The 132,276-nt window shown below is 40.9% G+C and overlaps 7 protein-coding genes and 1 long non-coding RNA gene across 11 annotated transcripts; 7 read left to right on the top strand and 1 right to left on the bottom strand.

Annotated features, from left to right (window-relative positions):
* The first annotated feature begins 287 nt into the window (after positions 1–287).
* LOC119474861 (SLIT and NTRK-like protein 3) lies at positions 288–22,920 on the top strand. Of its 2 annotated transcripts, none has more exons than XM_037747149.1 (7): positions 288–538; positions 4,068–4,342; positions 4,524–4,775; positions 4,985–5,100; positions 5,384–6,307; positions 7,605–7,824; positions 18,792–22,920. In XM_037747149.1, exons 2-7 carry the CDS (start codon positions 4,127–4,129, stop codon positions 19,983–19,985), a joined length of 2,922 nt encoding a protein of 973 aa, XP_037603077.1. In that variant the 5' UTR covers positions 288–538; positions 4,068–4,126; the 3' UTR covers positions 19,986–22,920. The 2 variants fall into 2 exon arrangements, with proteins under 2 accessions (XP_037603077.1, XP_037603078.1); XM_037747150.1 differs by having other exon boundaries at positions 288–676.
* A 54,192-nt stretch (positions 22,921–77,112) lies between these two features.
* Positions 77,113–88,677, bottom strand: LOC119474560. The gene is made up of 3 exons (XR_005203585.1): positions 88,667–88,677; positions 86,622–86,626; positions 77,113–77,254 (listed from the first exon to the last, which is right to left on the bottom strand). It is a non-coding gene; the product is annotated as an uncharacterized LOC119474560 (long non-coding RNA).
* Positions 88,678–94,408: 5,731 nt separating this feature from the next.
* LOC119474558 (glycosyltransferase family 92 protein F13G3.3-like) lies at positions 94,409–96,838 on the top strand (the record flags this gene model as incomplete). The annotated part of the gene is made up of 4 exons (XM_037746631.1): positions 94,409–94,704; positions 94,826–95,156; positions 95,273–95,448; positions 95,699–96,838. Coding segments are annotated over 4 exons (1,035 nt in total), but the record flags the coding sequence as incomplete, so codon positions are not given.
* Positions 96,839–98,484: 1,646 nt separating this feature from the next.
* LOC119474557 lies at positions 98,485–105,441 on the top strand. Its single transcript, XM_037746630.1, has 4 exons — positions 98,485–99,297; positions 103,512–103,842; positions 103,959–104,134; positions 104,970–105,441. Exons 1-4 carry the CDS (start codon positions 98,690–98,692, stop codon positions 105,199–105,201), a joined length of 1,347 nt encoding a protein of 448 aa, XP_037602558.1. The 5' UTR covers positions 98,485–98,689; the 3' UTR covers positions 105,202–105,441.
* Positions 105,442–105,879: 438 nt separating this feature from the next.
* LOC119474559 lies at positions 105,880–109,283 on the top strand. Its single transcript, XM_037746632.1, has 5 exons — positions 105,880–106,164; positions 107,007–107,642; positions 108,073–108,409; positions 108,521–108,696; positions 108,947–109,283. Coding segments are annotated over exons 1-5 (1,383 nt in total). The 5' UTR covers positions 105,880–106,162; the 3' UTR covers positions 109,179–109,283.
* A 5,811-nt stretch (positions 109,284–115,094) lies between these two features.
* Positions 115,095–122,633, top strand: LOC119474556 (glycosyltransferase family 92 protein F13G3.3-like). 2 transcript variants are annotated; one of them, XM_037746628.1, is made up of 5 exons: positions 115,095–115,225; positions 119,603–120,238; positions 121,336–121,666; positions 121,783–121,958; positions 122,209–122,633. In XM_037746628.1, the coding sequence occupies exons 2-5, from the start codon at positions 119,631–119,633 to the stop codon at positions 122,438–122,440; spliced, it is 1,347 nt and encodes a 448-aa protein (XP_037602556.1). In that variant the 5' UTR covers positions 115,095–115,225; positions 119,603–119,630; the 3' UTR covers positions 122,441–122,633. The 2 variants fall into 2 exon arrangements, with proteins under 2 accessions (XP_037602556.1, XP_037602557.1); XM_037746629.1 differs by lacking the exons at positions 115,095–115,225; positions 119,603–120,238 and adding an exon at positions 121,074–121,208.
* LOC119474553 lies at positions 115,158–127,298 on the top strand. 2 transcript variants are annotated; one of them, XM_037746624.1, is made up of 5 exons: positions 115,158–115,253; positions 124,584–125,219; positions 125,650–125,980; positions 126,093–126,268; positions 126,519–127,298. In XM_037746624.1, the coding sequence occupies exons 2-5, from the start codon at positions 124,612–124,614 to the stop codon at positions 126,748–126,750; spliced, it is 1,347 nt and encodes a 448-aa protein (XP_037602552.1). In that variant the 5' UTR covers positions 115,158–115,253; positions 124,584–124,611; the 3' UTR covers positions 126,751–127,298. The 2 variants fall into 2 exon arrangements, with proteins under 2 accessions (XP_037602552.1, XP_037602551.1); XM_037746623.1 differs by lacking the exon at positions 115,158–115,253 and adding an exon at positions 122,785–123,741.
* A 371-nt stretch (positions 127,299–127,669) lies between these two features.
* LOC119474555 lies at positions 127,670–131,957 on the top strand. Its single transcript, XM_037746626.1, has 5 exons — positions 127,670–128,464; positions 129,307–129,942; positions 130,373–130,703; positions 130,816–130,991; positions 131,242–131,957. Coding segments are annotated over exons 1-5 (1,377 nt in total). The 5' UTR covers positions 127,670–128,462; the 3' UTR covers positions 131,474–131,957.
* The last annotated feature ends 319 nt before the right edge of the window (positions 131,958–132,276 follow it).

The following is a 132,276-nucleotide window of genomic DNA, read 5'->3' as shown; positions in this document are numbered from 1 at the left end:
GAGGTGAAGGAGGAACCCAAACCCTGCGCGCTTTTTTCTTTTTTACGCATCATATCCAAACAGTTGCGCGTCGCCTCTTATTGCATGATTAATTCCGGCCCCCCTCTCCACCCTCCTCCTCTTCCTCCATCCTCCTCTTCCTCCACCTCTATGAATTACCCAGTTGTGTGTTTGAGATGAAGAGAGGATTCTCCATCACTACGCAGAGTACAACTGCGCGCATGTCCAGCGGTCCAGTGCCGCAGCTCCCACGGGCTGCACTGTGGAGAAGCGGACCTGCATCCTAAAGGCAATCGGTTTTCTCTCTCTCTCTCTCTCTCTCTCTCTCTCCCGGTTTTTATCCTCCACCTCATTGCAGTCTTATCACGTCCCCTCCACCACCACCACCTCCCTCCCTCTCCATCCCCATCCGCCTGAGCCTCTACAGGAGGAGAGAGAGAGAGAGAGAGGAGAGTGCGTCTGAATGTGAACGACATGTCGACAGTCAGCCTCTAAAGTGTTTTCTCGGTCGTTCCCTAATTCTTTGGCGGCGGACTGAGTGAGTATTACCCGCATCCCTGCTCTGCTAAGCGTCGCTGTTTGAGGCTGGTTGGTGGAGAGAGAGACAGACAGACAATGGGGAATGCAATTGGATTGCGTTACTCTGCCAAGGATTTTCATTTTCATACATAGCCTGGTAAATGTCTTTAATAGGTTTGGTGTTAAGGCTGTTTTAATTGGTCATGCTTTTTAATTCTGCTAACTATTATAGAATGTGGTTATTTTCTTTATAGGGGCTATACTCAGGCTGGTATAGCCCCTTCCATATACATTTGATGTGTGATGCCTGTTATAGTGCAGGGGCCCATCCATGTACCCCAAAAAAAAAAAAAAAAAAAAGCAAGTGCTGAGGTTCTGATGGACAGAGAGGACAGAGAGGTAGACACTGGAATTATGTGACATGAATAATATGGTGAGGGATAAGCAGTGACCGTCATCTCTGGTTTCTCTTGCGTCAGTGTGTGCAGGTCTAGAGAGGAGAGAGAGAGAAAGAGAGAGAGAGAGAGAGAGAGAGAGGAGGGGAAGTCAAGAAAAAGACAGACAAGCCACACCTGTGTCAGGCCTGTTTTCAGATGACTTTTAAAAATCCTGCTGTGCTGTCACCACTCCACACACACACAGGTCCTTTTTTTCCTCGTTGCTGTAATGATGCAGAGCTATGCTGACTGAGGCTGATTGAAGAAAGAGGTCTTCTCATTAAAAGCAGAGATCCACCAGAGCAGAATCTAACAGGAGGGATCCCAGTGGTCTATCTGGACTCACTATTGATCTCCTCCATATAGGGGGGTTTGCTATAAACAATGCATTTTCTTTGACGAATCCCAAAGACCTACTGGGACTGTGAATGGCTTGTGTTCTGTATCCAATTTGTCAAACACTATTGAGCTATAGGCCTGGATTGTCCTGCAACACTTTTGTCCTCATGTTACAACATACTTCTCCTCATGTTCTTCTTGTTGCAGAACTGTTTTTTGTTATGAAAGCACACACTCATCCACACGTGTCTACCTGTTTCTTGCTACTTGGCAGGCTGTGAAAGCACACTTTTTTTTTTTTTTTTTTTTTTTTTTTTGGGATATGGTTTGACCTTTCTCACATTGTTTTCCACACACTCACTCACATGTAACTTGGCTCTGTTTCTCGGAGGAAAGGCAGGCGTACATTGTGTGCAGGCCGAGAGGAGGGCTTTGATGTAATCAATATCAGATTTCAGCTGTTTCACTGTGAGCTCTCATCCTGAGTGGCAGCCTTGACTGACTTCTTTCTGCTTATGCAATCCCACTCCTCTCTCTCTCTCTCTCTCTCTCTCTCTCACCTCACCCTCTTCCCTTTGCATCTCCATTACTCTCCCTTTATCTCTCCTTTACTCCATTCTCTCACCTTGTTCCCATTTTTTGCCTCCTCCTCATCATCCTCCTCTTCTCATTTCCACCTCTTTCCCCCGTCATAATCATCTCTGTGATTGCTCTTCCTCTCCCAGGCGGTGATGTTTTCACTGCTGCCTCCTTGTCTAACTCGCTGATGCCAGATTATTGCTGTATGATTACAGCTACCATACCATGATGATCATTATTGCATTTTCGCATGGCAGTGTTCAACACCGTATGAGCAGACCGAGATGCTCCATCCAATTTAGATCTCATTAAGACTTGAGAGGAAGTGTCCCCATGCAAGACTCCCATTTTTGTTTTTTTGTTTTTTGTTTGTTTCAAGGACTGCTGCAACTCTCATTCGGTTGTTGTGCCATCCTCCTCCTCATCACTATCACCATCACCATCAGTTCACGTCCCCGCCTGTCACCGCTCCGCCTTCACATCAGCCCTTTTGTAAATTTTGAAGAGTTTGGATTGGCAGCGACGCTTTCACTCCACCGTCATTACCACAATAATGATCATGACGGGACTCGATGGCTGTTGATAACCCAACGTATTCCTGTTGATTGATAATAAGGGGTTTTTCGTGCCTCCTCCTTCTGTTCTCTGATTGCCGTTCGTCTTATTAAATGGAGCAGTTCATTAGACAGAAGCATTATGAATCTGATTTGCATTCGCCCATATTCATATTGCATACATTAAGACAACACATGCGTGACATTTCAGCTTCGCCGGGCATTTGAGAGTACAGATGAATATATTCATCACAAGCTTTTTTTTATTCTACCCCCCACCACCACCACCACCACCACCACCACCACTTGTCCAAAAAGCCACTCTGAAAATGATAAAATGTGATTCACAGGTGAACGAGCCCACGTGCTTGCCTTTGTTTTGCATTTTCAATGTCAGTATTTTAATTTTTAATTCAAAAGCAGTGTCGTAGCAGCTGAGAGACTGTTCAGCGGGGTTATTTTTAAATCAATACCCCCCCTGCTTTTGTTAACCTTGTAAATCTAAAACCCTGGTTTCCCTGAATGCATCTCACATATGTTTACCATGGTTGTGCTCATATCATTGCATACTGTGTCCTCCAGTTGGCCTATACATCATTATTTCCATGTAATGTAATTCTTTCCCCGTGGCGCTCCAGTCTGTGTGATTTAACTTTTATTTTCTGACCGCTTTAGTATGCTTGTGATGTATCATCAATCTGATTCATCCTGAATTGACTTTTGCTGCTGCCTCCCTGCACTGTTAAGAATTTCCCAGTAAAATAACAGTAAAGAACCGGCAGCAGGGTTGCCTTTATGTTACTGTAAAATTAACATTATTATACTGTCGCTGAAATTTACAGCTTTTTACTCTTAATGAAAAATACAGTATTAATTATTAATTATTAATTTCACAGTATGTTACAGTTAATTTACTGTTTAAAGATACATTATATAGCTGTTTTTCACCTTTGTTTTACATTATCTTACTGATTTGTTTTAATGCACTATTTAGGTTGTATTTGTTACAAACATTTTAATAAACATTACTTTTTGCCTAGATGAATAGACTTAGCAGGTTACAGACATAGGAATAGTCACACTAAATACAATTAAAGGGACTTGTTAGGAAAAAGGCTATAATAGACTTGTTGACACTTTTCCCAAAATGTCTGTCTCTAGCTGGCTACAAGCACAGAATGCAAACCATAACAACATGTGAGTGAAGAACAGAGCTAATTCACTGACAATGTGCAAGCCTCACAGCAGATCAGGTCCCAGAATTAAAAAAATACTGCATGAAACTGTTACTGATGATACTTTAGACAGTTGATCAGCAGTAAAGTGCTGTTTTTTAAGAATGCATTATAGTTCAGTTAAAAAACGGCCTATAATTTAACAGGTTTTCTTTTGTATTAACAGTAAAGCACTGTTTTTAGCAATAACAGGTTAATACTGTTGAAATCCTGCTGTAACTTAACAGCAATTGTTTACAGTGTATGCTTGTGATGTATCATCAATCTGATTCATCCTGAACTGACTCTTGCTGCTGCCTCCCTGGCTGTTTGCCCTCTTTTAATCCTTTATGTGTGTGTGTGTGTGTGTGTGTGTGTGTGTGTGTGTGTGTTTGAATGTATGCATGTACTGTGCCGCTCATCAGTGCGGTGAGGGTTCGATGCCGGGCTGTAGCCCCAGGCTGCTGAGCTGAGAAGCAGGAGGATGCAGTGGGTCACTTTGACGGTGGCCCTGGGGTGTGTGTGTCTTTCCCGGGCGTCGCACACCCCCACCCCCACCCCCACCTCCACACACACCCCTCTGGTGGACAACTCCGAGGAGGAAGTGGACGAGCCCTGCTTCGAGCCGTGCACGTGCGAGGTCAAAGAAGGCGTGCTGCACGTGCACTGCGATAGGCGGAGCTTCACCAATGTCAGCCAGGTATCACCCCCCCCCCCCACCCCTTGCTCATTAATCTGCCCGTGCACGTGGAACATTTTATCTCATTAACATATCTCCAAGTCTAATATCCTGCCTCTAATGTGGCTTATGGGGTGTTTCTAGCTGTTTAAATTCATGTAATTAATAAGATAACTAATCAGACCTCTAATTAATCATTCAGGTGTCACAGTCGTGGGTCCGCCCTTTCAAACTCAACCTCCAGAGGAACTCTCTGAGGCGTCTCTATAGCAACGGGTTTCAGCACCTTGGCAACGCAGTGTCGATAAACCTTGGCAACAATGCGCTCCAGGACATCAGAGTGGGAGCTTTCAACGGGTTGGCCAAACTGAGGCGCCTGTACCTCCACGAGAACAAGCTGGAGGTCTTCAGGAATGACACCTTCGCTGGTTTAGAGGCTCTGGAATACCTCCAGGTACGCTTGAGAAGATGTTGAGTACCCATGATTGACGGAATTATTGACTAATTCGTCCAAGATTGCAATAGATAGATGTGATTGTGACAGAAATAGTCAGTGGCTAGCAGGTGGCTTGGGTGCAATTTTCAGATGCTCTCCTGCTGCATTCAGTCTATTTTTTCAATTGCAGCAATTATGTTCATCACATTTTCTCTTTTCACCTGCAGGCCGACTACAACGTGATCAAACGAATCGACAGCGGCGTCCTGAGGTTCCTCTACAAGCTCCGGGTTCTCATCCTCAACGACAACCTGATCCCCGTCTTGCCTGCTCATCTGTTCAGGTTAGATATTCTGATTATTTCCCTTGCAAAGCTTTTAAATTACACCAAGGCGGCTCTGTAGAAATATCAGTGTCAGACACAATTAGCCAGTCTGTACTGGCGTGGAATTAGTGTTTCTGTGTGCATACTATTTCAAATCATAAAAGACGGATTAATCATCAGATAAAAAAGCCGATTTAATCAGCGGTGGAATGTGTGAACCTTTATTTTCACTTACTATCACATTGTCCTTTCATCTAACCTAGCTAACTATCCCCCCCTCCTCCTCTTCCTGCTGCTCCAGATCTGTGTCTCTGACTCATCTGGACCTGCGGGGAAACCGTCTGAAGAGCCTGGCATATGCTGGGACCCTGGAGTACGTTGGTCGCTCCCTAATGGAGCTACAGCTGGAGGAGAATCCCTGGAACTGTGGCTGCGAGGCAGTGCAGCTACAGCAGTGGTTTGGTCAGATCCCCTACACGGCTGTAGTCGGGGACGTTACCTGCGAGTATCCCTTCCACCTTCACGGCAAGGACCTGAGGGAGATTTCACGCAAGGAGCTGTGTGCCGACCTCCCGGATAAAGAGCTGCAAGCAGAAAGTGGCGGTCCGTTGGCGGGATCGTCGCCCCAACATTTGCCCCCGAACTCTAGACCCAACTCCCACCCCGGGCGAGTAAGGCCGACTAAACCCTCTTCCATGGTTCACGGCTCCCGCCAGAACACTCACCCCTCTTCCACGTCGTCGTCCTCTTCCTCAGCGGAGCGTAAAGACAAGCCCCCGAGGCCTACGAAAAGGCCTCGACCATCCAGAACATCCCCCACACCTCGCAGTCTGATTCCCAACCAGAATCCCCCAGTTGCTGGCTTCCAAACGCGACCCCCCATCCCCATCATTTGCCCCCTGGCCTGCACTTGCAACCTGCACATCATAGACCTGGGCCTGACCGTCAACTGCAAGGAGAACGGCTTCCTCAACGTGTCCCAGCTAACGCCGCGGCCTCTCAACGGACGCAAGCTGTATCTGAGCGGGAACTTAATCCAGAGGATCTACCGCGCAGACTTCTGGAACTTCTCCAGCCTCGACCTTCTTCACCTTGGGAACAACCGCATCTCGTACCTCCAGGAGGGGGCCTTCTCCAGCCTCTCGAGCCTGAGGAGCCTCTACCTGAACGGGAACAACCTGGAGAGGCTCAGCCCCCACATGTTCCTGGGGCTGCAGAATCTCTGGTAGGACTTTTTTTTTCTTTTTGGATCACTCGCAGCGTTTTTCAAGCACACTGCACTTCAAACAAATTTATAAAACCACACGTCAGCTTAGGTATTTAGGCATTTGTTTAAAAGTATGCGGAAATTAATTTCACTGTAATACCGGCATAGCGCTGAGCAGAACATTTTGATTACCATTATGCCGGAATTTGATTGAAATGAAAAGGTGCCCATTCTCTTCCAGGAGTGTCATTTGTTAGTCACGCTGCCTGATGGCATGCTTCAGTTGAAGTGTGAGTCTGGTATGAGTGACAATGTGAAAATTAATGGAGTTTTTTTCAAAATATTTGCATACAGAGGTGTTAATAAGGAGCCTGGATGGTGTCATTTGCTTTTTGCGGAAAAGGCTTATTATAAAAACACTCATCAGAATGATGCATACAGTATGTATCATTGTCAGATTAAGCTAACAAAAATAATTCCTCTGCAAATAATGAATGCAGCAAATATCTACAGTCAGTAAATGTATTTATTCAGGGAGCTGCAGTGTTTGATTAAGGTCAACTTTCATTCTCTGCTATAGAAAGAAGGTTTGTGATACGTATTCAAAACATCATTAAGCCTTTCAGCACCACTGTCTCTATATTTCAAGATAAGATTCAGAACATCTACAGACCCATTAATTTGACTATTAATCAATAATAAAGATCCTCTCAGGACATTCAAAACGTCTTCCTCTTAACCTCTCGTTAGCCTTTGTTAGTGACTCTGGGGCAAGTGAGCGATAAGTAATTTAAACCAGATCTATTACTTATTACATCAATGGAAGTATATTGGATCACTAGCATGCAAGGAAAAGTCTGCAGTCATACTTCCCTAAATTCACACTGATTTCTATTATTGAAAAAAAAAACAACTTAAAAATTCAAAGTGTCTTAAATTTGACATCATGATCGGGCATGTCTAGGCAAGTGGAACAAGTCATCAGCGCAAAATGGCACAATATCATTTGACACTGATCAGCTAATCAGCTGTGAAAAGTGCAGATTAAATTAAAATTCTGTTATGACTTCTTTACATAAATATTCAGTTATGTTATTATCCTGCTGGGGCGCAGGAGAGGCAAATTATACTTCAAAATAAATCGATTTGAACATGCGAAAATTAGTACTTATTTATACAAAGTTATTTTTCATTACAGTCAGATATCACTAAGTACTGTTTCCTTTAACATAACCACACCCTGTTTATCCTCCTATTTCCACAGTTTCTTTCCATGTATACAGAGACGCTGTAACACGTCCCCTTCTCTCTTTAGGTACCTTTATTTTGAGTACAACGAGATCCATGAGGTCGATCCCGGGACCTTCGACTCCATGCCGTCCCTCCAGCTGTTGTTCCTCAACGCCAACCTGCTGCGGAGCCTCCCCCTCGGGGTGTTTTCTGGAGTTAATCTGGCTCGACTCAATCTACGAAATAACCACCTTCTGCAGCTTCCTATGGTGGGCGTACTGGAGCACCTCACCGGACTGGTGCAGGTTGGTGCAAATCTACCACTGTCTGTATAGAGAGGCGAAGTCCTTCCCATTTCGGCGTCCTCCATGGGACCTTATTTCAGAAAAAATATGTACGGTAGTCAACGGCGAGAGACAAATAAATAATTTTTTGATCCCATTTGAATTGCACCATGAATCACACATATGATGTTTGTCAATGTAAAAGATAATTTTGCAAGTCAAGAAAGTCACAGTTTGTCGTAGTATCATTTAATTTTAAACATCTGTCTTACATCTCTCGTCTCGCACAATGTACGTCACCAACACTAGCTAGCTAGCTAACTTAACTATGACCACGCACAAATGAAACGTTATCTTACCTGATGTGTTTTATCCAGCGACTCCTGGTCTTTTTATCAGCCAAGAAGTGAAAGAATCAGTGGGCAACTTCCGGTCTGAAAAGTGAAGCCAATGCAGAAGTGCCTTAAACCTGCATTATTTCTAATAGCCAGCAGGGGGCGACTCCTCTGGTTGCAAAAAAAGAAGTCTGATTTTATAGAAGTCTATGAGAAAATGACCCTACTTCTACTTGATTTATTACCTCAGTAAACATTATAAACATGAGTTTATTGTCTCAATCGATAGTTTCAGGTCTCCTTCAATACAGCATGATGATCATTTAGTACATTATGGTCCCATTTAGAGTCAAATAGACCATAAAGCAGTGTATGCTTTAGGGCGTGGCTACCTTGTGATTGACAGGTCATTACCACGGCGTTGTCCGGTCTGGGAGTTGTCCGTGTTTTCATCTTACAACTTTAACCCTTTCACAGTGTGTTTTCAGTTCATGAAAGTTAATTATAACCTTTTTGGTTGCATAGAAATGTCTGATTCAGCGTTCGGTTGTACTTAGCTCCACCCTCTCGTGTCACTTCTGGTTGCAAAAAACCAAGATGACGACTGCCAAAATGACGAACCCGAGGCTTCAAAATGGCAGTCCACAAACCAATGGGCGACGTCACGGTGACTATACGTCCACTTCTTACAGCCTATGGAAAGAACGAGCAAGACCCGTTGCTGGTGTGAGTACATCCCGGTACGAATCACACAGGCATCAGAGACACCGATTACAAGACTTTTGGGTGTGTAGACTTTATAAGTAGGCATTTTCAGTCTGATACTTTCTTGTCTTGCAAAATTATCTTTGAAATTGACAAACATCGCATGTGTGATTCATGGTGCAATTCAGATTTTCCAAATAAGGTCCCATGATGGTTCACCGGAAGGGGAGGGATGTTGCCTCTGTATTTGCTGAATGAGTGAGGGGGTTTTGGTGCAGGTGGATGCTTGAGAAAATGATTCTGATCTGCTGACCCGCTGGTGTGTAAATGAGTCAGATAGCTGGCACGAAGCTTTTAGCAGATTTAGGCCAAATAACATGCATTTTGTTGAGTGACAGTGGCAGGGTGAAAAATGGAGATTGGTGAATTGGATCACCCCCGTGGATTTACTAAACGAAAATGTGCATAATTATACAGAGTGTGTTTATTTCAAATGTCAGACGATGAGATTAAAATAACTAATAGATTGCCAAGACACATTACATTATCACAGCTTGATGAACTAAACAAAAGCAAAGCTGAGATCTTGGATCGAGCCGTCACCGCCTCTAAAACTTCTGGCAGCCCCTGCTCTCCTGGCCTCTGGCACAGCTGCAGTTTCCTCCGTCATCTGCGTCGTCTGTTGTTTTGAGAGCTCCGCTGCGGCATGTGGGACTATGGTTGCGCCTCAGGTATTCTAATTGGAAAATTGCAATTGACTCGATTTGCATAAGTGGTCTTAATAAATCAGGAGCTAAACTGGAGAAAGCTGAACCCCTCAAGTTTTTGAGCATAGTTGTAATTAACGCCCCTATTTGTAAACAGACTACAGTGTGTGCTAAATTCACTGTTTGTGCTAGACCTTACCTCGCACATTTAACTGCAGCGGTTACAGTATGTGACTGGTTGTACACAATGCGCCGATAAGGACCGAACCCGAGGTATTACATTTTTTCATCCTGCCTCCTCTCACTTCAGCAAATTTAGTGTACCAGGCTTTTCTTAGACAGCCGGAGTAGAACGAGGTATGGTGGGTGTGGATTAGCCTGAATGTCATTGTGAATTTCCATTTTACTTTGCTCCGTGAAGAATTCCCGATCCTACTGTAGGTAGTGTGGGTGAGGCTGGCAGTTCAGAGGCTGTTTCTAAATGTTTGCTCAGGGGAAGGACGATGGTGATTTATGGAGCTGGAGGAACCTTGCAGAAGTGTATTATGTTTTTGTGCTCTTATACGCCTCTGATGTCCAACAGCATTAAAGCACTCACCAAAATGGAAGTACACTGTGTGCCATATTCATAAAGCCCAGCGGCATCACCATTGTGGGGCTCAAAATCTGTAGCGCGGTAATTGAATTCATTCATTTACCGGGGTTGTTATTACTCTGACAAAGCCACATTAGCGCTGCCCATGGACTGCAGGAAATAATGTGACAATGATATCACCTGTTGACTTACTGTCTGTTTGAAGCTGGGATTTCTGGGCGCTGACGTGTGCTTTTGGAGCCAGAGTTTGCACGGTAAAATCAAAGGGTAACACAGATGGAGGCAGGGTGAAGCTTGCAGCTGCCGTTAAAAAAAAAAAAAAAAAAAGCAGTCCATTTTGATAATCAGCAGCATGTATAGCTTAGAGTCATTGTCACCATCAAGAACAGGATTAAACAGTTACACCCACTTACATGCTCTGATATTTTTTGAAAATACCTCTTTTGATGTCACTGTTATTCTAAGACATTACAGAGGAAATGAAAATGGCCATGGTGTCTGTAATTTCTTTAAATTAGTTAATGAATAGCAACACAAGAGCAAATGAGTATGGAGGACGGAACCTGCCAAAATAAAAAAAAGCAATCAATCAATAACTAAACGACTTGATGAATAAATAAATATGTCATTAAATGTAGCAAATATAATATTAAAAATAAATGTAGCCATTAATGAATTGATAAAATGTGACATAAATTTATGTTTTTTGTTTTAATTTGCTTCTTTATTTATTTATCTTTGTATTCATTTCCTTATCTATTTACCCTTCCATTTAATTTTCCCTTTTATTTATTTATGTACTCATTTTATTAATTATTTTCAAATAAATGTTTAAATTATTATTTTTTTGTTGCTTTTACTTTCTAATTATTTATTTCTTTATTTATTTTTTTATTTATTTTTAAATATATCTATGTATTTATTTATGTATTTATTTATTATGTGTTTATTTATCAGGTCATTTATTTATTTATTTTGTATTTTGGCAGATTTCGTCCTCCATAAATGAGTCTTCCCTTTGAAAAGCAATGGCAAGAATATTATAAAATCAGGGTGAGTCAGAATCTGAGTCTATGCCAGAAATATGAACAGTTCAGGACAACACATATGTCTTTCTCAGTAAATGCAAAGAACATGTTGTACAGTAGGGCGACTCACTGTCATTGTTTCCAGCTGCAGTGGAGAAACTTGCCCACAGCCACATCTCACCTTTCCTGATGTCATATAGAAAAACAATGCACACTCCAGAAAGATTGATGAAAACAACACAGTATTCACTAGGGGCAGGTTTGACAGGAAACCATTCAATGCCCAACTAATAGTCGCCAGTTTTATTTGAGCCTGTGTTAATACTTGTACAAATTAATCTTTAAGGGGAACAGTTTGACATTTTGGGAAATACACACTTATTTGCTTTCTTGCCAAGATGAGAAGAATGATACCACTCTCGTATCTGTCTGTTTAATATGAGGCTACAGCCAGCAGCCGGGTGGCTTATTACTGTAGCATAAAGACTGGAAACAGCTAACCTGGCTCTGTCCAAATGTAACAGAATCTGTCTTTGCATTATATCTCATTTGTTTAAAGTATAAAAACAACACATTGCGCTGTTATAGAGGGTTATGTGCCGGCACTGCACTGCTCCCGAATTTTCGAGCTAAACCAGCCAATTAGACTGTTATCAGCTCATTAAATGTGCATTATCAGTGGTTATAAGCCTCATAGATGTGGGTCTGTAGGGCCCTACTACACCCACCAGTAGGTATTATCGTGGATTCATATGGTCGATCACGGAAATAAGAAATAAAAGAAGACAACAGCGACCTCCAACAGTTGTAGTAATAATGACCGGAGCAAAAGTGGAAGTCAGGCGCTGTAGAATAGATAGCGTGAAACTCCATCTGGGGTGAAAGTCGGAAGCAATGGATGGAACAAAATACACAGGGCTTAGACCGAAGTTCACATCCCGTGTGAACCCAATAACGTGTAGTTTCTATTTTCAAACGTAGTTATTTTAACCCAAAACACGTTTTTTCCTAAACTTAACTAAGTGGCTTTGTTGCGTAATCATAAAGAAGTTGTAGTTTTGTTGTCTAAACATAAACAAAGTTTTGTTTGTGTTCGAAACGTAACGTTTCATGCAGTTTTACAACCTGTTAAAACGTGTTGCTTTTGTGTTGCAACGTAGTAGGCGTAGCAGGCCCCTACTGATATCACATCTATGAGGCTTATAACGACTGATAACACACATTTAATGAATTGATAACAGTCGAATCAGGGGCACGTCCACTGCTAAAGGCTAATGACTGAGTCACATTGATAATTCAGTATAGCCATAAAGGCCAAGCCATTAGCCTTTAGCAGTGGAACTGCTAAGTATGTTATTTCCTAGTTTAGAGCTTATTGAAAAATGGTGAAAGGTACAGAAACAATCATCATGTTATAAGTCAGTTGCAAATAGGTGTCTGCTGAGCTATTAACCTTATAAACAGTCCTTGAATTGACTAGTATTGTACTGAACTGAATTTATTTTTTTTCAGACCAGTAATCAACTTAACTTACTACCAACAGTGGTCGATCGCTTATCTAATAGAACAAACCACATGTCTGTGACATGAATCTTTGACTAAACGGATTCATAATTTCCACCTCTAATACTTATAACTAACTGAATGTTAAAACTCAACTTTCTGTTATCAGACTAGCAGAGGAGGTTTGCTATTATATCTAATATTTAAAGGTGCAGTGTGTAGGATTTGGCGGCATCTAGTGGTGTGGTTGCAGATTGCAACCAACTGAGTACCCCTCCGCTCACTCCTCCCTTTCTAAGACTGCGGTAATGTGAGCCACTGAGTGCAAAACCGTGGTAACACTACTTTAGGAGCAGATGGTACCACGGTTTTGCACTCAGCGGCTCACAAACTGGCCTTCAGGTAACATAAAGACTCTCTCTAGAGCCAGTGTTTGGTTTGTCCGTTCTGGGCTACTGTAGAAACATGGCGGAGCAACATGGCGGACTCGGTGAAGAGGACCTGCTCTCTATGTAGATATGAAGGGCTCATTGTAAGCTAATGAAAACACAACGATTCTTAGTTTCAGGTGATTATACACTAATGAAAACATGAATATTATATTCCATTTCTGCTAATAGATCCCCCGAAATGTTACACACTGTTCCTTTAAATTTAGCAATGCTGCTAAGTGGTGAGCCAGTAACTAGGACAGTGAAATGAGGAGAGCATGGGCTTAATACAATTGACATTGATTAAAGTCTTAAGCTCAACTGGTAGTCAGGTAATAGAGGTAATTATAACCACGAATGTCCTCGTCAGATCATATCTACTAATTCTATAGACTGTTTCAACGGAGTCGCATCGCTAGGCAACAGCTTGGGTCTCTGTTTACTTCCTGTCAGATGAGGACACATTAGGAATGTTTATGTTTACAACTGCGAAATGGTCTATAAAAAGATTATTTGTCAGTATGACTCTTGCTTCTCTTAGTTTGGCCATTATTTTCAGTTGGTTGGTTTACGTCTTCCTCAACACAAAACAAACCAGTGGATGTTTATGCACTAAAAAATAAGCCACATCAGCCGATATTCCACTTAAAACTGCACAGCACAGCAAAATACAGACACCACAGGTGTTTAAGAGATAAATACATTAGCTCAATAAAAGTCCAGTCATCTGGCAAGCATATGTGTTTTCTATTTCAGGATGAGTCTCAGTAAAGCAAGTTTAAAACGTTTCACTGCACTGTAAGATGATTTTTCTTGCAACATAAGCAGGCAGGGTTTTCTCTGTAATTGAATCAATTGTCTGTAGGGGTGGATGATATAGGCATGATTAATATTGCACTTATTTCTGTATCCATATGCTATGATATTTAATCACACAGTTGAACGTTAAGCACATTTTCATTCCACTGAGTTAAATGTTTCTAATAGTGTTATTCTGTTTCTACAGCGGCAATATCTTGTTTACAAAAATATGTATTCCAATGCTGTGACAGATTATTGTCATTATATGGTTATATATGGGGAGGTAATGAACTATAATATTGGATTATAGGTCAGTCCTATTTATATCTATAGCAGTTGTGACAAATAGATTCTTTTTAAAGAGGACCTATTATGCTTTTGTACTTTTTCCCTTTAATTTAGTGAGTTATATAGTTTTTTTGTGCATGTAAAAGGTCTGCAAAGTTATAAAGCCCAAAGACCACGTCAAATGGAGTTACTCTCCCCCACAGAAACACTGCTCCTGAACTGCCTGAAATGCCTTGATTGAAGTCCCACCTTTTCTTCCGTAACGTGGTGATGTCACCAAGTAACACATTTGCCTCTATCTGCCTATTGGTTAGTTTTGGCTAGTTTTTTCCCGCAAACAAAACTAGTTTGGAACGGAGCTGGAGCAGAGTCCAAAGAGTTTGGTTCGGTTGACCAATCATAATAGAATGGGCCAGCTGACCAATCAAGAGCAGACTGGGCATTTTAAAGGGGCAGCAGCTCAAACAGAGCGTTTCAGACAGAAGATGAAAAGAGGTGCTGCAGTACAGCCGGTATGAGAAAAGTAAAATGTTTTTTGAACATTAAAGCACGTAAACATGTTCTAGTAGAAACCCCAGAATACAAGTATGAAAATAGGTCCTTTCCCATGTGTGTGATTTACAAAATAGATCTACAAAAACCTGCATTCCCGGGCCGATTTATTTGTTTAGTATTGTATTTCTCTGCAGGTAACAGGACAAACATGCTTATCATGCCATGTCTACATGCTTCCTTTGGCACACTTCAAACACAAAAATAATCCAGATATCTGATACAGCGGTATTAAAAGTCTGTGTTTGTTTTCCCTCAGAATAAAAGATCAAGGGCCCCTCTCTCTCTCTCTCTCTCTCGACTCACCATGTTGCTCTGATGGTCAGCAATCACACAGACGCAGAGATGCCGATTTCTCTACTGACAATAGCCTCAATGGACCAGAAACTCTTGCTCTTTGCTATTACTACCACTCTCTCCACCTACATGAAACACAAACTGCTGGATAGAACAAGTTCATGGCCCTTCCCAAGGGGTTGTTGAAGTCGCTCTGGGAAATATGGGAAATCACTATCAGAGGTAGAAGTCAACGAGGCAGCCAAAGGAAGTACACTATGAAAGTAAATTACAACACTTCAAAAAAGAAAAAAAAAGCCCTCTTTGAACGCACTCCACATCACAGACTGATGAAATCTAACAGCATAAGAGTGTCCATGAGTGAACCGCTTTGACGCATTTCTCCGGCTTTGTATGTATAACGTCTCATGCAACACTGTAGCCATGAAGACGGGTTTCCATTGTACACATTTTTCAGAAAAACTCAAATTTGCGTATGCTGCAGATTCTTCTTCCAATGCACTCTTTTCATTTCCACCCTGTGTATTATTCACAAGACAATGAAACACATTCATCAGTATGGAGAAGGCTTGGCAAGCTGAAGCAGCTCAGGGTCGTCTCGTCACCGGGGACTACAGCAGGATCCTTGCACCACAACTTCCAAAACCTGCTTATATTGACTATATTTCTGTGAACTAACTGGAGCAGTTCCTGATGACTGACAGGATATTGCTGTTTGGGCAAAGTGATCAATTTTGAATTTCTCCCCTGATGTGATTTTTTAACGGCTCCCAAGTAAATTTTGGGCAATTATTGCTTGATCTTTGATCTGCGTCATAATGATAAAAACCCACAAGAGCAAAATTTGCTCCTCTGCGGCTAAAGCGTGGCAGCTTCCATTCAAAACTTGATGGCATTATTTAAGCGGGGCTGAATATATTTTCAGACAAAAGAGGTTTTTTTTTGTGTTTTTCATGAATTTCTTTATTTCAAGAAGCATCAAAAACAGCAAATGTTGCACTCAAAGCAAGACTCTGGTGGCTGTATACTGAGTTTTCTTGAACGGCAGCTGGATTCTTCTGATGTCATGGGAGCACGCTAGACTCATGGTATCACATATCACACAAAAATCCACCTTGTCAGGCTTCAAGTAATGCATTTGTGTCCAGCAAGCCAAAGCACGGACCAATCATTATCCTGTGACGCAGCCCGTTCGCACAAAAAGGCGTATGAATGTCACGATAATGTGCTAGGCATTTAGTGTGCAATAAGACAGCCAATTAATGGAATGGAATTAATGGAATGTCCGTTTAATGTCGTGCACTTTATACGCCTAATTCCCGTGAGACCTGGTTGTGTGAGTAGCTACTGGAAGCAACAGGCGTGGCTTATGTGTGTGTGATATGACGACACCCACGACACGGAGAGACGATTGTTGTTTGTTCAAAACAACAATGCCGGAGATTAGCGTAGATGCTGCAATAGCATCAGTTGTATCAGAACTGGAGAGTATTTCTTCATTGAAACAAGAGCAAAGAACGGCACTGAAAGCTTTTCTCAATGGAAAAATATGTTTCCGCTCTTCTCCAGACTGGCTTCGGCAAGAGTTTGATTGACAGATGGTTCATCCAATCACCTGCCAAGGATTTTTTGAACGTGCCTGCCATTTTTCCAAACAGTTTCCAATGACGGCTTCTCAGATAGTTCTGTGTAACAAACCATCTGGCGCATACTGAGTACACTGTATGATAATTATATAGTACCATTAAAGGTACTATTAGACCTTTAACACTAATAACATTCAGCCACTCAACGTTGCATCATCCCTCCCCCGTTCCATTGCATTTACTTCACAACATGTCGTTGCCAGTCACTTACTGTTAATCTCAGCCATTTATCCATTTTTTCCACACTAGCTGACGTCCCAGAGATATCACGTAATACCAACATTTGTATTTTTATTTGGCACCTTTCTAAAGACTCTGTGGATGTAAATCTTTTTTTTTTAAATATTTGTCTACATAAAAATGTTATCAGTAAGACCTGTAGCATACAGTACTGTTTGTGACTTTGTAAGTGGAATGACTTTGCTAAATGGCTTCTTGTTCCCAAAAAAGGGGTTTCATGCACTCGTTTTTTCTCAACCACTTGTATCAACACCTGTCGGGCCAACTGGGGTCTATAATTTCCTTTCAAATCAGAGCTGTGATTGACAAGTTGACAGCAAATCACACACTAGGTGACCAGGCGTATAAATTGTAAACGGTGTTGCACATGTTGGACAGATGCTTGCAAAAGAGAAGGGGATAGAGCCCTTGGGATCTGTGTGAAAGCGAACAATACCTGGAATAAAATGCTTCAGGAATTCCAAGCAGATGGAGTGTTGTAGTTATGAAAGTTATAAAACTGCAAAAACAAGCTGACATTTTGGTGTTAATGGTGCTTATTTAAAATGTTGTTGTTTTAATGTGCATTCGTGCTGAATAAGAGAGTCACAATGATGCTGAAACGCAGAAAACTGCACTATTCAGTGCACCTTTAATATAGTGGAAGTGTTCAAATGGAGTTAAAACTGAGACAGAGTGTTGTTTCCACCCTCCAGTTGCAATTATGTCATTATCGAAGCCGCACAAAAGCCCACAGTGGGCCAACTCCAATAAAGTGAAGCCGGAGCATCCTGTTGTTCAGCGTGAGGCATGGGGAAGCAGTCGCACCATGGCTCCCACAACAGCAATGCTGAATCATCTCAAAAAGCATCCATCTATTTCTGCGAGCCAGGGAGTTGGCCTAACCAAATTAGCATGACAACATTTGTGCAAGCTCCTTGGAAGTGTGACAGAGAGAATATCAGCTTTCAGTGCCAATGTCATTGCTAAAGATACGGAGCAGATCAGTTCTGCAGACAATACAACGGGATGCGAGTGATTCCATTTGTGTATAATCTGCTTTACCCTTTTCAAAATGTGGCAAAGTGAATATTTGAGTTTGTTTTTAGGACACGCAATCAATAGCTGGCAATGAGAAAATGGATTTACGCGCACACACACACACACACACCTATTGGATTATAGCACAGGGGGAGAGTTGCATCACATCCCAGCATTGTTAAAAACAAAGTGCTGTGATACTCGTCAAACAAAACCTGCCGGTGAGTTTTGTCAATAACCACTTATGTAAACTCTGAGTGGTCTTTATTGTAAACTGAAATGTCCCTATAACCTGCTGTAGTACATGTGTGAACAACTTTTAAAGAGAGCACTTGTGGGTAGTACAAGTTGAATTGGTCGCTGCCCAGTCGTTCTCCATTATTGAGAGTATATATCGTGGCGGTGCACAGCCATTCAGGAAATGGAAGCACTTCAGTGTTTTGACGACCCCATAATGACATTATTTACATTAATCAGTACTTTGCATCACCTGCATATTTCATAAAATCATTTAAAAAACGTTGGCCTTCGTGGAGTGCTGTATTCAATTATGCAAATGCATAAAAACTCATTTTCCATATATTCTAAGTGGTGAAAGGCAAAGGTAGAGGAGAAAACAGCATTTTTCTTGTTGTCACCTTATTAAGGTGGCTGGCTTTTAATATAACACAAGAGACAGTGACAAAGTTACTAATGTGTATCACAAGGTTGTCAGCAAAATTATCTATTTGTTTGTTTATATTCCACAATGTGATTCATGAATTTGCATTGCACGGCAGACCGGTAATTAGTGTACTATTACGGGATGACAAAACGCTGTGGTGTTGTGTGTTTCTCCAGGTGGACCTGCAGCAGAACCCGTGGGAGTGCAACTGTGAAGCAGCGCCGCTGAAGCGTTGGCTGGAGGGGCTCAGCGCCGTGGTGGTGGTGGGAGAGGTCGTCTGCCATTCCCCGGAAAAGACCAAAGGTGTAGACCTCCGCTCGCTCTCCATGGAGCTGCTCTGCCCCGAGCTGGAGTCCCATGAGGACCAGGAGCAGGAGGAACAGACCGCCACCTCCACCGCCGCAGACAGCGGCGTGTCGGTTGGCTACCCCGGCCCAGGGCTGGGCCCCCTGATCCCCCCCGGGAAGGATTCAATCCCTCTGTCGGTGTTAGTGCTCAGCCTCCTGGTGTTGTTTGTGTCGGCGTTCTTCGCGGCAGCGGCACTAATCGCCTACGCCCTGAGGAGGAGGGACAAGCTGCCGTTCCGTCGCCAGGGAGAGGTAGACTTGGCGGGCATCCAGATGGAATGCGGAATCTTCACCGAGCAGGCGCACCACCACCACCACCACCACCATCACCACGGCCTCCCGGAGACGCCGCCCCTGCCCTCGGCCGAACACAACCACGTGTACGACACCATCTCGCCCCCGCAGGCTGCGTCGAAAGGTCCCAACGCCGCTGCGACACCGCACATGTGTAGCAACCCCATCTACAAAGAGGAGCCGGATGCGGCGGTGAAACAGCGGCCGCAGCAGCAGCAGCAGCAGCAGCAGCAGCAGCAGCAGCAGCAGCAGCAGCAGCAGCAGCAGCAGACGTTCGCAGCTTCCAAAGAGAGCGAGGGAGGATACTGCTCTGCGGCAGAGAAGGAGAGGGACTGGACGCGGGACGTGTCCTCATCGCCCATCAACACCGTCGCGGGAGCGATGGGGCCACTCCCGGGCCTCCACGGGAACGGCATCCTCTGCCCCACGGTGATCGACAGCCAGGGCCCCACCCCTAAGGTCGAACTGGTGGACTGCCTCTTCAGACTCCCCACACCCGAGTTCAGAGACCTGCCAGACAGGTATGCGAGGCCGCCGCCCCGCTACCCTCACCCCCAAGACTCCAAACAGGACGCCAGGCCCGAACAAACGCTCGTGGTCACCACCGGCAGCTCCACGGCAGGCAGCGGTAACAGCAGCCAGAGCGAGCAGGGAGCAGGGGAGCAGAGAGCCAGACTGAGGACCACACCAGACTACATGGAGGTGCTGGACCGGTCTTACCAGTTTTAACAACCCCCCTCCTCTTCCTCTTCCTGCTACTTGTCTCCTCATCATCTCCCTCTCTGGTGATGAATCATCCAGTAACAATGACTCCTGTACAGAGGCTGGTGTGGCTTTGAGAGGAGCCTGTGGGGGAGCGGGACTACACTACATACATGTTTATTCCTGGATAACGAGCTGAGGTCACTTTTTGTATTTTCCCCACTACTGGTGAATATGGTTGGAAAGGATTAGCTGATCCCAGATCTCTGCCGCCTGGAGGCGAAAACTTCAGCTGCAGCTACTACAGAATTTTTTTCCTCCTCTATTACGCCTCACAAAATATCGAGGCTCGGTTTTTCTAGTCAGCGCCACAATGAGCAGGAGTCGGCGTGGTGGCGGTGGGCGTCAGTGTTCATATTATCAGCTCTCTGCAACATCAAACCCAGAGTCATAGACTGCGACAGCCAAGAAGGCGTGGAGCAAACTGGGTGGACGTGTAAGATGGAGGAACGACAGAGACAAAGCGAGAGAGGGGAGATAAATGACTGAAAACAGCCAAGTGCCTTAGCAATGAACAGCCAGCAGCGTGGTCAATGCTTATTTTTCTATGAATACAGATCTATTTATCTAAACAAAGAGGTTTGACTACCAACGGATGGGACGCTGATGGACGACTGAGACTGAAACCAATCAAAGCCGCCGAATAATTGCATTCCCTGGATGAGCCAAAAATAATAATATACCCAGTCAATAGTGGAGTTGTTTGTATGCAGTTCATTTCCATCTCATCCAGTTAACTTAATTTGCTTATCCAGTTGAATTTTTTACAGGGCTAGACGAGGGACATATCCAGGAATAGTTGGTTGATGTATGAAATTATGAAAAGGTTTTATGGATGAAAGGATACAGAAATTATTTTTTTTTTTGTAACGCAAGACAAAACAAAAGGAAGGCCGACGTACGAAGGACACTGTGGCAATGGATGCGTTTTGGATTTCTTAATCAGCCAGACTTAATGAGGCCACAAGGACCTCTGCTCCCCGTTTTCTTTCACCGGACAAAGGCACAGAGGTCGTTGTATTGATTTTTAAGTATTTCTCAGAGGAAAATAGAACGGCAAAAAAAAACAAAAAAACAATGGACTAAAAAAACCACAGGACGTGAAGGCATTTTTTTTGTCGAGGAAAAAAAAAGACACTTCTATCAACTATCGATTATTATCTTTTACGGAGGTACCTTTTTATGCTTTCATCTCCTACCAATAGTAGAGGCAGTTGTGAATATATTTATTCTTAGTTTTTGCGTGTTGAAGCTCTCCTGTAAGGGATCATGTTATATTAATGTATAGGATGATTCTGCATCTGGTTCAGCCTTCTTACCGCCGACCCACGAAATACAATAAAGGGTGCTACGTAAAAAAAAAAACCTGGCGATGGCAGCTACTGTGACAAATCGACGCAAACACACACACACACATGCCCTGACCCCCTATAAATGTTCTCTCTCCCGACTCCATTGCCTTAATAGTGCATGAAAGAAACAGCTCGAGGTGTGCTAAGCCTGTGAGCTTGTGTCCACGCATCGCGTTGATGGGAGCCGGGCCTGCAGGCTTCCTCACACACTAACGGATGGAGATAGAAGTTAATAGTGTGAAATCTACCACTTTAATGGGATAAAATCAATACAATCTATTTGTGAAATAAGGACATGTGAGGCTGGTGGCCCCCCGGGGGGCCAAGGTCCTGAATTGCTCCAGCTCTATTTAATGATTTCCTCCATCTTCTTTCTCTACTTTCATCTCTACGTTTGATTTCTTTTTATTCCTCTCACCTTCCTCTACTTCCCTCTCTTTCTTTCTTTCTTTCTTTCTCATTGCTCCGGCTGTCAGCTCAGCCTCACAGGACAGACACAGAGAGATGCTGTTCTATATGCTGCTCAACACACAGGTAGCTCGGCGCTGAAGTGTGTCTGTGTATGTGTGTGTTTTTGTTTCTCTCCGCTGTGCTCTTTCCATCCTTCGGTGATGAGTGCACTTCTTCAGACGCCTCCTCACTCTCAGTGTTCAGAACTCTGTTGCACAGATAATCCCCCTGTGGGTGCGTTTGTGTGCACACGCGGGACTGTGTGTGTGTGTGTGTGTGTGTGTATTCGGAGGGGTGTGCCTTTGTTTGTAGGTGTGTGTGTGTTTAAGGAAGTGTGTGAAGCTAGTTGAGTGTTTGTGTGCGTGACGGAGAGAGAGAGAGAGAGAGAGAGAGAGAGAGTGCGGCGCCGCAGCCTCAGTCCAGCCTTAATCCTCTAAGCTGTGTAGTTCACTCATGCCACATCAGCCCCATTGTGTCTACAGACAAAGAAGCCCAGTTAAAAACTAAATGCCAGTTAAAGCAACAAACGACTAATTATAGCATCATTCTCTCCTTCTCGCTTTTTAACGCTTCCTTCTCACTTCCCTCGCTCCGTGAACGCCTGATTTTTCGCAACACTTTCTGTTCTGGACTCGTTCCAGCTGTGTGTGTGTTTGCCCTTGTGTTTCCCTGTATATGCGCGTGCCTGCGTGTGTGTGTGTGTGTGTGTTTGACTATCTGACAGCTTTGCCATGGTTCATGTGTTTGGGTCCTGTCAGAGCTGTCCTGTCACTGTGTGAAAAAAATCATTCATTTCCCAGAGTCGAGGATGAAAGAGTCTTTAGACTTCAAACGCCTGTGGGCCTCTGTGGCTTAGATTGCCTCTCGCTCTTCCTCCACCGCCGTGTCATTTATTCCTTTAAAAAAAAAAATAAAAAAAAAAAAATAGAAAAACAGTGCGGCTGTGGCATCGGTTAAGTAGAGATGGCAGCGACATGGCGAGGAGATGGACAATTAGCCTGATTAAAACACTGTCATTTCGCATAATAGATTTAGCCCGAGCTGCGATGGGCAGATCCTTTTTCTGAGTGTGTGTGTGTTTGTGTGTGTGAAGGCATGAAACCATATTCTTCTCTGCAAAGACGTGGGGTATTAAAAATGCACAGTTGGGCATAGTTTGATGTCAGTGAAAAGAGATCTATTTAAAAGTCATGGTGCATAGCTGCAGAAGCTTTGGTGTTTGGGCATGACAAATAGTTGTGGTGGGGCTGGTCATCGCTCACAAACACACACACACACACACACACATAAACACATCATTGTATCAGTGCTGCAAATGTGCACAAGTAAACAGTTTGAATATGCACACAAACTGCACATACAAGCACACACATGCAAACACGCGGCGGCATCGTCTGCTGCTGCAGCACCGTGATGTTGTTTGGTTGCTCTGCATTGCAGTAATCGGCTCCACTCTTCTCCTCTGCTCTCACCCACAGACAATCACTGGCTCTCAATGGACAACATCAGCAAGGGAAATACCTACAAAGAGAGAGAGAGACGTAGTGATAGAGAGAGAGGGAGAGGGAGAGGGGAGGGTGAGAAGGATGCTGGAAGGGAGAGGATGATGAGAAGGTAGGGAGGGAAAGAGGGACTAAAGAGGACAGAGGGAGATTTGAGGGAGGATGGGAGGAGATGAAAAGAAGGGGAGAAAGATCAGCGAGCTGGTGTTTCCAGGCTTAAGGCTGCTGGAGGACTTGTTAATTTGTGTGCGAGCAGAGAGTTACAGTAGGTGGTGAGACGCAGAGAAGAACTACTTACAGTATGTGTGTGAAGCAGATACTGTATTTGCCGTCGTGATCAGCAGCAGTAGACGGAGATCTTCCAGCAGAGACTTTTATTTAAAGCTAACAAACGTCGAGTTAGTGTGCAGAGCAACTGAATACATACAGAAGGTCAGATCCTTTCATACAGTTTTATTCTGAGTAGTCTCTCTTACATTGTGTTGTAATCCCTCTGGTTAAAGGCCTACACCCACTGGTTGTTGTCCTATTCTCTGATTGGTCCAAACTACGGCTGTCAATCGCTTAAAATATTTAATCACGATGAATCGCTTGATTGTTTATAGTTAATCGTGATTAATCGCAAATTAATCGCACATTTTTGTATCTTTTCAAAATGTATTTTAAAGGGAGATTTGTCAAGTATTTAATACTCTTATCAACATGGGAGTGGGCAAATATGCCTGCTTTATGCAAATGTATGTATATATTTATTATTGGAAATCAATTAACAGTACAAAACAATGACAATAATTGTCCAGAAACCCTCACAGGTACTGCATTTAGCATTAAAAATATGCTCAAATCATGCCCAAAACTGCATGTGATTATCATAAAGTGGGCATGTCTGCAAAGGGGAGACTCGTGGGTACCCATAGAACCCATTTTCATTCATATATCTCGAGGTCAGAGGTCAAGGGACCCCTTTGAAAATGGCCATGCCAGTTTTTCCTCGTCAAAATTTAGCATAAGTTTGAAGCGTTATTTATCCTCCTTTGCGATAAGGTCGTATGACATGGTTGGTACCAATGGATTCATTAGGTTTTCTAGTTTCATACGATGCCAGTATCTTTGCTCTAGATTTAAAATTGAGCCTTCGCAATATCGAATGCGTTAATGCGTTAAGAAATTAGTGGCGTTAAAACAAATTTGCGTTAACTTTGACAGGCCTCGTCCAAACATAAGGGTGGAATGATGTTTCATGGTCACTCAAAGTCTCCTATCACATTTAGTGTTTGTGTATTGTGCGGGAGAATGCAGCTGTAGGTAGTTATTCTTGTAGCTGTGACATTTTAGGTTCACAGTGTTCTGGACTTAAGGTCAAGGTCTTCTTGACAGAAACAAGTCTTTCTTGGCAATAACAAGTCTTAAACAATACCCTTGTTGCACAATCAGTATTCAAAGTTCAGTGGTTACACAAAAGATTGTATAAAGTTATGCTGGTGGAACATTGGTTCTTATAGAGTATCATAAGACTAAACCACCAATCCACACATTCCTGGCCTCCTTTGCTTTGTGTCTGCTCTCCAGCACGCGGCGACACCCACATGATCTCTGCAAAGACTCAGGAGCTCAATTACGCGTCTGCCAAACATTTACGGTCAGAAGAGGAAGCTTTCCGTGCCTCCTAGTGTAACATGACAATACTTATTTACAGTGCTGTGAAGCAAAATGGCGGATTACTCGGCACGTTGGCTATAGGTGTTATTATAGTAAGCTGATATGTGTCTGTTACCGTGTCATTCTGCTGTTGCGGTAAGCCGGCGTGGAGACACTAAGATGGCAGGGACCGGGCCTGGTTGACGTTGAAAGCGTCACATGAGCTTTACAGGCGTTGTGCTGCAGTTTTCAAAGTGTGTGTGTGTGCGTGTGTGTGTGGTTTTGTATCGTCGTGCACATTTATGTGAGTTTTAAGGTTTGTGTGTGAAAGAATAAGGAGAATATGGAAGAAGCAGGGAGGTTTTTTTTTTTTATTTGTGCAGAAAAATACTCTTTGAAAAATGTAGATTGCTTTGAACAGATTTTCACATGGAGTTTAAGTCCCCACTATGCAAAACAAAGTGTTGTTTCCTGCTGTAAGAAGTTCACCTCTTACATTCAGAAGAAGAGAAAATGGGCTGAAAATGTAGATGTCCTGCTGATCATGCGTCCCTGCGGTTAAACTACAGATGTATTTTTGCTACAGATGTATTTTCAAAAATCAGATTTTCACTCAGATGTTGCTATTATTGATTTTTTTTTTTTATCCAATTTTCCGCTTTTTCAATATTCACTATATAAGAATTACACGCTGGATTGAGAGCTGCAACGAAGCCCACAAAAAGCCTCGGGATCGGTGTCTCTCTGAAACAACTATAAGACGGTGTTGATCGCACCATAAATTCTGATTTGTGGATGTGTCTCTGTGCTGTTTCGACTTGTTTCCTCCGCTGTCAGGAGCGAGCCAGGAGCAGAGGATTAGAGCCTACCTCAGCACTGGAATGCCTGGTGGCTGTTATAGCGCAGCTCCCATCACCTCCTAAACACTCCAGCTGGTGGTTTTAGTATTGAGAGGCAGTGGGCCACACAACTGTCGACTTTGCACTTCATTTATGATAAACTTAAGTCGGCCTTAATCTCCGCCCGTCGCCGTGTGTTGAACCAGTGTTTGGAACAACATGTTTATCTGGCGGGGGAGGCGAGTGGAGTGGGAGCCAGGGGAAGGCACCCGTTCACGGAGATAACCCAGAATATCTTCTCTCCCTCCAAGTGCCGCTCGGAAACTGGGAGCACAGTTGTGTTTATGTGTCTGGGTGTAGGGGCGTGCCAGTGATTTATGTGTCCTGTTGCACAGAGGGGAATTCTGGGACCTCTTTTTTACTTTTTCATCACCAGAGCGATGGCATCAAGCATCTAAATCCACCCAGCAGCGATGCAAAGTTCACACATGTTGATTTACTGATCAGTTCTAGAAAGATCTTAGGTTTTGGGTGCTCCATGCACAGGGTATGAAACCAATGACATGAATATCAGTATGTTACTAAATAACCCTGCATTATTACCCAGCTTTGTTGAATACTTGATTCTGATTGGTCAATCACAGTATTCTACGGTCTGTTATTGCTTTATAACAGACCATTGCTATATATAACAGACCGTTGCTATGTATAACAGACTGTTGCTATGGATATGGTTCTGATGTCGGACCATTTTTGTGTCAAATTATAGATTTTTTTAAGTAATTAGCTGTGTAATAAGTGAGATAATGTACAGCCAGCCGGTCATTGTTGTGAAATAATCCCCTTCAGGGGTACATTACTGTACATTATCCCTTACATGAATAGTAATATAAACTTTATAAATGTACATAATTGTGAAGCTTATAATGTTAAACTTTTTATTTAATCATAGCGGTGCCTCAAATTTAGGCCAAAGCCCAAAATTAACAAATTTTCCTGAACCCAAAGTCAGTTTTTTCATGGTTTCTTTGCGCTGCATTTTGCCTTTGTTTTTATAGCACACAGTAGAGAGGCAGCCAGGAAACATACTGTAGGGAGAGAGACAGGAAGATAAAATGCAGCAAGGGTCTCAATGCAGCCAGATTCAAACCAACATCTACGCCTCTTTGATGCACCAAAGTCAATATTTCTTACTGTCTTTCTTATATACAGAGAGACACACAGACATTGGATAGACTGGTGACAGACTTAAAATGGATTCAGTGCAATACAAACGTTGTTTCGCTGCTATTTCATCAACCTATCCATCATAATGTAGTAACAAGGGAATCGACTGAAAATATTGACATCAACTGGAGTCATGTACAGTAGCTCTCACCAGACATTAGTTAGCAATCCAATCACACACACAAACAAAATCTTTAAAGCTGCACCAGTCAATATGTTTATATTAACAACGGGTCAAATGACTTTGTGTAATGTGAAAGGAGTTGCAGGTAGCGATGAACCCACAGAATTATCACCCGACATTATTCCCCTCAGCCCTACAAGCCTTTCAGCTCATTGTTTTGGTTATATGACCTACGATTTTACTGTTTTGATTCACTCTCATGGCTGTCATCAGCGTGCAGCAGCAGCAAGCAGCTGTTTTCAGTTTAAAAGCTCCGATAAACTCACTGTGCTGCACACTACCTGCCCACCAAACTGCAGACAGGCAAAGTTAGCGACCAGCTGATGAACGTTGTGAAGCATTTATCAGCTGAAGAACCAGATATTTCCCTCAGGAGTTTATAAAGACTAGAATAGAGCTAAAAGTAGACTGAAGACATTCATCAGGTGGCCAAACCCTGTCTCCCAAAAAATTACGTTCCGGTCGTGGTTTTAAACATATGGTTAACGTAGTAAATTGAAGATAAACAAAAAAAAAAGCTGCAAAACTACTTAGTTAGGTTTAGGCAACAAAACATTTGGGTTTAGATTTAGTAAAAAAGCATCATGGTTTGGTTCGAAATGATTACATTTCACATCGAACATGAACAGCGGTGTCCTGGGGGAAAGCCAGGCGTTTGTTTGAACCCTCCGCCCGCCCGTAGTGGACTTTCTCACTTCTTATACTCATTATTATTCCACCCAACTTTCATTAGCGGTCACTCGATATAATACGTCACCTGCTCTGCGTGTCGCTCGTTGTATTACGTCACTAGCTGCAGCCCCCGCAGACTTACAAACGTATTTGTGATACGTCAAAGACAAAGGTAATCCACAACAAAATAAGTTTCCTTCCAAACGTAACAGAGAGCACAGTTTAGTTGTAAGGGAACGTTATTCTTTATGATAACATTGCTCAGTGTCTGCTGTATGTGTAAATATTAAGCAACTGTTCACCATATCAACTTTATTAGGTGATAATATGTCAACGTTGTGTTCGCAGCTTGTTCCGCTGCCCACAAGTGGCCAAAAAAATTACTTAATACTGCTTTAAACCTCACAGATAAACCAGTCCTTAAAACGCAAGTAAAAAAAACAATTCTTTAATAAATCAAAACCAACTCATGAGTTATCCTTGACTTGATAATGATATCATGAATAAGTGCAAGGTTACTGGCATTATCCAAGCAAGTTCTACACATTGCAACTTTAATACAGTTTGAAGTAATAATTAATGGTATCATTTAATGTTTAATAGTTATATTTATATGTTGCGCCCATACCTGACCTTTAACCTGCAGTTAATTATTTTCTATGTTAATTTTTGAAGCCATTGTTTGTGATGTTGTTGCACTGGATTGCATTAAATTCTACAGGTATTCATATAATCGTGTTCACCCCTTATACTTTTAACACTTTTCGTCTTGAGAATCCGTCTAAGGGAGACGATTTTAAGGCTGTTTACAAAAAAAAATCTTGCCTGAGTTTATTCCTGTTGGCTCACTTTGTAATTTGAAGGTTTACCTGGCAATCAGCGCGACTAAAGATAAAATAGCTGCCGCCGTGACGGCTTTCCGGAGTTTTAAAATCCTGTCTGTGAGTTTTACAAACCGCTGTGCATTGTTTTGGCATATTGTGCGTTTTATTTGTTTGTTGTTTTGATGATTTCCACCAATCCATGTTTCAAAAAACCAGAGCGGTGTGAAATGGAAGTGTAAAATCTTCATAAATATACACTTGGGGGGGATGACAAAAGGCATTTTAGTTCAGACGGTTTAGGAGCCGTGGCTCATCCCGGAGAGCTGCTGTTTATATGAATGTGGGCATAAGAAAAGGCGTGCATGTGTGTGTGCATGTGTGGTTTTTACTGAATGAGAGCCGGTTAGGACGTGCACGTGTCAGTCCTCCGGCCGTGGAATGACTCAGATCTGCTCTCAAGACTGCGTACCTCTCTCCAACGAGGGACTCGTAAAAGAAAGCCCTACATGAAATCCATTATGCTTAATTCCCCAAATCCATAATACCCTCAGAGGTCTTAATCTCCATCCCATTCTTATATAAATTAGCTTCCTCGTCTCTGGCAGACAGAGCTTTCTGAGTCGACACCAAATGCCCAGACCTCTCTGCTCTGAGTTGGGTGGAATCAATGCGACTACAAGGAATAGCCATGATCTTTTCTTTCGGCCGCAGCACTTTGAAGGAATAGTTTGACATTTTGGGAAATTGGCTTATTCGCTTCCTAGTGGAGAGTAAGATGATTAGATTGATACCACTCATTGAATATAAGGGTTGCTTAGCTTAGCACAAAGACTGGAAACGGGGGAACAGCCAGTCTGGGTTTGTCCAACGTTAACACCAAAAAGCTCACATTTTGGCACAATTAAAAGTATGCCAGATTATCTATTAGCAGTTCTTTGTTTACAATCATAGACTGTATAAATAGATGGACGACACGTCTTCATTTCCTCCCACTGTACAAAAAGTGAAGCCAAAATATCCTGGATACGGTATTAAAGTCCCGCCCACTCACCACCCGAGCCAATCAGGTGCCAAGCATGGCCGCAGCTTGTTAGCGTGAGCCACCTAGCTGCTATGTTAGCACCGAGGTAACTAAGAACTAACCATTATATCTCTATAACTACATTTATGATCAAACTGACACATGTTCTATCACACCGAATCGTGACGGTTATGGAAAGTTAAAGTTACATCTCCTCTCGTGCAATTCCAGAGCCTCCGGCTGCACGACTTCACTCAGAGCAGCTGTCAATCACAGCTGTCAATCATGACGCCCATTTTTACAGCATCAAATAACTAATTAAAACCAAACTTAACAGAAAAAGGAACACTTACAACATACATCAGCGTGATAAGAACTACCTAAAATGACAGAAATCATTTCTGGGAAAAAGCCACCAGGGGGCGATCAAGATGTTTTGGCTTCACTTTTGTGAAGCTGTCATGTCGTCCAATCTTTATATACAGTCTATGAATACAATGAACAGACAGCTACTACTGGATTACTAAAAAACATGATGATGATGATCTTGAAGCGGATTTATGGACGTTTATTTGGACGTCAGAGACGATGATATCCTCGGGATGTGAGAGTCACACTGAATCTAAAAATATGAGCATCATGTCTGTGAGTTCAGATTTGACTGAGTTATGATTGGTGCTATTTTTGACACAAATTGCAGCAATCAAGCGCTAAGGGGGGTTTAAAGTATCTTAATTGCCTCCATGAGCTGCAGCATCACAGCTGATGCTGCAGCTCCAACTTTTGACCGTGTTGAGAAGCGGGCCAAACTATGAAAACTAACTTCCAGTTGTTTTTAGAATACTGGCATGGCCCCTTTCACCTCATGAAGTATCTCTGCCTCATGTTCACAATTTCCACCTAAATAAGGTTTTTTACACGCGTTGGCTTGGCTTGACTCAGTTTGACTCGGCGAGTCAGCCCAGCGCAGCAGGGATTTGCACCTCCATTACAACAGGGCTACCGGTTTGAAGGTGTGTGTGTGTAGTGGTCAAAGGAGTGGCTGTAAAACGGTGGATAAACATTTCATTTTCTATATTCATCACAATAAAAGTCCCCGTTATTTTTGCTGCTTGTTCGCTTCCTCTCTGCAGTATTAGACTTATTTTTAATAAGAATAGCTGCTGACAAACATTGCAAATTCAGATATAAACATGTAATTTTTCAAAAGTATGCCTACTGAGAGCTGAACACACAAAGACACTTTTAATAATGTCTCTCTGGTCTCCTACACCAGCCAATTAAACTGTTGTCAGGCTATTAAATAGGCGTTATCAGTCGCTATAAGCTCCATAGATGTGGGGTGAATAGGGGCCTGCTTCACCTACTAGTAGGTTTTATCATCTATTCACATGGTAGATCACAGAAAGAAGGAATAAAAGAACATGAATCGTGCCGATTTCAAAACGGATTTGTCACGCCATGTAGCATTATCAGGGAAAAAATAAGGTGCATCCCAATAGTGAGTTTACTGTGTCTCTAACACATTTTCTATTGTTTCCGGGACAACAGGACGACGTTTGTCTCGAACCCAGATGGTAGCGATGGTACTGTGGAAAATACCATCACGTTTTCAGAATTTGGGCATTAACTTGGTACCCAAGTATCGGTTCTTACGGCATCCCTAAGGTGGATTTTGTTACTGTAGGACAGAGCCAGGCTAGCTGTCCCCCCTTGTTTCCAGTCTTTGTGCTAAGCTAACTTCATATCTATCGCACAGATATGAGAGTGGTATCATTTTTCTCATCTAACTCTCTCTGCCAGAAAGCGAATAAACAAATTTCCCATAATGTCTAACTTTTTGTTTTAACAGCCGAGGGACGCCGACGCCTCACGGGCCCGCCGTCCACCAGGCAACACAATGAACTTGTTATTTTGAGGGCGCGCACAGTGTTTTTTTTTGTCAGGCTCAGATGTTTTTTTTTGGCCTCCAGTTTCGTTTTCGTTTGGGGCATCTGTCAGAGGCTGTTTTCTCGAAAGTGGTTCTGGGACGAGGATGAGTGAAGCGTCCCGGTGTGTGTGTGTGTGTGTGTGATGGCGGATAACCGGGGGCGATGCACCACGGCTTCGAACCAGGAAATAAAAACAACATTCCAAAGAGAATAATGCAGCAGGAGGAGGAACCTACTTCTACCGAGGTCCCCTGGCATTGCTCGCTCGCTAGTGTGTGTTTGTGTGTCTGTACCAGCTTTTGTGCATCTCTACAGTATGTGTGCTGGTTATGTACACATGCTTGTCCTCCAGCGCAAGAATGAATCTCACACACACACACACACACACACACGCACACACACGCACACACACACACACACACACACACACACACAGTCACATAATTAGTGCTGGGTTCCCACAGCGGCATATTCCAAAGATTCTTCTCCACATTTCCAAAGGACACAATGTTTTGCTTCTCTCTTGCGCGACATTAATCAGGGGGAAAGACTTTTACTGTTTTTCAGCACATTTTTTTAACCCCCCTTACTCTATCACCCCTCCCTCGCCTCTTAATCGCTCCTACTTTCAAACACCTCCCTCTGTAATTACTTCCTTCCTCTCCCCCCCCCATCTCCCTCCCCCTCTTTTTATTATTTCTGCCTCCCTCGCCGTCCTTCCCTCTTCGTTACTTCTTATTTAATCTCACTTCGTCTTTATGCCCCCCCCCCCTCCCCTCCTCACTCCTCCCTCCATCCCTTCTCCCTTTCCTTTCTCTCTTCTCTGTCTGTCTCTGTTAAATGGGAGCAGTGACCCCATTACGGAGCGTTGGTGCTGCGGAGCGAAGGAGGAGGAAGAGGAGGAGAGGGAAGGAGGAGCAGGAGGAGGAGAGGATGGGAGGATGGATTGCGTTCTGTGTGTTTGAATGAGATGATTAATGAGCGTCGCCTCCAGAGGGTGTTATCCCTGCTCCGGACCAGCAGGGACACCACTGGGTCACCTCTGGTCACACACACACATACACACACACATTGCTCTGATACACACTATGCTCTGACACACAGTGCACAAAAAGCTTTTTACGCTCTGCAAACACACTGTAAAGCACACACACACACACCTCACACACCCGTCACTGCTGACATTATCATTAACAATGGTGGGACAATGGGAGCCGGGGCTACAATAGCAAACACAACCCAGAGGCTGGAAGTGTTCGCAGTTCATGAGCCGAGTGTTACGCGACCCGCTGCTGCTGCTGCTGCAGCAGAGTTCCTCCTCAGGCTACTCTTTCCTGCCAATTCACTCGCAAATATGTGATTGATTAATTAATCATAATGACTTGATTGAATCCTGGATCTAAATATTGAATGCTCTCTTTGTCAGTTTCTTAATGATCAAGCGCAGTGCTGCAACAAAACTATTATTTTCAGTATTGATTAATCTGTTAATTATTCTTCGATTAGTAGAGTCATTATGTAGTCCAGTGGTAATGTCATGCCCCTCTCTCCCAATCCCACGGTACTAATTTAAGACATTTACCCGTTCATATTGTGGAAAGGAAAACCTGAAAGTTAAACATGATTTTGTTGAAATATCACAAACATGAACTGCATATTTCAGTTTTACATCTGTTGTGCAAATGACAAATGTTGAAGGTGCTAAATTTGAAATCCAGAGCGTTAATATTGCAGCAAACAACTATTTACTATGTAAAGATATAGAGGAGTAATGTCTACCTGAGCAGAGAATGAAGTCGCTCTCCCTCAGTGTGTGTTGTATTCTGAGTTCAACCTTGTCTCCTACAAAGTCACGTTCCCATACAACTAAAGCGCATTCTCAGTTACGTTTCAATGGAAACAAAACAAAAAAAGGAACAAAACTACTTGGTACGGTTTGGTAAAAATTATAATTAAATTAAGTGAACCGCTGACTTTTAGTTTCACACGGTCTCCTGGAACCTGGCTGCTCCGGTATTTGTTGACTCATCCACCACCTGGACCTCCTCCCTACGCGGGACAAATTACAAACAAATTTGTGATTTGTAAAAAACAAACGTAATCGGCGAAAAAAATTAGTTTCCCTCAAAACGTATTTCACAATGCAGTTTTGTTTTATGGGTAATTTTTAAGAGACCAGACTGCAGAGTTTCTCTGCGGTCCGTCCGCGCGTGCATGTCAGTGCATGTGAGTCCCAGTGTGCGTGCCCCACTGGCTAATCGGCGCTGCTCTGCACTGCGTTCATACGCTGATAACGCCGATAACGCCGTCGCGGAAGTGTAACTCCTCTGGTTCCCCCGAGGTTAACACTGTCAGCTCTGTCACACTGCTGCCGTTGTTGCACTGTTCGAGCTGTTAGCACCGTTGCCATGTTGACAGCCATGTGGAGGCAATCCCTCAATCATAGCTTTGCTCTGAATTTGGAATTTAGCACCTTGATGCAGCTTTTATGAAGCTGCTCACAGTATTTTCACTTCATTGGCATAACTGGGGTTGTAATGTCTCTAGAGCTGAAAGGATTACTTGACTAATCGATTAGTCATTTGACAGAAAATGAAGCCGCAACAACTTTGATCATTGATATTGATATTTGATTATTCGTTTGTCATTTGATGGATCAACTTTTCTCTTCTTAAAAAAATTGTGATGGACATTTTTTGCTATTTTTGGACAGCCCTGCGTTAAAGGGGGGGCTGCGTTGGTGAGGGCTTGCTGTTGTTTAAGATACCAGTGAGACAATGAATTACGATCCACAAACTGGCACCATCAAATTAAGAAGAGGGCCTAAATGTCTTTATATGTTGTCTTCACAGTCGAGTTTCTTTAGTCTCATATACTGTGTTACGTTGACTGTGACCCCTATGAACAACACCTGCTTCTTTGGGATATTTCCTTGACTTTAGTTTTGACTGATTACCATCGTCCGACATCTTGATGAGCGTCACCTGCTTTTCCTTTTTCTTCCCGGTTAAAAATCGGCCCATCTTGCACTTTACATGTTGTTTTGCTGTGTCTGAATGACACTCGCTAACCTGAATACTGATTGCTTTGCTGGCGAGGAAGCACTCTGTTTGTTTACTGACGTGACAGAACAGATTCATCCATTCAGTTCCACTTTAGGTCTTGAGTAGGTTTGAGAACTGCTGCTTCAGTCTATAAAATGTCAGAAAATAATATCACAATTCTTGCAGAGCTTATTGTGACATCTTCAAATGGCTTGTTTTGTCCAACAATCAAAAGATATTTCATTTACAATCATATACCACAAAGAAAATACGCACATTTGAGAGGGTTGAACAAACCAACATTTGGCCTTTATGCATTATAATTGACTAAAACGATTATCTAAATTGTTAGCTATTAATATTCTGTTGATTAACTAATTATTTAATCAACCTGTATCAGCACTGCCAAGCACTTAGAAATGTAATTATATACGTAAAATGATACATCTTGATTACAGGGTTGTTTTGATGAGAAAAGAGGAATTAGAGTGACGCCGTAGGTGTTTCTGGAAGGTGTAAAACCTCTGTTTGAGAATGCTATTTGGAGTCTGCTGCGTTTGCCCTCATTTTTATTTTCCTCTTTCATTCCGTCACTCCACGGGACGCTCTTCTTCTTCCTCTCCCCCACTGCTCCTGCCTCTATAGAAACAGCTCTCGTATACTTCAGCCACATGTGGACAGTTGATGGCAAAATGAATTTCACTCATTCCCACGATGATGAGAGACGATGGGAGACCGGGGCACTGCTGATGTTGACTGCAGCAGCTGAAGATGCTGCTGTAAATCATTTCAAGATGTATTAAGGAGCCACCCAGATCTGCGCCGGTCTCTATTTTGCATTTTTCAAGCTCGACAAAACTTTTTATGACAGTGAATTTGCAATTATAAGTAAGATTACCCGGCGACTTCGGAAGAGGTTAGACGTCTGCAGACAACCAATTGTTGAATCTAATAAATACGCAGTGAACTACCCCGAAAACGGCACGGCTGAGCAAACTCAGCAGAGCAGAAATGTGCTGCCCTGTTCAACTCATTCCAGCCCAGAAGGGCTTTTTAAATGTTGTAATGTAAATGCAGCATTGGCTCGTTCACAGCTGCCGAGTCTGTGACTTATTCAAAATAATGGACTGGTTAGACAACACAGTTTCACCAGTTGTCATGTGAGAGTTTTAAGAAGCTTCTTGTGTTCTGCTTCCAAGATCTCCCAGTTTTACCCGTTCAACCTCTATCTCTCTTCACTCGATTATTGCTGCATTACACCTGACTGCCTTCTAGCTCTCTTTCTCCTTCTCCTGCCTCATAGAAACACTGAACCGTGCCCTCTCTCTGTCTGCCTCACTCTCTTTTAGAGGCGAGCACTTGAAGTCAGTCTCTTTCGCTCAAGATCAAACAGTGAGTGTATCAAAAAAAAAAAAAAAAAAAAAAAAAAAAAAGTTGAATTGGACACCGAGCACCTGTTTACACTTGATCTTGTGAGGTGAGCTCGGTCCAGCCGCGCCGTACTGGACTTTCATTTTCTTTATCTGACCGTGATAATCCACTTAGGAGCGCAACTTCTGGTTTCCTTCACCGTCCTTGGCTCGGTTTCCAGAAAGCACCTTAGCATTAAATTTCATCTCTCGCTCCACTGTGTGTACGTTTTTAAGCACAGAAGTGCAGCCAATATGCCGTCTGGAAGCCCTGAATGAAGGAGAAGAAATGATGTGACATTTCAGTTTGAGCGACAATTTCAACGTTCTCTGTTTTGTCAAGACTCCATTCTACCTGTTGCTAATATGTCACCCTTCAGGCTTGACTCATTAGAGAGCTGTACCAAAAATATGCATATCGACTTTTGGTATTGATTAGCAGCAGCTGTTGAATGTGTCAGTTCCTGTGTAAAGCTTCATACATCTTGGTGATATATTAACTAAGCCTGCAGAACCATCAGTTTCAGTATAATAATGCAAGCTAACCCGTCTGTGTAACGGCTCAGTGGAGAAACAGGTTTAAGACAAGCATCAGGAATACACCGGCAGACCAGCAGGAAATGAAGCCAAAAGCACGACACACAGACGGATATGCAAGCAAGAGTCTTTACTTGGTAAAAACAGAGTAGAATGCAGGTTACTATCCAAGAAAGAGAGGCGACTGTATCAAAAACACGAGGCAGAGACTTAATAATCGCTGGAACGCTCACTAAAACTGTAAAGACAAACTGGCACAGACAAAGGGGAGCACACAGACTAAATACACAAGGGTGATTGGAGACAGGTGAAGCTCATCAGGGCGGGGCAGGTCATCACACAGAGGGGAAACACATGAGGGCAGGAAGTGAAGTATCTGAAATGAGAGACAAAGGTGAGTATACCAAAATAAAACAGAAAAAAACAACTGGAAAGAAGAAAAACATAACCTAGACTGAGGACCGGGATGTAACAACAAGCAGGTTAGGTAAAAGTTAATGTTTACATGTGGTCAAAAAACAGATCGCTGCACAATGCATGCCAGTTAGATTTGTGTCCGACTTGCTCTGACGTCATGCACAGGTGGGCACACGATAACCTCACAAGATCGAGGCGGCTGCGGCTTTTAGAGCCAGGTGCCGCAGTTGCTCTCCGCCGACTGCAAGACCCAGGGCATTATGGGAAACGCCTGGCTGTCGCCTGATCAAAGAGCTGATTGGCTCTTAGTTTTGACAACAAACGCCACGTGTTGTAGAAAGTCACCACTTTCTGTGTAATTCTAATATTTAAAGCTAGATTGTAGGCTATTAGTCTCATGTTGTGTAATGATGGTTTCATCTGTTAACAAATACATGTTGTGTGGTTGATAATAATAATAACGGTTATTTATCAGCACTTATCAAAACAGGCTTTTCAAGGCATGAAAAGAATAAAGGATAGAACACAATGCTGCCAGATAGAGGCACATTTCCACATATATATGTTTGCAAACTACAAGTAGCCTACAGATCGGATCTAACAGGATGTAGTTATTCCTATGACTTCCTGTAAATTCTTTGAAGGCGGCTGGAAACTGTCCGACTTGACCGCAGCTTTTTGTCACTTCCTGATCTCGTCTACTTTCCAGGCGAGGCGAAGTTCATCTTGAACGAGCCTACTAACTATAACGGGACCATAATTAATTTTATTAATTAACACACGTGTTTACTTTGCAATTGCATGTCAAAAATGGCTGCTGTGAAAAGGAGACGAAACTCCTGTGTTTTTTTGACAACAGCCCCTGCTGCCATTTTGGACTGAAAACGCTTATTATATTTATACTATTTTATTGTTCAACACAGGCCATTTCTGTAAAATATGACAATAGAATAGAGATCATTTAATTTTTTCTTTTGCACGCCACTTTGTACGTGGACGTTTTACTGGCATCCTGTTGTCGCTTTCAGTCCAAATTGGCAGAAGCGTAGCTTTGCTGCTGGGCTCTGATGTTGCAATGGAACGAACAATTAACTTTCACTTCTTGGCAATATACGTTCTTTGCCTGAAATGTATACGGCAGAGTGGGTGAGGGGAGAGTGGGAACAGGTGTGCAAGTAGGCGGGGGGAGGTCAGGTTAGGAGGAACGGAAGGAAAGAGGTCACTGCAGGTCAGGAGGGAGTGTCTGGATCTGAAATGAGAGGAGAGTATGTGGCACAGAAGAGAAAGTGTGACTAAGAGTTGGCTGGAGTTGTGACAACCTAACAATCACTACCTGTTAAAGATACAACATTTGAACAAAGTTAACAAGCAGCTTAACACGTCTGACATTTACAAGACTGAATGAATGAATGAAAACTTTGTTGCCCCGAGGGGATATTGTTTTGCACAAAGAGCATAAAAAAATATCAAAACAACAAGCACACATGACAGAATGAATGAATGAATGAATGAATGAATGAATGAATGAATGAAAGACTTTATTTCGAACATATAATAAATAAAAACAGATACAAAATAATAACAAACAAAACAAGAGTTACAGTGTCCGAAAAGGAGTAGGTAGAAGAAAAACTTATATTACCCTACCCCTTTCTCACTTCTCCTCTATTAACTCATATATCATAGAATGATAATATAAAATAATATAATATAATATAAAAACTATCCCAGATTTATTTACATCCTAAGTTGAATATATGAACAGCATCCCAAGTTTATTTACAACCCACAAATACATCCGGAGTTAAAAAGTATATAACCAACCTTTAACACAACTCTTCTTCAACCATATACCTCCCAAAAATATCTTTCTTGTATAGCTTTTTAAATTGATTTATTGACAGCACATAATATAACATGAGACATGAGCATCACAAAAACATCAAATAGAGCCGCTGTGGCGTTAGCTCAAGGCTAAGTTAGCCCTAACAGCTGAAAGCACCGACCTGTCTTAATGTGTTTTATCAGAAGCCTTTCAAAGTCTAATGTAATCGGAGTCTATTTTTTCCACATTCTGTACATACCGGCGGTAACTCTTTCTTTCTGTAATGCTTTAGGTCTTTGAAGTCCTTGAATGCTGAGGTTATAACTTATATGAATCCAGCGGAAGCCGCTCTGAAGCAGACAAAGCTCACTGGGTTTGGATTCACCGTCAGACATCTGAACAGAGATGCATTACAGGGTTGAAGAAGGTGAACTTTTCTCTGATGGAAGCCGAAGCAATCCTTGAAAGACTTTTATTAATAACGAATCAAATTTGTAGTAAAGACGTAATGTATTTGCTATGCTATTCGTGTCTCATACAAGATATTTGAGGAATTAAATTACTATTGAGATAACCACCTCACACTAAATTATAAAGTGAAGCACGTCATGGGTTACTATGAATTCATGAATCATCTGAAGGCCTTTGCCAGTTTTTTTAATAGATTGATCGAATTGTACCCTCCACCAAGGCCGGATACCTTTAAAAAAATTATAAAAATGATTTTCATAAAGTCATGGTCAAGACAGGCTTGGTAAAGAAACAACCGTTTGGTGGTAATCCAAATCCAGTATTTCCACAATGAAATGATTATCTTTTTATAAAAACTAAGGCCATCGGAGATGAGACTTGAATGCTAACATGAAGATTGTAAAATGAGTAGAAGCCCCGCCCTAAAGCATCCCCTGCTTTATGGTCTATTTGACTCTAAATGGGACCATAATTTACTAAATGAACATCATGCTGTATTGAAGAAGACTTGAAACTAGTGACTGAGACCATAAACTCATGTTTACAATGTTTACTGAGGTAATAAATCAAGTGAGAAGTAGGCTCATTTTCTCATAGACTTCTATACAATCAGACTTCTTTTTGCAACCAGAGGAGTCGCCCCCTGCTGGCTGTTAGAGAGAATGCAAGTTTAAGACACTTCAACATTGGCTTCACTTCTCAGACCCAGAGGTAGCCCACTGCTTGTGATTGACAGGTCGCTGCCATGGTGTTGTCCGGTCTGGGAGTTGTCCATGTTTTCGTTTTACAACTTTAACCCTTTCACAGTGTGTTTTCAGTTCACGAAAGTTAATTATAACCTTTTTGGTTGCATAGAAATGTCTGATTCAGCGTTCGGTTGTACTTAGCTCCACCCTCTCGTGTCACTTCTGCAAAATACCAAGAAACCAAACTCAAGGCTTCAAAACGGCAGTCCACAAACCAATGGGTGACGCCACGATGACTACGTCCACTTCTTATATACAGTCTATGCCAGACTGGACTAAATTTGACAAAAATGTGGCCCAAAAAAAAGAAGGAAAAAGGCTAAAAGCAGTCATTTTAGAGGATGTTAAAATGTTCCACTAAGTTCTTCTGCAGCAGTGATACTTTTGTTCGAGGCAGGTGATAAATATTAAGGTCTGTTTTTCTTTTTTAGTTTCGCTGCACGAAGTCCCTGCTCTCTGGCATTGCAGGGCAGTTTGAACCCTCGTTGGCGTTGAGGTGGATGCAGCAGGCGGGGGCCAGTTGGAGCTTTTGGCTGGGAGGTGGAAAGAGACGATGAGCGGCACCAGAACCTCATTAACCCTCTGTTTTTTTATTTTTTATATTCCCTCGGTCAGTGTCGGCAGTTAGAGGAGTTTGGTAAGAGCAAACACTGTGAGCTGTGGGAACAACACCTACTGAAAACAAAGCGTGTGTTTATACTACAGCCAAAGAGTCTGTTTGTATTATATCTAACACGTCGGCGTGGCTCCCAACAGGCGAAGAGAAGTCTGTCCCTCGACTGCACTCTGCATCGCTAAAGAGAACAAGCACTATTGTAATAACTGTAAATATTATATTATCATACCTTTCAGAATATCATGAGTTCATGTTTTATTGAAGGCGTGAGTTGCTTGCAGCGTACGTTCAGCCGATCCTCATGACAGCGTGTAGTAAAAATTCACAAATATCATAAATATTTGGAGCCGAATAAATGAAATTTAGAGAATCTAACTTTATTTTTATGTAACTTACCTCATTCTAAAACTTTTTTATGGCATTGTAGCATGATTTATACAATAAAAATCTATTTCAAAAGGCTGGTATTCCTCTTCCCTTCTAAGAGGATGTTTTTTAACCCTTTCACATCCAGTTTTCCCCTTTTGTTTTCCTTTCTGTAGCTTCAACGTTGTTAAAATCATATTTCTTCCAATAAATATATCACAGTATTCTGTATTGGGTTGTTCCATCTCCTCAATATATTCAAATCCAAGAGTTATTTTTATGACTCCTTCATGTAATCAGTCAATCATTTTATACGCATTTCCCCAGACTGCAGCTCGTCATGTTTGTTTTTTTTCCTAAGTTTGGGATCCCACGCCAGATTTCAAAATAAATTTCCATGGAGGGTTTGAGCAATATTTGGCAACAGCTCATTGTCAGTATGACTGGCTCACCATGCAGCAGGGTGGGTGAATGGTTATTAATACCAGGCGGTAATGCAGTTATCTGGATACTGGATATCGTATCAAGATGCAGATCATCAGGTGTAAATAGGCAACATATTCTCATATAACGGTTCGTAAGATGTGTTACGAAAAATTCTTCTTCTTTTTGTGTGTTTCCTACGAATGTCCAGCGTTAACATCTGCTCCAGTCTTTTCATAAATAAAGTTCTGTCTTAACAGGAAACAACTTGGTTAGGTTTAGGCAACAACACTACTTAGTTAGGTTTAGGAAAAGATCGATCCAAATCACATACTTTTTCTTTATACTTTCAGTACATACTGCAGCTGCTCTTACAAAGTACGTACTGTTACATGCAGTATGCAAACAATTGGGACACTTCATCATAACATTGTGCCTTGAACTTTGACCCTCTTGCTCATATATCAGCTGCACAAAGGACTGTGGGTTAGAATAGCCAGAAAAGCATGCTGGCTTGCATCCTGCAAAATGCGATCGGATGTAGAACGACATCCTAGTATTTTTGGCATACTGCATTTGACATACTATGTATTGGGACATATGGTGCCTTCAAATGAAACTCGTGAGATCGTGTTTACAGTATGGGAAGTCGTGTACACAATATGTTCGGCGTTCAAGTGGTTAAGTTGTGAGAACGCCGCTGCTAAGCAACGGCAATAATAACGTTACTTTCGGCGTCTAGAAGCCACAGAGGTTAACAATTTAGCAAGCCAGCATGTGGGTAACATAATGCAGTAAAGGCAAAGGCATAATGACAGAGGAGAAAGATGAGGCCGTTGGGAATATCAACATTTTCCTCAGACATAATAAAATTACGAAGAAAAACAATATACAACTAAAATTACAATATATTAATTTATTATGCATCAAAAAATGAACTTCCATGGTCTCCATCATTTCTGACAATGTCAAAAAACACGTTACAACTTGTGAACTGTCAGATACTTTCTACTTACGATGTCGTGAATACAACAAGAGGGGGGCGTTCATATGGACTCTTCTCGTGTACACGGTAAACACGACCCCATTTGAAGGCACCAATACTAAATCTTTTTCCGGCATACTAAATAGTATGGTAGTCTGGGTATTGGAACGCACAGAAAAACGACTTAGTTAGGTTTAGGAAAAGATTGTGGTTTGGGTTAAAATAACACCTGAAGTGACGTTACTTAAGTACGGAAGTTAGGTGATAAATAAATCAACATTGACTTCTGGTTTTGGGGTACGAACACCTGGGCAGAAGTCTGGTGTTTTTGGACCCACCCATCCACACCGACCTCCTCCCTGTGCAGTGTTCGCCGCTTTTTACACTTCCTGGTTCACAATTACATGGATTACATACAAATAGATTCCGTGGGATATATACGAAATTACAGTGTGTATACTTCTGTGGGTAAAGCTACGAAGTGTGTATGAGAACAGCCTGAAATAGGGCCTGTGATCACCCAATTATCTCAAAAGACAAAAGAAATGGCACAGTCATGTCCCCGCATAAGAGGTTAAAAATGTAAAAATATCTTGTCCTCTAGCCTTTATGGCTTTAAGTACCATCTAAATAAAATTTACAGTTATTATTACTGTTGCAAAGTGCATCACTGACTGCAGGACGGCTCAGGATGAGCTTGTCTACAACTTAACAGCCTCGCAGGAGTTCCCACCCCTGCATTACCAGCTCTAATTTAATAGCACTAGGATCTCCTCCATCCAGCTCCTTCATAAAATATTAGGTATTCTAATGACGGTCAGAGACATGAATGTATGCGCACGTGTGTACACACACACACACACACACACACACACACACACACACACACACACACACATACACACACTGTATGTACACTTTTAATGACAGCCAAGCGCTAGCATTCCTTTTAATATTCATGCCTTTTACGTAACCTTTACGTAACTGTGGGACATGTGTACACGTTTCTACGTGCATGTGTGTGCATGCATGTGTGTGTGTGTGTGTGTGTGTGTGTGTAGTTTAGGTCTTTTCTCTGTAGTTTCCCTCATTATGAGAAAGCTCTTTAATGTTTGTCTCCCAGTGGAGAGGGGAAGGGAGTGTGAAACTGTTATTGCAGAGAGAGAGAGAGAGAGAGAGAGAGAGAGAGAGAGAGAGAGTGAGAGAGAGAAAAATCTAAGGGAGGCAGCCAGACAGACACTCCTGCTCATGCGGTATGATCTCTCAGATGATGACACCCATATTTGCCTCGCCAGCATCGGCGCGGGCACCTACGCTCATGCATGCGCTCACGGGGCTCGTCTTGTCTGTATGTGTGACCTCAGCAGTATAGTCGCCGATGACGGGCGGGCTGAAGAATGATTGGGGTGTTTTACTTAAGAGGATAATATGGATCAGAGGGGGAAGGAGAGGTAGAGGAGGGAAGTGAGAGGGGGTGGGGGGAGATAAAAGGTAGATGTGTGGATGAGGGGAGAAAGGAGGGGGCAAAGAGGTACAAGACGGTGAATAAAAGAGGCTGAGGAGGGATGATGGCAGGCACGGAAAAGGCAAAGTCTGCTCCCATCAGACTCTGACTGTACATAACAGTGACTAGAGAGGCCTCGGGATTGTGCGTGTGTGTGTGTAGGGGATTGTATATGTGTGTCTGTGTATGTGTGTGTCTGTGCATGCTCTGTTGGCCACTGATAACCCCACAGCAGAACTGTCACAGTCACGCTTTCACTCATAGCAGTGTGGGTCTCTGAGTGTGTTTGTGTCCATCTGCCTCTCCCTGTCCGCCCGCCTCAGCATCAGTGTGTTACTATATTCCCTGATACCTCTCCAGTATCAGAGGCCATGATTTAAAATGGCTCAGTGGCCTCGCGGGGAGTCCACAGATCGGGGAAGGAACCCGGAGTACATCGCGCCCGTCGCTAACAGGAGCCTCGTGGTTATTACTCCTGCACAATAGCGGAGCAGCCAGCTGGAGTGCCAGGAGGCGTCTTGGTGGGCCGTCGCTGGCCCAAAACAGAGAAGAGAGAAGAGTTGGTAGTTGCTTTACTACTCGCTCAGGGGGCTGTTAAAAGTGTGGCTCGAACCAGAGCGGTGATTTCACCTGCTAGAAGATAACAGGGGCTAGATAACAGAGACATGCTGCCACTTATTATTTGACAGGAAGCATTCTTCAACTGTGTTTCCAATGAGTTTGATAAGTTAAAGCAAATGAAAACTGAGTAAATGACATCATTTAAAAAAAAAAACTAAAAAAAGAAACTCTACCAGCTGTCAGAGGTCCTTGTTCAAACCATTTTTCTCTTCCAAGTCTGAAGGCAGATTCGACACGGTTTGCAATTTTTACATTTACAAATAGTGTCTAGTTTTGTGTTTGCCATTTCAACTGATGTTTAATGATTATTGTGATGATATGATGACATCAAGTCATCGTTCTATCCATTATCTGTCAATGCTTATCCTATTCAGGGTCGTGGGGGGGCTGCAGTCGATCCCAGCTGACATTGGGCGAAGGGGGCTTACACCCTGGACAGGTCGCCAGACTATCACAGGGCTGACACATAGAGACAGACAACCATTCACGCTCACATTCACACCTTATGGGCAATTTAGAGTCAACAATTAACCTGCGTGTCTTTGGACTGTGGGAGGAAGCTGGAGAACCTGGAGAAAACTCACGCTGACACTGGGAGAACATGCAAACTCCAACTCCTTCGAACCTTGAACCCTCTTGCTGTGAGGCGACAGTGCTAACCACTCCACCACCGCGCCGCCCCAAGTTATCATTCTACAAAAAACAAAATGAGTTATTGACTTTTGATCTAATGTAATCCATAATCCACCTCAAGCACCACATGTTCATCAAGGCCTACATGACCTCAGCTAGCTCTTCCTACACATCACACGTTTTAATTACCGGGCTACACTTTTTCCTCTGTTTTATTTATTAGTATGGTTTTGAGTGCCCTCTTTGTAAAGCGTCCTTGGGTTTCTTGAATGACGCTATAAAAGTCCAATTTACTATTATTATTATTATATTAGTGAAACCAGGTGATTAAATCACACACAATTACAAAAATGTCAAGGATGACACAAGAAAGTCAAAGACGTATTTCCATCGTGGACTTACAATATATACAGTGTATTTATTAATTTTCTATTTAACCTTTGCTTCTCCAGGAAGTCTCTTGAAACACATAATCTCAGTGTAGAATAGTTTACACTGAGCTCACGCAGAAGGCTTAACAGTTAGAGATGGAGAGGAAATGATGTTTGCCCTGAGCTGCTGCCGTCGCTACCGTAGCCATGAGGGTAGCTCACAGCGCTCGGTGCAGCCGTGAGCAAAATGCTAAACTATTAGCAACTTTTCTCTCCATCTCTGAAATGCTTCGCCGATATTGTAAGACTCTTTCTGATAAGTCCGTCTTCCTTTTTTGGGTTTGTTTTGCAGGGTAGGGAGTTGTTGCTGATGCTGAAATAGCAACTTTTCCTGCAGGATGTTCAGGATGATGAAGGGACGTGCACGTGCATCTGTGTTTGTAGAACAGACAACAGGAACGCCCTCTCTCCTTGAAATTACCTGTGATTGAGTCTCCTGTCAGGGGCAAGATTAAGCCTGAAAACGGAGCCATGAGGAGGTGCAGAAGTCTAGTTTTCTTTCAGACCAGTTGAACTATTAAGCTGAAAGGTTATTGCCTACCCAAGCTTTAAATGTTTTAAATCAAATTAAAGCAAACAGAGAGGCCTAAAGCCTGCTGATGTTTCACTTGACAAGCGCTGAGATTTCATGTGGAGTGAACAACAATAAATGTTCCCAGAATCAGCGTTCAGTTTCTTCTTGCTGAGCCGAATAAACCGACCGTGTGACTTTCAGTCAGTTCTGGACGTATTGTATCAGCTTGTAGTATCGATCCTCTTTATTAAGACGGCGTATTGATTAACTGTGTTGCTGCACTCATTTTGTATTTTGCAAAACAGGGGTGGCATGTGGGTATACTTTCCACAATAGGAACACGCAGAGTAAAGTTTGTATGCCCATCCATGGTGGATGTGACTCTATAGGGATGGGACTGAATGTCAGTTAGTCTGTGCACCATTTTGGACTGAAATATCTCAACGATCAATAGATGGATCACCTTGATGTACAGACATTACTGATTCCTAAAGAATGAATCCTTTGGTGATCCCCCGACTTTTCCTCCACCGCCACCATGAGTTGACATTTTTTGTTTTTTAGTGAAATGTCTCAACATCTGTTGGATGGATTGCCATGAGATTTGGTACAGAAATTCCCACACTCCTCAGGATCAGTGGGAAACTTGCTGTGATCACGGCGGGCACAAGATTTGCAGTGGAGATGGCTTTGCTAGATTTACTGAAAAGGAGAAGTCTACTGGGTCTTTTGATCTCTACCGACTCCTGAGGGAAATATCTGGCTCTTTAGCTGCCAAATGCTCCACTATATGTTCACTGGCTAAAGTCGCCAACTGTGTCTGTTTGGGGCTGAGCAGGTATAGTGTACAATTTTTTTTTTTAGCTTTTGTCACTGAAAACTACAACGGTGGAACTACAACGGGGGGGATATTCAGAGAAAAAAAATCAGAATTTTCAAAATTAAAGTCGTAAATTTCCAAGAATAAAAACTTGGATATTTTCGTAATGAATATCGTAAATTTGCCACTTTAATCTCAGAGAATATCTAACGTTTTTTTCTTGTAGATTAACAACTTTAATCTTGGAAATCTTGAATTTTTTTTTTTACATACAATGGCCCTAATATGCAGACGTAGAAAAGCGCTGCCTGCTGCGAAAACAATGCTATGAGAGGAGCTTGCATTCCTTCTAATATCCAGCAGGGGGCGACTCCTCTGGTTGCAAAAAGAAGTCTGATTGTATAGAAGTCTATGAGAAAATGAGCCTACTTCTCACTTGATTTATTACCTCAGTAAACATTGTAAACATGAGTTGATGGTCTTAATCACTAGTTTCAAGTCTTCTTCAATACAGCATGATGTTCATTTAGTAAATTATGGTCATATTTAGAGTCAAATAGATCATAAAGCAGGGGATGCTTTAGGGTGTGGCTACCTTGTGATTGACAGGTCGCTACCACGGCATTGTCTGATCTGGGAGTTGTTTGTGTTTTTTGTCTTACAACTTTAACCCTTTCACAATGTGTTTTCACCTCACAAGAATTAATTTCTTTGGTCGCCTAAAAATGTCTTATTCAGCATTCGGTTGTGCTTAGCTCCACCCTCTCGTGTCACTTGGTTGCAAAAAAACAAAAAGCAAAAAAACATAATGGCTAAAACCAAAACAGCTGTCCGCAAACAAATGGGTGACATGTCCACTTTTTATATACAATCTATGCTCAGGATGAACTTTGGGGATCTCTTAACTTTCCACCTTCCATCACCAGATAAGAATACTTTGATTTATGACCAAAATCTAATGACATTCCCATCAGCCTCAACTGTACTGTGTTTAGTGCTAATTAGCAAATGCCAACACACTAAATCAAGACAGTGAACATGGTAAACATTACACCTGCTAAATATCGGCATGTTATCATGCTGATGGTAGCTCAAAGCTGTCCCTATAATACAGCCTGAAAGAGCTGAAAGCATGGCTGTAGACTTGTTTTTATCATGTTATATACTGTGGGGACATTTAAGTATAATGTAGTGGGATTGCCATTGGTCTGTGGCCCCCATCACATTGAATTACCTCATGTCTTGCTCTGTCTGCACTGCAGCAAAACATGTCTGTCCTCCAGTGTTTCTATCTTTTCTGTGTCACTTTAGCTGAAGATGCCTCCTGCCGCGCCTGTTTAAGATTCATGTTTTTCTTTCTATCACAGTAACATGGACATCATTAGAAATCGACTGGATGGAAGTTGACTTTAAGCGTCTTTCTCTGCAAACAGCTAGTAAATGGAGGAGAAACTAATGATGGGGATCATTTTGGATAACTTAAAATAACAAAACATGTGGTTGCCTGAAGACATCACATTTTAGTGCTAGAATAGCTGTTCATTTGCCTGACTAGTCAGAGGATATTATAATTTAATTTCTATCTTTGAAATCTTCTCTTCCAGACAAGATGCTCCTGTCTTACCTATGAATGTCATCTTTCAAATGGAGACAAAAGCTGGTAGAGGATGCATCACTCGAATTTCAGTTTCCGTACTACAGAAATAATTGTTGTTTTTTTGTGTGTCGTGAAATAGTCTTTTCTTATTTTTAAGTACTCACTCATCAACCAAATTTGTCAATATAAAGACAGCATAATGAAGCAATTTGTCAGCTTGATAATAAAATCTTTTTTAATGTGCTGTCAGGTTTACAATAAAAATATAATTACGGTTTTGACAACACACAAAAGGGAATGAAGCCGGAGAATCAGACTGCTTGGTAAGATTCACACTTTGTTTAATCAGTTTTCTTTTACCTTTCTGATCAGTTGGTGATAAAATGTTTTTTTGTTTTTTGTTTTTTGTTTTTTTAAATTACTTCCAGGGTGCTGAAGAAATTTTACTACACAGTCCAGAGCTACAGGAACTCAGACTAGATTTGAGATATGTTCATGAAAGCTATTTAAAGGCGATATATCACGCTCATTTTCAGGATCGTATTTTGGGTTTCTACTAGAACATGTTTACATGCCTTAATGTTCAAAAAACATCTTTAAGCCCAACACAATATCACAATATAAAACGTGTTTTCCATTTAAAAAGTAGGCAACAGAGTAGGAAGATAGCAAGTATCACCTATCTATTAAGTGGTTACGTCTCCAGTCTGATCTTGAGCGCACAGCTGGTATGTGGTTTGTTTACATAACGTAATAGAAGTTAATTTTAACGGATTCAGCGTGGACAGAGAGCTCCGATGTTATTGTAAGCGCATAGTGTCCTTTCAAAATGAACTTCCGTTTTCACAGGAAGATAGGTTTCGGCAACACAACCACTTAGTTAGGTTTAGGAAAGGGTCGTGGTTGACGATAACTCACTGACCTTGCGTCACCACCGAGTGATGAACAACTCACGTGACTCGTGACTCACATGACTTTTATTAAAAACTGATGAAACAAAACAAGTCAACTTTTAACTTTTAGTTTCACACGGGCCACAAACAGCGGTCTCCTGGTTGAAAGTCCAGTGTTTGTTTGACCCATCCACCTCCCCTCACACGCTCTTTATACTACGTCAGTTGCTCTTACCGTCTAATGAAAGCCTGGCACTTCGCATACAGTCACTAAAAGGTGCCTCCGTGTGTCGAGGGGTGCTGCTCAATCGGCGGTATTTGATGCGTCGGGAATGAGAACGGGTTGTTAAGCACTCCTCCTAAAAAAGCCCAGTCTGCTCTGATTGGCTTGTGAGAATAATATGGTGCACCTTTGCAAAGGTAGTTCTCAAGCTGTGGGCGATGTATTCTAATGAGCCTGTATATCTGACATAAGAATGGGAGCCAAATCTGAATGGCTTGTTGAATCACATGTTTTCTAATCTAGGCAGCCCACAAAGAACAGACTGGGTTGTCTTATTTCACAGTTTGTGAGCACTCCAGATACCCAAATGTGAACAAGCACTGAAAATGTTCCAGTTCATTTTCCTTGAGATAAAGGACCAGCAGCAGAAACAAAGAATATTAGATCTTCTAATAAGTCTTTTTTTTGGAGGCTGAATGATGTTTTTGTGTTTTAATGAATCTGTAGTTCAGGGAAAATGTTTGTCAGATTTATTCGTCTTTTCAGTACCAATAGTCTCATGTTGTACTTTCAGTGTTCTGCTGACAGTCCTCGTTGTGTTTCCTGCTTTCGCGGGATTAGTGACACTGCTCCTCTCATGTATTATAAATCATCTTCATTTCCCGTGTTCGCGGGCCGGTCGACAAAGCGTCCTAATGTTTGCAACAGCTCACTGATTACCAAACAGCCTGACAGCCCCGATGGCGGCGGCACAGCCGGACGAGCTCATCGTGCTGCTCTGCTTCTGGTCAGAGCTCAGCGGGGCTGATTGTCGGGGAACGGCGAGACATTTTTCAGCCTCGATGGCTGCCAACTTACAAATAGCTCCCTGTAGTCCGAAACTGATGGAAGGTCAATTTGTTGGATCAAAAGGGCTCAGCAGGAGCACGCCTTGTGCCCCTTTAATTTTGTGGGTTTGAATCTATTTCCTGACCTTTGCTGCAGTTTATCCTCTCTCTACCTCCACCTTCACTGCTCACATCTATTCTGTCTGCTGCTCACCGCACGTAATGATACACAAAGACCATGAAACATCATAACTTGCACTGATTAGAATTAGAAAAATAGGATTATAAAGCACAACTTGTCAAGGTTGCTTCTTCTTCTTCTTTTTGGTCTTTACTATTTTCAATATCTGAGGCCAAAAATATACCTTAGTCCATTTGTCAATTTTAGGTGACGTGATTGGGAGGATGGTGTATTTTGGAGAGCGTAGGAAGCAGGGTGTAGTAGGAGTCAAGACTAACATAGAGTAAAATGCTTTTAGAAGACCCATTTTTATCTCAGCTGCACAGTTTGTAATTCTTCTTCCTCTTCATCGCTTCATATGAGAGCTGGAAGATATACGGTATCAATATAGTATCGACAGCAGGACCTGAGGCCAGATATAGTGTGTGATATTGGTTATGTAAGGGATGTAGCTTGTCTTTGGCTTTAAAGCAACAGTAAGTAAATTATCCAATTGTATATTCTTACTAGTCTGTTTTAGCTCAACCTGCTAGGCATTGAAACCACAATGTAAACTAAAGGTCTGCACACATTTTTCGTAAGCGCTTTTTTAATCCATCATCCGATAAAAATCCGAGTCCGATGACGTGGCGATGACCGGAGATGTGAATCAGTTCATTAAATGCTATTTTAGATGATGATGTTTGCACAGATGGTGGCTCGGAGTGGTCAAACAACAACCCTCTTTCTGGCTTTTGACAGATGCGAAAAAATGCACAAAACTGTAATGAAGGACAAAAGGTTCGCAGTCGGTGTGTAAACGTGATTGACAAAAAGTGAGGTCATATTTATTTTTAAACGTGCAACAATTCCCAACAAACCCAGCCCTATTGGGGCGGACAACACCTTAACACTGACCCAAACCAAACACAGAAGACACCTTTAAAACTCTCAAATCCATAGGATTTATTAACAATAAAAATATGAAGAAGACAATATATCAAGTCCTAAGCTGAGAGGCGGCAAAACCAGCAGTCCCCACACCAGAAGCCTCTCCCTTCTGCCGCTGGCACAGGAGCTTATAAGCACTTCCTTCCCAACCTCGCTGAGCAAATACAGCACACCTGGGCACCTTGTTGAGGAGTGCAGCACCACTGGGGAGAGCTACTGGAGAGGGAAAAGCAACAGCAGCACAGAAAACACATACAGCCGTAACAGGCCTTAACAAAGGACTTTCAACCAGGAGGCCGGTGTTTGAGACTATTCAGTTTCCGTACTTATTTTTAGCCCAACCATGATGTTTTTCCTAAACCTAACTATGTGGTTTTGTTGCCTAACTGCAGCCGTTACCGTAGTTTTGTCGCGTGGTGAAAAATGTCACACAAAAAAAGGAGTGCAAATGACAAGCGAAAAGGCTAAAAGGCGATCTCAGTCCTGGTTCCAAAATGTGATGGAAAGCCTTCCCAGAGGAGCGGAGGTTGTTATGGAAGCATATTAATGTTCATTGTTTTGTAACTAAATGTTCAAAATCACATTAAGGAGTAATATCCATGTGTCCACACACTTTTGCCCTTGTAATGTATACGTCACACAGCTTATTATATGTATTTTCCTAGTTTTAAAGGCTGTAATCAAGCTGGATTTACACTTGATAACACAGGGTTAACAGCAGTCCTACTATTGACACCACAGCCACACCAGACTGATTTATCACACATAGTACGGGATGTGATCAGGCCGTGTCCTGCTTTAATTATATTACCCACAGTATCGTATAGAGTGACAGTGAGCTACGCAAGCACTTACAGCACTGGAATTACATCCAGGTAAGTTCTATTTCGCCTTGTCTCATTACTGAATAGGAGCCACGGTCACGTTCTTTCACTCGCTTTGATACAGAGCCGTGATCACGGTGGGCACAAGATTTGCAGTGGAGATGGCTTTGCTAGATTTACTGAAAAGGAGAAGTCTACTGGGTCTTTTGATCTCTACCGACTCCTGAGGGAAATATCTGGCTCTTTAGCTGCTAAATGCTCCACTATATGTTCACCAGCTAGTCGCTAACTGTGTGTGTTTGGGGCTGAGCAGGTAGTGTACAATTGTTTTTTAGAGCTTTTGTCACTGAAAATATGACGGTGTAATAGGGCCATAGTGTTAAAACAAATTATGAAGCAGGGGAAGGGGGGTGATATTCCGAGAAAAAAACATTGAATTTTCAAAATTAAAATCGTAAATTTACACAAAAAAAAAAAACACTTGGATTTTCTCTTAATGAATCTCATAAATTTAATCTCAGAGAATATCCAAGTTTTTGTCTTGTAAATTGATGACTTTAATCTTGGAAATTCAGAGTTTTTTTCTCGGAATAAAACCAACAATGGCCCCAATATATTGTAGAAAAACGCTGCCAGTGGGCCAGACAGCTTAGCAATGAAATGAAACCAGTGGCCAACCTCCGGGTCTGAGAAGTGAAGCCAATGCTGAAGTGCCTTAAACTTGCATTCTTTCTAACAGCCAGCAGGGGGCGACTCCTCTGGTTACAAAAAGAAGTCTGATTGTATAGAAGTCTATGAGAAAATGAGCCTACTTCTACTGGATTTATTACCTTAGTAAACATTGTAAACATGAGTTTATGGTCTCAATCACTAGTTTCAAGTCTTCTTCAATACAGCATGATGTTAATCTAGGAAATTATGGTCCCATTTAGAGTCAAATAGACCATAAAACAGGGTATGCTTTAGGGCGGGGCTACCTTGTGATTGACAGGTCACTACCACGGTGTTGTCTGGGAGTTGTCCGTGTTTTCGTTTTACAACTTTAACCCTTTCATAGTGTGTTTTCAGTTCATGAAAGTTAATTGTAACCTTTTTGGTCGCCTAAAAATGTCTTAGCTCCACCCTGTCGTATCACTTCTGGTTGCAAATAACCAACATGGCGACTGCCAAATTGCCAAACTCGAGTCTTCAAAACAGCAGTCCACAAACCAATGGGTGACGTCACTGTGACTACGTCCACTTCTTATAAACAATATGTAAGGGATAATCTACAGCGAGCCTGTCATTGTTGTGAAATAAACCCCAACAGGGTGAAGCGGGGGGGTCTTGTATCACCTTGAAGGAGTAACAACGACCCTCTAGCTGAACATTATCCTGCTTATTACACGGCTACTTACTTAAGAAATCAATAATTTGACACAAAAACGCTCCGCCAGAGTCTGACAGCAGAACTGCGTCCATAGCAACGGTCTGCTATAAAGAAATAACAGAATGTTAAATGCTGTGATTAGCCAATCAGAATCGAGTATTCAACAAAGCCGTGTAATAAAAAGCTATAAAGCTCCCTGCAGCTGCAGATTCAGGTGATAATTCTCTGTAGATTCATCACTAGGAGCAATCCCCCCCCCCCTCTTCACTTTGATAACACTGTTTTCACATTGTCATTATAAAAATATCAATTAAAGCTTTTAATTAAGAGCAATGTGTTAAATAACATTTAGGACTAAGTCAACAACAGCAGCACCGTCATTATTACTTATTTATGCATATGAGTCAGTAGAGGACCCTCGAGGCCCTTTTTGATTGACACACGAACCTGTTCTCAAGACAACCTTTCTTTGTGGTGTACTAACTTCCAGTAAGTTGTTGTTAATTTCCTGCTGTCTCTACTTCTTAGAGGGTCTGATCTTCCTGCGTTTTGTTTCGGTCTAATTTTAGTGCGCTCCCTACAGTGTGATACCTTTGCCTGCGTTTGAGCTGTGCTGCACAAACTGCTGCGTCTAAATAAAACACACTTGAAACTGCCAACGTGTCAAGCAGACTGCAAGGTGGTGTTTAGCTGGACAAGGACTTCCACCCACCTTATGTTATTTCCCGTTGAAACAGTATTACTGCAGTGTCATGACAGGTCAGGCCCGTGATGTCCACTCCACACGCCAACAACTGAAGCGCCGGGCTCCGAGCCAGCAGATGAATGTCAACTAACTGTGAGGCGAGCATGCGAGGATAAGGATATCTCTCTCTACGGTCACCTCTAGTGGTCAGATTCGTACGAGGAAAAAGTCCCCCTTACCCTCTGCAAGACTGCGGAGGCAATGCTGTTATCTGCGGCTGCAGATTTGGCCCGAGGGGTTGAGAGCCGGCGTCTGGGATGTTGTCTCCTCCTGTGGTTCAGCTCATGGTTTTGTGTGGGTTGGTTATCTGATGACACCTCATAATCCTTCACACAAGTGCCCCTATATGGCGTCTTATACAATGCTTAACTTTGAAGCTTTACAGTGGATTACACTTAGAAATAGGGTCGGTAACCTTTCAGCTCTTAATCTCTACAGTATGAGCTTTAAAGGGACATTTTTTTGCTTTTGGAGGACGTTTTTTCCAAAACACTACACATCCATTTAAAGCTCTTTGTGCCCTGTAATGTATTAGTTAATAACATTTTTTATTTATTTTATTTAAGCAAAGGTCTTGTGTGTGACTTTTAATTTTGATGGTAATAGAAATTGGCAGCAAGTAGGTTTCCATTTGCACATTTTAGCACGTACATCTCTACAGGAGGTCGTAAATGGCCAACTGATGGCGTTAGCACCACTCAATCGCTTCTACTTTGAAGTAATGTTATTTATACCTGTAATATATATAAATAATGTAATTTAGACTCAAGAAATAGCATTTTACTCTTCGGTATATGGTCAGCTCTAACAAAGAGCCTTGTGTTTTGCTGCAACAATCTATATTGAGTGCAGGGAAGAGAAGAAAGAGGTTGAGCGCTGGTGGTTACAGCCGATTCCCAAGGCTGCCGGTGTTGTAGGTTGACTGCTCCTGAGTTCCTCCGGAGGTGTGTGTGTGTTTAAAAAAGCACCGAAAAACATTCTGCCGCTGTGAAAAATCGCTTCAAAGGGGCATTTCAGTGTTGACTACGGCGAGATACGTCTTAAAGAAAACACTTTCTTTCTGTGATGGATCTTGGTGGAGGTGCATCCAAAGAAGACAGAAGAGGCAATATGTATGAAAATGAGCAGAGCAATGTTTCCAGGAGCTTCAATACCAACAGAGAGGGGATGTAGTAAAATACTACCCCCCGAATATTATTGCTCCGGGACGCATCACTCGTCATAGCTCCCAGCAAGCCTCCCAGAATTAAAGATCAACAACAATATAGAAACACACAGATGCAGATGGATACATGTATAATGCACAGTAACATGAATGACCACATAAACAGGAAGAAAAGACGCACTCACATACAGTCAGTCATAAACTGCCATGCACCAATTGACAGACCAGCGATTAGCCAGATTTGCATACAAATAAATGCGTTTCCATCCACTTCCGTTGTGCAAATATTAGGAGTTTGTTCATCGAGATAAACAGCTGCTGCTGCTGTTAATTCTCCAGTTTAATGATAAAAACCGTTGCAGAAGAAGAGGGCATAAAAAGACAGTCAAAGGAAAAACGATGTAGGAAACGTGATGAAAACATTTATATTTGTTTTATGTTTTAATTGGAGGAATGTCACACAGTCTCCTCATCTCTCCTCACGGATCTGATGTTTTCATGTCTTCAGTGACAAGTGACCTTTAAGTCACACGCTTTATGTTTGTTATGATTTATTCAATAATGGCTCTGATCACACAGAGTGCATTTAAGCAGCCTGGGGTGGCTTTTTGTAATTGTTTTCAATGAGAGTGAAGCGTTTTTTGCGTGCTGCTTTTTGCATTAAGGAGCACCCTGAATGCCTCGAGTTGAAAAAAATTCAACTCAGGGCGGAAAAGCGTCCAACGTCATTAGCGTTTTTTTTCTCATTGTGGTGACTTTTTGCCAGATATTTGATTTATTTTATTATTTAGGCCTTTGTATTCCTTGCTGAGCATAGGCCATTGATTAATAGTTTCCACCCTTGTCTGTCTTGGGCCATCTTCTCCAGCTGTTTCCACGTCAGTCCCTTCTTTTTGAACTCCCCCCGTTTGCCTTGTGGGTTCCATGTCGGTGCCTGCTGGGTTATTGCCGTTTTGCTTCTCAGAGTGTGTCCAATCCAGCTCCACTTTCTCCTTTTTAGCTGTACTTCTACTGTCTCTCGTTTGGTGCGTTCCCACATGTTGATGTTGCTGATGGTGTTTTTTACAGTAGATCCCAAGGATGCTTCTTCTGAAGTTGAAGACTTTGAGCTTGGTCTTTAGTGAAATGTTTGTGGATTTCCAGATTTTCTTCAGTATGTTGAATGCTGTTCTTGCTTTTCCAATTCTTGATTTGATGTCCTCCTCTGTCCCACCATCCACATCTATAACACTTCCTAGATATGGGAATTAGTCGACCTCTTCCAGTGGCTGGTCCCCGACTGTTATATAGGATTCATGCTTTTGTTGTTGATCCGCATGATTTTGGTTTTTGGTCCATGTATTTTGAGTCCAAGCTTAACTGCAGTTGTTTCTAGCAGCTGGCACTTGTTTTGCATTTGTTGGTGGGTATGTGAGAGTAGTGCGATGTCATCAGCAAAGTCGAGGTCCTCAAGGTCCTTTTGCCAGATACCTGGAGCTTTAAATTCATACTTGCCAACCCTCCCGATTTTCCCGGGTGACTCCCGTTTTTGTCTCGGTTTCCTCCCGGGGTCACAATTCTCCCGTACTTCACATTTTTTTTTCCTTTTCGTTATCTAAACCTGTTTCTGGAACTGAACAGTGTGTATAATCCCTACTGTTTCCACCCGGACAAGAATAGCGCTACACCAACTGTCGTTTCCTGGTGGAAGAGAGCAGTCTATGCTCGCAACAGATGACAGTGCAAACGATTGTGCCGCTGTGTTACCTAGAAACAATTAAAAAACCTTTCCACCTGCAAAATCTGGTGCAGATCTGTCTGATCAGTCTTTTTCCACTTGCTTTTCGCTTCTATCAATACACCAATTTTTCCACCTAAGCATAAAAACTTTTTTGCAAAAATTTCAACCTTTTTCCGAGATTTCGGCATTCCCTCTCTATTTTTTTTTTTATGCACAAATTGAAAATGCGGATAAAAACAAATGGATAGGAACACACTTATTGTCCAATTATATCTTAGCGACAGCGAGGTGCAGCGGGTTTAGCGAACAGTCCTTTCATGCATCATGTCTTGCTGTCCTTTCCTGTCTCCTCTCCCTGAGCTCTTCCCTCTGTCCCATTTCCCATCTCCGTCTGTCTCCCTTCGCTTTCTGCCAACCAGGATGCTGACAATAGCTTCAATAAAGATGAATTGAAATCGGCTGTGGCTGGATTCGGCTTCCCAAGACACACAATGGAAGGACCTGGTGCTGTAATTATTACTCTGGATTCCAGCACACTGCTCGGCAAACTCATTCTCCTTGTGTTCTTCCTCTTCCTCTATCTTCCTCTCACTCTCTCTGTCTGTGTGTCATTTTCCACCTGAGTTTCTCTTCCTCTCAGGTTGGTATTTCTCTCTGCCTCCTCCTCCTTTCTCTCTTTTGCGCCGTCTTTCTCACCCTGTTCAACTCAGTACAGTCCATTATTGTTGTTTGCCAAAGTAGAACTATAATTTCACAGCTGAGAAGCCAGATCAGGTCTGGAGTAGTGATTAATAATCTGACGGTGAATAATGATTTCATCCTCCATATTCAGCTGTAGGTAATTATTCGCTGTGTAATCGTGGAATAGGTTTGCTCATGAAAAACAGACTTATTCAAATGTGAGATAGAAACCGGAGCGCCTTGGGTGTGTCGAGGCACCCGTGAAGCTAAATTTACATGGGTGGGATCCAAATATAGGCCCGCGAATAAGATTAGAACATTAGCGTGGGCGTCACTTCAAGCCTCTCCGGTCTCGGAGTCTTTCCCGGTCTTGTTTGAGCCGCTGAAGTGCGGCGCACTGCCTGCCTATCCTGCTCATCACAACTGTGATGAATGTGTCAAAAGAAGCGATGCGAGGCATTTCATTCTCTTTGTCCTTGTATCTCTTCTTGTCTATAATGATAATGGATTGCATTTATTTTCTCCGATGGATGTCGAGCGGGGGGATCAAGAGGTGGCGGGTGGCGGGCGAAGCGGCAGACGGAGCGAGGGGAGATTGCGAGGAGGGGCTGCAGAAATGAGCCTTCATATTTTGTTTTGTTTTTGTGTTGTTTTTTAAATGGGTCTCAAAGCAGCTAAGCAGCGTACCGGGGGGTGTAAGACACTGAAAGCACTGTAACTCACACAAAAAGGAAACACTTGCTCCTGTGCACGGCCACACACGTTCAAGTCCATGGGGCAAAAACATAATTCACACTTTGCATACTTAACCGAGGTGTCTTTATTTACATTTCTGTGCTATGTGTGTGTGTGTGTGTGTGTGTGTGTGTGTGTGTGTGTGTGTGAGTGTGTGTGTGTCTTTGTATTTGCACAGCTTTGGTTATTTTGGATCTTGCTGAGGATGCTAACACGCACATTATACAGATGATCAAAACAAAGGTCACAATGCAGTTAATCCTGGTTTTCATAGCAGCGCTAAGTGGGTGTGCTCTGTACAGTGTGTGTATGCGTGTGTGTGTGTGTGTGTGTTAACGTGGTGGTGGGTGTGTTTGCTCAGGTTTGGTTATTTTGGGTGTTGTCAACGAGAAAGTGAAATCCTTTTACTGTAGCTACAAGTTTCTCTATCTGGTTGCCAGGCAACCAAAAGCCTTGAGTTGGTCCACAAAAGGCATGTGCGTGCACGTATATCCAGATGCACACACACGCATACACGCACGCACACACGCACACACACGCACACACACACACGCACACACACGCACACACACTCACACACACATACTCACATGCATATGAACACACACACACCTGCGTGTTACTATGGTAAACATGCAGCTCTAGCAGCAGATAAACAAGAGCTATCACCCCCGTCACAGTGTCCACTCTGGGGTTTGTTCTCACAGATCACATGCCAGATCACAAACAGTGTGCGAGTGTGCGTGTGTGTACGTGCCAGTGCGTGTGTGTGTGTGTGTGCATCAGGGGGATTTTTAAAGGGGCATTGTTTAGACTGTTTAGATAGTTCTGCTTGCCAGGGACTCTACAATCCCCTTCTGTGCGCACACACACAGCAGCACACACCAATACGGGCACACACACACACACACACACACACACACACACACTCCTCCACATATATACTCCACATATGCATGCATGAACACACACACACACGTGCAAACGCACATCAATGACAGGATGCTCATCCTCATTCAGGCGTGGGAGACGGGCGTCAGGTAGAATTTCTCCCCTCCATATTTTCTCATGATGACAGGTGGGGTAATGGGCCATTAGATTAACACCAAACAGAGGAGGTGGTTTCGAATGTAATGTAATGCTTTGTTGATAGAAACCAGACGCTGCTCTCCTCCTGACTTAGGCTTTTTCTGCAGTGTATGCCCGTACACGCTTCGCTCAAAATAAGGCCAATGATGATAGAATGAGGCAATCTCTGCTCTTTAGGGTGTGTGTGTGTGTGTCAGAGGAGAAAGAAAGGCACAAACACGGGGGAAAGGAATGTGTGTATGCATGTGGGGGTGTGTGAAAGTGTGTGTGTGTGTGTGCTCATTAAAACAGAAAAAACGGGAGAGAGAATCCTCCGTGCCCATCAGCAAGGATTTACTGATGAGGGAGTAAAGGGTCTCTCATCTCTCCTTAGACGTTCCCTCCTCAGCCCGCTCCGCTTCCTTACTGCCTTTTGTTAATTGCCATTGTTCAATACTGTAAATTCCCTTTGTCAGCACAAACCCTGTGAAGACGGAGAGAGTTAAAATTCTGACCGATTTCAAAGAGAAAAATTTTGTTCTGTATTCCGACTGTAGATGGAAACGGCGAAAAACTAGAGCGCCTTCAGCTGCAGCTTCGTTTCAAGTTGAAACAGATGGTTAGACTGCGGTGGTGCCCCTGCAACAGGCCACACTGTACCACTACAAAGATGAGATAAGTGGTAACGACACGTAACAGCGCGGAGCAAAAGATAAACAACACCTTGACAGGAAATAAGTGAAATTATTTTTAAAATACACAGAGGATTTGTCCCACCGCTGTCAAGAAAAGACAAAGACGTCAGGAATATATTTTAAGAATGCCATGCAGGCTCCTCAAAAATGACACCGTCTACTGTAAAACAAAAAGGTAGCATTTGAGAGTAAATTATAAGGTAAGGCTTTGGGAACAAATTGGCAATGCTGTTGCGATGAAACTCCAAAGTGTTCAATATTTAAGTTCTCTTCCGCCCTTGCTTGACTCTGATGTTTGCCCTTCACTGTGCAGAATGATGTATGAGCAGAGTTTAGCACTAGAGGGCTTTTTTCACATTCATCTGCTGAAAGGGGGGAAAGTTCTTCTGTACTCACCTTAAATCTGAGTCCAAGACGTGCTCACAAGAGTGGGATTTTGTGACATCACAACTGATTAGGAAGCCAATCGTGGTCCAGTATGTAACTTAGATAAATATGATGTATAGGAGACGTCTTGGTTTTTTTGTCCGTCGCCGTCTTGGTTATTTGCAACCAGAAGTGACACCAGAGGGTGGAGCTAAGTACAACTGAACGCTAAGGCATTTTTAGGCGACCAAAATGTTATATTTAACTTTCATGAACTGAAAACACACTATGAAAGGGTTAAAGTTCGAGGACGAAAACATGGACAACTCCCAGACCGGACAACTCCGTGGTAGCGACCTGTCAATCACAACGTAGCCACGTCCTAAAGCATCCCCTGCTTTATGGTCTATTTGACGCTAAATGGGACCATAATTTACTAAATGAACATCATGCTGTATTGAAGAAGACTTGAAACTAGAGATTGAGACCATAAACTCATGTTTACAATGTTTACTGAGGTAATAAATCAAGTGAGAAGTAGGGTCATTTTCTCATAGACTTCTATACAATCAGACTTCTTTTTGCAACCAGAGGAGTCGCCCCCTGCTGGCTGTTAGAAAGAATGCAAGTTTAAGGCACTTCTGCATTGGCTTCACATTTCAGACCCCGGAGTTGCCAACTTAAAAGGTGATGATATGTCACTATTGTGTTCACAACTTTTGTCCGTTGCCCCCAAGTGACCACAAAAACAGTTGTTGCTGGTTTAACAAGGCAATACAGTATATGCTACCTACCAAGCTAAGTAGCTGTGTTGTGACCACAAACTATTAGTCAGCATCAAACTGAAGAGCCAGTGTTAACAGCAGCAGCAGCTAGCTTAATGCAGAGCTGCCTCAGCAGTGTTGTGATTCTAAAGATTTTCCTCAGAGAGATACACTAAAGTCTGTGAAGAGTAAAAAAGACTCTCTCTCGTCTCTCGTTGATTCCTCTCTATAGCCAACAGGAGCTAGTTAGCAATCTGGCAGCACAGTTGTGGATTGCTGAGTCAGCGAGGAGAGGCTGATTGGTTGAATATTGAGAGGGTCGGGCTTCAGAAAATGCTGGTGTCAAGACCGCTGTCACGGAGAGTGACATTATGAAATAAAATGTGACATGAAATAAAAGTTTCATTAGGAAAAATGTCACTATGAAAGATGAGTTTCGAAGAAGGACATTTTTGAAATAAAAATGCTGAAATAACATTCCATAATAATAATGGGATTTAAAAATGTATGTCTCATGTATTTATTTAACAATGAACACTTTGGAGCTCCATATTCTACAGTCTGGATGTACGAATGAGAGACATGATGGCACTGTTCTGGGCACCCGGCTCTAAACTGTGGGCCCCGTGACAACGACTCAACAGCAGCTCTGACACAATGTCTATAATCCTTGACATGTTCTAGGGACGCTGTCCAGCTCTGGGTGAAAACCCTTTATCTCCACAGTGTCGACTTTTCACAGACTAAGAAAAACTATTTCACTTTTGGCCGGGTGACAATGCAGTTTTGACATCACCCAGTGGGTTTCTGAGAAGGACTCATTGGCCAAAGAGACAGGAAAATATATATATAACCTACAGCGTGAGTCACCAAAAGCACCCGATTTGACTGTTTTCAGGCCATTAAATAGGCGTTATCAGTCGCTATAAGCACCCTAGATGTGGGTCATTAGGTACCTACTACGTTATAAAAGTGAAAGTGGAACTTAGAAGCAACACGTTCCAACACGCTGCAAAACTGAACTGAAACAATTTGAACACAAAAAGGCTTTTTTAGTTTTAGGAAACAAATCTACAACTTTTTTAGGATTAGGCAACAAATCTACAACTTTTTTAGGATTAGGCAACAAAACTACAACTTCTTTAGGTTTAGCCAACAAAACTACAACTTCTTTAGGTTTAGGAAACAAAACTACAACTTCTTTAGGTTTAGGCTACAAAACTACAACGTCATAAGGTTTAGGCAACAAAACTATAACGTCATAAGGTTTAGGCAACAAAACTAACGTCATTAGGTTTAGGCAACAAAACTATAACGTCATAAGGTTTAGGCAACAAAACTAACATCATTAGGTTTAGGCAACAAAACTACAACGTCATAAGGTTTAGGCAACAAAACTATAACGTCATAAGGTTTAGGCAACAAAACTAACGTCATTAGGTTTAGGCAACAAAACTATAACGTCATAAGGTTTAGGCAACAAAACTAACGTCATTAGGTTTAGGCAACAAAACTATAACGTCATAAGGTTTAGGCAACAAAACTATAACTTCTTTAGGTTTAGGCAATAAAACACTTATTTAGGTGTAGGCAACAAAACTACAACTTCTTTTGGTTTATACCTTCTTTCGGCGATATACCATGAGAATAGTTGATAAAACCTACTAGTGGGTGTAGTAGGCACCTATTGACTCACATCTATGGCGCTTATAGCGACTAATAGCGCCTATATAATAGCCTGACAACAGTCTAATCGGTCGCCAAAATTTTTCACATAAGAAATATATGAAGGCGTTGTCTTTCACATACTGTAACTGAAGTGGACATTGAAATAGCACACACATCCAGCGATGGCTGTGATTACAACTCAACACAGTAATTGCTTGAAGGTGAAACAATGAGCGAGTTATAAAGCCCGATAGAGGGAGAAACGAGCTGATCGGGTCGGCTGTTTGTGTTTGCTGCTCGGCGTCGGCAGCAGATCAAGGTGACTGAGTGTAAGCGAGCTAGTCAAGGCCGAGCCAAAGAATCCATATCAGGAGAGAAGCAGAGTAGTGAAAGGCAGATCAATGTGCAAACAACTCAGCCTTGCAACAGTGAAGAAAACAACCTTTTTTTTTATTCTGCGCTCTTATCTTAAGTAAGGAAAATGTCTTCTCTCTTTTGAAATGTTTAGTTTCTATAAGTCTGGCCCTTGGAAACGTTAAAGTGGTAATCTGTGAGAACCTGCTTTTGCTGTATTATATCACTGTGACGCCTCGTCATTCTGGTGTTTAGGCACTTTACTCTGTGTAGAGCACTCGTCATTCAAATAAGGAGACAAGTCTTGATGTTGTTAAAGTTTATGTTGCTCAAGGTTTGAGCTCTGTTGTTTGTCTTTTTAGCTTTGGTTGCTCATGCAAACTACCCAGTTTATCTCTTGACTCTCATCAAACTGCTGCTGCAACGCTTGAATCACTACTGTGCTGTTTTAAAAAAAAAAGAAATCAGTTATTTTTATAAAACGGTCTCTATATCCTGACAGTAGTTTATGAGATAGGTAATCCGAAAAAAATCATGTGCTTCTGTGTCCTCCGGTGCTCCTGATGGTGTATGCAGGATTTCATAGACCGGAGGAAAACAACCAATCAGAGCCGAGCTGGAGTCTGCCGTCTCTGAGCAGCTGCCAATCACTCGCAAACTCCGATCAAACGGTCAAACTAGGCAGCGCTGATCAAATATGAATTAATATTCTGTTACTGTAATGCCTATTTCTCACCTCAAATGTTTTCAGAAACATCTTGTTCCGTACTGTTTAGCTGTAAAATGAGCATGAACCCAGCAGCCATGTTGAGATCAGTTGAGGAAATACCAAGCACCGCCCACCAGCCGGGGCAAACTTTCTCATATTACAGCTAAACAGTACACTACAAGATGTTTGGGCAGAAATGGGCATTACAGTAACAGAATATTAATTCCTATTTGATCAGCGCTGCCTAGTTTGACCGTTTGATCGGAGTTTGTGAGTGATTGACAGCTGCCTCCGTTGAATGAACAGCCAATAGGAACGCTCTCTCTCTCTCCGAAATGACCTTCAATTGGCCAAAGTTTCCTGTCACATGCTAGATTTTTTAAAAGCCTGAAAACAGATCCATGAGGAGGTGCAGAAGTCTAGTTTTCTCCCAGAACACTTGAATTACAATGTGCTGAAAGGTTATTATGGATTTTTTGCTCAATGATGCCAAAAATATTTCTGCCTACTGCAGGTTTAATTGCAAAAAGGGAGTAGGAAAAACTGTCATTTATTTGCACTGAAAGGTTATCATTACTGGATGGATAGCTGGATGAGGATTATGTCATTACTTTTTGAATGGGGGCCACCATGCTCTTTAAATTAAGCAGATGAATCCAGGTAAAAGCAATAATCCCTCACCAATTTCACATTTTGACAAGCCGATGGAAAATAAGGTGGAGGAGGCAATCCCGAGGACAACTGTTAAGTGCAAAAGGGTGTGTAACTCGATATTTGTGAAATTGCGCCTTTGCTTTCTCTGTTTCTTCATTTCTTTTGTCAGCCTCAGAGGCTGTTTTCACCCCCCATCTCTCCTCTCGGCCACAATAGAGAATGATGCCGCTATACAGCGTGCAGGCAGACAGACAGAAAGAGAGATACACCGACAGATTACCAGACAGATAGATCAGGAGGTGGATGAATTATCTATGCAGCGAATCACAGTAGTTACAACTTGTGATCACACAAGGAACGAGAGGCAGGGAGACAGAATGAGAGTGACAGGCGGAGAGAGAGAGAGAAACAGGTGAGGAGGGGTGGGAGAGGAGGTGTAGTTGAAAGTAAGAAGAGAATAGAGCAGTGGAGGGGAATCAATGTTCCCCATGCGATCTATACAACTCTCAATTATCCTCCTGCAGCCTGTCGACGGCAGCTCTTGAGATGAAGAGGGGAGTGAGGAAGAGGCGGTGGAGGAAACGTCAGTGCGAGGGGGGGAACAGGTCCCCCCTGTTTGCAGCGGTATCTACTTGCAGTGCAGAATGTGAAGGCGAACTCTGTGATGCAATGCAAATTTACTGTCCTGTTTGTCTAGCAGCGCCGGCTGCAGAGGACGAAAAACACAAGACACGGGAGAGGGAGAGACGGAGAGACAGCGACAGAATGGAAATGAGACACAGAAAGATAGAGTGAGCAGAACAAAGGGAGGGAGGGAAAGAGAGATAACAGAAGGGTAAAAAAGGGAAGGATTGCTTTTGGATGGAGGAGAGAGGAGGAAAAATAACAAGAGATGTGAAGGAAAAGAAAGGGGGGTAAATAAATCCAATAGAAACCTTCCACTTACAGCAGCTGACTTCCTCTCACAAAAATCAATGCCGACTGTAGCCAGAATCCCCATAGGCCAGAGAGAAGATCCACTCTGCATGAGCATTTTCACACGTACCACACATGTTGGCTCTGCTACTGTACACCTATGAGGACACTATTGACTCACCCCTCATTTGCTGGAGGCTAACCAAACCATTAAACCTAAATGCCTCATGTTTTACCCTAACATAATGTAACTTTAACTGCTAGTCCTACAGGATGTTGTGAAGCTTCTATGCTGTGATTTGATCTGTTTTGTAGATTGTGAAATTAGCATAGACTGTATATAAGAAGTGGACGTAGTCACCCCGACGTCACCCATTGGTTTGTGGACTGCCGTTTTGAAGCCTCGAGTTTGGCATTTTGCCAGTCACCATCTTGTTTTTTTGCAACCAGAAGTGACACGAGAGGGTGGAGTTAAGTACAACCGAATGCTGATAAGACATTTTTAGGCGACCAAAATGTTACAATTAACTTTCATGAGCTGAAAACACACTGTGAAAGGGTTAAATTTGTAAGACGAAAACACGGACAACTCCCAGACCGGCGTACGCCTTGGTAGCGACCTGTCAATCACAAAGCAGCCACATCCTAAAGCATACTCTGCTTTATGGTCTATTTGACTCTAAATGGGACCATAATTTCCTAGATTAACATCATGCTCTATTGAAGAAGACTTGAAACTAGCGATTGAGACCATAAACTCATGTTTACAATGTTTACTGAGGTAATAAATCAAGTGAGAAGTAGGGTCATTTTCTCATAGACTTCTATACAATCAGACTTCTTTTTGCAACCAGAGGAGTCGCCCCCTGCTGGCTATCAGAAAGAATGCAAGTTTAAGGCACTTCCACATTGGCTTCACTTTTCAGACCTTAGCACAAAAAAATATTTTTTGCCCATTCACTCTTGAATTGTGGAAGAAGGTACAAAACACACACTTTTAGAACATAAACCAAAACCAAACAAAATGACATGGAGGGAAAAAAGAAGTTGAGAATCAACCAAAACACATTTTAGTCAATTCTGGCCATCATTCATCACAGGTCTCGGGCAGGAGTCCAACAACCACGTAATGCCGGATTTAGGCCAGGACTTTGAGATGTGTAGATCACTGAATCAACTGATAAATCCCCAAAACAATGGGAAAAAAGAGAGTTTTCCTAACCTTAACCATGCCCCTAACATTACAACAAGTACTCTTAGTTGCCTAAACTTTAATCTTAAAGATGGAAGATCAGGAAATGCTCACTTCTACAGTGCTACTTTGCCACTTAGGAATGCGGATTGCTCTTTCATAATTAAGTCAAATTACATGTTTTGGGAACAGCGTTGCTAGATGGAGGATAATTATCGTAGTTGTACGATAATTTTGCCCATTTTGTGACGCTTACAATTTGGTTTTAGTCTGTGCCGTCTCATTTGAACTAACTTCCGGATGAATCATACATCTGTGTTTACGCATCTCTTATCACATGACCTCTTTCATTGACCTCTTAGACTACGATGTTGATGAACGTGACTCATGAACACGGCTGTTCAACACTCATTTAAAGAGTTTGCATGAGAGAATGCGACAATTATAAGATTATGACCTTAACTGTTTTCATGCAGAATGTGAACAGGCTTCCAGTCGTGCTTCCTTGTAATTTAATAATAATAATAGTAGGCTATTGCAAAAATTGTCAGACTGATCGACACATACCCCCTTCCACCCATCATAGCTACATCAGCTTCCTTTAAAAAAAAAGAAAGAAAAAAGATTTGGGTAGATTTGTAGTCGTTCAAATGTATGTTTTGTAAAATCACACATTTATTTATTCTTGTGGTTATGACTCACGTACAATAATCTCCCTCAAAATACAATCATTTGAAGCCTCTGGTACGATAGTTTAACATCAGGCAACACTGTGTGGGCAACTGCTCCTCTGTATTTGACCCATTTTAACAATTCAGGAGCAGCACTGTGTCTGAGGTCCACCTCCACTTTCAATAGTCTACCATTGTCTTGGTGAGGGGCAGTAGCCGGAATAGTCGTAATATCTTACATGCATGTCTTTTGATGTGAAAGGAAGGAAGCACCCGGAGCATCTGGAGGAAAGTCATACGAACAACATGCAAACTCCACACAAAAAAGTCCAGAGGCGGGTTCAAGACCAGGACCTTCTTCCTGTGAGGCAGGGAAAGTGCCGTGGTGACGTTGTTTAAAGAGCAAACGAGACACACAGGGTGGGTGAGAGGGGAGGTGGATCAGTCCAACAAATACAAGACTTTCATCCAGGAGACCGATGTTCGTGTCCCGTGTGTTACATTTCACGTCACAATCAGCTGATCGTTTGTGTCCCGTGTTCACAACGTCAAGTCACATTTTCCCTTTACAGATATTTTAAGCCCAACCATGTTGTTTTTTTCTGAGACCTAATATTGGTTTTGTTGCCTAAAACTAAGAAAGTGTTTTGTTTAATTCACATTAAGCACATGTTTACTGTGCGAAAAGTGCCGCAGAGGTGTTGCTAAGCACATGTTTAATGCGACAGAAAGCGACGCCGAGGGGTCTGACAAAGCATCAGTAGGATGTGATGAGATGGGATGAGAACGTGTTGAATAGTGACTGACTAACTGGAAGTGAGAACAGGTGAGCAGGAGGTGAGGTGAGTGCAGAACTAATAAGGGACAGGTGAAACTGATCAGAGTGATGTCAACAGAGCTTCTGTTGACAACATGGGAAGTCGTGTACACAATATACTCAGCGTTCAACTTGTTAAGGCGTGAGAACTCCGCTGCTAAGCAACGGCAATATTAAGGTTACTGTCGGCATCTAGAAGCCACAGAGGCTAACAATTTAGCAAGCGGGTAACATAATGCAGTAAATGCAAAGGCATAATGACAGAGGAAAAAGATGAGGCTGTTGGAAATTTCAATATCTGGTAACACTTCATTTTACAGGTCCACAAATTTCATGGTAATTAGGTGATAATTAGCAAGTAACCTATTTGAAATTTCTTTGGAATTACTGCCAAATTACCCCAATATTTACCTCAAAATGTATAGAAAATTATTTAATTATAAACGTTATTTAATAATTATATTTTCTCAAAGAAGAATTCAAAGTTAATTTATATGCTTTATTTCTTAATAAACTCCCTGAATCATGACATTACCTAACAGGTTACATTTGTGTCGACAATAAGTCACACAATGGTGAGATTTGTGCCTGATCAGAAGTGTCTTCTATTAGTTTTGATTTTCCACCTTCGATGAAGAGCAGCGCACAGCAATATATTAACTTATTATGCACTGAAAAATGAATTTCCATGGCCTCCGCCATTTCTGACAACGTCAACAAACAAGTCGCAACTCACGAACTCATAACTTTCAGAAACTTTCCACTTCCGAGGTCGTGAATACCACAAGAGGGGGGCGTTCATATGGACTCTTCTCCTGAACTCGGTAAACACGACCTCATTTGAGGGCACCAATACAACCAAACATGACACAAGAAAAGATTTTTCAAAATAAAGCAGTTAAAACAAACTATGACCAAGACCCAGGACCATGACTTCAACATTGTATTTCGATTGTTTAATATAACGTCTTGGGAGAAATGAAGTGCTGTAACAGTTTTTCTGCCTGACAACAAGACTCTAAGCTAACACTAAGAAATAGAAACATTAAAACTCTGCCTGAAACCAAAAAATCGTCATCTTTTCATTTCTGTTCGGGTTAAACAAAGGAGATCGCCTCTTGGCTCTCGCTCTGTACTTAACGCACATGAGAGTGGCATCGATTTTCTCATTGAACTCTGGGGGGCAAAAAACAAATAAGCTTATTTCCCAAAAATGTTAAAACTAATCCTAAAATCTGTGTTTTTACAGCAGCGAGGACCGGCCGAAAAAATTTCCACACAAGCACGGTGGGTTGTTATTGAAATTCAGCCCTCACAAGTGTATAAACTAAACACACACACACTGGCGACACAGACACATTAACACGCTACACAGAAAAATAAATGCAATCTTAAAATGCACTGATGACTCATTTTAATCGATGGGAGACCGCTCTATAGTCGCTCCAATCTCCGGGGACGGCTGGCTCTCCCAACTCAGTGGGGGTTCGCTGGGAGAGATCCACCGGATCGATAGATCACTTGCCCTCCGAAGGGAGAGAGAGCAGCGAAACCAATCCATGAATCTGTTGAGTTATGTGTGTGTGAGAGGAAAGCGATCTGTATGTAGAGTGTGTGGATGTGAAGAGAGGAACTAAGAGCTCTTCTGGGTCCACCAGACCCATTTCTCTTTTAAAGTAACTTCATCATCCTCCCTTAGTGCCACTGTGCGTGTGTGTGCATGTGTGTGTGCATGTGTGCGTGAGCATGCGCTTATGTGTGTGTTTAGTGTGATAATTGGGCGTAAACAACAGTGAGACAGTAATTAGGGATATGCCATTTCCCTTCTCTTCTCAGCTGCATTGTCTTTAAAGGTGCCGATGATTATGATTGATGTGCCTTTTATGCAGTGTGTGTGTGTGCATGTGTGTGTGTGTGTGCTTGGGAGATTGTGATAAAGGGTTATTGTATTCGGACTCAAGCTGTGCTGCATTGAAAGGGGGCCGTACCGAGTCATTATGGTCAGTAAGACATCCATTGATCAAACTGTCAAGTATCTATGTTTGTGTGTGTGTGCGTGTGGTTTCGAGTGTGTGTGTGTGCTCTCGCCTGATAAGCTAATTGCCCCTCGGCCAATGGAAATACACAGTCTAATGGCTCAGAAACATTAAGTCAATTAGCAAATATAACAACAGGCGACGATATTGTCATTCTCTTACACATTTCCCCTCATCAAACACATTATTCAACTCGCTGTTTGTTGTTCTTTTCTCCCTCCTCTTTCTCTGCGTGTGTGCAGCTGGTATTTACACGCAACTACATGTGAGATGCTAACATACATGCACACACCCACTTAGTATGCTCTTCACTAACATGCAAACGTCCATGCACGTCATGCTGAAAATGAGGCTACGCAACGTGATGGGAACTGAGAGGTGTCGATACCTTGGGGAGCCGATTAACAGTGGGGTTTTTTTCCACACACACATGTACAAGACATACAGATGCAGATGCTTGCCAACACAATAATTTATTCAATCTAAAAAAAGAAGATAGCTGCTGTATCCCTTCCATCAACACAACGCCTTCAAACATGCATGAACACACCCAAACAGCATCCACATGTACAATAACACACACACGGATCGCACACGGAGGTATCTGGAATAAAATGGGATTAACTGTAGCTGCAGATAATCCTGTTTGTTTTCTTTAAAGTCAGATTTTTTTTTTTACAGCACTACATTCTCAACAAGCTTTGGAGTTGAAACCCAAATCTGTCAATTTCCCCCGTTTCTCAGGGAAGGTGGGCGACCACGTTACTGTACCTCACACACGGACGTGCTAAAACTCCAGGGAGGAATCGTATTAGTGTCTTTATCTTATATCCGTATCCATCCAGAAGGAAATTGTCATCCGACGTGATTTGACTTCGCTCAGAACGTCACTAATTCCATCAATATTTTCACTGCTGCTCCGGCAAGGCGGCTTAAAGGTAAAAAAGCTCGAGACTGAAAATTGTGATTCAGCTCCGCGGGTCAGCTCATGGAAAGTGTGCTCTGGGAAAATGAATGAGAAAGGCAGTTAGCACTCACATGCTCCAGTGGAGCCGCTCAGCAGCCGACAGTAGCAGACAGGGGTTCCGCTCCCAGGTGTGAATGTTTGTAAAAGCAGCAATATAGCAGAAACAAAATTGAACTTGTGCAAATCCCAACTGCTGTCCATCACGGCGCTGAGAGCAATACTCACTGCAACTGAAGATCTGTTCGTTTAAGACACTTTAGTTCAAGGGTCAGTTAATCCAAAACACAAAAACATTTATTTCCTCTCTGCCCCTTGTTGTATCGAGCCACGCAGGGAGTTTTATTTGGAAATATCTGCTTCTGAAACAAGAACATTCACCCATGGTCAACACATTTTCACTCCCAACTCGTCAAATACCGCCAACCTGGTACCCCTCTTACATTACTTTCTGTCAAACCAGGGACGGCGTGTCAACATACGCTCGTTACATGCATAGTGTCACCTGTATTAACATGCGTCCTCAGTGATCGGATCACAAGTGGACAGCTTTAAGTACAGGTATGAACACACTCAAGGACGCATTGAGGACGCATTGAGATCGGATCATTCAGACCACATTCGGAGGTAGTCTGGGATACATATGACCACATTCTTGCCCCTCAGGTGAATAAACAGGCAGACACGGGTGCTTGTCAGCATGGAAACGGCCTCTGTGCTCTACTGTATCCTGTCAGTACAACTGTATTTTATTAAAATATATCTTGTTATAGGCTACATATCTACAGACTATCAGACTACGCACGCAAAGTGCATTATTACCGGGACCGCCGGTACAATAAACTTTTATTTTGATGTTAATACAATGTACCAGAATTCACAAATATGTAGGATATTACTACTGACATTCATGTAATCTTACGTCACAACATCTGCTGTATTATCCGTGTGTTTACTATGTGTTTATTTGCATATAGGAAGTGAGATCGGATCACAAGTGGCCACTGAAGATGCATGTGGAGACACATTCTAATGCCAGGTGTGAACAGACGTACTTAAAGCTGTCCACATTTGTTATCCGATCACTGAGGACACATGTTAATACCAGGTCTGAACAGGGCCTTAGTTTCACACGGGACACAGACAGTGAACTCCCGGTTGAAAGTCTTGTGTTTTGTTTGACCCCTACCATCCCCCTGAGCCTACTCTGTGACAGGTCTAATGACAGGTCCATTATCTCCTAACAATTTTTTAATAATTTCTTGAACGTTTTCTGGAAAGAACTAAAAAATTGGTACAAATTATGGGGAAATAAAGACAGGTCTGGAGACAGATATTTGAGTTAATTTAGTTGTGTTGAGTTCATAAGCAGTTGTTCATTTCCAGAGGAATTTCCTTGAAAGAAGTGCGTTTCAACCCAAGTAAATATTCCTGAATTATTAATTAGCTTTTTGTAAGCTTGCCTGCAGACAAGCTTCACATTTTTGCATGTTCAGTTGACCATGATTCAACTGAACGCTGTCTCTAATCTGCCTATGATTAGTGCATGATTCTTTCCAGGAAACGTCCTCAGAAGTTATTAGGAAATTGTCAGGAATTTACGGATTAATTAAAGAGAACCTTTTATGCTTTTGTGCATTTTCCCTTCCCTGTAGTGTGTTATATAGTTTTTTTGTGCATGTAAAAGGTCTGCAAAGTTACAAAGTCCTGACATAAGGGAGTTACTCTCCCCCGCAGAAACACTGCTCCTGAACTGCCTGAAACGCCTTGCTTGAAGACCCGCCTTTTCTTCCATAACGTGGTGATGTCACCAAGTAACAAATTTGCCTATATCTGCCTAGTGGCTAGTTTTGGCACAAACAAAGCTAGTAAGAGCAGAGCTGGAGCGGACTTCGAAGAGTTTGGGCCAGCTGACCAATCGGAGCAGATTGCTTCTTGTTTCTTTCTTTTTTCTGGATGTCACTGCAAAACATGTTCAGTGAAACTCACCATTAATATGTAAATAACGGTTAAAATGAACACATTTGCATCTGGTCAACGGCGAGTGCCACTCCTTCCGAGAAGAGTGGGTCTTCTATTTTGAATTGGAACTCTGCACAAATGCTTCCTGCGGCTTCTGTCCCCTGTTCAGTTTGACCTGATTTATCTGTCTAACTTCTGGCTGGCTAAGCCTCGCAGCTTTCTCTATGATCTTGTCTAAATTTACATCTCTCAACATGCCCCTCTAATCGTGGCTGAGGAGAAGTTCTCATCGCTGCTGATGAAAGAGTAAGAGGTCGATCAAATGCAAAGCAGCTTCTCTAAAGCCTCCTTTGCATCGCACATCGCTCTGTCTTTGCGGTCTGCAGCTCGAAAACACCACCAAGATGGTCTGAAGGCAGCGTTCCCATGAAAATCAATGATCAGACTTTAGTATTCCTCCATGAAGAGAGTGTGAGAACATCTCAGAAAAATATGGGCGATGATTAGTGTGAAAAAGTGTTTGTGTTCAGCCGTAATAAAGATAGCGGGACAAATCTGTGTGTGTGTGTGTGTCTGCCTGGGATAGGGGTGTGTGAGGGAAAAACAAATTGACTGGATGGTATCTGATGGACGAGAATGACCAGAGAGAGAGACGTTTGTCCTCCAACGTCCCAGATACATTAAAGATATGGTGCGAAATATGCTTGTCAGCATGAATCAATGTCAAGTTCAGTGTACACTGCAATACAAACACGACACAGTCAAGTCTCAACTGGAGAAAGACCTTACAGAGCGGCAGATCCAACGCGATAAAAATGCCGGCATGGATGTAAACCATGAACACTTGAATAGCCCTTATTTAAATCATTAGGTCCTAAAAGTTGTAAAATGCACTGATAGCTGAATCCAGAGTTATTTCCCTTCCTCCTCCGCGGCTGGAGCGAGGGCTGGGAGGTGGAGTTATAGGAAACGCTACTGCGCCTGCTCTATGGGCCCAATGGATGCGGAAGATCACTGGAAGATCCCAGTACTTTATCACTCGGCAGTCGAGCCATTTTGGCTTCATGCGCCACTGAGCAACTCTCATAGGAATGAACGGGAGCCCGCCTCCAACGCTGCATCCAGTTCCCTTCATACATCCATGGTTTCTGTCGGTTGTGAGTACAACAAATACAATACAGCCACGCACCTCTTTACGTAAATGTGATGGCAATTTCACCTGCTGGGTGTAGTGGCGCCACTACCCAGGGTAGATGATGTGGTTTGACACCGGAAAACTTTAAAAAGGGATGTTAAAGAACCAGGTCGATAAGCAGGAGTTTCAACAAAACATTTATTGAAAGAAAGGACAAAATTGAAACCCAAGAAGCTAAATTAAACTAAAGAAAAAAAGAACACCAAACAAAAGAAAGCTGCAGCCTCTCAGCAAGCTGACAATTCCTTTTTACCCCCTCCTTACTCCACCTGCCCAGGTACGTATAAGTATAGAGTGAGCTAAACCGAACAAACATCCAAAATCACACAGAATAGTGAACATACCATTAATAGAAGATCTCTAAGTTACTGCTGACATGTTAATATACTGTATATCTAAGGGGCCCATCCATACCTATCTACTATCTTACCTATCTCATCTCTTAACCCCTCCCTGCTAAGAGGACATAATGAGACAAACCTGTTTGCACTTTACTTGATTGAGCTGCTGAGCAGCAACACTGCAGGCAGAACAACAAAAATCCTATGAACCTATAAAACAAACAAACTAATGCGCATGTAATGTTTTTTTACAGTTTTACACAGGTTTCTGTGAAGGTTATGATTTGGGCTGTTTTTTTTTTTAATTGAATTGGGCGGGTTTTAAGTCGCAAACTGTCAATCTGAACTGGAAACACTACAAGGAGGTTCAGTGTGTGGCAACTACAACATTATGTACTATTGACCTCTATATTAACTAAAACTTTAGATCTTGAGAACAAACAAATAAAAGACTTCTATATTATATAAAGAAAGGACTTTAAAGAAAAAGACTGCATCAGAACAAACAGCTCATTTGAATACAGTCTCTCAGGTTCCTACTACCACCCTTAGCAAAAGAAACTATATACTGTATACATCAATATATGATATATACCATCCTGGCCTCCAGGAGCAATAAACATGCTGAAGACAGTGGAAATCCAGTGAGTAGAGTAGATGTTAGTGTGTTTCCATTGAGTTTGTTTGGTTGCCAAGCAGAGAGAGCTAATTGCAGAAAACGAGTATATTAAAACCATTACTTAACCTATAATATTCATACAGGAACTATAATTACTGAAATGAGCTTCTAATTGCCTTAATGGTTGGGTACTTTGTATGACATGCTGCTATGGGGAGCTCTTGGATTGTACTTGATTAATAAAGCTTCAGTTGCTATGATAGACTATTTGTGTATAGCATTAAAGTTTGTTATGGGGAGTCTTTCCGGCTCTTTAGCGCACGAAGAAGACCACTGAAATGACCGCTTACCTTCTGGAAAAGAACTGCTGTGCATCTGCACACAAAATATGTTGACATTTTTTAACCGCACGCTCGAGGGGCTTATTAGAGGATTTATTAATACATAGCGAAATAGAGAGGATAAACACCATCATCTTGGCAACCCAAACGTTGCTATTATAAATAGCTTGAACTGCTCTATGAAGCGTTAATAAACTGTTTTGTTCTATTTTGCTTCACCCCTCCAGCACATCACCACCAGTGTCACGGCCTCATCTACAGCTCCCTTGGGACGATCTATTTATAGGGCTGCATCCTTGTAAATTGATGTAATTGACAAGGTCAACACCAAAGTCTTTAATCACTTGTGGCATCTTTCCTGATTGAACTCTGCGTATGGTGAACCTCAAGGGACTGTGAGTGGGATTCTGTTTTGTTGTTTGTTTCTGTGGAGTTTTCACTTAAAACAGAAGCCTTCAATGACTTTTACACTACAGTATATGGATGTTTCTGCGATGAAATGTTGGATTTATGTCAAAATTTGCCGTGCAATGCTTGATAAATATATACACAGTGTTATTACCCATCTTGACATAAAACAAATTACTAAATAATATGATTTAATACAATTTATGAAGCATTTTATGGGTCTAAACACCACGTTTCTTCATGTCCCACAACTGTGGATTCAATGTTGAGATACGTCAAATGAGTTAATTCAATTACAATATGACATCATTTCAAATGGAATTGTTTCATATACATAAATATACATATTACTTTACAACATGTTAAAACTCTTTTTTGTTTACAAATCATTTACATTAACTTTTTCATCTAATTGCGCCTGTCCCACACTTCTGAGTCCTTACCGCTACACTGAACAAATGCCATAGTAAAAGTTTTATTCAAAGCCAAACAAATCTAGTTTCCATGGAAACAAAAGTTAGCAAGTGAGCACATGGATGACAGGTTGGGCCGCCCACATAGGTGACCCTCAAGATCAAGAAAAACAAGGTTAAGATCACCTTTTTCTTTTTATTGTGTGTCCTTACCGTACAGCTTAGTCATTGTGTATTTTAACTACATTTAAAAAATAATGGCGCACTGTAAAGCTGCGGCCGCGAGCCACCTTCGCCCCGAGCCTTTTCCAAGCCGACCTAGAGCCGGTCACGGCGCACCGCCTCGTATGCGGGACTCCCCAGCCTGCCGTGTGTCGCTCGCACCCTCCAGCTGGCTGTTAACGAGGGTCTTTTGGCACAGAGAAGTACTTGTATCGGTACCCGGTATCGGCGAGTACCCAAATGTAAGTACTTGTACTTAAACTCGGTCTGAAAAAAAGTGGTATCAGTGCATCCCTAGCCCTGAGTAAGTCTTGTTTGCTTGTCAGTGATAAATGAAAATATTCTTTTTTTGGCAGGATACACCAGCAGATATAGAGGGAACATGTAAAAGCTGGATAAATATCACCTTACCAGAAGTACATTGCACCTTAACCTGCTGCTATGAACACCCTCAGTGCCACCATGAGGGAAAAACATGGAATTCACAAGCTTTTCTGAAATATGTCATCATTCTATACTATATGTGCCAAGTTTTGATGTCTGAGCTGATTTCTTACAGCAGGTGGAGACATTGGTCAACTTTTTTTTTGCAAAGTGGTATTTAGGTGTCACAAAAGCCTGGAGGATCTTCTACAAGTAACACATTTGCAAAGCTGCTTTTATACTGCACTTTACTTTTAATTTAATTGCAAAGACACTAATAAGACATCTGAATGGCTTTTGTGTTCCTTTAAAATCCTAATGCATCTTTTCTGCATGTGTCCCCTGGTGAATCCGTATTGAAATGATTCAAACAAAAACTGAATATGACAACTAGATGACAACTTTTTCTATTAAGACTCTCCAGGAACTTTGTGTATTTAAACGTTATATTGACACCCTGCCTCTTGCTCAATGTGTGCTGAGTTAGGGCAATGCACAGGCTGGAACGCTCTGCTTCCTCACCTAACAGTTATTTCACCTGTGGTTAAGTGATAACGACAGACACAAGCTCACTCATGCTCTTGTCAATTATGTGCATATAGATTGTGGAGAAAGAAGACAAAAGTTCAACGAGAGGAGAAAATCAGATAACTGACCCAAAGCCCTGAATGCAGTCTAGGATGTGTTGAAAAGCTAAAAGTAAAATGTTAAACATGATAGAAAAATTGCATTTTGCCTTTGATCACTTCACCTCAACTCCCAAATTAAAAGTGTTTGGTACTAGATTAACGTCCTCATTGAAAAAACCAAATGGCTCTTGAACTGGAATCTAGACCCCCAACCCTAAAATCAACTCTTTCCGATTTGCATATATGGGTCAGACGCTTCCACAGTTGGGAAGATGGGAGACTTAGTGGTCTCTGCAGGCGAGACCAGGCTTTTGAAGATCTGCAGTATGAGGTTTGTTTGGTGGATGAGCAGGGGCCTGTGTGTGTCGAAGCTGTTTGGATTTGTGCTTACAAAAGTGCTGAATCGTTTAGAAGAGTAACCAGATACCAGTGAAATGAGCTCGCTGCTGAGATCTGCTTCTGCTCCTAATAGGGATGCTAGAGATGCGGTACCATTAATGTCCAAAAAAGCCCATTAGTTATTTGTTTGTAGCTATTGTTTATGTAAAATAAATAATGATATTATGCTTGGGTGTATTGAAAATGGGAAAAAAAAGGCTGGATTACCAACTCGGCCAAATACACTTAGGGGCCCAAAAAGTCGGTCATTTGGTCCACCACTGTAGTCCCAGCACGTTCGAAAAGACGTATGAATGCCATGATAATGCGCAAGGCATTAAGCATGCAATAAACGCCTTTTTTGCGAGTCATTTGTACACAATGTGGTCTGTACTGACTGCAATGTAAACGCAACTGCGTAAATATGCCGCGCTCAGAGCTAGTGACATAGAATAAAAAGTGAGAAAGGCCGCGTATGGTTACATGACTTTTAACCAGGAGACTGTGGTTTTATTTGGAGACCGAGTGTTTTGTTTTGTAAGTTACGTTAGTGATGTTTGTCACGTGATGTGTTTTCCGTACTTATGTGACGTTGTTTACGTATGTATTTTACTTTTTACTTTTTTTAAGCCCAATCATGATGTTTTTCCTAAACCTAAGTGATTTTGTTGCCTAAACCTAACTGAGGATGTTGCCTAGTTTGGTTGCATGGCGTACAAATGACACACGAAAAGCCAAAACTGCGTCACGCGGAATGTGCCTGCAATGTCGTGCTAAATGTGGTACATGTTTGCAAAAAGATGTACTTTCATGGTCCCCAGAGGATGAATCCTAATGACTTTGGTGATCCCCTTCCTCTAACACCACCATGAGGTTAATTTAAATGTCTCAACAACTATTAGATGGATGGCCATGAAATTTGGTACACACACAAGGTCCCCAGAGGAATAGTAATAACTTTGGGGATCCGCTGACTTTTCATCCAGCGCCACCATCAGGTCAACATTTTCATTCATCCAATTCTTTGGTTTATGACCAAATAACAGTGGACAACCTGAGACTGAAAAGTGAAGCCAATGGTGAAGTGCCTTAAACTTGCATTCTTTCTAATAGCCAGCAGGGGGCGACTCCTCTGGTTGCAAAAAAGAAGTCTGATTGTATAAAAGTCGATGAGAAAATGACCCAGACTGGACTACTTTAACTCTTTCACAATATGTTTTCAGTTCATGAAAGTTAATTGTAACATTTCGGTCCTGTTTTATTCATCGTTCGGTTTTACTTAGCCCCACCCTCACATATCATTTCTAGTTTTTGATAAAAACCAAGATGGCAATGACCAAAATGACGAACTCATGGCTTCAAAACGGCAGTCCACAAACCAATGGGTGACGTCATGGTGAGTACGTCCACTTCTTATATGCAGTCTATGGCAAATACTTACAAAAAGAGACTCCCATCAACTAAGATGGTGAACATGGTAAACATTACACCTGCTATTCATCAGCTCTCTAGCAATGTCATTGTGAGCATGCTGAATTTAGCAACACTGTGTCTCACAGAGCTGCTAGCATGGCTGTAGACTCTTCTTGATTATTTGATTAAATGCAAATCACAGTAGGCTATATCAACTACAGGCTTGTAGAGGAGCCCTGTTTTCAAAATCTAATGTTAAGACCTTATTGTTTATAACTCATATTGCGCTCACAGTGGACCATTCATAAATAAAGTTGTGTTTAATCAAATTACCACAACCCAACATACACAGAAAACCTGAGGCCAGGTAGTATTGCAGCATAGGAGTATGCCTACTAGTTCAACTGGTCTGTCTCTGGGCAAATAATGAAGCTGCCATTTATAGCCTACTGTGTTCTCTGAACTTGGATGGCACATACTCAAAAGGGGCACAGCAGAAAACTAAAGCTTTCACTGGTTTCCTCTATGTATATATTTACAGTTTACAGTATGTTCAGTAGCAGTCCACGATAATATATAAGTATATATTACAATCTGATTAGACTTTTATGGGATAGTATATATTGGTATCTTTCCTATCAAAGATGGCTGTTTTTAAGTGCCATCTGTCATGATGAGCACAACAAATACATAGCAGCCAGAGCCAGACTGACGCAGCAGAGGATCATGGTTAATGTTTGCTGTTTGGTGACATCTGCTGGTGGAAAACAACATTTACTCTTAAAAAAGTTAGACTCACGGTAAGATTACTACTGCTGCTACTGCTGCTCTATAATTAGAATATTACTATATTCACAACTACCAATACTGATTGTGATGTTAAATATATTTCACAACAAAATAACTCTGGATGTGCTCATAAGCTGTGTTTAAATATACATTTCCTTTTGTGTTTGCTGTTGATGTCATACAGTTGTTTTAGAAGGCCAAAAAAAAGATTTTATTTATTTATTATTATTATTATTATTGATGTTGTTGTTATTGTTGTTATTGTTATTGTTATTATTGGTGTTGTTGTTATTATCAATAATAATAATAATAACCAGTGGTGGAGTACATTCACTGAGGTACTGCACTTTTTGAAAAACTTGCACATTACCATTTCATTTTAGGTTACTTTATACTTCTATTTTACTACATTTAAGAGGAATATATTGTACTTTTTACTGCACAAGTGGTCAACTATATCCAGTAGGCTAGTATTGATATATTTGACAAATAAAATAAAAATAAAAGTTAAAGAAAATTCCAAAAACTGAAATGAGATTTCAGATTTGTGTAGCAGAACTTTATTTGTTCTGCTTTTTTCTCCCATTAATCATCTAATGACCCCCCATATTTATATAATAAAGCCACACCTCAGCCAGCTACAAAAATAAAGTTCTACTTTGACATTGAAGCATCGGTGTTAACAATCTAATAATATCATAAATATCAGTCAAGGGGATCAATATTTGTTTACTTTTGACGCTAAGTATATTTAGCAGATAATACTTTTGGATTTCTACTTAAGTGAGATTTTGAATGCAGGACATTTACTTGTAATGGAGTATTGATAAAATAATAGATAAGTTGCAAACCAGGGGAATCTTAAAGTTAGCCCCAGAAGGATAACCACAAAAATTGAAGGGAAGAGGGGAAATACCAAATAAAAATGAGCCTTAAAAAAAGAAAGGCTCCCTACCCTCAGTAAAATATTTAGATTAGTGGACTGACTGACTAGAGGATACACCCTCTGGGAAACAGAAGTCGACTAATGAGAAAGACACTGGCAGCAATGCCAGGTTAAAACTGAGAAGCCACACCACGCAGACCTGCTCCACCTGCTCCAAGAGAAAACAGAAAACGGTAAGCAATCATGCGGATAGGTTCACATTGTAACTTCTGCCAATGGAAACACCTCAACACGGAAAAACAAGCAACAGAATGAAACTCAGACAAAGTGATACAATGGAGTCAACGTCTGAACACTGGAAACCAGATATCAGCTTCACACACCTGTGCCGCATCAGGGACAATCAGGCTCCCACAGCTTCCCCTCCTCACAGATAATTAACCCAACCAGCCCGGTGACCTGTCCTCACACGTACTTTCACTTCCCTTTTTTTTGCATCTAAACTGTCCCATTTAAATCCAACTACCCAGAGATAGTCTTTGTATCCTGCCATGGTGGTTAATGCATTTATTTTACCTGTGAATTACTGTTAAAGCAACACAGATCTGCGCATATCAGTAAACCTTAAATTTCTTAATGGTTTATATTACAGATGGACAACAGAAAAACAACTCAATATGTCACCTTGACCTTCAGACAAGATGTGAATTCTCTCTTTTAAATTTAGTCTTACATCATTAGCTGCAATCAAACAATGAGCGATATTAAAACTATTCCTATCATGGATAAAGTATTTGTGTGCAGACCCACCTGCTGAGATTAACAGATGAATGTCAATGAAGATAAATGTGAAGGCCTCTTAAAATATACATTCATTTGCTATGAAATAGAAATAATGTGCCACTGACACTACGCTTTTAACATTCCCCAAACATTGCAGCTTCCAACTAATTAATTTGTATTATTTAACACTGCAGCGGGTCAGCTCATTGATATTGAGATCAACATTCTGTAAACAGCAAAGGTTGTTTCAAAACATGTCTTGTAACTTGAAAAAAATTAAAAGATAAATGCACCAGCGCCATTGTAAAAAAATCAACCTATTTTATTTTTCTAATGTTATGGTATTATTATAATGTTGAATCATCATTATAAAATATGGATTTTCTCCCAATTTATTTACTGTTTCGATGCTTTGGACAGCTTAGTGGTATTTTACACATAACAAGCTCCTTAGTAGTAATTCATTAATTGATCACACTAAAAATTACACACTGGAAGATAATGCAGTGTAACTGAACTGTCCAACAAGTCTATGAGAAAATGAGCCTACTTCTCACTTGATTTATTACCTCAGTAAACATTGTAAACATGAGTTTATGATCGAAATCGATGGTTTCAAGTCTTCTTCAATACAACATGATGTTCATTTAGTAAGTTATGGTCCCCTTTAGAGTCAAATAGACCATAAAGCAGGGGATGCTTTAGGGCGGGTCTACCCTGTGATTGACAGGTCGCTACCACGGCGTTGTCCGGTCTGGGAGTTTTCCGTGTTTTCGTCTTACAACTTTAACTCTTTCACAGTGTGTTTTCAGTTCATGACAGTAAATTATAACCTTTTTAGTTGCCTTATTCAGCGTTCGATTGTACATAGCTCCACCCTCTCGTGTCACTTCTGGTCCACAAACCAATGGTTGATGTCACAGTAACTACGTCCACTATTTATATACAGTCTATGATTGGGGTTCAGATTTGTGACCTTTTTCATCCCACGGAATAATCATCTGACACAGCAAAATAAGCAACTAGTGACACCCAGATTTGTAACTGTTGTTTTTAGAAGGATGTTAATGTCATTAAATATTTGACAAATCAAATGGATATTTTTTTCAGCCCATAAATCAAATTTCTGCATTTTTCTTTTCAGAAGGAAGAAATTCTCAGACAGCCAAAATCTAACAGTTGTTAAACAATGTCCAGGTTTACAGACGGGGGCAAGATACAAGGGCATATACAAGGAAATTTACATTACATTCACAGTTGATGAATCTAAGTGGGACTCTATACATGCCCGGGGCAACTTCGCGGTGACAAGGCTCCAGGAAGTCACCGCTCGGGGGCCAAAAAAATGGTTCGTCACATAACCCTTTTGAAGGGACATGCACTGTTTTGGCCAGTTAGCTACACTTAATGAGCATAATATTATTCACGCTCCACTGACCCCGTCTGTTCAGCCGCTGGAGGGGATCCAAGGGGACACCCGACTGTGGGACTTCAATGACAAGCTGATCCCAGATGTGAACAACGTGCTGAGGAGAGCAGAGCTGATGAATGGGATGGACGGACATACAGACGGATGGAGATATTCAGAACTGCATGTATGTATTCATCAAATCTATTCTATTGATTTCAATGATCCAGACTGAAATATCAAAAAAATGATCAGATGGATTACTATAAAGTTTGGTATAGACATGCATAGCCTCTGAAGCAACCTCTGAAGACTTTTCTTCTAGCGCCACCAGCAGGTCAAACATTTCACTACTACTTGATGGATGCTTCTTTACTTTGTGGTTTTGAGTGAAATATGTAAAGAACTATTGGATGGATTGCCATGAAATTTGATTCAGACATTCATGTCCCTCAGTATGAATTATACAGGCTTTTCTCATGCACCGTTTGTAGCTATACCAATGAAAAATAATGCACTGTAATTCGTATATATCCCACAAAATCAATTTGTAATCCACGTAATCGTGAATCAGGAAGTATAAGGTGTTCCTACGCCGTATGAAACCAGAAGTCAACGTTTATTTATTTGTCTGTACTTAAGTTACACCACTTCTGTAGTTACCCAAACCACAAACCACCTCCTAAACCTAACCAAGTTGTTTCCTATTAAAACGGAAGTTCATTTTGAAAAGATTGTCTGCATGTAACAAGCGGAAATTGACACATGTTGCTGGACATTCGTAGGAAAATGCACGAAAAATGAGGAATAACATTTCCTAAGATATCGTACTGTTACGTGCCGTGTTGTTTTGTGTGTTTCTACTCTCTCTCCTGTGTCTCTTCAGGTGCCGTCCTCCCCCGCCGTGCAACTGCAGCGAGTGAGTGGTTGTAAACGGCTGGGCCAAGTCACCCAGTGCACAGTTTTGCAAGCTGTGTGTTGTGGTTACGGCGGAGTTGCAGGGGATTCCTCTTTGAGGAAGTGTGTTTGTGTTTCAGTTTGTGACCTTATTTGTTGCCTCCATTGATTCAGTTTAACTTTCCTCCTGAAAGCAGTTTTCATTTGGTGGTTGTACTCATTTTCATTTATTGTTGATTGATCCTTGGTTTTGTTTGCACACCTCCGTTGCCCGTCTCTCTTTCCCTGGGTTTATTTTATTCTTACTCCCCCCTGGATCCTAAACAGGGGAACGTATCACACACAAACTGTTATATGAGGGTACATTGAAGGGGTAAGACATGCAACAAAGGTCCAACGGCCAGAATCGAACCCGGGATGCTCCTGTCACGACATTTAGCTCAAAGCGCCGCTGTGCCCAAGTACAGCCTCACAGAGCTGCTGGCATGGATGTAGATTCTTAGTCTTGTTTAATTAAGCTTTTGGCTAAAGTCCGAGCTGGCGGACAATGATTTCACTGGGATCTCTTTGCAGGCTTTTCTGTCACACAATGATCATCTTAGCTGAAACGACCTTAACCAGTCACCTTCACCTGTATTGTTTCTCTGCTGTCTTTGACGTCAATGCTGCTTCACTCCTCCTACACTCCACCACCACCGTGTAAACTGATTTAATTGGCAAGGTCATCGACAAAGTCTTAAAAAAAATGATGTGTAACTATTTTGTAATTTCTTTGATATTGCTGTAGTAAAAGCAACTAATGTGTCCGCCAGGAGAACGCCTTGTTTGTTATGAAAAATGAAACAATGATACATGTAAGTATAAGTGGGAGTATGTATATTCTCCCAGTTGTGTATTGGCAGGATAGAATACACCAGGCAGGAATAGAGAAAGTCATGCAACAGCTGGATAAATCTCACCTCACTGGCAGCTTAGCCTACTGCTACGAACACCCTCAGTGCCACCATCTGGGAAAAAAATAGGCGTTATATAACATGTAGTCTCACTAGCTTTTCTGGAACTCCAGCAGGGGTCAAATAGGGAGAGTTTACACAATTCTGTGGGAACATAGATAAAGGTTTATTCTTATAAACTGGTTAAAAACTATGAATACATCACTATACTCACCGTGTCCACAGCTCTGTGCTGTCATGTCACCTGCATCCCCGCAGTATGTGTCCCCCTAAATATAGCGACGGTATGGGATGGAATTAAATATAGAAGACATAAGTTGTGAATACAAAACAGGGACACATGTTGCATAGAATGAAAATGTATTTCGTGTAAATAAAATACATGCATTTACATTTAAAATATAGTAAAAAGAGCTGCTGATGTTTGGCAGACGTTTCCATAGATGGATTGTCGGGCTATATGAAAAACTTCTGAACAGTTTTCTTTCTCACAGCAGGTGAGAAAGGTTAGTTTTCATAATGGATAACACTTTTTTGGCTCGCCAGGCAGAGTGCAAGTTGCATATGCAGCCAAGCAGGATACTGAAACCATAACTTAACCTAAATTACTAATTATTGTCTTTCCACAAGAGCCTATTATTTTTCAACCTGGACCCTTATTTTGTGTCTCAATGAATAAAACATTTTCTTTATCTTTTGCTTGATCCAGTCTGTTTGTTATTGTGTCCAAGTCACGCTCATGGAGAATTTTCATTGTAAAATATGAATATCCGCATACTCTGGCTCAAATAAATACACGTGGCCATCGAATTCAAAGACCTCATCCACATTGTCGAAATTATCTAAATATTCAGCCATGACATTGAAAATCTTTTAGATAACACTAAGCTACACTTTCTGTACTCCAACACAACAAACTCTGCCCGGCTGGCACTCACATCTCCACCATGGATTCCTCTATTCCACCGTTGTCTTCCAGCAATACGTCAACTCGCCGGATTTCAGAACGAGACTTCTGCTTGAGCAAGACTCTTTTCATAATGTTGTCAGACACTTATAATTACAATCAGAGTCTGTCATGGCAAAACAAGCACTTTTAGTGGACGTAAATGACGGTGCCAGCTTGCCCCAATAGCCAGCACCTTCTCATTCCCAGGGCGTTAAATGCTAGTGTCAAAGTTAAAGTTCTATCTAGTGAAGCCCGTCTTGCAAAACAGTGTTGGCCGCGGTCGAAGGACGCGGGGAAGACTTTGGTCTTGAGGGCCGGAGTCTCTGCTGTACTCTGCTCCTCTGCCTTCAGGTAGCGCGTGCACACGGGCGAGCGCGAGCAACAGGACGCTGACTTTCGTTGACCTAACAGCCACAGGTGTTGCTGTTACAATAAATTTCATATTTTTACAAACAGTCCCTTTAAGAAAAATTTGTCATAATAATATAAAGTAGTAATTTTTATTTTCTTTTTTTCTCATAGTTTATTCTTATAATATTATGACTTTATTCTCGAAATATCAGATGTATTTATTTTTCCTTAATGTGGCCCTAAAAGGTTGCTGACCCCTGAGGATCAGAGTACTTCTTCCACCACTGACTGTATGCAGTAGTGTCAGTATATTTACCTTAATGAAATGGAAAACTACTGTGATGTAGTCGCTGTGGAGAGAGCCCAGAGATCATCTTTCAACCAGAGAGAGAGAGAGAGGGAGAGAGTCATCTCTAAACCTTTTTGTCTTCAGTGGCTCTACATCAGGAAGAGAGAACACACACCTCAGCTTCTCAGTAAGTTATACCATTTTATATTTAAGGCCAGTAATAACCCCCCAAAAATACTGATGTTACTCTGAAGCAAATCCTAATTACACAGCTTTTAGAAGAGACTGTATGATGCAGATCAAACTGCTTCAGGGACTATAGAAAGGATCAAATAGACAGTTATAATAAGCCTATTGATGCTAATTTGAATGGTGGAAGACATGTGTTTGTGTTTTGCCAATTTACTGGGTTTTATTTATTAATTTATTTGGGTATATTCGGCATCTTGAACAGTACTCTATCAGGGCATATTCACATCCCTCTTTTTTGTCTGTCACATGTCGACGCTGCTCTGCCTACAGCTGACAGCTATAATTAAATTGTTCTATTTCCCGACTTACTCTTGTTTGATAAGCCTTGTGGCAATTTTTGGCATGCACATCATCATTGGTTATTAGCTTACAAACATAACTTTTCAAAAGACATTCCACATAAAAGTTATTTATTAACTTATAAAGAATTTCTTGATAAATTCAAAATGCCTGTTAAAGCAAAGGAGTATGCTGTTGTTTTCTATGCCAATGTACTTATACGTCTACAAAACCCTGGTATTGTTGCTCAACCTTTCAATTCAGAAGATTGTGTGGAAAATTCATATTATACTATATAATATACTGAAAGAGAAGTGCTCTAACGAACATATTAGGTACACACTTAGTTATTGTTTCTGTCCCTTCATCTAGATGTTTTCCTTATTTGAGGATATACAGTGGGAGAAAGCTTGGAATACTGTGTCAATAACAAACTTAAGGAAGTGTCTTTCAAGATATTACATAGAATTTACCTGGTAAAACTTGTGTCGGAAAGATTTAAGCTTGATATTGATTATAAGTGTGATTTCTGTGGAGTATTTCCCATCTATATTCTTTCACTGTATCCATACAAGAATATTCTGGATGGATGTAGCCAACTTTCCACAAAAGAAACTTAAGATGAGTGTTAAAATAAATATGTTTGATGTAATGATATATTTTAGTCAAGATAAGATTGGAAATAACATGCTGTATATAATACAATTATTTATTATTTTTTGGAAATTAATGAATTTAAACAGTACAGCACCATCATACCCTATATTAAAAACAAAAAGCCATTAAGACTTATTAAATTATTATAATATTATGTATATAACAAAAACACAAACCTTGGCATTATGAAATGTATATGTAATTATTATTTTTTTTTGTTCAGTTATATTAAAGTCATAGTATAGTATGTTGAAAAAATTCATAAAAGTCAGTTCAATAAAGAAAGCATAAAAAAACATGCACCTCATCATTGACAGGTGGCATTAAAAAAACAACAGGTGGCATTCATCTGGCTGGAACAGGCGATTTACATAAATTTGTCTTGTTAAATCTGCAACAACGGATCTCTGTTGCGAATTGTCATGACAATATTGGCATGCTGTTAACCGGCTTTTTTGAATACTCGATTCTGATTGGTCAGTCACAGTGCTCTGCGGTCTGTTATCTCACCCATATGACACTTCAAATATTACGAGGCCTATGCACGCCTGCTATTTGTTGATCTTAGTTCTGCTTTTAAATATGCTTCAGCCCCATCTGCTAATCCAGAAACTGAAACAGATGAGTGTTGATCCTTTTTTAATTAAGTGGTGTTTTTCCCTTTTAACCAATCGAATCCGGATAAATCAGCACAGGTGCCCAACAGGGATGGGTCAGCTCACCAGTTCTTTTCACATCATACACAAATGAACAGCCAACCTAGGAACCACATATTCAAATGTTAATATGACACTGATGTCCTCAGCCTGCTGTACAAAGACATTTAATCCTTCAGTCTATTTCACTTTCTGTGCAATTTTGCTTAACTTTAAGCCTTAATAGAATTTAAACGGGTGAGTTGTTTAAAAATACATGTTTATTTCTACTGTAAAGTTGGGCAATTTAACATGAGGTCTATGGCAAGCCCCCAGAAAGCTCGGCAGGCTTTGAACAAATTTGTGGCCAAACAGTGGAATTTCAACATCTGTGTCCGTCACGTGATGCCATTGTGCCTAAAAATACTTTTCCCATAGACTTACATCAGGAAAGAGACGTCTGTAAATAATTTTTTTTTTTAGGTAAATCAACTTCCCAGTACGAACACTTGAATAGCCCTTATTTAAATCATTAGGTGCTTGAAGTTGTCACTAATAGCTGAATCCAGAGTTAAACCCCTTCCTCCGTTCATGTGAATGAGACCCAGGCCAAGGCTGGAGCGAGCGGCTGGGAGGCGGAGTTAAAGGAAACGCTACTGCGCCTGCTCTATGGGCCCAATGGACCCAACGTCTTTTGCTTCATGCGCCACCGAGCAACTCTCATAGGAATGAACGAGACCCCGCCTCCAACGCTGTATCCAGTTCTCTTTACACATCCAGGGTCTATAGAGAGGTGAAGTCCTGCCCCTTCCGGTTGGACCTTATTTTGGAAAAAAAATACGAACGGCAGTCAACAGCAAGAGACAAATCTTTTTTTTATCCCGTTTGAATTGCGCTGCGCATCACACATATGATGTTTGTCAATTTAAAACATATTTTTTTAAGTCAACAAAGTCGCAGTTTGTTGTAAAACTGACTACATAGATTACATACCCAGTCCACCGTCAGCAGGCAGTTAGCTGGGAGGGTCGTCAGCTTGATTCAGCTCACCTGGGCCTTCCTGCCTATAACAGCTGCTGATCTACACTCTTGATTGTTCATTTAAGTGAACCTTAGGCCCTGTCTTCACGTGTACAGATTTTAAAATACAGATATTTTCCTCTACGTTTTGGCATCTTGTCCGCACACAAACAGAGTTTAGGGTCACAAAAACGGATATTTTTGAAAACGCCTTATATGGTGCAGATTTTTAAAAACTGTGGACGTGTAAAAAGGAGCGTTTTGGAAACGATGACGTGCTCTCCTCATTTTGCTCATGCCCATTGTTGCTTTGTTGGCCGACTGATGATTGAAAGTGCTTCTGGGCGATTGAGGGCGAGGTTTGGAGAACTCAGATGGGCTACGGACATAAACCTGAATGACCTCCCTTTCCTCATGTAAAGAGACAGTTGATGACAGCAGAGTGATGACAGCAATCGCAAACGCTGACTTTCGTTGATTTCACGGCCACAGGTGTCGCTGTTAACAAGCATTTCTGATTCTTACAAACAGTCCCTTTAAATGGAGGGGAAAGTATCCATTTTTAAAAATATCTGTATACGTGTTGACAGGGCCTGAGTTTAATAAATTAAGTTTGGTTTCACGTATAACCTTGCGTGGATTCCCTTTTTGTCACTGTCCCTGAGTCAGTTTGTGACAGAAGGAACAGCAGTCAATATACTGTATGAGCAGTCTGTGTCAGGCAAGAACAAAGAATATAGTCAGATCCATCCCATATTCGCCACACTAATTACAACTAATTTATTATCAGAATATGACTAATGCTATCACTGCCACTACAACTACCAATATTAACCTCAACATAAACTGGCTTTATATTATACTTGCAGAGTTGTAAAAATGGAAATACAATTTTGAAATGACATTGAAAGTGGTCATAATGTACATAATACCATAAGAAAAATCATCACTCATAAAGCTTTGACAGTGCCATGAGCAGCGTTTTACTGAACGAGGAAGCTTTCCCTCACCACGTCACACCAACGTGTTCATAATCTCTCTATAAACAATTCCAAAAGATAAGCAAGTCACAGTTTAGTGACTTCTCTAAAATGTATCACAAATTTACCTCAGGGGGCTTTACAATCTGTACAGGATACGTCTGTCCTTTACAGTACATCGTATAAGGAATAACTCTCCCCAAAAAACCCTTTTAAGAGGGAACAAATGGACGAAACCTCAGGAAGAGCAACAGAGGAGGGATCCCTCTTCTAGGAAGGACAAACGTGTAATAGATGTCGTGCGTACAGATTAACAACATAAGGAAAAAAACAACATAGACAATCCATATGACGGAATAAAAATGATACCAAATCTGTATTTTATCTTAATTTTATCTTATCTTTCATAGATCTGGTTTTACAGTCTTTACATTCTCCTGGCCAAAGTTAAAAAAATACATGTCAGCCTGCTCTTTGACCACTTCCTTAAAGTCAGACTGAAATCACTCTTAATCACCTCTTTTTTTCATCTAAAACAAACAGTCATTGTGGTTTTTAAATGTATTTTTAATAGTTTTTTTATTATTAAAAGGAAGAAAAAAGGTCTTTGGGGAAATATGAGATCCAATCCCTTCACAGGGTTGGTTGGCACAAATGCACAACATGATGTCAGAGAAATAGGTAGGTGGATTTAGTCATCCCTCTTAACGTAGTGCCAGTATTTAGTATTTCTAGTTTACTCTCTGTTTCTATTGGTAGCTTCATTTTATTGCACCTATTTGCATTTGTGCCAACCAATCCCATTACAGGGTTGGTTGGCACAAATGCACAACATGATGTCAGAGAAATACGGCAGAGAGTGGAAACTGTGCCAACCAATCCCGGTCTCCCCTACTGCAAAGAGTGAAAAGACACACACCTTTCGGGCGGTCAGGTATGGATTTAGTCGTCCCTCTTAACGTAGTGACAGTACGTAGTATTTCTAGTTTACTCTCTGCCATCAGTCTTGTGGATTTCCCTGTTTTCCTTCCTGCTACCTGTTGATTGACTGCCATTACCTGCCTATCTGTGGACCTTCAGCATGTAAGTCATATTCTTTAATAAATTAGTAAAATCATCCTGCTGTCTCCTCTTCTGTCTGCATTTGGGTCCAGTTCCTCTTTCTCTGAGTTGCCGACCACGACAGGTGGGACAACACTCCAGCTGTGTGTGTGGAATTTTACAGTTGTTAATACCGATACACTACCAGTTTAAAGCATTTACTGAATGAGATTACTGGCATTTCTTAATTGATTTTATCCACAGGTGAAGGTACAGGTTCTGTAGATGTAGGTAGTGAGAAGACAGGAAAGTGAAGAAAAGTAGTGTTGTTCTTGCAAGTTCATTTTTTGTTTTACTTATTGACTGGAGGCTGTATTTTATATTCAGTATTTAATATTGTCTACACAAATCTGTCTAAAATCTAACTAAGAATGTTGTGAAACAAGTTTCTACACCCTTGCGATAACAAGAGCCCTTTAAGAGGAAATGAAAAGTTCAACCAAGTTAAGCTGGTTTGAAAAATGTAAGCATTTAAGAGAAAAAAGAAGATCCGTTTCATCTTTTTGTGAGAAGAACGCCGCCGCGTTGCAGTACTCTAGCGCTGGCTAGTGGCACTGAAAGAGCCCACCGACAGGCACTCACTCCAGCTGCAGCTGGCTGTCTCTCCATCTCCAGTCCTCTCCTCTCTCTGATAACCTGTCTCTCCTCCTCTGCTGTCTCATTCACACCGTTCAAAGACAGGGTCGCTAAGAAAACATACGCCAAAAGCTCTCCATCTTTCACGGTCTCTACCGTTGTATCTGTATAACGTAGCCGAGCTAACCAACCTGGTGGTGTCACAGGTTGGAGTACTGCAACATGGTGGCGCTGTTGTCACAAAAAAATGATCTTCTTTTTTCTCTTAAATGCTTACATCTGTCGTTTGTTATATAATAGCTCATTGCAGTGGAAATCCATTTAGTAAACCAGCTTAACTTGGTTGAACGTTTCATTTCAAGTCTTACTGGCAAGGAAAAGCAGTTTTATAAAATGAACGGTTTAATTACATAGTATGATTTTATTGGCGCTCAGTCAACAAGTGTCAGTTGTTAGTCATGTGTTAGAACAGGGGTTTAAGTTTATGTCTCCTAGTTGTTATTTCAAGACTCAAAACAAATTACCACTATGCAAGAGTCCTGTAATAAGCCCTATTGGACTGCATCATACTTTGTTTCTAATTTCCTGTCCTCTTATATAAATATAAACTAATAAGTCAGTGAATAAGTGAAGATCAAGGAGTTCTTTGTTTCAGGACATTTTGCCAAATTTAAGAGGTAATGAAAAGTTCAACCAAGTTAAGCTGGTTTGAAAAATGTAAGAATTTAAGAGAAAAAAGAAGATCCGTTTCATCTTTTTGTGAGAAGAACGCCGCCGCGTTGCAGTACTCTAGCCTGTGATGTCATCAGGTTGGTTGGCTTGGCTAAGTTACATGGATACAACAGTAGAGACCGTGAATGTTAAAACTAACGACAAAACCGTCCATTTCATAAACTGACGCTGAAATGGAGATCAGTAACGTTCACTCACACACACTCACGTGCTGTTAAAAATAGAAATAGAGTTAACAAAGACTATTTTGCACATGACAAGGCTTTTGTTAACTCTGGTATACAGATCAATTCATGCAGGATTATACAATTGTTTCAAATATAACTTGTTCACATTCACAACTCTTCTTAAAGAGGTTCCTTTGTTCCTCAAATGTGTCATCTGAAGTGTGATTCCTAATTCTGCTTCAGGTTGGGAATCTATGTCATCCGTGGCTGGATGGACAAGGCAAAAGACTTCAAAGGGAAGTTCTTCCTCCTTGTCATTGTTACCTTTATCTTCATCCTCTTTATCAGAATATCCAGGATGACGTATAGCGCCGTCCCGAAGCCACGTAGGGATTCAAGAACTTGCCCCTTTCGAATCTCTGAGCGGACCATCACCCCCCTCAACAATACCAAGCACTTACTGGTGTCAGCCTACATGGACCAGAGAGTGAAGGGCTTTGATATACGCATCATTGGTATATTTAGGAGAGACTCCATCCAACCTCTTTACTGTCTTTTCTGCTGTACAGGTGACTTATCAAATAAAACACCTCCAACAACAATTTTACAACACTCTGACAACTTTGGTTTTCCCTTCGTCACTACGGATGTCATGTGTCAGATTCCTCAAAACTGCACCGCTACACATGTCAGTCTCTTGACTCAGCCAGGCAGAGAAAATGTATTTAACCAGACTTGGCTTCCTATCAGAAACCAGAAGACCAAAGGGAAGGAGGAGAAAAAGTTTCAGTTTAACTTCACAGTCTGCGTCTCCAACCTGTTTGGAGACTACAACAATGTGCTTCAGTTTGCACAGACCCTGGAGATGTACAGGTCAGTACAGCAACAACACCACGAACAACAATGTCAAAAATGAGCTGAATCACCGTTTCTCTGAGACTGTTTAACTGTAATTAATATAATGAATGTTACCCTTTGTGTCACCTTGCTCCAGGTTGCTGGGTGTGAACAGGGTGGTGATCTATAACACCAGCTGTGGCCCAGACCTGGACCGCCTGCTGCAGAGCTACAGCCAGGAGGGCTTCGTGGAGATGGTCCCCTGGCCCATCGACCAGCATCTGAATCCATCTCGGGGCTGGCTCTTCTCAGAGCATGGAGGGGACGTACACTACTTTGGCCAGCTGGCCACGCTTAATGAGTGCATTTACAGATCCATGGACCGCTCACGCTACGTCCTGTTGAACGACATCGACGAGATCATCATGCCATACCAACACAACAACCTGATGTCTCTGATGGACATGCTCCAACAGCAGCATCCAAATGTAGGGTACTTTTAGTGTGCGTTTGAGAAAGACAAATGTTCCATCAATAGCCAAACTTTAGGATCACATTTGACATTTATAATATTTACATTCTCTCTCCATCTTCCATGCTGTAGACAGGAGTGTTCCTCATTCAGACCCATTTCTTCCCTAAGAAACATTTTGAGCCAAGTGGGAGGTTTCACCTGCCTCAGTGGAACAAGGTGCCGGGCGTTAATATTCTGGAGCACATCTACAGGGAGGATCCCGACAGACACGAATACATGCCGCACAAGATGATAGTTCGGCCAAGGTAGGCTGGATTTATCAGACTGAAAAGTTACTCATTCAGGAACCACACTCTGTGCTTTGGTTGAATTACAAAACATTTGGCTACAGGTCTTTTTGTAAAGTGACATACAACATATTAGAGTCCCAGTCGCAGTTATCCTTTGGAACTGGACAACACAGTTGAAAAGACAGTTTCCTTAAAGACTGTCATGGAAAATAAAGGTAGGGACAATGAATTGCACTTTACTAATTTGTGTCTCTGTGCATCACAGGTTGGTGGAGCAGACTTCAGTGCATGATGTGCTCAAGACTTTGGGAGAAAGGTTCATCGTGCCGATGGACGTTTGTCGGATCATTCATGTCCGCACATCTAAGCGGGGGCCGTTAATGCTGCAGCAGCTCAATGAGGACAAACGACTGTGGGACTTCCAAGAAAAACTGATTCCCAATGTGGACAAAGTACTGAGGAGAGCGGGGCTGCTGAGCTCAGAGGGTCAGAGCTGATGGATGGAATGGACAGACACATATAACACTATAATAACCTTGATTTATAAATGGTAAATTCATAGTTAATTGAACTTAGTTAATAGTTATTTTACTGTTAACAAAAAATGAATTAATAATTAATGATGTTTACTAATTAATAGTTATGTTATAATTTCTGTTATTGTACCATTAGTTTGTGTGATATGAAATAATTAGTTTATAAATTGTATATTGTATAATAGCTGATCAGAGACTATATCAATTGCATTCTGATTACTTTAGTAAAGTGTTAATTAACAGTTTATTGTTGCAGACATTATAACATTTTATATACTATATTAAATATTTGTTAGTGATTACCAAATGATTTGTAAACCTTTAAGAAATCATTTGTAAAACATCTATAAACATTACACAGATAGACGGACCAGAAACCAATAATTAACCATTGACAGAGTATTAACTAGCTATCTAAATAATGTTTATAGACGCTTTACAAAGTATTTATTAACCATTTAACAAGGTATTATAATCATCAGTTGCAACTTTCTAAAAGCCATCCAAATAATGTTTTTAGACATAAGAAAGTACATAGACTCAAGTACGTTCCACTTTATACCTTTACTCCTCTACGTTTCAGAAAGGCTCGTACTTTTTACTCCATTTATTTGACAGCTGTTTCAGTTACAAATCAGATTTTACATAGAAAATGCATAGGTTTGTAACATATTGTTATATGTTGCAACAGTAAATATACTGTATATTGTTAAAGGAATTACATTTAGTCATCCCTTTTTGTAGTCAAAAACAATGTCAATGTGTTTTTAAATGTATTTTTAATCACCCGATTCGACTGTTATCAGGCCATTAAACATCAGTCGCTAAGCACCATAGATGTGGGTCAAAAGGGGCCTACTACGCCTACTATGCTGTAAAAGTGAAAATGAAACTTATAAGCAACACATTCTAACATGTTGTAAAACTGAATGAAACCTCACATTTTAAACACAAACAAATGCCCAGCTGTTTTGTTTACCCTTTAAAAAAAAATTAAAAATGAAAACCTATTTATGACCAATTTATAAAGATTAATGTCTTTAGTAGGAATGAATGGGCTTTGGGCTGAATGCCACAGACAAGTAGATGAGTACTGAGGGATGAACTAATGCATTGCTGATTTTGATCAGAATAAAACCAAATGTATATTTTGTTGGGGTATTTTGTGAGATTATAAACTATTTTGAAAGATTAAAATCAAAGTTTATATTGTTAGTTTATTATTATTTTGAATGGTCAAAGGCAAAAGTACTTAGACATTGCTTTCTATCTTTTAAAAATGGGCAGATTTGTTAAATGTTAATTTTTTCTCATTCTTGTTTGAATTAAATGTTCAAATTGTTTCTATTGGTAGCTTCATTTGTTGTATCTATGTGCATTTGTGTCAACCAATCCCATTACAGGGTTGGTTGGCACAAATGCACAACATGATGTCAGAGAAATACGGCAGAGAGTGGAAAGTGTGCCAACCAACCCCGGTCTCTCCTATTGAAAAGAGTGAAAAGACACACACCTTTCGGGAGGGCGGGTAGGTGGATTAAGTCATCCCTCTTAACGTAGCGCTAGAACGTATTATTACTAGTTTACTCTCTGCCACCAGTCTTGTGGATTTCCCTGTTTTCCTTCCTGCTACCTGTTGCTTGACTGCCATTACCTGCCTACCTGTGGACCTTCAGCATGTAAGTCATATTCTTTAATAAATTAGTGAAATCATCCTGCTGTCTCCTCTTCTGTCTGCATTTGGGTCCAGTTCCTCTTTCTCTGAGTTGCCGACCACGACAGGTGGGACACCACTCCAGCTGTGTGTGTGGAATTTTACAGTTGTTAATACCTATAAACTACCAGTTTAAAGCATTTACTGAATGAGATTACTGGCATTCTTGAATTGATTTTATCCACAGGTGAAGGTACAGGTTCTGTAGATGTAGGTAGTGAGAAGACAGGAAAGTGAAGAAAAGTAGTGTTGTTCTTGCAAGTTCATTTTTTTTTTTTACTTATTGACTGGAGGCTGTTTTTTATATTCAGTATTTTACATCGTTATTTGCAAACGTTTGAGGTTCCTGAGTGAACAATGATGTACAAGTCATACAAAGAGCATTTGTTTCAGCTGGCACACAAATCTGTCTAAAATTTAACTAAAAATGTTGTGAATCAAGTTTCTACACCCTTGTGATAACATGAAACCATACCTGACCTTTGGCTGTTATGAGAGATGCCCTTTTAAGAGGAAATGAAAAGTTCAACCAAGTTAAGCTGGTTTGACAAATGTAAGAATTTAAGAGAAAAAAGAAGATCCGTTTCATCTTTTTGTGAGAAGAACGCCGCCGCGTTGCAGTACTCTAGCCTGTGATGTCATCAGGTTGGTTGGCTTGGCTAAGTTACATGGATACAACAGCAGAGACCGTGAATGTTAAAACTAACGTCAAAACCGTCCATTTCATAAACTGACGCTGAAATGGAGATCTGTAACGTTCACTCACACACACTCACGTGCTGTTAAAAATAGAAATAGAGTTAACAAAGACTATTTTGCACATGACAAGGCTTTTGTTAGCTCTGGTATTCAGATCAATTCATGCAGGATTATACAATTGTTTCAAATATAACTTGTTCACATTCACACCTCTTCTTAAAGAGGTTCCTTTGTTCCTCAAATGTGTCATCTGAAGTGTGATTCCTAATTCTGCCTCAGGTTGAGAATCAATGTCATCCGTGGCTGGATGGACAAGGCAAAAGACTTCAAAGGGAAGTTCTTCCTCCTTTTCATGGTTACCATCATCTTCATCTTCTTTATCACTGTGAGATTACCGTGGACGACGTACAGCGCCGTCCCAAAGCCACGTGAGGCTCCGAAAACTTGCCCCTTTCGGATCTCTGAGCGGACCATCACCCCCCTCAACAATACCAAGCACTTACTGGTGTCAGCCTACATGGACCAGAGAGTGAAGGGCTTTGATATACGCATCATTGGTATATTTAGGAGAGACTCCATCCAACCCCTTTACTGTCTTTTCTGCTGTGCAGGTGACTTATCAAGTACAACACCTCCAACAACAATTTTACAACACTCTGACAACTTCGGTTTTCCCTTCGCCACAACGGATGTCATGTGTCAGATTCCTCAAAACTGCAACGCTACACATGTCAGTCTCCTGACTCAGCCAGGCAGAGTAAAAGTATTTAACCAGATGTGGCTTCCTATCAGAAACCAGAAGACCAAAGGGAAGGAGGAGAAAAAGTTTCAGTTTGACTTCACAGTCTGCGTCTCCAACCTGTTTGGAGAATACAACAATGTGCTTCAGTTTGCACAGACGCTGGAGATGTACAGGTTAGTACAGCGACAACACCACAAACCACAATGTCAAAAATTTGCTGAATCACCTTTTGTCTGAGACTGTTTAAAAAACCTGTAACCTTTGCAAAGGTACTGTTGAAGCGCCACTGGATTGCATCACATTATACAGGTGTCTCTGTTACTGTCGTCATGATGTATGTCTTTGCTGCCAATGTGCTTGCACTCTATGAAGCACTCTATTACACTCAAAATACGAGTGTAGGTAGGTGGAGAGAGAGTCTGTAACGATAACTGCACAAAAGTGTGATTTAAGAGGTGCTGGATTATTTACATGATATTGTGACGCCCCTCCCCCCGTCTTGGAGGCTGCCCTGGCCAACCTCAGCAGGCAGTTGGCTGACGAGGGAGGGTCGTCAGCTTGATTGAGCACACCTTGGCCTTCCAGGCTATAAAAGCTGATCCATGTGCTCACTGTCTCTCTCTCTTCCTGCAGCCACATCCACCTGACATTACCTTTGTTTGGTTCTGCGCCTTCAACACCTCCACAGCACATATGCCACACATCCATGCACTACATTCCTTTAATGACATTACTGATCTAAACACTCTATTGTTCATTTTATGATAACCTTAGTTTAATAAATTGTTTGGTTTTATATACAGTATATAGTATATTTAAGCGCATTGAGTGGTCGGAAGACTAGAAAAGCGCTATATAAATGCAAGTCCATTTACCATTTACCATATAACCTTGTGTGGACTCCCTTTTTGTCATAGTCCCTGAGCCAGTTTCTGACAAGTTTATACAGTTATATATATTATTATTATTATTATTATTAATTAATATTATATATTATAATACAGTTTGGGGGCTCGTCCGGGATTCCAACCCCTTTGGTAAGGTTAAATCTAGCCTTAATGTGACAAAGGAGGCTTTGTTATGTTTGACCAATCTGGTTTGTGACCCTTGTGGTTTGTTGTTGCTAAATTGAGGTTAAGCACATTTTAGGACTACAGATTTAAATGCCTCTGGTATTTAGCATTGTGACTGAGATTTTTGGAAGTATCTCACAAGTTTTTTTTGTTCTGGCTGGTTAACTGTTGTTACTTTTTTGTAGTTTGTTTTGGTGTATGTTGGAAGAGAGCAGTATTTGGCCCCAAATTGTTAAGTTTGCAAACACATTTACCACAGAAAATTTCATAGAAATCAAACCTACGGTTGAGGAGGAGATGTAAAAAAAAATTTTTCAAAAACAGTCCTTTTTACCTAGTGAAATTCCTTTTAAAGGACCATTACAACCCATAAAATACAGTTTTCACCTGCCAAAAACTGATTGCAGCTCCTACCTTGTGACTGAAATGTTTTTTAGGTCTCAGAATGGTCTGATTTAATTCATGAGGATGATATCTGAGAGATTGTAGTCCCCTCAGTCCTTTTTACCTGCTGAAATTCCTTTAAAGGACCATTAAAACCTGTAAAATACAGTTTTCACCTGCCAAAAAGTGATTGCAGCTCCAATCGTTTGACTGAAAGTTTTTTTCTACCTCAGAATGGTTTGATTTCATTCATGAGGATTATATCTGACAGATTATATCCCACTCAGTCCTTTTTACCTACTGAAATTCCTTTAAAAGACCATTACAAACCATAGTTTTCACCTGCCAAAAACTGATTGCAGCTCCTACCTTGTGACTGGAAGGTTTTTTTGTTTCTCAGAATGGTTTGATTTCATTCATGAGGATTACATCTAACCGATTATTGCCCAATCACTCCTTTCTACCTGCTGAAATTCCTTGAAAGGACCATTAAAATCTGTAAAATACAGTTTTCACCTGCCAAAAAGTGATTGCAGCTCCTACCTTGTGACTGACATTTTTTTCTGTCACAGAATGGTTTGATTTCATTCATAAGGGTTATATCTGACAGATTATAGCCCACTCAGACCTTTGTACCTTCTGAAATTCCTTTAAAAGGACCATTAAAACTCATAGTTTTTACCTGCCAAAAACTGATTGCAGCTCCTATCGTGGGACTGAAAGGTTTTTTCTGTCTCAGAATGGTTTCATTTCATTCATGAGGATTATATCTGACAGATTATAGCCCACTCAGTCCTTTTTACCTGCTGAAATTCCTTTTAAGGACCATTACAACCCATAAAATACAGTTTTCACCTGCCAAAAACTGATTGTAGCTCCTACCTTGTGACTGAAATGTTTTTTCTGTCTCAGAATGATTTGATTTCATTCATGAGGATTATATCTGACAGATTATAGCCCACTCAGTCTTTTTTACCTGCTGATATTCCTTTTAAAGGACCATTACAACCCATAAAAATACAGTTTTCACCTGCCAAAAACTGATTGCAGCTCCAATCGTTTGACTGAAAGTTTTTTTCTACCTCAGAATGGTTTGATTTCATTCATGAGGATTATATCTGACAGATTATATCCCACTCAGTCCTTTTTACCTACTGAAATTCCTTTAAAAGACCATTACAAACCATAGTTTTCACCTGCCAAAAACTGATTGCAGCTCCTACCTTGTGACTGGAAGGTTTTTTTGTTTCTCAGAATGGTTTGATTTCATTCATGAGGATTACATCTAACCGATTATTGCCCAATCAGTCCTTTCTACCTTCTGAAATTCCTTTAAAGGACCATTAAAACCCATAAAATACAGTTTTTACCTGCCAAAAAAGGATTGCAGCTCCTACCTTGTGACTGAAAGGTTTTTTCTCAGAATAGTTTAATATCAATAATGAGAATTATATCTGACAGATTATAGCCCACTCAGTCCTTTTAACCTTCTGAAATTCCTTTAAAGGACCATTACAACCCATAACATACAGTTATGGTATCAAGTTTCATGACTCTAGGCTGTTCCAGCTCATAGCAAATTGAGCAAAGGCATAATTTAGCATATAGTGCTAAATAGGCCACGCCCACATGCACCGATCAATATGATACTTCAGATCTTGGTTAATACCTGCCCCCAGAGCATGTGCACAAAATTTTATCAAATTCTGTCTACCGGATGTTGAGGTAAAAGTTTTTGGTATTTGCGGCGCCTCCTAAGGGTCAAGTGGAAAATACTTTAGTACGCCTATTTACAATCTTGTTCTGAAGATATCTACCAAGATTTACAATTGATCAATGAATTATGCCCAATTTCCTGCTAAGCCCCGCCTGTTGTAAAGTTCGTTGATCATTATCTTCAAAAGGCAATGAGATATCAACAAGCTTTATGCAACTTTAGATGACCTTTATCCAATAATGATCCACAGACAATTTGGTACCAATCGGACCTAAGGTTTAGGAGGAGATGTCAAAAATGTGTTTTTCAAAAAATGCAAAATGGCGGAAAATCTAGTAGGCAGACTTTATTGGTCAGGCAGGCTTTTTTGTGGAGCACATGGAGCTGGACATGTGTGTCAAATTTCAAGTCAATCGTACTTATGATGTGAGGGGCGTTGCCTTTCCAAAATTACGTGTTTGGGTGTTAATTACAGCGCCACCGTGTGGCCGATTGGGGTCATATTTCCTGAGAAGCACTTGCACTTGTAGGTTTCCATGTTTGGGATCCTAGCATAATGGGGCTATAAGGAAATGTAAACATTTCTAATTTTATAATGTTTGGTCTTTACTTGGTGTCTGGTATTTAAGTTATTTTGTGTACCAGATGTCAAGGTGGAACCTTGTTCTTAAGAGAGGTGGCGTGATGCCCCTCCCCCCGTCTTGGAGGCTGCCCTGGCCAACCTCAGCAGGCAGTTGGCTGACGAGGGAGGGTCGTCAGCTTGATTGAGCTCACCTGGGCCTTCCAGGCTATAAAAACTGATCCATGTGCTCACTGTCTCTCTCGCTCTTCCTGCAGCCACATCCACCTGACATTACCTTTGTTTGTTTCTGCTCCTTCAACAACTCAACAGCCCATATCCATGCACTACATTCATTTGATGACATTACTGATCTACACACTCCATTGATCATTTTATGTTAACCTTAGTTTAATAAATTGTTTGGTTTTATATATATACAACCTTGCATAGACTCCCTTTTTGTCACATTCCCTGAGCCAGTTTGTGACAGTTTTGTCACATTCCCTGAGCCAGTTTGTGACACTATTATCATGTATACTATTAAAATGATACCAATATTTAACTTTTTTTAATCACGGTTATCGTCAATACCGGTATATCTTCACGCTCCTAAATGTAATGAATTCTACCATTTGTGTCACCTTGCTCCAGGTTGCTGGGTGTGAACAGGGTGGTGATCTATAACACCAGCTGTGGCCCAGACCTGGAGCGCCTGCTGCAGAGCTACAGCCAGGAGGGCTTCGTGGAGATGGTCCCCTGGCCCATCGACCAGTATCTGAATCCATCTCGTGGCTGGCTCTTCTCAGAGCATGGAGGGGACGTACACTACTTTGGCCAGCTGGCCACGCTTAATGAGTGCATTTACAGATCCATGGACCGCTCACGCTACGTCCTGTTGAACGACATCGACGAGATCATCATGCCATACCAACACAACAACCTGATGTCTCTGATGGACATGCTCCAACAGCAGCATCCAAATGTAGGGTACTTTTAGTGTGCGTTTGAGAAAGACAAATGTTCCATCAATAGCTAAACTTTAGGATCACATTTGATATTTATAATATTTACATTCTCTCTCCATCTTCCATGCTGTAGACAGGAGTGTTCCTCATTCAGAACCATTTCTTCCCTAAGAAACGCTTTGAGCCAAGTGGGAGGTTTCACCTGCCTCAGTGGAACAAGGTGCCGGGCGTTAATATTCTGGAGCACATCTACAGGGAGATCCCCGACGGACATGAAGACATGCCGCACAAGATGATAGTTCGGCCAAGGTAGGCTGGATTTATCAGACTGAAAAGTTACTCATTCAGGAACCACACTCTGTGCTTTGGTTGAATTACAAAACATTTGGCTACAGGTCTTTTTGTAAAGTGACATACAACATATTAGAGTCCCAGTCGCAGTTATCCTTTGGAACTGGACAACTGTTATGTTCTGGTTTAACAAATAGCGTGGACTCAAATGCAGACACACACAAGTCTTTTAAAGGTGTAAAAAAAATCTAATTTTATTCTCCAAGCGGTGGAATGGCGCTGGCAGTGAACAGGCTGGTAGTCACAAAGGCAGGGATCTAGGTTGAGGAGGAGCAGAGGGTATGAGTGAGCAGGCAGGTTGGAACCAGGAAAACAGCTGCAGCTGATAGGTGAGGCAGACCTGAGCAAAGCACGAAAAAACAAAGTAAGTCCAAAAACAAGAGCATGAGCAAAGTCAAAAAAGTACAATCTAAGAGAGCCTGAATCTGTCTACTACCACTGAGGGTGACGTAACGATCTGGCGATGAGTGGCAGGAAGACCGGGGTAGATATACAGCAGGTGTGTGTGATGATTGGTGATTATTCTCAGCTGCTCCAGCAGAGCCCGCCCAGAGGAGGAGGAGGAGGAAGGCCACACCTCCCAACACACTGACAAATTAGACAAACCAGGGGAAAACACACAAGAGACAAAAGGACAGGGAAACAGAGGAAACAAAAGGAAACCCTAGACTACAGGCAGAGAAATCATGACAACAACACAGTTGAAAGGACAGTTTCCTTAAAGACTGTCATGGAAAATAAAGGTAGGGACAATGAATTGCACTTTACTAATTTGTGTCTCTGTGCATCACAGGTTGGTGGAGCAGACTTCAGTGCATAACGTGCTCAAGACTTTGGGAGAAAGGTTCATCGTGCCGATGGACGTTTGTCGGATCATTCATGTCCGCACATCTAAGCGGGGGTCGTTAACGCTGCAGCAGCTCAATGAGGACAAACGACTGTGGGACTTCCAAGAAAAACTGATTCCCAATGTGGACAAAGTACTGAGGAGAGCAGGGCTGCTGAGCTCAGAGGGTCAGAGCTGATGGATGGGATGGACAGACACATATAACACTATAATAACCATCATTTATAAATGGTAAATTCATAGTTAATTGAACTTAGTTTATAGTTATTTTACTGTTAACAATCAATGAAATGATAATTGATGTTTACTAATTATTAGTAATGTTATCATTTCTGTTATTGTACCAATAATTTGTGTGATATGAAATAATTACTTTATAAATTGTGAACTGAATAAAACAACACGTTTTAAACACAAACAAATGCCCAGCTGTTTTATTTACCCTTTTTTTAAAAAAATAAAAAATAAAAACCTATTTATGACCAATTTATAAAGATTAATGTCTTCAGTAGGAATGAATGGGCTTTGGGCTGAATGCCACAGACAAGTAGATGAGTACTGAGGGATGAACTAATCCATTGTTGATTTTGATCAGAATAAAACCAAATGTTTATTTTGTTGGGGTATTTTGTGAGATTATAAACTATTTTGAAAGATTAAAATCAAAGTTTATATTGTTAGTTTATTATTATTTTAAATGGTCAAAGGCAAAAGTACTTAGACATTGCTTTCTATCTTTTAAAAATGGGCAGATTTGTTAAATGTTAATTTTTTCTCATTCTTGTTTGAATTAAATGTTCAAATTGTTTCTATTGGTAGCTTCATTTGTTGTATCTATGTGCATTTGTGTCAACCAATCCCATTACAGGGTAGTTAGCACAAATGCACAACATGATGTCAGAGAAATACGGCAGAGAGTGGAAACTGTGCCAACCAATCCCGGTCTCCCCTACTGCAAAGAGTGAAAAGACACACACCTTTCGGGCAGTCAGGTATGGATTTCGTCGTCCCTCTTAACGTAGTGCCAGTACGTAGTATTTCTAGTTTACTCTCTGCCACCAGTCTTGTGGATTTCCCTGTTTTCCTCCCTGCTACCTGTTGCTTGACTGCCATTACCTGCCTACCTGTGGACCTTCAGCATGTAAGTCATCTTCTTTAATAAATTAGTAAAATCATCCTGCTGTCTCCTCTTCTGTCTGCATTTGGGTCCAGTTCCTCTTTCTCTGAGTTGCCGACCACGACAGGTGGGACACCACTCCAGCTGTGTGTGTGGAATTTTACAGTTGTTAATACCTATAAACTACCAGTTTAAAGCATTTACTGAATGAGATTACTGGCATTTCATAGTTGATTTTATCCACAGGTGAAGGTACAGGTTCTGTAGATGTAGGTAGTGAGAAGACAGGAAAGTGAAGAAAAGTAGTGTTGTTCTTGCAAGTTACATTTTTTTTCTTATTGACTGGAGGCTGTATTTTATATTCAGTATTTTACATCGTTATTTGCAAACGTTTGAGGTTCCTGAGTGAACAAATATACAAGTCATACAAAGAGCATTTGTTTCACCTGGCACACAAATCTGACTAAAATTTAACTAAAAATGTTGTGAATCAAGTTTCTACACCCTTGTGATAACATGAAACCATACCAGACCTCGGGCTGTTATGAGAGATGCCCTTTTAAGAGGAAATGAAAAGTTCAACCAAGTTAAGCTGGTCAAAACCGTCCATTTCATAAACTGACGCTGAAATGGAGATCTGTAACGTTCATTCACACACACACACGTGCTGTTAAAAATAGAAATAGAGTTAACAAAGACTATTTTGCACATGACAAGGCTTTTGTTAACTCTGGTATTCAGATCAATTCATGCAGGATTATACAATTGTTTCAAATACAAATTGTTCACATTCACACCTCTTCTTAAAGAGGTTCCTTTGTTCCTCAAATGTGTCATCTGAACTGTGATTCTTAATTCTGCTTCAGGTTGGGAATCTATGTCATCCGTGGCTGGATGGACAAGGCAAATGACTTCAAAGGGAAGTTCTTCCTCCTTGTCATTGTTACCTTCATCTTCATCCTCTTTATCACTGTGAGAATATCCAGGATGACGTATAGCGCCGTCCCGAAGCCACGTAGGGATTCAAGAACTTGCCCCTTTCGAATCTCTGAGCGGACCATCAACCCCCTCAACAATACCAAGCACTTACTGGTGTCAGCCTACATGAACCAGAGAGTGAAGGGCTTTGATATACGCATCATTGGTATATTTAGGAGAGACTCCATCCAACCTCTTTACTGTCTTTTCTGCTGTGCAGGTGACTTATCAAATACAACACCTCCAGCAACAATTTTACAACACTCTGACAACTTTGGTTTTCCCTTCGCCACTACGGATGTCATGTGTCAGATTCCTCAAAACTGCAACGCTACACATGTCAGTCTCCTGACTCAGCCAGGCAGAGAAAATGTATTTAACCAGACTTGGCTTCCTATCAGAAACCAGAAGACCAAAGGGAAGGAGGAGAAAAAGTTTCAGTTTAACTTCACAGTCTGCGTCTCCAACCTGTTTGGAGACTACAACAATGTGCTTCAGTTTGCACAGACCCTGGAGATGTACAGGTTAGTACAGCAACAACACCACGAACAACAATTTCAAAAATGAGCTGAATCACCTTTTGTCTGACACTGTTTAAAAAACCTGTAACCTTTGCAAAGGTACTGTTGCAGCGCCACTGGATTGCATCACATTATACAGGTGTCTCTGTTACTGTCGTCATGATGTATGTCTTTGCTGCTAATGTGCTTGCACTCTATGAAGCACTCTATTACACTCAAAATACGAGTGTAGGGAGGTGGAGAGAGACTCTGAAACCATAACTGCACCAAAATGTGATTTAAGAGGTGCTGGATTATTTACATGATATTATCATGTGTATTATTAACATTATATCGATATTTAATTTTTTTAATATCACGACCACGTCAATACTGGTATATTGTCACACTCCTAAATGTAATGAATTCAACCCTTTGTGTCACCTTGCTCCAGGTTGCTGGGTGTGAACAGGGTGGTGATCTATAACACCAGCTGTGGCCCAGACCTGGAGCGTCTGCTGCAGAGCTACAGCCAGGAGGGCTTCGTGGAGATGGTTCCCTGGCCCATCGACCAGCATCTGAATCCATCTCGTGGCTGGCTCTTCTCAGAGCATGGAGGGGACGTACACTACTTTGGCCAGCTGACCACGCTTAATGAGTGCATTTACAGATCCATGGACCGCTCACGCTACGTCCTGTTGAACGACATCGACGAGATCATAATGCCATACCAACACAACAACCTGATGTCTCTGATGGACATGCTCCAACAAGCAGCATCCAAATGTAGGGTACTTTTAGTGTGCGTTTGAGAAAGACAAATGTTCCATCAATAGCCAAACTTTAGGATCACATTTGATATTTATAATATTTACATTCTCTCTCCATCTTCCATGCTGTAGACAGGAGTGTTCCTCATTGAGAACCATATCTTCCCTAAGAAACATTTTGAGCCAAGTGGGAGGTTTCACCTGCCTCAGTGGAACAAGGTGCCGGGCGTTAATATTCTGGAGCACATCTACAGGGAGGACCCCGACAGACACAAATACATGCCGCACAAGATGATAGTTTGGCCAAGGTAGGCTGGATTTATCAGACTGAAAAGTTACTCATTCAGGAACCACACTCTGTGCTTTGGTTGAATTACAAAACATTTGGCTACAGGTCTTTTTGTAAAGTGACATACAACATATTAGAGTCCCAGTCGCAGTTATCCTTTGGAACTGGACAACACAGTTGAAAAGACAGTTTCCTTAAAGACTTTCATGGAAAATAAAGGTAGGGACAACGAATTGCACTTTACTAATTTGTTTCTTTGTGCATCACAGGTTGGTGGAGCAGACTTCAGTGCATGAAGTGCTCAAGACTTTTGGAGAAAAGTTCAAGGTGCCAATGGACGTTTGTCGGATCATTCATGTCTGCGTGGCTCTGCGGGGGCCGTTAACGCTGCAGCAGCTCAATGAGGACAAACGATATTGGGACTTCCAAGAAAAACTGATTCCCAATGTGGACAAAGTACTGAGGAGAGCGGGGCTGCTGAGCTCAGAGGGTCAGAGCTGATGGATGGAATGGACAGACACATATAACACTATAATAACCTTCATTTATAAATGGTAAATTCATAGTTAATTGAACTTAGTTAATAGTTATTTTACTGTTAACAAAAAATTAATCAATAATTAATGATGTTTACTAATTATTAATAACGTTATAATTTCTGTTATTTTACCATTAGTTTGTGTGATATGAAATAATTAGTTTATAAATTGTATATTGTATAATAGCTGATCAGAGACTATATCAATTGCATTCTGATTACATTAGTAAAGTGTTAATTAACAGTTTATTGTTGCAGACATTATAACATTTTATATACTATATTAAATATTTGTTAGTGATTACCAAATGATTTGTAAACCTTTAAGAAATCATTTGTAAAACATCTATAAACATTACACAGATAGACGGACCAGAAACCAATAATTAACCATTGAGAGAGTATTAAATAGCTATCTAAATAATGTTTATTGACGCTTTACAAAGTATTTATTAACCATTTAACAAGGTATTATAATCATCAGTTGCAACTTTCTAAAAGCCATCCAAATAATGTTTTTAGACCTAAGAAAGTACATAGACTCAAGTACGTTCCACTTTATACCTTTACTCCTCTACGTTTCAGAAAGGCTCGTACTTTTTACTCCATTTATTTGACAGCTGTTTCAGTTACAAATCAGATTTTACATAGAAAATGCATGGGTTTGTAACATATTGTTATATGTTGCAACGGTATATATACCGTATATTGTTAAAAGAATCTCATTTTTCATCCCTTTTTGTAGTCAAAAACAATGTCAATGTGTTTTTAAATGTATTTTTTATTACCCGATTCGACTGTTGTCAGGCCATTAAACATCAGTCGCTAAGCACCATAGATGTGGGTCAATAGGGGCCTACTACGCCTACTATGCTGTAAAAGTGAAAATGAAACTTATAAGCAACACGTTCTAACATGTTGTAAAACTGAATGAAACATCACGTTTTAAACACAAACAAATGCCCAGCTGTTTTAATTACCCTTTTTTTTTTTTTTTTAAATGAAAACCTATTTATGACCAATTTTCAGATCTCTGCAATCTCTTTCAGAACCTCCTCTCCACGCCAAACAGATAGAGCCAGAGCAACACAACCTCCTCTCCACACCAAACAGATAGAGCCAGAGCAACACAACCTCCTCTCCACCATAGAACCTAGAGAGACCTTATTTCAGGCATATAACTAAAAACCCTTTTAAAAAACCCAGACGACGGAACCAGAAGTGCTAAAATGCATATGTCGTAGTTAGCTCCACCCTTTCGTGTCAATTCAGGTTGCAAAAAAAAACAAGATTGCGACAGCCAGATACCAAGATGGCGACAGCCAAAAGGCCAAACTCAAAACAGCAGTCCACAAACCAATAGGTGACGTCACGGTAACTACGTCCACTTACGTACATACAGTCTATGGTCTGTACTTCTGTCCGTCCGTCCAGCCCATTATTGTGACCACGATATCTCAGGAACGCCTGTAGGGAATTTCTTTAAATTTGGCACAAACATCCACTTCGACTCAAGGATGAACTGATTAGATTTTGGTGATCAAAGGTCGAGGTCACAGTGACCTCACAAACATATTTTTGGCCATAACTCAGGAATTCATATGCCAATTCACAGAAATGTCTAATAGGATGAAATGATGACCTGCAGTCTACGGTCTGTTATATAGAAATAACAGACCGTAGAAGGCTGTGATTGACCAATCAGAATCTAGTATTCAACAAAGCCATCTAATAAGCTCAGTTAACCAACTCCTGGCTCAATGCAGCTTCATATTTTTTTTAAAAGACAAATATGTGAGTGGTTTCAATCTTCTCATCAAACTCTAGGCGAAAAGAGAATAAACATATGTCTGACTATCTCTTTAACTTTGACATACAAAAAATGTGGTTGTGGTTTTGCTGTCCACACCTTTCTGCATGACTAATGTAATGGAGACGTGGCTAAGCGTGATAAGAGAAGTCACACAGTAGGTATAGATGACAGATGCTTTCAAAAGGAGCAGCTGTTGAATGCAGAAAGGAAAAAAACTGATTAGTGTAATTACATGCTGCTTTTACCCTATTTGACCCATCGCACACAGCATAAACCTCTTGAAATGCATTGCAATCCAGAGAAGCTACTAGTCTATGCCTTTTTGTGTTCTTCGTCTACTCAAATATAGAGCAAATTAAATGATATCCCTTTTCTGCATTCAGGGGCTACCCTCCTATTTTCTGTTTCATACTGACCCATTTGGGAAGCCTTTCTCCTCTGTCTTTTGTGGATAAGAGATGGCTTTCAAAAGGCTCTCAGATGCCATGAAGACAAAGGCAATATTCACTGAGATGCCCTATTTTTGTCATATCAATTACAGCTGTGATAAAGTGCCATCTGGCGTGATGAGAGTACAACAAACACAATGCAGCAAGAGAGAATGATGGGTAATGTGTGCTCTGTAGTGACATCTGCTGGTGAAAAATAAGTTTAATAAAAATTAGATTACTATTCCTAATTACAACTAATTTATTATCAGAATATGACTAATGCTATCACTGCCACTACAACTACCAATATTAACCTCAACATAAACTGGCTTTATATTATACTTGCAGAGTTGTAAAAAAGGAAATACAATTTTGAAATGACATTGAAAAGACAAAGTGGTCATAATGAACATAATACCATAACAAAAATTGCGTGTTCATAATCTCTCTATAAACAATTCCCCATGTTTATTTGTGTTGAAGGTGGTGCCAAGTTGGTTGCCCCTCCTGTTATTTTTACATTTAGCATTTCTCTTTCCAAAGGTATTCAGTGTGCTGTAGGCCTGTAGGTGCTGTTGCAGAGTGACTTGAGTTCAAACAAGGATGAAGCTCGTCAGGCTAATCAATTCACTGCGTCGCCTCCTGGCTTCGACAGAGATTGGAACATCAAGGATTGTCAAGCAACGGTGAGACAATACAAGGAATGATCTGTTACATATTGGTCTGTATGTGTTGGCCTGTTAGATTAAACTTAGACTGATACTGGTAAAAGATAAGCAAGTCACAGTTTAGTGACTTCTTTAAAATGTATCACAAATTTACCTCAGGGAGCTTTACAATCTGTACAGGATACGTCTGTCCTTTACAGTACATCGTATAAGGAAAAACTTTCCCCAAAAAACCCTTTGAACAGGGAACAAATGGACGAAACCTCAAGAAGAGCAACAGAGGAGGGATCCCTCTTCTAGGATAGACAAACGTGTAATGGATGTCGTGCGTACAGATTAACAACATAAGGAAAAAAACAACATAGACAATCCATATGACGAAATAAAAATGATACCAAATCGGTATTTTATCTTAATGAAGCCATCTTTCTGTTGGGACCAGGTGGAACAGGACCCTTTGATCTGCAGAATTTGAGCAGTCCACCTTTCATGCTCGGGCCCTAACAAGGCGTTTTTCTTTATCATGGTCAAAAAGGGATTAACTAAACTTAAAAAACAACGGGTTGATTTTCTTTTTCTTTTTCTAATGACAAAACATAAAATCACTAAAAGACAGAAATGAAGAAACGCCTGTTTTTTCATATTCTTCGACCAGAAGTTGTCCTACTATTTACAAAGTAAAAGCCCGTATGAGGATGGTGATGTGTATGAGAAAAAAAATATTTTTATTATTTTTTTTATTAATACAAAAAATAATTTTTGTATTATTTTTTTTTTAAACAATAAAAGAGTTTGTCTCAGGGGAAAAGACATGACTGCAGAAAAGCTTTTCCCCCTCTCATACACATCACTATCCTCATACGCGCTCTTACTTTGTAAATGGCAACTTCCAATCACAGAACAGGAAAAAAAACAGGCGTTTTTTTGTTTCTGTCTTTTAGCAATTTTATTTATTGTTTTTAGAAATAAAAAATGAAAATCAACCCGTTTTTTTAAGATTAGTTCATCCCTTTTTGACCCTGATGAAGTAAAACGCCTTGTATTTCAATTTTATTTTTTGTATTTTAAAACGAAAATCAAATAACCACTCATTTTTTTGTTTTTTAATATCCGTTTGTGTAAGGAAAATCGAATGACCAAAAGATGCACTGACCACTGTATCCCCTCTACATATAGTTGGCAGGTTTTGACACTAATGCAGGCTGTTTTATACAAGACAAACTTCTCTTGAGTATATTTAAGTTGATTCTTGTAGCTGTTGTGGGTTCACTGGTTGCCTTTAAACAAAGAGCAGTGAAGTAGCCTACTGTAATATACAGGACATGACTCACTCCAATGAGCTTATAATGCCTTTAATGGTGCGTTGCTTTGTGTGACGTGCATGCAGTAGTATTTTAATAATAGACTATGTGAAAGGTATTTGTATATGTATGTAGATGTATGTGTGTATATGTGTAGGTGTGTGTGTGTTTGTGTGTGTGTGTGTATGTGTGTGTGTGCGTGTGTGCGTGTACGTGTGTGTGTGTATATGTATGTGTGCGTGTGTGTGTGTGTATGCGTGTGTGTGTGTGTGTGTGTGTGTATGTGTGTGCGTGTGTATGTGTGTGTGTGTGTGTGTGTGTACATGTGTGTGTGTGTACATGTGTGTGTGTATATGTGTGTATATGTATATGTATATGTGTGTGTGTGTGTGTGTGTGTGCGTGCGTGTGTGTGTGTGTGTGTGTGTGTGTGTGTACACGTGTATGTGTGTGTGTGTGTGTATAATAATGTGTGTGTGTGTATGTGTGTATGTGTGCGTGTACATGTGTGTGTGTGTGTGTGTGTGTGTGTGTGTGTGTGTTTGTTTGTGTGTGTATATACGTGTGTGTGTGTGTGTATAATAATGTATGTGTGTGTGTGTGTGTGTGTGTGTATAATAACGTATGTGTGTGTGTGTGTGTGTGTGTGTGTGTGTATAATAATGTATGTGTGTGTGTGTGTGTGTGTGTGTGTGTGTGTGTGTGTGTGTGTGTGCGTGCGTGTATACGTGTGTGTGTGTGAGTGTGTGTATAATAATGTATGTGTGTGTGTGTGTGTGCGGCAGCAGCAGAAGCTGTAGCCAGGGGTGCACACACTTTTTCAGCATGCGAGCTACTTATAAAATGACCAAGTCAAAATGATCTACCTACTATAAAAATGCAAAACATATATTTATTTATAAATATATTGAGTATTCTTTATATGTACAATATATGTTGGTGTACCTTGCATAACTGCATGAACCCATATTGTACAATATAACTCTGTACATTTGTTGTCATTACCTTACTCTGATGACTTGCACTGAATGGAATCAGCCAGGGATGCATAGTCCGGACAGTAGCTGCTGATAGCCAGCCTCAAGCACACTTCCAAATGATCATCAGTCAAGGTGGAACTGTATTTGGACTTAATAATCTTCATGTGGGAAAAGGCTGACTCGCATAAATAAGTGGAGCCGAATAATGCATTCAAGGAGGTAGCACATTTCCTCATGTTGGGGTACTTTTCCTCTGTGAGTAAGTTCCAGAACTGTCCATGAGCCCTGGACTGAAGCTGAATGTCAGCTTGTAGTGTCAAAATCTCATCCTCCACTCCAGAAGAGTTCAGGTGAAACAGTGTTGCAATTTTTGATGCGAGTGAATCAACCTCAGCATCTTCCCGAAAAGGGTAGACTGGCTCCAGTAAAACAAAGTCTTGAAAGCGTCTGTCAAACTCTGACAGACAGTTCTCAATCTCCTCTGATAGGCTGACGTCTATTTTTTAATTTTTTAATTTTTAAATTTTTTTTTTTTTTTTTTTTTTTTTTACCGTAAAACAGGAACTGCGCCATCTACCGTTTGTTTTCTCAGGATAAAGACTAATTGACAGCTAGGTTCAACTAGAAATGCAGGGAGGGAAGGAGGGAGGAGGAACGACAGAGGAGAGCTGATTAGAGGGAACAAAAGGGCAAAGTGACACCTGCAGGAGAACCAGATATAAAGACACAAACATGACTTACTCCTCCGCATCTCACCTCACCTAGTCCGCGCGTCTTCAGCCGTTAACCGTCTAAACTACCGGAGGACCGAGCTCTGAGTGAGTAACTGTATCTTCACTTTGGTCTTTAAGTAAGCATAATACTATTAACTAGCTAATAAGTCCAATACTTCAGAGTATTTCTTTACTTAGTGCTAGTTTTACTCCTTCGGGAATTATCTTCCTCTCGACTAACGGAAACTGAGCTTCCTGTCATATAGTGGATTTATTGTGTAGTATTTTTATACTCCTAACATATAACGCTAATTATAGATATCATATTATAACATGTAGTTTTGCTGAATCACTCTGTCGTGTGTTGTTCTGTCGTCACTGCTCTGCACTTTAGAGTCGTTGAGTTTAATGATACCTAGGCTACTTAATACTAACATTATCTCCCCTCTTGTGTCTTAATCTCCTGCCAAAAAGTGTGTCTTTAAAGTCTACTGTCAGTGTATGCAAGGAGTATCCAAATACTAGTAAAAGTAGGCAACACCACAGTATAAAAAGTTACAAGTCGTGCAAAAGTTTATTGAGGTAAAAGTACAGAAGTTATAGCAACATAATGTATCAAAAGGTACTCACAATGCAGAGTGGCTGCTGTCAGTGTTATACTTTAATGTTGTAGTTTGTAGTTAGTGGAGTAGATAAATAAAGTAGCATAAAATAGTGCCTCAAAATTCTACTTAAGTACTGTATTTGAGTAAATGTACTTTGTTATATATATATATATATTTGTTTCTTTTATAGTATTCTGTTATATTTGTATCTTTCAAAAATCGGTCTTTTGGTTTTTGTAAGTACTCTAGCAGCTGCATCTGAAGCTGTCGTGCAAAAGTTTACTGAAGTAAAAGTACAGAAGTTATAGCAACATAATGTACTTAAAAGTATCAAAAGGTGGAAGTGCTCATAATGCAGAGTGGCTGCTGTCAGTGTTATACTTTTAATATAATTGGATTAATGTTTAAGCGGTACTTTAATGTTGCCATTGGTAGTCAAGGTACTGTACTACAATACAATGGGTACAATACTCTCTGAAATGTAAGTTTCTTTTTTTGTGTGTATTTAGATCCCCATTAGCTTTTGCATAGCATCAGCTGTTCTTCCTGCAGGGTCCACATAGTTTACATGGTGACAATACAAAAATACACATTCACACTAATACACGTCCAACTGTAAATAAAACAATAACAACTGACACAGTTTAAATAACAAAAACACAAAGAAAATGCTCTTTTAGTGTTTTTTTAAAACCACATTTATCCTTTTGTTGTGTAATATGATTTGGGAGTGAATTCCATTCTTGCATTGCTCTGTATATTGCTGTACTTTGACCTGATTTGGTGTAGTTAGTGGAGAAGTTTAAATAAAATAGCATAATATAGTGCCTCAAAATTCTACTTAAGTACTGTATTTGAGTAAATGTACTTTGTTATATATATTTTTTTATAGTATTCTGTTATATTTGTATCTTTCTCAAATATGTGTACCCTAATATTGCAATACTACTACTAAGCATGCTATCACTGATACTACAACTGTCCACAGTCTACATTAATACTTAAAGAACACCACTGTGACACCACAATAATTAATTTTTCATAGACTTTGTCAGTGTGTATGCTCCCTATAGTGTTAACACTTTAATGACTGGTTGCTATTTGTTGCATGAAAACATGGCAGTTAACTTGTGGTTTATGATCACGCAGCTTGTTGGTTCAGAGAAAGGAAACCTCTTTTGCTGCTGTATTGTTAAGATACAGTGTCATAGTTGTACCCGCCAGCCGCCAAATGCATGTAAATTGTTGGCAGTGGCGGATTAAATCATCAGGACATCCACTTTGGCAGGCAGGTAATACGCCAGGGATGGGAATAGAGAACCGTAGTTGTCCGAATTACTCGAGTTATCCAGAATTATGACCTGTTTAACTTCTTAACTCCAGCTCTAAAAAAACTTGAAATGGGTCAGTTACAGGATGTGATTTTTGTTTGTTATATGACGCTTTGTTTAAAGAGAATGTGTGAGGAATGTAAATGAAGATCTGCATCACAGTTAAGCCTTTGCTGTGTTTCCACAGCATTGTGCTTCTGTTTAGAGAGTGGAAGTGGATGAGAGACAAAGAGTAGTTTGAAGCTGATTTCACCATTTGCTTGTGGCTACACGTCTCTATAATTTCCTCACGCGAAGGAGAATTTACTTACTACTTACTCATGCAGGGTTTGGCATGTGCAATCATTGATATTGAAAAAAGGTGTGTGGGAAAAGCGGCCACAGGTAGCAGCATGTGGAGAACAAGATAATGTCAAAGATAATATGGGTAACTGGATGTGATTAAATCATTGTTACACCAGCACAGTCACAGTTTAAAATAGGTAGAGAGCTGTGTATGTATATGATACAAAGACAATAGAGTTGCGAAGTAGGTGGAGTCCCTTGTATCTTCCCCCACAGATAATGTTATGTGACTCACTATTGGAGCATTTGTTTGACTTTGATAAGCATGAAACTGTCCCAGTTAAATAGTCAGTGCAAAAGATAAAGAGCTTAATATTTAACTAATATCGGATCCTTTGATAAAAAAAACCGTTCCGTCTACCAAACTGAAGCATAATTTCTCAGAAAAGTAGTTGAAATAATTAAAACTGGTGGTTATAACATCAAACTAAAGGATCATAATATTATCTGAGAAAGTCCCATGTTTTATTACATTGAGGATATTATTATTTTTTTATTATTAATCTTTTTTTTAGAGGTGGCACCCTAGGCGATAGGCCTATATGGCCTATGCCTTAAGCTGGCCCTGCAATCCCTATAAATCAGCTGTTTAAAGCATACTTAAATGAGATTATTGGCATTTTCTGATTGGTTTTAATTGGTGGTACAAGCAAAACAAAGTCTTGTTTTGAACCTGTCATGCAGCCTGTTTAGTCCTTTTTGGTGGATTTCCCCACTCAGTTTTAAATACCAATCGGCGTGAGTGTGAATGTGTTTGCTTTGCCATGTCTTATCTGTGATAGCCAGGCACCAGTCAAGGTTTCAATGAAGTGTGTTTTACAATGTTCCACCGCTCAAACAGCTGATTTAAGAGCCGAACTGAACACACATTTTTTAAACACACATTTTAGTAATGTTACTAGGCTACCAGGCGGCGCCTGCGATGGTAAAAACAAGAGAAATATATTTTTTAAGACAAGACAATAGTCGCATAAACTATTAGATTTTTTTTTATAGATGAATGACTATTCTAAAAATCATGACCCATCCCTACTCTTCATTAGGGATGCACCTATCCAACTTTTTCAGTCCCGATACCTATAGCGATACCTGGGCTTTGGGTATCGGCCGATACTGACTACCATCCGATACCAGTGTCTAGTTAATAAGCTGTATGCCTCACTGTGTGGACGTGACTGGGATCATTCTTTTATGTGTAAGGCAACATCAGGCTGGACTTAAATATTGTTTTCCTAACAAATAAATACATATATATATATATACATTTACTGAATTGTTATTTATTATTAAAATAATAAATCATACACCAGCATCTTGGTAAAAAAGTGTGTACACTGGTCAAAATCAACCAGAATTACAGTTGAAATGTAAACCTTTTTTAATGCAGCAACAAATTGGTTAAAACTTAAACAGGAATTCAATTTCAAGTATAAAATGTATATCGTATATAAACAGAAATGAATTGAATAGATCAGCTCCATTGTCACTGATACCCGATCCAGCTATTTGAGTCAGTATTGGCCCGATATCTGAACCGGCATCGGTGCATCGCTACTCTTCATCTAGCGCCCTCAACAGGTCAAAGTTTTAATTAGTCCAGCTGTCCAGCTTTGGGTTTAGTACCAATTAGCAAATTTTAAACGCTAAATTAAGATGAACAACATAATAGACACTGTAACCAGCTCAGCAACACCATGTTAGCATTGTTGTTGTGAGCAAGTATTTAGTGTAAATATCAGAATCAGCTTGAATGTAGAATGTAAACTCTTCTTTAGGTCCTTACACCCCCCCAAAATTACCAGAAATGTTACAGTTGAATCAACATCTCTCTTGCAACAAAAACTGAACATTATGAGCTTCACAAGGAAAGGATTTATTGTAAGGCTGTTTTTTTTTGGATTGCATTACATTTTACAAGTGATTTTTATACACTCTGTGTACAACAGAAAATCAGTGTCGACATGACGGAAGAGCATGAGACCAAATCAACATTGGGATCAAGAAGACGGGTGCTGGTGAAACAGCACAAACAGTTAAAAAAAAAGGTTGACAGCCTTTGGAGTTGCAGGTCTCTCTGCAGTGACCACATTAACAGTTGTTAAGGATATTGCAGTAACGACATAGCCCAGCTTGAGCCATCAGTGTGTTTGCTTTGTTCCTCAAATGTGTCATCTGAACTGTGATTCTTAATTCTGCTTCAGGTTGAGAATCTATGTCATCCGTGGCTGGATGGACAAGGCAAAGGAATTCAAATGGAAGTTCCTCCCCCTCTTCATTGTTACCTCCATCTTCATCCTCTTTATCAATGTGAGAATACCCAGGACGACGTACAGCGCCGTCCCAAAGCCGCGTGATGGTCTGAAAAATTGCCCCTTTCGGATCTCTGAGCGGACCATCACCCCCCTCAACAATACCAAGCACCTACTGGTGTCAGCCTACATGGACCAGAGAGTGAAGGGCTTTGATATACGCATCATTGGTATATTTAGGAGAGACTCCATCCAACCTCTTTACTGTATTTTCTGCTGTGCAGGTCACTTATCAATTACAAAACCTCCAGCAACAATTTTACAACACTCTGACAACTTTGGTTTTCCCTTCGCCACAACGGATGTCATGTGTCAGATTCCTCAAAACTGCAACGCTACACATGTCAGTCTCTTGACTCAACCAGGCAGAGAAAATGTATTTAACCAGATGTGGCTTCCTATCAGAAACCAGAAGACCAAAGGGAAGGAGGAGAAAAAGTTTCAGTTTGACTTCACAGTCTGCGTCTCCAACCTGTTTGGAGACTACAACAATGTGCTTCAGTTTGCACAGACCCTGGAGATGTACAGGTCAGTACAGCAACAACACCACGAACCACAATGTCAAAAATGAGCTGAATCACCTTTTCTCTGACACTTTAAAAAAAAACTGTAACTTTTGCAAGTGTACTGTTTCAGTGCCACTGGATTGCATCACATTATACAGGTGTCTCTGTTATGGTGGCTGCTGAGGAGGGCTGTCATATTTTCAAAAAGTCAAGTTCGAACTAATTTAAACTAACAAATAATTAGCTGTAATTGACATTACATACCCATATAGCGTAGTGCATGAGTCTGAGAGACAGTGAGCTGTGAATGTCACATAAACAAACTTATAGTGGTATCTTGCCCACAATTTGAACAAACAAAACCAAAGATGACTATTTCAAATCCTAAGTCAATAAAACAAAAGATATTGTTTGTGGCGCTTACAGCATTAAAAAGTACATTTAAAGAGGACCAATTATGCTAAATTTTAGGCGCAGACTTGTTTTGGGGTTTCTACTAGAACATGTTTACATGCTTTAATGTTCAAAAGACGCATTTATTTCTCATACCAGCACCTCTTTTCACCCTCTGTCTGAAACGCTCTGTCCCCCCCACACAAAAAAAAGCCCAGTCTTCTCGGTCAACCGAACCAAACTCTTTGGACTCCACTCCAGCTCTGCTCTAACTAGCTTTGTTTGAGGGTGTGCCAAACTAGCCACTAAGCAGGTATTATGCAAATGTGTTACTTGGTGACATCACCACGTTACGGAAGAAAAGGCGGGGCTTCAAGCAAGGTGTTTCAGACAGTTCAGGAGCAGTGTTTCTGTGGGGGAGAGTAACTCCCTTTGGAGTGAACTTTGGACTTTATAACTTTGCACAAAAACAGCACTAAAGCATAAAAGGTCCTCTTTAAAAACCTGCAACAGACACTATTTGTGGAAACAGGCGTTGCTGTTGTTTTTTTAGGCCATGCTAGTGTAGTAGCTCTGGGGATGGCAATGTTGGTCTGTTGGTTAGTCAGATCAAATGTTTTGGGGTTCTTTTGTAACTTGGGTGAACCAATCATTTACCCTCAATACTGGTATACTGTCACACTCCTAAATGTAATGAATTTTACCCTTTGCCTCACCTTGCTCCAGGTTGCTGGGTGTGAACAGGGTGGTGATCTATAACACCAGCTGTGGCCCAGACCTGGACCGCCTGCTGCAGAGCTACAGCCAGGAGGGCTTCGTGGAGATGGTCCCCTGGCCCATCGACCAGTATCTGAATCCATCTCGTGGCTGGCTCTTCTCAGAGCATGGAGGGGACGTACACTACTTTGGCCAGCTGACCACGCTTAATGAGTGCATTTACAGATCCATGGACCGCTCACGCTACGTCCTGTTGAACGACATCGACGAGATCATAATGCCGTACCAACACAACAACCTGATGTCTCTGATGGACATGCTCCAACAGCAGCATCCAAATGTAGGGTACTTTTAGTGTGCGTTTGAGAAAGACAAATGTTCCATCAATAGCCAAACTTTAGGATCATATTTGATATTTATAATATTTACATTCTCTCTCCATCTTCCATGCTGTAGACAGGAGTGTTCCTCATTGAGAACCATATCTTCCCTAAGAAACATTTTGAGCCAAGTGGGAGGTTTCACCTGCCTCAGTGGAACATGGTGCCGGGCGTTAATATTCTGGAGCACATCTACAGGGAGGACCCCGACAGACACATATATCACCCACACAAGATGATAGTTCGGCCAAGGTAGGCTGGATTTATCAGACTGAAAAGTTACTCATTCAGGAACCACACTCTGTGCTTTGGTTGAATTACAAAACATTTGGCTGCAGGTCTTTTTGTAAAGTGACATACAACATATTAGAGTCCCAGTCGCAGTTATCCTTTGGAACTGGACAACACAGTTGAAAGGACAGTTTCCTTAAAGACTGTCATGGAAAATAAAGGTAGGGACAACGAATTGCAATTTACTAATTTGTGTCTCTGTGCATCACAGGTTGGTGGAGCAGACTTCAGTGCATGAAGTGCTCAAGACTTTTGGAGAAAAGTTCAAGGTGCCAATGGACGTTTGTCGGATCGTTCATGTCCGCGTGCCTCTGCGGGGGTCGTTAACGCTGCAGCAGCTCAATGAGGACAAACGACTGTGGGACTTCCAAGAAAAACTGATTCCCAATGTGGACAAAGTACTGAGGAGAGCGGGGCTGCTGGGCTCAGAGGGTCAGAGCTGATGGATGGGATGGACTGACACATGCTGAACAGGTTGAATGTTGTTGTTGTTGCCTTATTTTGCACTTAGGGGGCCACCATACTCCCTGCCCTCAGCAATAGCTGCCACAATAGTGGTGGTGCTGATGATAAGAACTAGACTGAATTTAATGCTGCTCAGGTATCAATATAAACTCGGAAAAAAAAGTTTGCAAATTTGTGTTTTGTGGATTATTTCTCTGTTGTTACAATGCTAATTGGCATTGTATTTTACATCGTTGGAAAGCCTGTTTATTTACCTTAACAAACATACAATGCCAATTAGCATTGTCACAACAGAGAAATAATCGACCAAACACAAGTTTCCAAACTTTGTTTTTCCAGTTTATATATAGTAATAGCAGATGTGATGGATAGAAGTAATTTTGGTGGGAATTTCTCTCCTGGGCCCGTTTGGGGAGCTATATTATGATATATGGACAATTCTGTTGCAGTTGTCGTGGTTATTTTGGGGTGCAGGCTGAGCAGTAAAGCAAGATGATGAATTATCACTGCATTCATGTTAATCATGCTGGTTGTGTCATGGTTGTAGGGTTTTTGTTATAGTTTGTTTTGTGTTTTAGTTTGAAAGTCTTCTCTTCTTGTGTACTGTCTTCATTAATTTTCCAGGTTCCATTTAAGTTCCTTCTGTTTTTAGTCTGTGTGTTTTCCCGAGTTGTCACATACTGGTGCTTTGTCACGCCCCTTGGCATCACTTTAGTTTAACTTTTAGTCAATAAAACCAAATGTATATTTTGTTGGTGTATTTTGTGAGATTTTAAACTATTTTGAAAGATTAAAATCAAAGTTTATATTGTTAGTTTATTATTATTTTGAATGGTCAAAGGCAAAAGTACTGAGACACTGCTTTCTACCTTTTAAAAATGGGCAGATATGTTAAATGTTCATTTTTTCTGATTCTTGTTTGAATTAAATGTTTGAATTGTTTCTATTGGTTGCTTCATTTTATTGTATCTATGTGCATTTGTGCCAACCAATGCCATTACAGGGTTGGTTGGCACAAATGCACAACATGACGTCAGAGAAATGTGGCAGAGAGTGGAAAGTGTTTCAACCAACCCCGGTCTCCCCTACTGTAAAAAGTGAAAAGACACACACCTGTTGAGCGGGCGGATAGGTGGATTCAGTCATCCCTCTTAACGTAGTGCCAGTACGTATTATTACTAGTTTACTCTCTGCCACCAGTCTTGTGGATTTCCCTGTTTTCCTTCCTGCTACCTGTTGCTTGACTGCCATTACCTGCCTACCTGTGGACCTTCAGCATGTAAGTCATCTTCTTTAATAAATTAGTAAAATCATCCTGCTGTCTCCTCTTCTGTCTGCATTTGGGTCCAGTTCCTCTTTCTCTGAGTTGCCGACCACGACAGGTGGGACACCACTCCAGCTGTGTGTGTGGAATTTTACAGTTGTTAATACCTATAAACTACCAGTTTAAAGCATTTACTGAATGAGATTACTGGCATTTCATAGTTGATTTTATCCACAGGTGAAGGTACAGGTTCTGTAGATGTAGGTAGTGAGAAGACAGGAAAGTGAAGAAAAGTAGTGTTGTTCTTGCAAGTTACATTTTTTTTCTTATTGACTGGAGGCTGTATTTTATATTCAGTATTTTACATCGTTATTTGCAAACGTTTGAGGTTCCTGAGTGAACAAATGTACAAGTCATACAAAGAGCATTTGTTTCACCTGGCACACAAATTTGACTAAAATTTAACTAAAAATGTTGTGAATCAAGTTTCTACACCCTTGTGATAACATGAAACCATACCAGACCTCGGGCTGTTATGAGAGATGCCCTTTAAAGAGGAAATGAAAAGTTCAACCAAGTTAAGCTGGTCAAAACCGTCCATTTCATAAACTGACGCTGAAATGGAGATCTGTAACGTTCATTCACACACACACACGTGCTGTTAAAAATAGAAATAGAGTTAACAAAGACTATTTTGCACATGACAAGGCTTTTGTTAACTCTGGTATTCAGATCAATTCATGCAGGATTATACAATTGTTTCAAATACAAATTGTTCACATTCACACCTCTTCTTAAAGAGGTTCCTTTGTTCCTCAAATGTGTCATCTGAACTGTGATTCTTAATTCTGCTTCAGGTTGGGAATCTATGTCATCCGTGGCTGGATGGACAAGGCAAAAGACTTCAAAGGGAAGTTCTTCCTCCTTGTCATTGTTACCTTCATCTTCATCCTCTTTATCACTGTGAGAATATCCAGGATGACGTATAGCGCCGTCCCGAAGCCGCGTAGGGATTTAAGAACTTGCCCCTTTCGGATCTCTGAGCGGACCATCACCCCCCTTAACAATACCAAGCACTTACTGGTGTCAGCCTACATGGACCAGAGAGTGAAGGGCTTTGATATACGCATCATTGGCATGTTTAAGAGAGACTCCATCCAACCTCTTTACTGTCTTTTCTGCTGTGCAGGTCACTTATCAAGTACAACACCTCCAACAACAATTTTACAACACTCTGACAACTTTGGTTTTCCCTTCGCCACAACGGATGTCATGTGTCAGATTCCTCAAAACTGCAACGCTACACATGTCAGTCTCCTGACTCAACCAGGCAGAGAAAATGTATTTAACCAGATGTGGCTTCCTATCAGAAACCAGAAGACCAAAGGGAAGGAGGAGAAAAAGTTTCAGTTTGACTTCACAGTCTGCGTCTCCAACCTGTTTGGAGACTACAACAATGTGCTTCAGTTTGCACAGACCCTGGAGATGTACAGGTTAGTACAGCAACAACACCACGAACAACAATTTCAAAAATGAGCTGAATCACCTTTTGTCTGACACTGTTTAAAAAACCTGTAACCTTTGCAAAGGTACTGTTGCAGCGCCACTGGATTGCATCACATTATACAGGTGTCTCTGTTACTGTCGTCATGATGTATGTCTTTGCTGCTAATGTGCTTGCACTCTATGAAGCACTCTATTACACTCAAAATACGAGTGTAGGGAGGTGGAGAGAGACTCTGAAACCATAACTGCACCAAAATGTGATTTAAGAGGTGCTGGATTATTTACATGATATTATCATGTGTATTATTAACATTATATCGATATTTAATTTTTTTAATATCACGACCACGTCAATACTGGTATATTGTCACACTCCTAAATGTAATGAATTTTACCCTTTGCCTCACCTTGCTCCAGGTTGCTGGGTGTGAACAGGGTGGTGATCTATAACACCAGCTGTGGCCCAGACCTGGAGCGTCTGCTGCAGAGCTACAGCCAGGAGGGCTTCGTGGAGATGGTTCCCTGGCCCATCGACCAGCATCTGAATCCATCTCGTGGCTGGCTCTTCTCAGAGCATGGAGGGGACGTACACTACTTTGGCCAGCTGACCACGCTTAATGAGTGCATTTACAGATCCATGGACCGCTCACGCTACGTCCTGTTGAACGACATCGACGAGATCATAATGCCTTACCAACACAACAACCTGATGTCTCTGATGGACATGCTCCAACAGCAGCATCCAAATGTAGGGTACTTTTAGTGTGCGAGAAAGACAAATGTTCCATCAATAGCCAAACTTTAGGATCATATTTGATATTTATAATATTTACATTCTCTCTCCATCTTCCATGCTGTAGACAGGAGTGTTCCTCATTCAGAACCATTTCTTCCCTAAGAAACATTTTGAGCCAAGTGGGAGGTTTCACCTGCCTCAGTGGAACAAGGTGCCGGGCGTTAATATTCTGGAGCACATCTACAGAGAGGACCCCGACAGACACAAATACATGCCGCACAAGATGATAGTTCGGCCAAGGTAGGCTGGATTTATCAGACTGAAAAGTTACTCATTCAGGAACCACACTCTGTGCTTTGGTTGAATTACAAAACATTTGGCTACAGGTCTTTTTGTAAAGTGACATACAACATATTAGAGTCCCAGTCGCAGTTATCCTTTGGAACTGGACAACACAGTTGAAAAGACAGTTTCCTTAAAGACTTTCATGGAAAATAAAGGTAGGGACAACGAATTGCACTTTACTAATTTGTTTCTTTGTGCATCACAGGTTGGTGGAGCAGACTTCAGTGCATGAAGTGCTCAAGACTTTTGGAGAAAAGTTCAAGGTGCCAATGGACGTTTGTCGGATCATTCATGTCCGCGTGGCTCTGCGGGGGTCGTTAACGCTGCAGCAGCTCAATGAGGACAAACGACATTGGGACTTCCAAGAAAAACTGATTCCCAATGTGGACAAAGTACTGAGGAGAGCGGGGCTGCTGAGCTCAGAGGGTCAGAGCTGATGGATGGGATGGACAGACACATATAACACTATAATAACCTTCATTTATAAATGGTAAATTGATAGTTAATTGAACTTAGTTAATAGTTATTTTACTGTTAACAAAAAATTAATAAATAATTAATGATGTTTACTAATTATTAATAACGTTATAATTTCTGTTATTTTACCATTAGTTTGTGTGATATGAAATAATTAGTTTATAAATTGTATATTGTATAATAGCTGATCAGAGACTATATCAATTGCATTCTGATTACATTAGTAAAGTGTTAATTAACAGTTTATTGTTGCAGACATTATAACATTTTATATACTATATTAAATATTTGTTAGTGATTACCAAATGATTTGTAAACCTTTAAGAAATCATTTGTAAAACATCTATAAATATTACACAGATAGACGGACCAGAAACCAATAATTAACCATTGACAGAGTATTAACTAGCTATCTAAATAATGTTTATAGACGCTTTACAAAGTATTTATTAACCATTTAACAAGGTATTATAATCATCAGTTGCAACTTTCTAAAAACCATCCAAATAATGTTTTTAGACATAAGAAAGTACATAGACTCAAGTACATTCCACTTTATACCTTTACTCCTCTACGTTTCAGAAAGGCTCGTACTTTTTACTCCATTTATTTGACAGCTGTTTCAGTTACAAATCAGATTTTTATATAGAAAATGCATGGGTTTGTAACATATTGTTATATGTTACAACAGTATATATACTGTATATTGTTAAAGGAATAACATTTAGTCATCCTTTTTGTAGTCAAAAACAATGTCAATGTGTTTTTAAATGTATTTTTTATTACCCGATTCGACTGTTGTCAGGCCATTAAACATCAGTCGCTAAGCACCATAGATGTGGGTCAATAGGGGCCTACTACGCCTACTATGCTGTAAAAGTGAAAATGAAACTTATAAGCAACACATTCTAACATGTTGTAAAACTGAATGAAACATCACGTTTTAAACACAAACAAATGCCCAGCTGTTTTATTTACCCTTTAAAAAAAAAAAAATGAAAACCTATTTATGACCAATTTATAAAGATTAATGTCTTCAGTAGGAATGAATGGGCTTTGGGCTGAATGCCACAGACAAGTAGATGAGTACTGAGGGATGAACTAATGCATTGCTGATTTTGATCAGAATAAAACCAAATGTTTATTTTGTTGGTGTATTTTGTGAGATTATAAACTATTTTGAAAGATTAAAATCAAAGTTTATATTGTTAGTTTATTATTACTTTGAATGGTCAAAGGCAAAAGTACTTAGACATTGCTTTCTACCTTTTAAAAATGGGCAGATTTGTTAAATGTTCATGTTTTCTGGTTCTTGTTTGAATTAAATGTTCAAATTGTTTCTATTGGTAGCTTCATTTTATTGCACCTATGTACATTTGTGCCAACCAATCCCATTACAGGGTTGGTTGGCACAAATGCACAACATGATGTCAGAGAAATACGACAGAGAGTGGAAACTGTGCCAACCAATCCCGGTCTCCCCTACTGCAAAGAGTGAAAAGACACACACCTTTCGGGCAGTCAGGTATGGATTGAGTCATCCCTCTTAACGTAGCGCCAGAATATATTATTTCTAGTTTACTCTCTGCCACCAGTCTTGTGGATTTCCCTGTTTTCCTCCCTGCTACCTGTTGCTTGACTGTCATTACCTGCCTACCTGTGGACCTTCAGCATGTAAGTCATATTCTTTAATAAATTAGTGAAATCATCCTGCTGTCTCCTCTTCTGTCTGCATTTGGGTCCAGGTCCTCTTTCTCTGAGTTGCCGACCACTTCAGGTGGGACACCACTCCAGCTATGTGTGTGGAATTTTACAGTTGTTAATACCTATAAACTACCAGTTTAAAGCATTTACTGAATGAGATTACTGGCATTTCATAGTTGATTTTATCCACAGGTGAAGGTACAGGTTCTGTAGATGTAGGTAGTGAGAAGACAGGAAAGTGAAGAAAAGTAGTGTTGTTCTTGCAAGTTACATTTTTTTTCTTATTGACTGGAGGCTGTATTTTATATTCAGTATTTTACATCGTTATTTGCAAACGTTTGAGGTTCCTGAGTGAACAAATGTACAAGTCATACAAAGAGCATTTGTTTCACCTGGCACACAAATCTGAATAAAATTTAACTAAAAATGTTGTGAATCAAGTTTCTACACCCTTGTGATAACATGAAACCATACCAGACCTCGGGCTGTTATGAGAGATGCCCTTTTAAGAGGAAATGAAAAGTTCAACCAAGTTAAGCTGGTCAAAACCGTCCATTTCATAAACTGACGCTGAAATGGAGATCTGTAACGTTCATTCACACACACACACGTGCTGTTAAAAATAGAAATAGAGTTAACAAAGACTATTTTGCACATGACAAGGCTTTTGTTAACTCTGGTATTCAGATCAATTCATGCAGGATTATACAATTGTTTCAAATACAAATTGTTCACATTCACACCTCTTCTTAAAGAGGTTCCTTTGTTCCTCAAATGTGTCATCTGAACTGTGATTCTTAATTCTGCTTCAGGTTGGGAATCTATGTCATCCGTGGCTGGATGGACAAGGCAAAAGACTTCAAAGGGAAGTTCTTCCTCCTTGTCATTGTTACCTTCATCTTCATCCTCTTTATCACTGTGAGAATATCCAGGATGACGTATAGCGCCGTCCCGAAGCCGCGTAGGGATTTAAGAACTTGCCCCTTTCGGATCTCTGAGCGGACCATCACCCCCCTTAACAATACCAAGCACTTACTGGTGTCAGCCTACATGGACCAGAGAGTGAAGGGCTTTGATATACGCATCATTGGCATGTTTAAGAGAGACTCCATCCAACCTCTTTACTGTCTTTTCTGCTGTGCAGGTGACTTATCAAGTACAACACCTCCAACAACAATTTTACAACACTCTGACAACTTTGGTTTTCCCTTCGCCACAACGGATGTCATGTGTCAGATTCCTCAAAACTGCAACGCTACACATGTCAGTCTCCTGACTCAGCCAGGCAGAGAAAATGTATTTAACCAGACTTGGCTTCCTATCAGAAACCAGAAGACCAAAGGGAAGGAGGAGAAAAAGTTTCAGTTTGACTTCACAGTCTGCGTCTCCAACCTGTTTGGAGACTACAACAATGTGCTTCAGTTTGCACAGACCCTGGAGATGTACAGGTCAGTACAGCAACAACACCACGAACAACAATTTCAAAAATGAGCTGAATCACCTTTTGTCTGACACTGTTTAAAAAACCTGTAACCTTTGCAAAGGTACTGTTGCAGCGCCACTGGATTGCATCACATTATACAGGTGTCTCTGTTACTGTCGTCATGATGTATGTCTTTGCTGCTAATGTGCTTGCACTCTATGAAGCACTCTATTACACTCAAAATACGAGTGTAGGGAGGTGGAGAGAGACTCTGAAACCATAACTGCACCAAAATGTGATTTAAGAGGTGCTGGATTATTTACATGATAATATCATGTGTATTATTAACATTATATCGATATTTAATTTTTTTAATATCACGACCACGTCAATACTGGTATATTGTCACACTCCTAAATGTAATGAATTTTACCCTTTGCGTCACCTTGCTCCAGGTTGCTGGGTGTGAACAGGGTGGTGATCTATAACACCAGCTGTGGCCCAGACCTGGAGCGTCTGCTGCAGAGCTACAGCCAGGAGGGCTTCGTGGAGATGGTCCCCTGGCCCATCGACCAGCATCTGAATCCATCTTGGGGCTGGCTCTTCTCAGAGCATGGAGGGGACGTACACTACTTTGGCCAGCTGACCACGCTTAATGAGTGCATTTACAGATCCATGGACCGCTCACGCTACGTCCTGTTGAACGACATCGACGAGATCATAATGCCATACCAACACAACAACCTGATGTCTCTGATGGACATGCTCCAACAGCAGCATCCAAATGTAGGGTACTTTTAGTGTGCGAGAAAGACAAATGTTCCATCAATAGCCAAACTTTAGGATCACATTTGATATTTATAATATTTACATTCTCTCTCCATCTTCCATGCTGTAGACAGGAGTGTTCCTCATTCAGACCCATTTCTTCCCTAAGAAACATTTTGAGCCAAGTGGGAGGTTTCACCTGCCTCAGTGGAACAAGGTGCCGGGCGTTAATATTCTGGAGCACATCTACAGGGAGATCCCCGATGGACATGAAGACATGCCGCACAAGATGATAGTTCGGCCAAGGTAGGCTGGATTTATCAGACTGAAAAGTTACTCATTCAGGAACCACACTCTGTGCTTTGGTTGAATTACAAAACATTTGGCTACAGGTCTTTTTGTAAAGTGACATACAACATATTAGAGTCCCAGTCGCAGTTATCCTTTGGAACTGGACAACACAGTTGAAAAGACAGTTTCCTTAAAGACTTTCATGGAAAATAAAGGTAAGGACAATGAATTGCACTTTACTAATTTGTTTCTTTGTGCATCACAGGTTGGTGGAGCAGACTTCAGTGCATGAAGTGCTCAAGACTTTTGGAGAAAAGTTCAAGGTGCCGATGGACGTTTGTCGGATCATTCATGTCCGCACATCTAAGCGGGGGTCGTTAACGCTGCAGCAGCTCAATGAGGACAAACGACATTGGGACTTCCAAGAAAAACTGATTCCCAATGTGGACAAAGTACTGAGGAGAGCGGGGCTGCTGAGCTCAGAGGGTCAGAGCTGATGGATGGGATGGACAGACACATATAACACTATAATAACCTTCATTTATAAATGGTAAATTGATAGTTAATTGAACTTAGTTAATAGTTATTTTACTGTTAACAAAAAATTAATAAATAATTAATGATGTTTACTAATTATTAATAACGTTATAATTTCTGTTATTTTACCATTAGTTTGTGTGATATGAAATAATTAGTTTATAAATTGTATATTGTATAATAGCTGATCAGAGACTATATCAATTGCATTCTGATTACATTAGTAAAGTGTTAATTAACAGTTTGTTGTTGCAGACATTATAACATTTTATATACTATATTAAATATTTGTTAGTGATTACCAAATGATTTGTAAACCTTTAAGAAATCATTTGTAAAACATCTATAAACATTACACAGATAGACGGACCAGAAACCAATAATTAACCATTGACAGAGTATTAACTAGCTATCTAAATAATGTTTATAGACGCTTTACAAAGTATTTAATAACCATTTAACAAGGTATTATAATCATCAGTTGCAACTTTCTAAAAACCATCCAAATAATGTTTTTAGACATAAGAAAGTACATAGACTCAAGTACGTTCCACTTTATACCTTTACTCCTCTACGTTTCAGAAAGGCTCGTACTTTTTACTCCATTTATTTGACAGCTGTTTCAGTTACAAATCAGATTTTTATATAGAAAATGCATGGGTTTGTAACATATTGTTATATGTTACAACAGTATATATACTGTATATTGTTAAAGGAATAACATTTAGTCATCCTTTTTGTAGTCAAAAACAATGTCAATGTG

The sequence above is a fragment of the Sebastes umbrosus genome, chromosome 16 (genome assembly GCF_015220745.1).
Source record: "Sebastes umbrosus isolate fSebUmb1 chromosome 16, fSebUmb1.pri, whole genome shotgun sequence".
Taxonomy (NCBI): Eukaryota; Metazoa; Chordata; class Actinopteri; order Perciformes; family Sebastidae; genus Sebastes; species Sebastes umbrosus.
This window is presented reverse-complemented; position numbering and strand designations above follow the sequence as displayed.

Bases quoted from the DNA above. Each gene is read 5' to 3' on its own strand.
- LOC119474559 (XM_037746632.1), top strand. The intron at 107,643-108,072 runs GTTAGTACAGCA...ACCTTGCTCCAG, and splicing joins CAGACCCTGGAGATGTACAG to GTTGCTGGGTGTGAACAGGG. The intron at 108,697-108,946 runs GTAGGCTGGATT...TGTGCATCACAG, and splicing joins AAGATGATAGTTTGGCCAAG to GTTGGTGGAGCAGACTTCAG.
- LOC119474556 (XM_037746628.1), top strand. From the start codon at position 119,631: ATGGACAAGGCAAAGGAATTCAAATGGAAGTTCCTCCCCCTCTTCATT. The intron at 120,239-121,335 runs GTCAGTACAGCA...ACCTTGCTCCAG, and splicing joins CAGACCCTGGAGATGTACAG to GTTGCTGGGTGTGAACAGGG. The intron at 121,959-122,208 runs GTAGGCTGGATT...TGTGCATCACAG, and splicing joins AAGATGATAGTTCGGCCAAG to GTTGGTGGAGCAGACTTCAG.
- LOC119474861 (XM_037747149.1), top strand. From the start codon at position 4,127: ATGCAGTGGGTCACTTTGACGGTGGCCCTGGGGTGTGTGTGTCTTTCC. The intron at 5,101-5,383 runs GTTAGATATTCT...CTGCTGCTCCAG, and splicing joins TTGCCTGCTCATCTGTTCAG to ATCTGTGTCTCTGACTCATC. The intron at 6,308-7,604 runs GTAGGACTTTTT...TTCTCTCTTTAG, and splicing joins CTGGGGCTGCAGAATCTCTG to GTACCTTTATTTTGAGTACA.
- LOC119474557 (XM_037746630.1), top strand. From the start codon at position 98,690: ATGGACAAGGCAAAAGACTTCAAAGGGAAGTTCTTCCTCCTTTTCATG. The intron at 103,843-103,958 runs GTAGGGTACTTT...TCCATGCTGTAG, and splicing joins TCCAACAGCAGCATCCAAAT to ACAGGAGTGTTCCTCATTCA. The intron at 104,135-104,969 runs GTAGGCTGGATT...TGTGCATCACAG, and splicing joins AAGATGATAGTTCGGCCAAG to GTTGGTGGAGCAGACTTCAG.
- LOC119474555 (XM_037746626.1), top strand. The intron at 129,943-130,372 runs GTCAGTACAGCA...ACCTTGCTCCAG, and splicing joins CAGACCCTGGAGATGTACAG to GTTGCTGGGTGTGAACAGGG. The intron at 130,704-130,815 runs GTAGGGTACTTT...TCCATGCTGTAG, and splicing joins TCCAACAGCAGCATCCAAAT to ACAGGAGTGTTCCTCATTCA.
- LOC119474553 (XM_037746623.1), top strand. The intron at 125,220-125,649 runs GTTAGTACAGCA...ACCTTGCTCCAG, and splicing joins CAGACCCTGGAGATGTACAG to GTTGCTGGGTGTGAACAGGG. The intron at 125,981-126,092 runs GTAGGGTACTTT...TCCATGCTGTAG, and splicing joins TCCAACAGCAGCATCCAAAT to ACAGGAGTGTTCCTCATTCA.